The sequence below is a fragment of the Cyrtonyx montezumae genome, unplaced genomic scaffold, assembly GCF_038088225.1.
Source record: "Cyrtonyx montezumae isolate F1298 unplaced genomic scaffold, pur_monq_1.0 scaffold_8, whole genome shotgun sequence".
Lineage (NCBI taxonomy): Eukaryota > Metazoa > Chordata > Aves > Galliformes > Odontophoridae > Cyrtonyx > Cyrtonyx montezumae.
This window is the reverse complement of record NW_027072089.1, coordinates 79,207,953-79,339,120: the sequence shown is the minus strand read 5'-3', so window position 1 is coordinate 79,339,120 and position 131,168 is coordinate 79,207,953. Positions and strand designations below refer to the sequence as shown.

Genomic DNA, 131,168 nt, shown 5'->3' with positions numbered 1-131,168 from the left:
GTTACACCTGCAGAAGTTCTGCGTGTCTCTGTGGAACAGGTACATCTTGGAAAAATTGAAGCTGTTCCAATGAATGTTCTTGTCTTTCTAGCAGATTCTGTTGAAACTAACTCAACGCACACCTCTCTCACAGAAGACAACCTCCTTGAGCTGAGAGTCTTGTATTTGTATGTTAGTTTCCCTTATTAACCAAGATAAAGACATCAAACCTTATTCGTGTGTGTTGTAATATAGTCAGCAGGAGAGCAGCAGCTTTTGGTCTTGAGGCTGTAATGACATCAGTAGGATCAGGTGAAGTGATTTTCTTTCGAGGCACCTGGTTACAGAGCATGTGGGATTGCTGGTGAGACAGCTGCTGCAGAAGTGTTGGTTGGTAAACTGTTCCAGTTTCACTGAGATGGTTCTGGAAGGTAAGCTCAGAAGTCAGGCGTTTCAACTCTCGCCAGTTTTCCTCAGCATGTGAGTGTTAAAGTTAATTTTTTAGAGGTGGGCCAATGGTTCTCTTTGCAGTCAACAAATTGTAAATGCTTCTCAGTGCCCAGTGGTGTGGACAGAGTCATTTGGTTCTGCTGCTTCATGCCATCCCTAGTCACCTCCTGGTGGTTGTTTCAAATGGCAGCTGGGGAAAGGATGAAAACATTGTCTCTGAGTCCTGCAATTGGTTGAAGGTGCTGAGTTGGCTTTGAGCTTTTTCTGTTTCCTTTAGGCTCTTACAAAGCATGATTGAAAATATTTGGCTGTAAATAGTCACAACGGTTGTCTGCTCTGAGACTCTGTGATCTGAAGCTGTAATAACCAGATCTATGCTTTCCTAGGAGTGCTCAGTGGTGTTTCTGCCCCTTAGACAGCAAGCTATCCTGTGCTGACTGATTCCTAGTTGCACAAAAGACTCCACTAGGTGGAATTGGCTTCTTTCTATCTGCAAACCTCTGTGATCCTAGGGAAGAGAGAAAGGACAGCAGCCTGTCCCCTATAGTCTGTACCACAGACAGGGAGGTCAGTGTGTCTCTGAAGAAAGCATCGTTGCTTGTGTCCCTGGGGCACTGCATAGAAGGGAAGAGCTGGGGCTCAGCCAGTAATTCAAGGAAGAGATGTGCAGAGTAGGTGAGGTGGCAGATGAAATTTTGCAGGAGAATGAAAGATAACTGTGGGTGATGTTCTTGCCCTTTGTGCCTGACTGTGAGGGAGGACAGGAAAGTCCACGGGGTTCCTGAGAGCTGCAGAAGTAACAAGGAGCAGCTGTGCACCAGCTGCTTCTGAGATCAAAGGGGGTTACTGCTCACTATGAAGTTTGTCCTCTGGGGAGTGCTTTATCTAGCATGGAGAAGGAGAGCCAAGTATTTGGATTCAGAGGCAAGCCTGGGGCAAGTTAGTTGCATAAGGAGTAGAGGTTTTTGTTCTGGAATGTGGACAGTGATAAGACTTTCCTTGAGAGCTAAGCAAACAATGCTCTGCTTTAATCTCAGCCCTTCTACTGAGCTGTGACAGTATTCCTCTGGGCTGATGGGAGGAAAGGGAATTTTACTGAGAGGGTGATGGGTGATCTTGTAGCAAGCTGGGAAGTATTTGATTGAAAATGGCAGGAATAGGAGTTAACTTTGGTAGCACTATTTGATTGAGGTAATAATATTAAGTAACGGTAACGTGGAGGAAATCTAAGAAAATTAGAGATAAGGATGAGGAAAAAGGAACTTCTACTACCCAAAGAGATTCTAAAGATGCTGTGGTTGTAGTGAGAAAGCAACAAGACAGCACAGCTTAATTCTGGATAATACAGGATAGGTGAGTGCTGATCTAAGGCTGCTTGATCGAGAGAGGTAACAGGGATTAATGGAAGGAGGACCTCTGCTGAAAAAAAAAAAAAAAACCTGCAAAATAAATAGGTAAGACAAAGGAAGAAGGAAAAGGAAGGCTTAGGGAAGTATTTCTTTCCCCTGTCATAAAGTTACATAGCACACCAGTGTCTGATCTGCTGTTAGAATGAAGGTTCATTATAGCTAGCTTAGTGCTCTAGGTACTAGACTGTAGTTCCTTTAGTACTGTTAATTGATAATTACATGCATGGAGTCTGTTTTTAGTGTTTCTTTATGTTCTGGCTATCCTGGAACATGTTTGAAGTATTTCAGTCATTTTTACTCCCAGAATAGAGCTTAAAGAGCAAAAGCAGAGACTAATTCAATGAGTGGGCTATGAAATTCCCACCTTCTGAATATTTAAAAACCTCTGCTGGCAGAGCAAAAAGAGGCATCGGATTCATTCTTGGAAGTATTCTTCCAGCACTGTGTAAGCCATTTTAATGCAGCCTTATACAGGAGTGAAAAAGGAGAGCTGAAGTGATTTGAGCATCTTGGCTTTCCAGAGTAGATTGAGGTAGCTATGCCAAATTTATTTTTGCTGGCTATATTGTAGAAGTTTAGTGGACTTCTGTTACTAGAAAATGGGTATGTTTTGCAATTAAGGAACATTCTAAGCAGTAGTATATGCTGTTTTGTCTGGTAGTGCTGAATGCTTCCTTTCCCCCCGCCCGCTATTGAATATAGTTGGTAATCAATATTAATATTATTGTTATGAATATCTCAGCCAAACTTCTAAGTTCACTAGATAGCAAGGAACTTAAGGTTTCTACATTGTATACTGGTAGGGCTGTCGAGTATGCAGAGAAACTGGGTTTTATCAGTGGTTGTAGCTTGTATATTGATTAATCTTTGCCATTCTTAAATTTTATGGCTTTCTAAATTGAGTATGTGTTTTAAGAGTATAATTTAAGCCACAGTGGGAAGCTAGTGCTGTGTTACACCACAGCTTTCAGAAGTTCTTGTAGTTTGATACCGAAATATTGCATTGGGGTTATAGCCATATCCAGATGGGCACCTCATTGTCATTGTCCATCACAGACTGCATTTTATGGAGTGAGGTATCTTTGTTACTGAAGCAAATTAGGTGTCAGCATTTGCAGGGCAGGCACAAAACCAAGCAGCTAAGCATCAGTTCTTGAACCTGTTATTCTGTTAGGTAATAAATCCAACCTCAGAGCTCATGATGTCAGAACAAGAAGTTGCAGACCCATAAACTTATTTTAATGTGTTCTAAAAAATTTTTTTGCAAGTGTTGGTATCATTTGTTTTCCCATCATTGGTGTAGATGTTCTGTGATGTACTTGTAACTGTTTCGACAGGAATCTGAAGGTGCACTAGCATGTCCAGGTTCTTCTCATTCTGCAGTTTAGCTCAGTCTGCTCTGATGGAAAAAGGGATTACGTTGTTGGTGGGTTTTCTGGCATAGGGAGGGGGGTAGGGAGGAGTGGGGAGAAGAGGGGGTGGTTGAGATGGGAGAGCTGCCTGAAGGACTGGTAGAGAGAGACGAGTTTTTCTGGTAACGAATTGCTGAGTGACCTTGTACAAGTAATTTTGCAGCTCTGTGCTGCTCTGGCAGTGTCAAGTGTACCAGACTCAGTGATGCTACTTGCTTTGTAAAACACACTGAGATAGTTATAGGTGCATGCAATGCTCACAAAACTTCAAAACCTATGATCAACTCTGTCCACATCTGTCTTCCTCGAAGACTACTGATCAGAGAGCAGTAGTTTTGACCAGAGCTCCAGGGCGAAACAAGTCATATCTTTCCTCTACCTGTCTGGGGAATAATGTAAATGAAGGAAGTGGCATAGGTTTTATTCTGCTTAAGGCAAGACTGTAGTTGCTGGAAAGTAAGACTCTGTTGGCAACATTGTTGAGAACAGAGAGATGAAGGGTAACTAAGGGTAGCATGAAGCATTTGGGATATTTATAAAAACGTGAAATGGCTTTTCTTGTTAAAAGAATGGTTGTGCATCGTTAAAGGCTACAAAAGCGAAGAGGGAACATTCTTTTCAGATCAGGAGGAAAGCAATTCTCAGTGGTTGCTAATCTATTTATGTTCCAGTCATACTCAGAGTGTGACTTTGTGAGCTGAATCTCTTGTAATTAATTGCCTTGAATATGTCACTCTGCAGCAAGATTCATTGTTCTATTTTCCCCAAGAGGAAGGCTCCGATTTTTAGCTTTAGGACTTCCCTGTAAAATGAGCAGAGAGACATGGCTAAATTCCCATGTATTGTTTTGTTGAAACATTATTAGTTATGGCTTCCATTACAAGCGTGTCAGTTCAGTGTGATCTAGACAGAAATTGGTGTGTCCGGTGGGAAGCAGCCAGTACTGTATTATGAGGATAATACATGAGTTTTAGGAGTGAAGTTTTGATCCCTGTTGATAGGGTTCCTGGAACTTCGCAGAATCAGTAGGATGCTATTTGATGCTCTGGTTTCTCAGACAGTCACAGACATTATTTTTTCTTCTTTTTTTCCCCCTCAACTTCTTCCTGCCAGGTTCCCTTTACTATTCCCCAAGCAATGCTCGAAACATCTACTAAGGCCAAGTTAGATGAAGGTGAACTAAAAGCTCCTTGCCTTGGGTAAAGATTAAGAGGGACGAGACTAAACACAGTGCCAAGAAGCTATGTAACATGGCTTCAAAAGGACCTCCTGCTCAACCTCACTTACGTATGGGAGCCCTTCTCCTTTATGCCTTCCCTTCCCTTGAACAGAAGTAAATGCATTTTTAAATAGTGAAGCATTCCTGTAGCTTCCTTTCAAGTCCCCAAGGTATTATTGGCCGTGGGAACCTCTCTGTATAGCTCCTATGGAATCGGGATCTTGGAGCACAGCCACAACACTTCCATGTAAGAAAATACACATGCTCCATGCAGAACTTCTCACTGATGATGGAAATCTGGGTGGACTAGCCAATTTTTATTCTGTAGATTTACTTCTTTTGTGAATGGAAACCTACACTGAATTTTCTTCCCTGGGAGCTGAAAGTGGAGTTTCTGTTAAGTTTCAACTAAATTTGAGATGTCCTTAAGTCCAGATGCTGTTCTACCTGCTCCTTCTTTAATCCATGGCCTGACCCAGTTAACTATATGCTGAAAACCTCTATGAAGAGGAGCTGTGAAAAATATTTTTTTCTTGCCTATCAGAAGGTAGGTCTGCCCCATCCAGGACTGTTTTGGTACTTTGCAATCTAGAACGGCTACTTATTATTTTTAATTAATGCAGTGTTAGTAGGTTCATTGAGAAAGTTCAAGTATTCCTCCTATATTTGCTTGCATGATTTCTAAAATTGTTTACTGTGCCGAAACTGAGAAACCAGCCAGGGGGATGGGCATTGCTGAAGGCAGAGGGCCTGCTCAGTGGCCTGCCCCTGGCCAGCGTTTGCCGCAGGCGGTGTAGATAAGCAGACAGGATTTACTTCCAGGAAATAAAAACTGTGGAGCTCTTGGCCTCTCTTCTGGAAGAGCAATCTGGCAACCACCATTCAGACAAAAAGCTCTCAGCACTGTCAGCTCACAGTTTGACTCGCAAATGATGCATCTCCAAGAAGGTAATGGTATTGTGTTTTTGTGGTCTTCTTCTTGTGTTTGTTTTTGTTTTCTCAGAGGATGGTCATTTATTTGTTATTTTCTGGAAGACCCCAGAAAGATGATTCAGGAACAAAGATGGGATAAAAAATTGCAGTGGTAACGTAAGGCAGAAGTTTGACAGAGGCTTTTCAATAGTGTAGAAATTGCTTTATGAAACAGATTTGGTTCAAAGTATCATAAGTTCTTGCCCCTGTAAGTTATCAGGGCAAAGTAAAAGCACCTTGAAGTCTGGTGCAAGCTCACATGACTACTCTTTGGCTGTGATGCCCTTCTTCTCACCCCTGAATTCAATTTCAATAACAACAAAAAAAGTAGAAGTGGATAAGGGGAAAAAAAGAAAAAAAAAATGAGTAATGTAAAAGTTGGTCTTGGACTGAGGTTAAATATGATAAATTTTGCCTTGAAGGGAGATCTTTTAGGTAGCAATTGAGAAAAAGATACTATATCTGAAGACTGAGTTGAGGATCTGTTCTATTTTATCTCTCCTAACTCAATAAGAGCTGCAATGGACAGAATGAGACAGCTTCTGTCCATGTGACAGAAATCTTGACAGTGTTATGAATTCACAAACTATGAATCCCACATTCTTCCGCACTGTCCTGAATTTCTTGTAACTAGTTGTTTTATTAGAAAGGTAAAATTCCAGTAGTCTACCTTGCCAATTGGTTCTATCTATATTTAGATATATTCCATTCCCAGCCCAACCAGAAGAGGAGATACTGCCCTCTGCTAAGAGAATACCTGCAAGTGCCAGCATCTGTGCAAGAGTCAAGAATCTGGTTACTGTTGTGTCAGATTTTTTGAGAACTCTACACTTCTAAGTAGTAATAAGTCGCTGTCTTCCTGTGGACTTACAACTTTCCACGTTGTGGATTTTTTTTTCCAGTTTGTTTTTCTTGATTTAACTCCCCCAGATGCTTTTCTGGAAATGACTGCAGTCAGGTTTAATACAGAGGAGGTAGTCTTGATTTCTGCTGAAATCTTCCTGCATAAACTTCCTGGGTGTTCTCAATGAAGGAGTCGCTATTTGGGGACAGGAAAGAAAGGAAGCAGTACAAATTCTGAGAACTTTACTGAAATTCTAACCACTTCTGCTGCTGAGTGTGTAATGTCTGTATTCTGCTAGCAGTTTGATGTCTAATACCGTAGTAATGTGTGAAAAGGATCTGCCTTCTGCCTTTCACTGCTTCCAAGTGTTTTTAAAAATAAATAAACAAACTTGGACAAAAGTGGCGAAGTTCCAGAAAAGGTTTTGCTGTTGATAGAAAAAGGACAGAGAGAAAGGAAATGTGTTTCAGAATGTTTCCCCCAGGCCTGTGCTTTCAAACTTGTTTGGCTGTTCTTAAGGTTCAGAAAGTTTGCCCTTGCCCGTGGTGAGACATACAGCCTATTGTCCTGTGTCCCTGTAGCTGCTCTCAGGATGACACTGCCAGCGGAATAATGTCACAAAGAACAATTTTTGGAGATACTAGGCGAAGTACAAAATGGATCTATCATGCCTTATTTTTCCTTTTTTCCTCTGGCTTGCCTCAGTGATGGAAAATGTTGGTGCATGGAAATTGTGAGACAGACTGTCAAAAACAAGAATTGTGTGAGATAGTGAAAAACAGTTTCAAGGTATTGTGAAGAGCTAGGGGGAGCTTTCTGGGAAGGGAATTGAAGCTAGCCAAAGAGAAGTCTGGACTATGAAATTAATTGATCTGTCATGAGGTTTTTGAAAGCAAGGATGGAGCTGTATTAGCATGTTGGCTTTGTGGCAAATGAGAGCTGGCTGGAACCTGCTCATCTGCATGTAGTTTTGGGATGAATTAAAGTCTTACAGCCTGTGGGTTTTGTTGAAAAATGACATTTTGAAAGAGGCAAGTTGGCTGTTAGGAGTCAGAATCATGGCAGAGCCAAAATAAGCTTCATATTTCTTAACCCCTATGTCACTGTGGACTCTGGACTTTCCCTGAAGATGTGTAAATGACGAGGACTGAGTGTTGTGAGCTGCCAGGTTTTAATGAGACAAGGAAAAGAAAAATACATTACAGCTTTCAATTATATAAATACAGATCTGGAGAAGATGGAGTTATTCAAACTTGGTAATGTTTACAAGGAAAGGGAAGAGGCAGCTATAGATTAAGGAGAAGAGCAAAGGATGCTAGTAAACTGAAGACTCAAACTATGACTTCAGTGTTTGGCACAAGTCAGCAGAATAAATAAGTACTGAGATGGTAGGGGGCTGGGGAAAAGAGAAGTGTCAAGAGTAGCATAAACAGCGAGTCTAGAGCCAGCATGCTGTGCATTGTGTTAGTAGGCATCAACTGGAACTTGTGGGAAAGATAGCAGCAGAAGAAATTAAGGTTGGAATGAAGGCAACCAAAAGATTTGCTATGCTCCAGTCATTTTTGTACTGCTATGAGTTGGATGCAGCTCCGTGGGAAGTATGCCCAAAGACATAGCACTAAGAGAGAAATAGACCTTGTTTTTTATTAGAAAAGATGCAAATTAGGTGCAATTGTGATTTATGTGATTCTGAGTATGTGGGAAGCTGGCATGAGGGCTTGAGAAACAAGCAAATTAAAAAGGCCCAAAGAGAAGTAAAATGGGATCCCTAGGGACTGTTAATTCTCTTGTTATATATTTAAAAAAAAATCATTAAGAAAGATGAGCCTGTTAAAATTAGGTAAGCATAATTTCCAGCAGCTTGTAGTCATCAATGTTCATGAGCTACCTTCTGTTTGTGTGAATGGGAGTTTAGGAGCCTAGACGTCTTAGGATCTTGGGTGCTGAGGAACTGCAGTACAGTACCAGCTCCAGACAGGTGCAGCAAGACGGGTACCAGACTTCCAGTACACCTGTGTTCCTTCTATAGGTATTTCTGACCCTGTTAGGTGGCAAATGGTTTTTCATCTTGTTGGTAAGAGCTATTCTGAACTCTAAAGTTCTGCTTCAGGGTTACTGTGGGATAATGGCAATGCAGCAAAGAGGGGTGAATGATAAGTATGTTGCTGGATGCAGTGCTGATGGAAAAATACAGGGAAGAATGTAATGCATAACCTTTCAGAGCCTCCTGTTTCATATGATTTCTGCCCCTTCTCTCACTAAAACTAACGGACACCGCTTTTTATAACCCTGTGTTTCCATCTTTGTACAAATTTATCAGGAAATGCATAGTTCCAGCTACAGAAGGAACACCGCTGTTCAGATTAACACTTTCAAGGCATGAAAGGCCCATGCAGGGCAAGTCTCAGTATTGACAGGATTGCACTCTAGCCTCCTCTTTTTAAAAATAAACAAAAATGAATGAGTTCATATATTTACGACACGGGACATCAAGTAAAGGAAGCCTGATATCTATCTACTTTCAGCGTTCCTGGAATTGCTTTTGGAAGTTTCTCTGTCACATTGATTTTTCCAACAGTAAGATTCTAACTTCACCATCCTGGAGTAATTCTAGGTTTAGTACTATAAACAATGATTTAAAAAATTAAAATAAGAAAGGAGCATGAAAATGTAGGTAAGATTTTTGAAAAGCTAGAGGCCATCTTGCATTGTTCCTGAGCCATGCCAGCTCTCATATGCTTGTCAGTGCTGCTGGTTCAGGTCAGTGCTGCTTGCTTACCCATTCTGGGCACCTGGCCAGCCTAACTTACAAAGCTGCAATTGCCATGATTGCTGGGAATAGCTGTACTTCTTGTCTCGGATTTCTTGTGCCTTACTTCTTTCCATTTTCAAGAAAGTCTTGCATTTTCATGTCAGTTCTGAGGAGATCCTTATTTCTCCCTTAGGGGCTCAAGCAGTCAGAGACACTGAGCACTGACAAATACAGTTTCTCCACAGAGCAGCAAGCAAGAGCCTCCCTTTCTTGGGGTTGAATCCCTTCTGCCCCATGCAAGAAAGCTTAGTCTTGCTCCTAGGAGATAGGAAAAACAGATGTGAAAGATCTTTATTCTGACACTTTTGCAGGGGGACTGCCTCTCTCTTTGTGTGTGTGTGTGTTCATGACGTTCTTATTCTCATTGCCTTTGCAGTTTCAGTTTGTGATGAAGAAATGGTCTGAGAGAGAAAATCCAACACTTATCTTGCTTGTGCCTTATGTTTCTGAGCACCATGTCTTCAGTGATTATGTGTTTCTGGGGAATGTGCCATAGCCTCTCACCGTTAGTGCTGAAGCTCTTTCCAGGGTAGTTGCTTTTCATTGATATGAACTGAGAGGAGTGTTTGAGAAAGGGAAGTAACAGTGATGTGTCAGGTTAGGGCAGGCTGCTGACCGGAGATTTTCCATCAGGGCATTTCCTGTGTTTAAAACCAACTTCTTGGGGGTGCAAAACTCTGCTGAGGATTTCTGAAGCCTCCCGGTCTGAAGGCAGAGATTCTGTGTGTGCCTTTCTAGATACTAGCAAAATTACATTTATTCTTAGCTGACTAACTTCTCTTGGGGGACTTCTGTACAATTTTGATATGGCATATTTATTTTATAATATATGTACAGTGTTACGGGCTGCTGTATTAGTTGTCTGTTTTCGAAAATTCAGCAATCAAACTTATTTTGCTTTATGAAAATTGGAATCAAACCTGACTTTTCTTTTTTCCCTTCTTTTGGATGTATAGATGTAATTAACTTGTTTCTTGAATGTAATTTTGTGTCGACATAAATGAACATGTAATTCTTTCATAAACACACAAAAATGAAAGAGTGACTTGAATTTTCTTAGGCAATGTAATGCTGATTTTTACAGCTGTTTCTGTGGATGTCGTAGCTCAGCTTTTGAGATGACAAAGTTCAGCTTACAGACCCCTGTTTTGACACTACTGGTCATGAGGCCTAAAAGGAAGCAAAAAAGCTTTGGTGGGCAATGTTATTTCCTTTTGCTTCTTATTTTGATCCCTTTGATTCAAGAGGTCATCTCGTTTAGAAGCTCCTAGCTTTGCTTTGTTGTTAACCATAAAAAGATTCTTTCAGAACATAACTTCAGGACTTAGCAGATTGCCAGCTTTCATTGCTGATGCTCTTTCTGTGCATAAAGCCCAGAAGGAGAAGTGGTAAGAAGAAAGAGAACTTTTTCTGCCTTTTGACATTTGATCACAGCGTGCTTGTATGACATAGTAGTCCTGTGATGCAGTAGACCGTATGGAAAACAGCACTGAAAAAACTGTTATTTGAATGTTTTTATTCGATGAGGTGCAAGTATGGTTTATGTTTGTACGTATTTTATTTGTTCCTGGCTTAGCAGGCTTGTTAATTTTTGTTTTTAAAATAGTAGTGTTTGGCAAAGATCCCAGTCCAGCCTGACAAGCTCAGTGAGTTTCACATACATACATCTTATGTGTGTGGAGCATTGTCTGCATTTCACAAAATTGGAACTGGCAGGAGGCAGTTGGTGCAGCCTGTGATTGGAGTGAGGTCGGGGGGCTCAGTACAAGTGTTTGCTTCCACTGAGAGGGGTGGTACTATGAACTTAGTGAGAATTGATCAGGGGGATGCCAAGCAACACTTTGAATACTGTTAATATTCTGGGTTTTGTCTGTTAATTGGGATGTTTTGGTGGAGATTGAGATATAGGGTTATAATGAATGAGTTTCAGAAACAGCATCTAAGAAATACTGTCTTATTATAGCATTACAAATTGACTTCTTTCTGTGCAAAACTACCTAGTTTCTAGTGTGCGTTTAGCAGTTACAGAGAATGTAGTAAAATGACTGAAACTACATGCTGCCTTCTTCAGTGGTCCATTTGGTTACACTGCAGAACAATTGGATTGGCTCTGCTGCTTGATTGGCTTGATCTTGGGGGGGGGGGGAAAGGAAAGTTTTAAGCTATTGAATCTAAAGCAGAATTTCAGACACTATATAAAGGCATGTGTATTTGTTTTCTTTAGCAATCCTATTTATCCTTGAATAAGTAAGATTTTTTTTTCTTAATGCTTCTTACAAGAGTCAAGGATGATCCCTGTCTTGCCTGAAACACACGAGTCACTTTGTGCTCATTTCTGTTCTAAGGGATTTGGTACCATCTAATGAAGATTCTGGGTTCTCAAAAGGCTAAAGCACGTAATGTGGCAGAGCCTGATGATTCAGCAGCTCTACCCATAGTGACTATGGATGATGTTTGAATTGTTAGAAAATTAATACAAGTATTTTTACTCCTTCCTCTGAATCACAGAGTGGTTGATTAGGTACCTGGTCTAAGTCTCTGCTCAAGCAGGGCCACTGTGGGCTGGTTGTCCAGGACTGTGTCCAGGAGGCTTCTGAAAATCTCACACCTTTCTAAGAGACCTGTGTCAGTGCTCAGTCACCCTTGCACTGGAAATGTTTCCAGATGTTCCCATGGGGATCCTCCTGTATTTCAGTTTGTGCTCACAGCATCTTGCTCTGGCACTGGACTACTGAGAGTAGCCTGGATTTGTCATCTTTACACCCTTCCTTCAGGTATTTACATATGTTGATGAGTTCACCAGCTCAAGCCTTCTCCTCTCCATGTTATCTCATGGCAGTTGAAGGCTCCCATGAGGTCATGCAAACACAAGCCTTGTAGTTTTTGTGAGCTCAGGCATATGTACTGATAACGTACTCTACACTGACATACTGAACAGGTGTATGTTCACCTGCTCTTTGTCTTGTCTAACACTGTCAGTGATATGAATGCGGATTTAAGGGAGAGTAACTGCTATTCCTTTAGCTATTCATTTGTTTCTTCATGCAGCTGCTTTAAGTACTTATCTGCTGTGTCTACGTAGTTTCCAATTCCTCTTATTTTTTTTCTCCCTCTGCAGGAGCGATGAGTAGGACCAAAAGAACTCCATCTCCGTTGCTGTATTTTGTACTGCACTGCAAAATCTTTGCACATCAAAATGTTCTTCATCAGTGCCTCACAAGGGGTATATTTTATTTTTCTCATGCTTGAAAGGCTGGCACGTGACAATCTGCCAGTCGTGTTCCTCAAGAGCAGGGAAAAAAGAGAAATCAAAGACCTGTAATTGAGCTATTCTCTAGAAAAATGTGGGGCAGTACAGAATAGGAATACAACATGGTGTTCTTGTGTGCCATATCACAGTTCTCATCTTGATGCTTGCATCTTCCTTTGGAAAGGAGAATGTACTTGTGTGCCATCTTCAGCAGAACTGTACTCTCATGCTGCGTGATTTGAGGTTGCCAGCTCAGCCTCTGATGTAGCACTGTAAGACTGCCTGAGTGTTGACAGCTGCTGGCAGTTCCTTAGCATGGAAAACCATAAGGATAACTGTAAATGAGTTGAGATGCATCTCCTCCCTCCTACTCATACTTGTCACAGCCCAGAAGAACATGAAGTACCTCAACTTCCACTAACAAACCTAGGTAGGTCATTGACCTGTTTTTTGAAGTTCTCTCCCATTATCTCAGACAGAAATGGTGTTTATTGCCATATCCTCTAGCTGTTTACAGTCCTCTTTTGTCCACTGTTTGGGTAGAGCATGGTGAATTTGCATCAGTGCAAGGGAAGGGAGTTATAGCTCCAGTATTGTGTGTTTCAATTAATTTCAAGTAAGTATAGCTGTAAGAAATGGATCTCATCGAACAAAGTGATTTAATTCCCCTGAGCCTTGTTTTCAGAACAAGCTTCTGAAGTACAGAGAAGTACCCTGTAGCAATGATAGCAATACAGCTAAGGACTCACTGAAAGAAAACTGCTTGAAATGCTGTCTGGGCAAATTTGGAACTTAGAACAAGAGAAAGACCTGTAGGTGAGTTCAGCTCTTCAGCTTACCCCAAAATACCTTTTGTTTGTTGTAGGTTAACTTGCACTGAGCAAAAATGTGGCTGAGCTTTCTATTTCTGCTCAAAGTAACAAATCAGGAGAAGAGTATGCATGTGGCTTTCAACCAGTTCCAAGTACATTCTTCAACCTCTGGCTTATCTAGTCTTGTTTCCTGACAGGAGAGTAGTTTTATTTAACTCAAAATGAACTCAAATCTAATGCAACGTTTCATGAGAAAGACTTACTCTAGCCCAATTGCCAATACTTAACTATTTGCTGTTTGCTCTAGTGCCTGCGGCCATATCTACTTCAGAAGTTGAACTAGACTATCATAGAGAATTAGATTAGACCTGAGGAAACATTTTTTTCTCTGAAAGAGTGGTCAGGCACTGGAATGGCCTGCCTAGGGAGGTGGTTGAGGCACCATCCCTAGCGCTGTTCAAGAAGCGTTTAGATGAGGTGCTAAGGGATTTGATTTAGTAGTTGGGTAGGGATAGTGATAGGAGGATGGTTGGACTAGATGATCTTGTAGGTCCTTTCCAGCCTTATGAACCTATGAACCTACCACAGCTCCCATTCTTCTTTTAAGTTTCAGCACTGATGTTTCTCTATTGAATTTTGCATTCATAGATGGTGTAGTAGAGTTGCGCTCAAAGTAGCAGACAATCTCAGGAGCCTTAAGAGTCAGCTTTAGCCAGGCTCAGTCCTGTCTCAAATTTATATTTCAGTAACATCGTTCTCAATTCTACTGACCAGTGGCTAGATGCCTGACATCAATCCAGGATTAAGTATTTGTTTGGAGGCTGAAAATGGTGAGGATTTTTTTTTTCCTTATTATAAGACTAAAGCTGCAAAACACTGTAGGAAAGTTCTGTAGGCATTCAGAAAGGTACTGTTTCTGTGTTCCTGCTTTGCACCCGGGTCCAACAACTTCATGATGCTCTAAAGTTCTTGAAAAGGTTGCTTACACATCAGTTCTAGAATCAGTACAGAAAAGCAGTCTTAATGTACAACTGCTTCTGGGAGGCTGTGACTCCAAATGAGGTGCCTTTGAAGAAATGCTGGCTTCAGCAGCCCTTCTCACCCTTCTCCTCTGCCCAGTCACCCCTGGCAGCTGCAGCTGCCTTTAAGGATCAAGAAGCTAAACCTGATGCTTCAGGTTGATTTATCTATGCAGTAATGCAAGTTTATGTGGAACAATACAAGTATCAGCAGTGAAACAGGCTGGACAGAGATCTGAATTCTGTGAAGGCAACTCAAAAACATTCACTCCTTTGGAACATTCACTCCTTTGGAAAGCTCTTCAGTCACTTATGATCTCTCATCTCACATTGCTTGCTATTAGCAGGCTGCGATCTTGCTAGCTCTGTTCTGTTTGTTTTTTCAAAAATGTAACTCTCTTCAGTTTTCTGAGGCATGAGCTTCTATGTGAGGAAAGTTCTGTTACCTATTAGATATTTTGGGGAAAAAAAAATCCTCATGTTTTTGCCACGTTTCCTTGTAATTTAAATCACTATTGTTTTTTCCACAGTGCTGGGAAACCTGTAAACTCTGCAGAAATCATAAGAAAAGACCACAGAAGATTCACGTACCTGAAACTATTGGAGAGTTCTCCTGTGGTCGGGGACTGATGGCAGTAATTCAGATTTGAGGGGAGGCTGAAAAAAGAGCACAGTATGTTTCACTCTTGAAGCCTGCCTTGCTGGATGGGCCTCTCCTATGGGGTAATATTTTCAGTTTACGTTGCTTACATATATTTGTTCTAGAGCCAGAGAAATAATAAACCCTGCCTTGTTTACTCCCTGTGTGACCTCTTCAAGTGTAACTACCATTTACTGTTTGTTTCTGCTGAATGCTTGTGACCTATTGGGCACCAAGGGTGTTTCCTGATCTATACAAAGCTGTACAGTATTTTCCTAAGGGGAAAAATTATCAGTGTAGTCCAGTGTACTGATATGTACTTCATTTGTGAATGAGAGCATAATTTATAAGCGTAAAGTTATTGTGTACAGAAACTGGTCTGAACTAAGGGCTTCTCCCAATTTACTTGCAGGACAATGTGCCAATTGCAGGCGCAGTAACAGCCTGACTGACAGCAACAGCACAAAATGAAGGAAGTGGAATTATATTTCCATTTTAATTGGCTGACCTCCAATTGGTGCAATTCCTGTACATACCTTTAGGTCCAGTCCACTATTTCAATGAAATTCTGTTGTATCTAAGGGCAGCATTAATGATCCTCAAGCTGAGATAGATGTAACCTATGCCCAAATGCCTCTTCAAAGTGCCAGAAAAGGGTTGTTAATATAAACGTGAGTCAAATTAAAAGGCTTAATGTTACAGAACTTCAGGTTGTATGGAATTCCTTCCCCTTCTCTATATAATCAAATAAGGAACTCTTTTTTTTTCCACAGAACTGTTGAGAAAATGATCTATTCCTAAGAGATTGCTCTTTCCTAAGTGTAACAAAAGAATTAGGACTAGAATGATTTCCTGTCTTCTTCTCCCATCCACTTGATCTCATAGAAAATATACTGTACAGTTACAACAACCAATGGTTTTCAGCTTTTCATTGAAGGAAACAAGTAAGACCATAGATGCATTTGACAGAGTAAAATATAAACAGTGAAGTCGCTAGTTTTCAAGACTTCAGCAATACTTCTAGAATCAGAACAGTCTTTGAAAAAGACAACTGTATGAGAGCCACGTTTTAAAATGTGTTAAGAAATATTAGTTTTATTTAACCAGTTTTCACAGCTGAATATTTATTCTATAAAAACTTTACAGATTGTACAGTTTATATATAGTTCAAACTACTAGAACAAAAAAGTAGGTCCCACAGATGCAAAAATACTGTACCAATCCAAGGTAAAGGCAGATTTACACACTGTACAGCTCTCCACTGGGAAGGGGAGGTGGGTCAGTTCCAAGTAAAAACTTCAAAACTGTACAAAAATAAGGTTTGATTTCTATTCCATTCTTCATAATACATTCAATAAGATTGCAAGCACAGATATCCAAATAATAATAGATATCTGCAGTCAGGAATCAATAACCACTCCTGAAAGGAATGCAAAATAGGTCTATTTACACAGGGCACTCTTTTACACCATACGGTATATATAGTGTATATTTAAAATAATAAAAAAGCGTAGACAAAGAACATTAAACATCTAATATAAGGTAGTTTTTTTTAAAGTTTTTTTTTTTACTTAATAGTGTGCCAAAAGAATTTTAACTTATTAAATAATATATTCTAAGTGAACCTAAAATTTATGAACATAAAATGCATTTTTGGTGTAATACATCAATTAAACCAGCAAATAGAAAAAAAAAACTGTATATAAAGTAGTATTCTCACCCAGCAACAGAAGCACTTATGTAGTTACTTAAAAAAAAAAAAAAAGGCTATTTGAAAACCCACTAAAACTAACTTATAACTTAGGATATTCATACATAGATATTCAGTGATTCACTAATACTGCAAAACAAGCTTTTTTTGTCTTTTTTTCCTTTCCCCCTGCTTCCCCTCATTGCCTTTCCCCAAGAGACAGTGGTTTCTTCATGTTATCTGGGTAAGAATTCAACACGTTCCTGCTCTCTTCCTCCCAACCCTTCTATGCCACTCCCCCAAATAAGAAAGAGTGGTTCCTTAACATTAATCCTGAGCACAGTCTCTTTTGGGTGGTATTTGTGTTTTCAACTTTAAGGAGCTCATCTGAAAAATTTTAGGATGTTCTATTACTTGAGGTATGTCAACCTGCTTCTGAGACAGTGCCTTATACCTTAGCTGACTTGTTGGGCAGTGAAAGGTAAGGGCTGGCTAATACCCGTTTCAATTCTGTATTCTAACGATAAAAGAAAAGCATTATTCCAGACTTCCCTGCCACACAGAAAATAATGCAACCCCATTTGCCTTTTAATCCGTTCTCTGTTTGATACAGTACTAGCCAACTATGACCAAAACTAGAGCCTTTGAAGAGATGGTTGGTAGTGCACTCTATCATCGTTTACCTTGTGTGTGCATGTGTCTATGTACACACTCTCACACATTATTTTATATATAAAAAAGTTTTATATATGATGTGCACACACACATACTTTATGCGTGTGCATATATATACACACACGCACAGAACTATCAGGGAGAAAGGACTTTTGTTCAAATTTAAGTGATACAGTACTTTCATACCCCTCAATAATAGGGGGGGGGGGGGGGGTTGGGAGAGGGATTTACTATTGTTCCCAAGCTGAGCCAGGGGTGAGTTTATATAGGTTATAAAATGGGCATATTTTATTTGCCCTGATGTCCAAGAAGTACAATTCCAGTGTCAGTGGCATCTCATCAGAACTCATCAATTTTCCTTTGCAGATATTTTAACATTGAGTCCATCCCCTGTGCTGAGCCCCAAATTTTCTTCAGAACTTCACATTCCTTTTCATTTGCTTGTTCCAAGTCCACCTTCATAATATTACGTACTAGAGCTTTGGATTCTTCAAGTACCTATACCAGAAAAAGAAGGGTTTGTTCAGTTTTGAGCAACTTGTGCATTTAGTTTTTTTACAAACAAATCCTGATGTCTTGTATGTGAATAGTCTGAAAAGATCAATGTGCATGTTTTTATACTGATAACAAGAGAAAACTAATTTCATTTTGGTGGAGGTTGACTGTATACTGATATTCAGAACTGCTCCAATAACCAGGCAGACATCGTAATTTAAACAACATTTTAAATATATTGAAAATAAATCTAAGGTTGGCCTTACTTATTCTGCTTCAAAATCCACATTTTCTAATGCACAGAATGGTTGCTTTGTACTGTGTCTCTTCCCCTAAGGGAAACACCAGGTTGTGATAGTTGTAGGCATCATGTGGAATGGGCAGAAGTGCATACAGACATGAGTGCCACAAGCATCACCAGTGAAATCTGAAAGCTTGACCTATTGTCAAAAAGTGCATTTTTGCTGCACAATTATTTTTAAGTTATTAATTTCCTTGATATTTTATATTATACTTGAAGATATGACAACTGTTTACACTACTAATTACAACAAGTTGGACTTATACTTTGTTTTTAACTTAAGTATAAATGATGTGGTAAATACTTTTAACAAGTGCAGTGTTCTTAACCAGAATATATTACAGCGTATGACTTAAAATCCAGAACAACAAAAAAATAAAATAAGAAACATGCTAATAATCATTACTATATTACAATGTGATTCTTATTTCATGAAAGCTTTTTTTTTTTTTGAGAGAGAGAGGAAGAATATAATGGTATAGTCTAACAAAATATTCATTTTTATTTATTTCCTTACAGTAAGTTGTTCATACTTAAATTAAGGACACTTACAACTGAATTACATGTCACCAGTTCCTTAATTCGAACCATTACTTCTTGTGTGAATGTTCCTGGCCAAAACACTTGAGAGACCAGTCCTTTGGCACAAGCTTCTTGCGCAGTCAACTTCCTTCCACTGAACAACATTTCATTGGCCTGAAGGGATAAAAAGTTACTTCTGGTATGAGATGTAATGAGACAGAACTCATTAAAGGAAAAATGCTCAAAAGAAAAAAGAAAATGCCTACACTATTTGAAAGAGTTTGACTATGGCTCTTCCGCTTTTTAGTTATTAAAGAGTTGCCTAAAGCTGAGCTGGTCAGTGGTGTTGCTATACAGCTTCAGTAATTATAGAAATAGAGGTCTATGATTAAGTGTGAAATGTGTAGATGGTTTTTGTCATTTCCTATTCATGGGTGTTCATAAGCTCCAGCTTTTCTGGAGTATTGCAGGCATGATTAACTGTATATACGGTAATAGGTTACAATGCCTGACAGGTCCGTAAAATGATAATGAACTCATCACCTTGCCTTCCATTATAACAATGCTTCCAGCAATTAATCTTTCTTAAAAATAATTCTTTTAAAAATCTACATTTATCTGTAAATTGTAAAGATAAGCCAGTTTGTGCTGTAGACCTCCTGTGAACTGCTCATCTTGCTAGGGAAGCACAGTTAAAACAATCTGCTGTTAATTATTTTTCTTTTAAATACTGAACGTTCCAAAACCTAAATATATATGGTTTATTTTGAGCCCATCTCAAATGTCTTCAGCACTATAGCATTTCATTTATGATGCAACATTTCAAATAGCTGGCTCATCTTTTGGAGTTCCATCTTCAAAACCCACTGAAGCAAGTGAATGGGATATAATCCAATTTCTGTTCAAATTCACAGAAAATAAAGATTCCCATTTTATGTAGATGTTTAAAATAGTGAACTGATTAATTCTTTCTCAAGTTGATAGAGGAGTCTTTTTGGAAGGAATTTAAAAATATGAAATAAAAAAAAAAAGCAACCCACAACAACAACAATCAGAACCCAAAATCTTAGGAAGACCTTACATATGGAAAAAACATTCATAAGAGTGCAGAAGAATTATACATTTTACACAACAATCTCTGTAAATTTCTTTGATTTTCAATCACACTCGTGACTGTTTAGCAGGGAAGCTATTAAACATGACTCTACAGCCATTGATGCATCTCTCTTAATGAAGTTTCTTATACAGACAGTTAAACTGTGTATTTGCCTTGATGTCTGCACAGAAACAGACAGTGAAGATTAAAAGCTCAGATTGTCAACCTTGGAAAATCAGTTTTAATGCTCTTTAATGCCTAATTTACATTGAAAAAATGACGAAGCCCCACTGGACACTTGGAACAAGGCTGTTTGGTTGCTGACTCCCAACTCAGCAGGCTTGTGAAAAGGAACATTTCCTATGGACCTTTGACATACAAGTTATAGATAACTGTTTTTAATACCTTCTGTGAAGGGTTCCAGCAAGCTTAACTACACAAGATTTATCATAATTGTACCTTCTAATTTTTCACATCATGCACAAACAATACTGACTTGAAATGCTAGCCAAGAATCAGTGATATATGCAACTTTGACTGCAAGATAGGAAACAGAAAAAAAAATACTTAGAAATTTAAATTAAATTCTTAAAGTTACTTAGCACTGACTACAATCAAAACGCAAAAACAATCTACTGGGAGTACGGAAATTTAGCTCTTAAGTATTCTAGTCAGTTACATATTCTCCACATAGATTTTAAGTAAGTGATGAGGTAAAGGAAATGAATGCTAGGAAACCTTATTTCTTTCTAAGACACTATTCGCTTGCACATGAAGACTAGTTGTGCTAGTGGTGCAATTAACTTATTTCTGAAAGCTGTAACACAGCATTAGCAGAAAACCTCACATGAAATGTGTGTTTTTAACAGTGATCTCAGCTGACAGATTTAAGGGGAATCTTTAGATCTATACACGTTATATGCCCTGCCAAACACGTTTTGATCATCTAGCCATGTCTTGTATCTGATCTGAAATTTAACATACTCATTGCTTCCTTCCTAAGAAATAAAACACAGCAATAGGTTCATAAGGTTGGAAAGGACCTATAAGATCACCTAGTCCAACCATCCTCCTATCACTATCCCTACCCAAGTACTAAATAGAAATGAAGAGGATAAAAACATTTCATTAACACCAACTCTCCTATTCACTGTCTCAGATTCATCCTTTGTTCACTGAGTAATTGTGATATTGCACTCAAACGTCTGCTGGTCTGTTTCCCTCTTTCAACAGAAAGTGCATCAAGGCACTTCTGCACAAGCCTAGATGTCATGGAGCACCTCAACTCTCCCACGACTGTCAAGAGGCAACTGGTCTCTATAGTGCTTTAGATCCTAACTGACATAGACTACAGACACTAGGAAATGTGAATCTCCCATTCCTGACAGAAAAGCTTATAACATAGTGCTCAGTGGGAGACTGATAAAAAATAAACAAACAAAAAAAACCCACCAGTGTGTTGAACTTGATCACACCATTCCTGTGCTTTATGGCCATAACCAGAAAAAAAACAGGGCAAGAACTCCCCAATAGACACACAGTAACACAGCTTCCCAGCCAGACTTCACAACCTCTATTTCAGATTGTTTTCAGAATTCAAAAACAGAGCTTAAGCATCCTTATAAATTTCTTGTTGTTCCCTGTGTATGGTATTCCCAATACAGAATCAGTTTAGAATCCTAAGGTCTGGACTTCACATTTCCTGAAGTAATGAGCTTTACAACAACCATATTCTATGAAAAAATTCTACACAACTGACGGTTCAGCTGCCACAACTGATCCACTCAGGGTCCACTCATTTCCAACAATCTCGCCCCAGAAGATTTTTACTAGGTGCTGCTGATAAAAAGAATGCACTGAAACTAACTTACAAGAGCTAAGTATGGGATTTGGTATCTGTTTTAATGCATTTGTAAAAATTAAAAATTAAAAAAAAAAAAATCAATGCAGACAGAGGTCCCTGTTCTTTTGTATGATTTTTTTTCCCCTCTGGCTGTTTGTCGTCTGCTTGCTGCCTCTTCTTTCTATTGACTTCTCTGCAAAGCATGCTGCTTTAATGAAATTTCCAACATGGCTGCTGAATGTATTTCACAAAGTGCACTGATTAAAGATCAACTTTGCCTTGCACAGCATTGACACTGCCATACCACAAAGGGTCAACAGTAGTGCGAAAGCAGCAGCTTGGGCTTTCCCTTGGAAAAGGCATTTAGCTATGGAATAATACAGAATTCTTAGCACTGGAAGCTTTGTATTTAAATCTTTAGATTTAAGAATGAGACCATTCACAAAGGCACATGGAAGAGCACACTAGGGAAGAGCTTGTGTTTGTATGAAAAATCTGAAGAAACAAAAAGTAACAATCACAAGACTCACTCTAAAGGACGAGGATGGATGGAATGGATGGATGAATGGATGAACGAATGGATTGATGGCCAAATAAAAAGGGAAAGGAACAATCAGTAGGTTGTAACATGCTAATATATTAAATATACTCTTACATCTAATAACCTGTTTCAGTTACCTTTCCTGTTCTCTTCTAATCACTAAATCCAGACATCATGCAACTAGTTATGAGATCTGTTCAAACAGATGCCTCAAATATATCAAAAATCTGTATTTTTAAAATCAATAAACACCTATGGGGAAATTTTTGGTTTTATAATAAACAATAACTTAGGAAAAAATCACAGTGCTGCAAGTGCTTGTTTCATACTGTTACTATTCAGTTTCAATTGGAATGGCATGTAGGTCCAAGTTCTCAAGGAATACAGAAAAAAAAGTAAACAACATGAAAATAATGTAGGTAAGAGCATTTTAAGTAGCATTTTGTTACATTCAATTCTTTCATCTGATTGGAAAATAAGAAAAAAAAAGAAAAATAACATGGCTTACAGCTTCAGCAGCAGTGCAAAGCATTATCAGTTATTTCAAGCCAGTAAAACTGTACATACAGAATACAAAGCTAAAATTAAGAAAAAAAAAAGATTTCCAGGAGTGATTTGGACCAAGTATTTCCTGCATACAACACTCATTTAACATCAAGAGATATCTATAAAGTAGGGAAGTTCAACACAACTTCTGGAGAATAATGAGTGCACGAAAGCTGATTTACCCGCTTTGCATATTAGCATAAGACTGCTGGTAGTTGGTGATTCAGGGATCTGCTATGTAAGCACAGACCAGTGCACTCTTTACTACTCTCTATGATGCTGTGCTGAATGCAAGACACCAGTGACTGGTCTTAAAAAAGACCTCAGCTGGGAGCATGTATCCAGGTATATACTGTCCCCCTCTGCCACCATAAGGGTTTAGGGTGCCCATGATGTGGGATTAGGTTCACACTTGCTGTTTGGTGCCTTCAGATGTATGCTAAGTTGTAACAGCAGAGAATCTATAAACACTGGTTTCTCATGAAAGGTTTTCAAGAGAGAAAGAAAAATAAAGACAGCACAGCAAAGCTTAAAAGATCTTCAAATCACTGGATAAAGTTTCACAACTGTATTGTGAAGCTGTCATCCCCTGCCCTGCAAGCTACTTACAGAAGCCAGGCCCATTATCCGGGGGAATGTAAGGGATGAACATCCATCTGGACTTTGTCCAAAAGTAGTGTATGGTGTCTGAAACCAAGCCTTCTCATTAGCCCAAACCACGTCACACAGAGGCAATATAGATGCTCCAAGTCCAATGGCTGGGCCATTTACTGCTACAATGATAGGCTTCTTAAACTGAATAAAAGTATTCACAAAATTCCTGAAGAAAAACAAGAACATGCACTCATGTATTAAAAGCAAAATATACCAGCCCTTGAGATCTCAGTAATAATTAATTTCTATAGCAACGCCACTTTCAAAACCAACCTGATAACCTATAATGAGGTGAATTGCTTTGTCAATGAGGGGAGAGCAGCAGATATTGTCTGCCTAGACTTACTGATGTCTTTCATCACCATTTCCCATAAGACCGTCACAGGGAAGCTGATGAAGCATGGACATGGTGAGGTGGATTGAAAACTGGCTGAATGGTTCAGCCCAGAGAGTGGTGATCAGTAGTACAAAGTCTAGTTAGAAGCCAGTTACCAGCATTGTACCCCAGGGCTAAGTACTCAGTCCAGTCACATTCAAGTTCATTTGTGATCTAATCTATGTGGGTTAGCATGCTGTCAGAAAGCTTATTGACCATTAAAAAGCCTGGCTACAGTTTTGTTCTACCATCCAGAGACCTCTACAGATTGGAGAAATGTCTGACAGGAACCTCATGAAGTTCATCAAAAAGGAGCACAAAGTCCAGCATGGGAGCAACAGCCCCATGCACCAATTCATGCACGAAGCAATGAAAGCAGCCTGGCAGAAAAAAACAAAAAAGACTTGCTCCCAGTGGACACCAAGTTGGACATTCGCCTTGTGGCAAGGAAGACTAATGATACTGTGTGCTGCACTATGAGGAGTGTCATCAACAGGCTGAGTGGGGTGACCCCTTCCCTCAGCACTACTAAAAACACACCTGAAATACTGCATCCAGTTCTGGGTTCCCAATTACAAGCAATGGGCCACAAAGCTGATTAACAGATTGGAGCATGTCTTCTATGAGGAAGTGCTGGGACTGATCAGCCTGGAGAAGAGAAGGCTTGAGGTGGGAAGGACCTTACCAATGTACACATACAGTTTGCAGGGAGGCTGCAAGGAAGACTCTTTCCAGTGGTGCTCAGTAACAAAACAAGAAGCAATGGGCACAAACTTCAAAACCCTGTCTAGATGTGGTCCCAGGCACCCTGCTGAGTGGACCAGATGAACCCTGAGGTCCCTTCCAACCTGAGCCAGTCTGTGATCCTGTGAAAACCTGATATTTCTCCCAGTCCAACAAAGCACAGTTACAGGACAGATATGGATATAATGACCCCGATATGGAAGCATTTGTGTTAAAATCTTATGCCTCACACAGCCACTCCCTCTTAGATGATGTGGTTACAGTTGCGTATTCTCATACTTACACAAAAAGACAATCATTCCAGTTTCAATAAAAGTATGGATTTTCACGTTTATCTTCTCTCAAACCAAAGAAAATTATTAGAAATGCATGCATAGAAAATGGGGGGGGTAGGGAGAGAGAATTCCAACCTCAAAAGTAAGATGCTGATATTTCTTAGTTAATAGCTCTGATACGGAAGGATAAAGTTGTCCATATTTAGTGCAGGTACACGATTATTAAATTCTGAGGCAAAAATATACAAGTCAGCACCAGTGAAACAAACTTTTACTCTGAATGACAGGGGGCTTCTCAATTCAGTTTTAGTTTCAGAATGTGGGACTTCTATTAAAAAAAAAAGGACTTTATCCATAAACGGAAAGTAAGTTTAGACACGGACAGCATGATAGCAACTGAATGTAGGTCTCTGAAGGAGCATAGTTATTCTGGAGGAATTATTGCAAGGTCTTGGGCCTTAAAAGCAGAGTGTTCAAATGATAAGCTGCTTCCCTATGCTTGGGGATGCAAGAGTCATACATTTTTCCATAAACATCTAGTTTATGGATGTATATATATGTATAATTATCATTATAGTTATTTTTTCCCCTTCCTTTTCTAAGTAAATAGTTTTCAGTCACGACCCACAATTCTACCTTTTTTCCCTCCTGCCAATTTTCTTCCCATCCCACTGAGGCACGGGGGAACGAGCAAAAGTCTGTGTGGTGTTCATCTGCTTGCTGGGTTAAACCACAACAGATAACTAGTATTGACTAACTTACCAGTTTGCTACTAAAATATCCATAATTCCACTGCTCTTTATTAACTATACTGTTAATCATTCAATCACAATAATCAACACAATCATCTTGTGTTTCAGTTAGCTTTCCTGAAAGTGTATGGCTGTTTAAGTCTTTTAAAATTGGCTTCAACTGAAAAAATATGATCATAATACCAATTTTCATACTTAAAATTCAATAGTATAAATACTGATGCATGAAATAACAACCCAAATGACAGGGAGCATAAAGAAGTGCTGCATGCTTATCACATAACAGGTGAACGTATGATGTACTGTTGAATTAGAGGCGTTTGAAATAGAAAAGATAAAGCAAGTCAGTCTAGAAAATGAAAAGTACCTACTCATATGACCAAAGATACTTTTACATACCTAATAGCTTCTGCCATCTTAGTGCTTTCTTTTTTTCTATCATCTGTTAAACGTCGTATAAAATAAATAAAATCAAGACCACAGCAGAAAATGCTACCAACTGCACTGAACAGCACGAGTTTACTGTCATCTGCAGCTGCTGTGTTCAGTGCACTTTGGACTTCCTTCATTACCTGAAATAAAAATAAAACAAATCACTAAAGTACTTATTATAGCGTTAAAAAGTAGCATAATCTTCTTCCTCCTCTGTCATGGAAGATCTCAGTCTTTGAGATCCTTCATTTTTCCTTAGGATCCATTCAATCATCATATTAGAAAAGTTTTTAATCAAAAGGGTTTTTTTTATTATTCAAATGTAAGGAAGTTTAAAAAACACACAAACAGCAGAACAACCCACATCCCCACCAGTATTAGCTTTGTGTTTCTAAATGTAATTAGTGAGATAACAAAATGATTAAGAACAGATCTATTAGATGTTATCTTTAACTACAGCATTAATTCAGCATTTCTGTAATTTGGACAGCAGATGGCACATGTAACCAGTACAGAAGAGAAGAACCTTAATTCAGGCTAAAGTTTGTTTTGAGTTGCACTTCACAGACCTCCACATTTATATTCAGATAACATAAGTTAATACCCTTGGCTGAATTATACTACAAATCAGTCATATGTGCAATAACTTGCAAGCAAAAACCCAAATCTCTCTTAGTGTATTTGTACCTTTTATTCAGGCACAAACAAGGCAGAGAGTTATCATTCCTTCCACTTTCTTGCTCTTCCCCCCTCCCATCCCCAAGACAGAATTGTTCTGACCTCTGGATTTAATGAATTATTTTCAGATGATTTTGTTGATAGCAAGATGTGCGTGAATCCATCTTGTTTCCTGACAACAATGTCTCTGTACCGGTATGCACTCTCCGTTTGTCTCACACTGAAACGCAGCCTTTTATCAAAAGGTTGATCTCTTCTGTCATCAATAAACCTCCGCTTGCTGGCTGTCACTCCTGTCACTGAAGTCTGTATGTTGGTTGTACCATTGGCTGCTAATGCTTCCATAAAGGTAGATGTACCTGGAAAATAGTTTAAACAATAAGATACTATTAATTATGTTTTATTAGTTCAACAGTTTCAAAACCCCTACAGCATGAAAGCACACAAGTTATACTACTGCGAACATATAAATATTGAACTTCTTCCCGTGGAAGTACCTGAAATGTTACAGAAATATACACCGTACATGGAGCAATAATGTAAATGAATTTTCTATTTGTGAGAAAAAGAGCTTAGCAAACCAACAATATTTGTTCTTAGAGAGCAGGGAAAGATGTATTTCTCCCTAATGCCAACGCACTTCAGTAGGTTTATGAAGTATATAATAAAAATAAAGAAATAAATCAGGAGAGATACTAATAACTCTGCTTTTCCCTTTCTCAACATCTTTAAGTGGTCTGACAGCATCAAGACTGCAAAGAGAAAGCAGATGCCTTTCATTTCAAACAACACAAGAAGTTAATAAATGGAAGAAAACTGACACTTACAGCAAGTCAAATAAATACCTTGATTGACAAGATCGTATAAAGCATAATAGTCCTTAATGGAAAATAGAAATGAAGAAATACAGGCTATATTGCTCTGGGAGAGAAACAAGACCCAAGCAGTGATGGATATTTTAATGGATTCATAGACAGTGAGATATTCCTCAAGTCTAAACAATTTTGCTATTAATACTGGCAAACAGAGTATTATGCCTTTCTGGTCCTGTTCCCAGTAATTTAAATAGACAGAATTTGAAAGAATGCAAGTAAACAGGCCATTCGTCATAGCACAGAAGGGACAGGTTTTTCTGTATTCCACATTAGGATACATAATACCAAATAATTAGCATTCATAAGAGAAGATAAGAACATATGTGAAATCTCTGTAAAATTCATCAGATTAATGTGATGGAATGCGCACGGTGAAAAGAGACAGCAGGGTTAAGATGCTAGAAAAATACATCACAGGCCATGATACAGGAGATGTGAAAGCCTTTTGCTGAAAACTGTGGTTTAAGTCAGTATTAAAATCTAGTAGACGGCCTCGGTGATTATCTCACAGATATTCCAGGACATCATGTATAGATTGCCTTTAAAAAAAAAAAAGAGTTTAAACACATATAAATAAGCAATTAAATATCACTGGTGGATCTTGTTTCATTCTTCATGAACTTGCTGAAGAAGTCGTATTTTTCAAGTTTGGATAACACTGGTAATTATTTATTTTACAAAATACTTGAAATAACTGTTGGTCCAATGAAGGTGTTAAATGGACTCAGTTCAATAATTTAAATTTCCATGTTTCAACTTCATATCAGTGTTGCTTAGTTTGGCCCTTATGAAGTCATATATAAATATTTAAAAAAATTGAAAGTAAACTTTGGACATGAAACATTTTCTTCAATTTGTACTACAGAAACTGCTTTCAAACTTTTAATGTAAAAGTCTGTAAATAAATACTCTCAGTATACATCTGGTCTAATTATAATTAGAATCACAATACCAACGGTTGGAAAAGACCACAAAGATCATGTAGTCCAACCACCATCCATCCCCACTGACCGTGGACCTCAGTGCCACATCCACACAGTTCTTGAACACCTCCAGGGACGGTGACTGCACCGCCTCCCTGGGCAGCTGTGCCAGTACCTCCCCACTCATTCGAAGAAGAAATTTTTCATAACTAAGCAACTTGCCTGTCAAAGGAGCTACGCAATAATAAGGTTTTATTTTTTACTGTTTCCAAACCTTTCTTGTTGTGTTAGTGATTTAATTCTCTTACCAGATAGCTCTTCCTTGAGAAGACAAAGACAATTCAAGGTTTCAATTGTTTGAAATGACAAGGCTTACAGATGTGAGTTCAGCTCATAAACATCCTTAGAGATAATAGATGTGATTAAAATGAAATAGAAGAGAAATATTTTGTGTTGTCATAGAAGATTCATGCTTTTTCTCAAGTTTTTCACATCTTAGCAAACTCCCTTTTTTCATTTCAGCAGGATAAATAAAAATTCGATGCAGACCAAATGTGAATTTGATGAGTGATGTTTTAGATACTTTTCCCTTTCCAGCTATACTATATGTATTATGTTCCTTTAAAGACAATTCCCTTGAAAGAAAGTTTGCAGAAATAGTACTACTACACCATATTTCTTTAGGAAGATGGGGATGAAATTACATCACTGTACGTAACAGTTTGTTTTTCCATAGGAAATAAGAGTTAAAACAAGCATGATTTCTCAACCTTGATATATTGATTTGATTGCTTTTTGTGATGGCAAGGACAGAAAAAGTGGAAAATCAGGAGAGCATAATGGAGCTAAAAAACCCACAACCCACCAACAAAAACCCTAAGTCAGTAAACTTGCATAAGAGCTTTAAGTAGATCCTTGATCACAACTTATACTGCTAAGGATGTACTCGGGCAGCACAAAATTTGGCAAGATGGACCGAAATATAAACACTGCACACTTCATGCTTTTTAAATGGGCAAGAGATGTTTTAGGTTTTTCTGTAAATTTTGTCCACACTTGTCAATAGTTAGTTCCAAACCACAAACAAAGGACAGCTGCAGTTCAGTGGAAAAAAATAATAATAAAATAAAAGATATTTAGCTTGTGCTGAAGTGCTGTTTCTAAAGTTGATGGGCTTTCCGTTTCAGTGTAATTGTGCTAAGTGTGTTTACAAGACAAGATAAAGGAGACATTTTCTATTGACAGAGTTAGAAGTTCAATTAGTATTTTTCTGGTGTTTTACACCTTGAAGTGTAGGGAACTGTTTCTTTAACATCCAGTCCTTGAAAGCAAAAAAAGCCCAGAGATGTAAAGCAGATCTTTGCAATAGACATAAACAGGTAAGGGTTACATCAGTGAAGGCAGAACTGTTTCTTTATAAGACAAACAGACCATAGTTGCAGTTGGAAGCTATTTTTTTCTGTGACTAAATTAATCAACATTAACATGACTGTCTTAAAGGTGGAGACATACTACAACTGCTCAAAGCCTCACCATACGGGAAAAAAAAATGAAATTAGCAGGAGCACTTGGTTTTTCTACTGCTGATCAAAACCAAATAGCAGTCACCATTTTCATGCAGCTGCTCTTAAAAAAAAAAAAAAAAAAACCCAAAAAACAGAAAAACAAACAAAGAAAAGCAGCAATGGGCAGTAGATAGGAAAGGAACCAGTCTCATTCAAAAAGGAAGGCAGACACAATATGGGAGTTGAGAAAACGGCAGAACAGCAAAGGTAACATCCTTATCCCTCCTGAAGAAGACAAGGATAACACACAAAAAAAAAGATCTCTCCAAAGTCTGAAGGGGATAACAATCAAAATATATGATGCCAGGAATTTCCTAGATGAACACACTCATCTCCTAGATGAGTTCAAAACACACAGTTTCTAGTTAAAACCCTAGGCTCCACTCTATGCTAGACTTGCCTTAATGTTACTGTCTCCCACATTAAGAAGTTTAGTTTACCACACATAGCCCTACACAGTGCTGTGCCAAAACCCTCAGGAATGAGTATAAGATGATGGAAGGCATGATTTGAGAATTTTCCTCAACAAAAGCCGTAAGAAACACATGGATTCACAAAATTTGCATGTCCACACAAAGCCTAGTATTCAAATCTTCATCCACCATGAAACTGTCAGCTTACTTTTGAGACTGTGTTTTTGTCTATATATATATGTTCAGTAAATTCTGCAACATCCATCTGCAGAGAAGGACCTGGGTGTACTGGTGGACAACAGGCTGGCTATGAAATGTGAAATGGTAGTGTGCCCTTGTGGCCAAGAAGGCCAATGGTTGTGAACCTTCCCCTCTACTCTGACCTGGTGAAATCACATCTAGAGTACTGCATCCAGTTCTGGGCTCACCGGTTGAAAAGACAGATCTCCTAAAGAAAGTCCAGTGAGGGGCAACACAGATGATGAGGATTTTGGAGCATCTCCCATGCAAGGAAAGGCTGAGAGGCCTTGGACTGTTCAGCCTGGAGAAGACTGAGAGAGGATCTCATTACTGTTTATAAATATTTGAAGTGTAGGAGTCAAGTTGATGGGGGTGGAACCATTTCCGTGGCATACAGCAACAGAACAAGGGGTAGCAGGCAGAAACAGGAACACAAGAAGTTTCATCTGAACGTGAGAAAGAACTTATTTACTTTGAGGATGACACAGCACTGGAACAGGCTGTATAGAGAGGTTGTGGAGGCTCCTTCACTGGACATATTCAAGACCTGTCTGGTCACCTCCTGTGCAACCTGATGTAGAGAACCTGCCTTACCAGGGAATTGGACTAGATGAACTCCTGAGGTCCTGCATAACAAAATGGTTAATAAGAAGGATTCTACCAAGGAAGCAAATGAACACACCAGCAACAGTTTAAAGTGTTAACTGTAAAAATAACCTGTAATTAATGGATTACAACTCAAGTACAAGAGTGGGAAAAATATGATGTGAAAAGCTGATTAAAAAATTATATTAAAAAAAAAAAGTGGTGGAAGTCACATTTTATGCCAAAAAATAGGCTGAATAACCCGAGTCTGTTCAGCCAGGGGAAAAGAACAGACATCTCACAGGTGCTTATAAATACCTAAATTGAGATGGGAGGCAAATGGATGAGGCTAGGATCTTCTCGGTGGTGTGTAGTGATGAGACAAGGAGCAGTCCTCTAGAACTTGAACGCAGGAAGTTCCATACAAACACGTGGAAGAACTTTTTTATGATAAGGGTGACAGAACACTGTAACAGGCTACCCAGAGAGGTGGTGGAGGTCTCCTCGTATGGAGATACTCAGGATCCACCTGAACACCTACCATCATGACCTACTGTAGGGAATGTACTTTAGCAGGAAGGTTGGACTTGATCTCTTGAGGATCTTTCCCACCTCTGCAATTCTGTTATTTTGTTAAATGAAGCCCTTTCTGTACTTGTGCTGTTCTGCACTCTCTGTACATACAGTCCACAAAGCTTTGTCAAGTGACCTGTGCAAGTTACCTTATGCTCCCTTTTGTTTACAAAGGGTGATTTCTGGCAAAATATTCCTAGGTACTAGCAAGCTGTAAATGTAAAAGCTGCACTATACCAAACATTTCACAGCATGAGACACCAACCCCAAACAGCAATACTGCAATGTAAACAATATATAACAGCTTCCATTATTTTTTCCACCTCTGTTTCCACAATTACACAGCAAATATTTCTTAAAAATTGTAGTGTATTGGAAGAGACTAAAGAAATTAAATGAGCAAAGAGCTACTCTATATCTATACACCTAGACAAACAAATAGTTACGCATATTTTGAGCATTTATGCTTGGACTCATAAGTTCCAGGCTCTTTTAACACCACTTAAAATATTTGTAAAAAGAATATGGAATTTGTTATGCCTTTCAACAGCAGTACTGTTTTACTCTGTGTTTCTGAAATAGTTCTCAGAAGGCTTGTGTCACTTACAAAAGAAATAATCATAAAATGGCTTGGGCTGGAAAAGACCTCAAAGATGATCCAGTTGTAACCTCCCTGCTAGAGGCAGTGGCTGGCAACCTTATATCAGGCTGCCCAGGGCCCCATCCAACTTGGCCTTGAATGACTCAAAGAATGGGTCATTTACAACGGACTACATAAAGCTGGAAGGAGTGGCTGACACACCACAGGGTTGTGTTACTATTCACTGAGATCTGGACAGGGTGGAGAGTTGGGCAGAGGGGAACTTGATAAGGTTAGACAAGGGCAAGTGCAGAGTCTTACACCTGAGAAAGAATAACTATATGCATATAGTTAGGGGCAGACCTGCTGTAAAAGGAGCTCCACAGAAGATCTGGGTGTCCTAGTGGCCAACAAGACAACAAAGCTCTTGAAGTCTAACCAAGTTTTACAGTCTCTCAGAAATTTTTGTGCATAACGTATTAAGCAAACTTTATTTTTACTGTGTTACATTGGAGGGGTGAGAAAATGGGAGAGGGAAGAAAAGCCCTCTTAACAATTGCAAAAGACCATCCAAATGCATCTCCATCCTTATATATATAATTTCAGGTGAAATAAACACTTATCAAATGAGCAAATTCTTTTTCTCCTTCATCAAGACAAATTAGGATTAATCCTTTCTCCCCTTCGACTACTGTCTCAATTTGCATTGATTTTTTTCTTCCATTGAATCTAGTCAGAATACTACTGGCAAATAGAAAAGAGCATATGACCATTCCCATCATTTTATCTATTATTTAAGATGGCTGAAGGAATAAAAAGGAAAATTCTGATATCACTCCACTCAAGAAATGCCAGCCATAATTCATAGCAGTATGCAATGGAGTATTTGATGAGGGAAGGAAAGAGTTACATGTATTTCTTTTTATAAATAAAAACAAATGAGAAAAAGCCTTCTCCAGGTTACCAACTCCTTTTTGAGGCCACTTAGCACTGGGAACATTTTATAAGAAGAGCCTTCTGCTATCTTGTCCTTCAATATTCTCAGAGCTGCAGGTTATGATACCAGAGCATTCATTCAAAATGCTCTCAGATTTGAGAGTTAAGTAAGGACATCTCTCGGGGCTCATCTATAGAGGCAAGCTACCACAAAATAGGCTAAGGTTTAAAACTTGAAGCATACCCAGCTATTTCACAGTAACTCCTGAGGTGAACACGTTCTATATGAAGAGTACTTCATTGCAATTTAATCCAATTCCCAAAGTGATCTAAAAAAAGGCTCTCTTCATGTGGAATAAGAATGCCCTAACGTAAGGGCTAGCTTAGAATAGATTCTGCCAAAAGACATCCCAGGCAGTTTCCTGTATAGACATGAATATATACATGCCCTGTACACATGACATCATTCTCATAAGGACAACAAAACTTTCTAGCACATTTTGCTAACTTAAGGAGATTTAAAATAGGCGAGTATAGCAACACTACATTGGCTGAATATTTTCATTTTCCTTTTGAAAAGAAGGTGTCAACAAGTATTTACGTTTCATTCTTCTAACATAAATACAGCTTTAAATACCAGTTTGCAAGAATTCCATTCACAACTGTCCTTGTAAACGTTTGGCTTTCAGATGGAGAACTGTACCAGGCAAAGAGGGCCAGAGGACTTTCAGAGGTTTAGCACACTGACACATTATGTATTGAGCTTTACAGAAAAATAACAACTTCTGAATCAGAATGCCTACAGTGACCATCCCAGCTGTGAAGAAGCATCTGTTTTTACATCTCTGTCTTAAAGAGGTGTGACAGAACAAGGGGAAATGGCCTCAAGTTTTGCCAGAGGAGGTTTAGGTTAGATACAAGGAAAAATTCCTTTCAGAAAGAGTTGTTAAGCACTGGAATGGGCTCCCCAGGAAGGTGGTTGAGTCACCATCCCTGAATGTGCTTAAAATCCATCTGGATGTGGTGCTCAGGGACATGACTTAGCTCTGGGTTGTTAGGATAGTATGGTTTGGTTGCTGTTGGACTTAATGACCTTGAAGGTCTGTTCCAATCTGAGCAATTAGATGATTCTATGTTTATCCTTCCAGCCACTGCCTGAGCTCTGTCCTTAATAGCAGATATGGTCTGACCTCCTGTGGTCCAGTAACCAACAGGTTCATTAAGGAGTGTCAGTAGTTTATGTGAAGCTGAACTAGCTTGATGCACAGAGGCCATTTGCCTGTACACAACTGCAAGCCAATACTGCCAGCTACACCTTACGCTTGGGAAAGAAAGTATAGGTGAAAAGACCAGAGCTCTTGGCAAAGCACAACGCAGCACAAGTCCCCTGATGGATGTAAGGACATAACTATTAGAGTGCATCAAAGGATGGCTGTGAAGGTGCTGAAGGGTGTGGAGGGCAAGTTGTGTGAGGAGCAGCTCAGGTCCCTGTCTTTGTTCAGTCCAGAGCAGAGCTGAGGGGAGGCCTGATGGCAGCTGCAGCTCTCACAGGGAGCAGAGGGGCAGCACTGAACTCTGCTCTGTGTGACAGCAATAGGGCCCAAGGGAACCTCAGGGAACCAAGGGAACCCCCATGACATAGCATCGGTCTGTGTCAGGGGAGGGGCAGCTGGGGGCTAGGGAAAAGTTCTGCACCAGAGGGTGGTGGGCATGGAACAGGCTGCCCAGGGGCATGGCCCCAAGCGCCAGAGTTGAAGGAGCATTTGGACAACACTCTCAGACATGGAGTTTGGATTTTGGGTGGTGCTGTGTGGAGATGAAAGCTGGGCTTAATAATCCTTTTGGACAACCTCCAAATTCCATGATTCTATGAATGAACACGCATTCAGAAATACATATGCCAAACAGGTTATTATTTTTGATTCAGAAGTACTCAGAGGAAAGTAGTCTCCACTGAAGAATCAAGGATTTGAGCCAAGAAGATCTGTCAAAGATCCTGCCTTTAGGCAAAGCATATAACTGTTATTTACACCACATCTAAAGACACACTCACAAGCTGTTCCAAAGGCAGTATCTCCCCAAGTTTTCCCACTATTTGGGGATAATAAGCCCACATTAAATACCGAATGATTAAAGGGAACCCGTGCAACAGGTGCTGAATATTCCAATGCACTGAACTAAATGATGATTCAGAACAGCATGTTGTCTTTCTATTGTTTGTGAGGAATAAATCCCAAGCAGCTTAAGTAAGTTATGATGGAAAGGAGAACAGTAAATACAACCTGTGTTCTCAAGCTGAATCTGATTTCTCCTGTTTGTCTTCAGCAATACCAGTGGGTGTCTGAGGACATCTCTGAAGTGGAAAACCCATGGAGAATATTCAGAATTCTTTATACTTCCTATACTAAAAGAAAAACAAACATAAACCTAAAACCAAAAACAAATAAAAAGGAAGAGGAAGTCCTAAAGTCAACAGTAGTAGCCTCCTGAGAGTATGAAGCATGGATCATACACTTTGTATGAGGAAAGCTTGGGCAATATCCTCCTACTCAAGGAGGCAGGCAACGACATAGGTTACTCCAAAAGTAATGCCTCAATTATTCCCAAGGAAACTACTACAGGTAGTGTTACTGTGCTCTTTTATCAGATACAGCAAATTCTCAGCTACAGAAACACCGTCCTTCAGCACAGTCATCAGCATTAGCCCTGCATTTTTGCTAGTGATGAACAAGAGCCTGCATGCCAAAATCCTAAAAATATGCACCAGCAGAGATGACCCACTGTTGCTGTTGCCACTGCTGAAACATCACCTACTACCTCACTGTTCTCACATCCACTGTTTGGTCTCCAGAAATATCCAGAAAGCATCAATGAATGTCAATGGATGCCTTTTTTTTTTTTGCATGGAGGAATTCACTGACACCCCTCTAGTTCATACACACTTCCATATCAGACACCATTTTGTCAGACTGCCGTCATCAGTCCCACAGCAGCAAAATGTAACAGAATATTGGTGGGAAGGTTCAACCTCTGTTGTCATGCTACCAACATCAGCCTCTGACACTGTGGGCCAACATAATAAGATTATTACTTTTTGAGCACCTCATGGTAGAAAAGAGGAGGTTTTTGCAATATTGTGCCTGCACCTCAACCCCACTAATAATGGCATGATTCGCCAGGTAGCCAAAATCTTGTTCATGGCCATATGCTTTGGAAAAAGACCCATCATAAGAACATGTTTTCATCACTATTAGAAATCGAGAATATAGTGGTAAATAAGGAAATCAAGAATACACGCCCAGGGTGAACCACAGGACAATAACTAAAGCTGAAAGCAGCAAACAGAAAGGGCAATGCTCTAATCTCAGCCAGAAGCTAGGAAGAACGGAAGACAGTGAGCTGCTCCTATAGAGCAGGAAGCATCAAATATAAATGGGCAGCATTTGGGTGTATTCTCTTCGTGCTTCTGGGGAAAGAAATCAGCTTGTCTTTCATACCAAGGCTTTCATAACTGTGGTGCAGAGCTGCTCAAGTGGCTTCCCTCAAGCTAAAGAGCATGTCTGTATAGAAGCCAGGGTTACTACAGTTACAGATGGTCTCAATCCCCAAAAGCTACAGTAAAAATCTTCTTTAATAAATTACTGCTTTTTTTCCCCCTTTTCCAGAAATTATATACATCCAGAACAGGAGTACCAGTAAGAATATCGATACAACCACTAGTCAGAGCAGATAGCTAAGGAAGCAGCAGAATATAGCATTATGGTATTTAACATATTGTTCCAGCAGCACCAATATAAAATGATAGCCACAAAAAGAAGTTATAAATGTGGCACAGAAGAACTAACAGTGAGGTTTAGGGCCTGTTACAGAACAAAAAAGGCCAAACCAGTTAAGATCTGTCTCAGACAGCAGGATGTGGCAATTATAATCCACTGTGCTAAGAGAAAGGGAAGCTTATGCAGGTACCATAATGCACGTTGCTACACAAAAACAAGATCAAAGTCTACCACTTCTGATCTTTACAGCTGCAGCAGCCTCAGAAAGGTTTTTGTAGCTCATAGAGCAGGCAACATGAAAACAAAGTTAATTTGACTATTTGCAAACAGAGTTAGGAGTGCATCTGCACATAGGAGTCATACTGATGTGATCATGATAAAAAAAAATCTACAAGTTGATGCTTGAATACTATCACTATACTCAGACTTTAATTTACTCAGAGATGGTACAAGGGCAATAAGCACTGAACATCATTATACAAAGCAGAAACCTAAAATGCTGAATCTTGCCTTAGGAAACAACCCATTAAGAATATACGAAGAAGCCAAAAATATCAGAGATGGTCACTACAAAAAGGACAGAATAATCACTATTAGGAAAACCAAAGATTGTGTACAAAGAAAATGCTGGGACTAGTACATAACTAGCTTCAGTGTCAGCACACTTCGTAATCTGGTTATCATTTAGAATATATCATAGACGAGATGAAGTGACAGAGCAATTACACGAGTGGCTGTTTCCTGAAACCTGACAGGGATACACCTGTTCAAATCAGATGCCAACCTCAAAACAGAAGAAAATAAATAAAATAGAAACGTGATGGTATTGTCAAGTAGAATCGAAACTTAATTTCTACCAAGATGAATACTGTGCAATTTTAGATAAATGTGTTACACAAAAAAAAAATTGTTAAATACTTTTTTAGACAAACACTGAGACACCTCACTCAAAAAGGAAAAGGTGTAGAAATCCAACTGAACTTATATAGTAACTGAGTTATTGTCTTCAGAAGTGAGATGAAACTTCAATTAACTTCACATGGTTATACAGGTTAATAGGAACTGAGGGTAAAAATAGAATATGCTATACTTACAAGAAAATAGGAAGTAAAGAACACTGGGAAGAATACAGGGAGATGCTAAAACAGATAAAGAATGGTATTAGAAACACAAAGTAGAACGCTAAAGTATTCATAGTTACAGATGTTGAACACAAATTCTTTTTAAATGATAAAAACTAAAAGAGGAGAATTAGACCAAAAATAAGAAAGTGAGATGTACTGTGAGTTACAAAGTCAGTTAAAATATTAGTGGGGAAACCAATATGCCATAAGAAAACAGAAAGGACTTATAATGACTTTATTGTACCTATAACAGGTTACAAATTAAAAGGCTTGAACATGGCGAGATTGCCAATTTACAGCAAAAAGAAAAAAAGAAAAAAGGAAGAAAAAGATACAAGAAAAAGTATACAAGTGTGACAGCCTTAAGTGGGAAATGTATCATAGCAAGTGAAAATACCTCTGGGACTTGTTTGCTTAAAGACTGGCAAATTTGGAAGGTACTTCAAGTAACAAAACTTGTATTGATATGATTTCAGAGTTACAATTAAAAAAAAAAATCTAAAACAAAAACAAACCAAACCAACAAAACCCAACAGAAACAGCTTCAAATCTCTGTAGTATACTTCTGTTCTTATTAAGTCAAGATTTAAAAGCCCCCTTCTGAATAAAAGCTACTGGGGATCCAAAGCAATACACAGGAGAATCACACTGGATACTGCAGAGAATTTTTACCTTCTTCCAACAGTTCCCTCATTACCAGCCACATATTTTGCCAATATTTTGGCAGTTTCACACAATTACTAAACATGCATCAGAAGCTCCCCTATCACGTATACTTGCATTTAATGTAAATTTCAGGAATTCAGAATGGCATCTTAACTCAGGAGCAACTCTATCTTCCTCAGCACCAAAGCTGTATGCAATTATTCTTAGTCATATCAAGTGGGAAATACTTTTTTTGTTGTTGTTGTTTTTTGTCATTTCAATCTGAAATTATTTTGGTCAGATCCTAGAAGGTGGAAATTAGTATTCATTGTTTTTTCTACGTAGCAACAACTAAGATTTAACAGTCTCTGTCACTGGGGCTTTGATATACAGTTGTACAAAGCTTTATCTTTTGATCTCAAAATACAATGCCAGAAGGTCAGTAGTTAACTCTGACCAAAGATGTTACATGTAGCACTCTATTCTGTTATCTACACATCATCATATTGGTGATTTATGAATATATTGATATTCTTTATCACTGCAGTAGATGAACTCTCAAATATAGCTAAATCATAGAAGACATTGCAGATATTTTCCCCAACAGCTCAGTTAAAATGTTATAGATATCTCAAAGGAGTTTGTCTTGAAGGTGTTCTCTCAAATCATTATAATTAACAAAAATGCTGCTGTGGGACTATTTTACTTTGTCATTAATTCTTAAACAAAATGATACACTTAGAGAAATTTCAAAGAGAATGTATATGGTGGTGGGGATTTCCTTCCCCCTTTTTTTTTTTTTCCCTCCTCTCTCCCCTTGGTTTGTTTTAAACCAGGTAAGAGACTAAGAGCAAGAAGCAGCAAGACCGTACAGAATCACAGGGGTTGGAAGGGACCTCAGGAAATCATCGAGTCCAACCACCCTGCCAAAGCAGGTTCCCTACACCAGGTTGCACAGGTAGGCATCTAGGCAGGTCTTGAACATCTCCAGAGGAGATACACTGGCTCAGATCAGATGACCTGACTGAATGCACTGCCAAAGTTCACTCCTACTAAAGAGGGACAAGATCTGCTGCAGATCTGTCCATGGGATAAGCTTTTTCACCAACAGACTAATGTGCAGTTTAGCTACCAAGTTCAGGATCTTCTGAGTCCCAGTGTAACTCATGGAAATTGCTCTACCCCTAGGATCCTGAAATTACTCACTGTTACCTAAATATCAATCTAGTTTATGCAAAACAAAAAAATAAAGATGTTTCCCTTCACAGCTGTTTCCTTCCTTCATAGAGCCCACCGAACTAGAAATAATCATTCACCGTGGGTATTTGTGTCCAACCCACAAACAAGGCACCAGGGCTCCCAAATACCTCACCCTCAATACTTCTGCTGATCAATTCCACAAAGACTTTTAAAGGTAAAACAAATTCCAGTTTTAAACAGCTTACACTCATTGGTGTTTTTGCCCCATTTAATTCCCCTATCCTTTCCAAGTTTTAAGAAAAATGAAATCCCAACTCAAACCAATTAAGAACATTAAATATAGTTCAATTACAGTAGGGCATTCAGGAGAAAGTGTTAGCGTTTTCATACTGCGGGCTCATCACTTGGGGAGAAATAACAACTTATGGCTAAGTATCATAAAATGAATAATAAACTGACAGAAGCAAAAATGAAGATATGCCACAAAAAGAACCCACAAAGGCCATCAAATTAATTTAACAACAGGAATAAGCCAAACATTTCTGTGGAGTGTGTTGGGTTCGATTTCCACTTGATCAGTTCCTTCAACTGCCTCTGCTAGGCAGAGGAAAGTGTTCTTGAAAAAGAGAATGGGATAACAGAATAATTTGGGGAAGGAGAACTAAAGAGAACAGCAACGCATTCCCCTCCAGTTTAATAAAAATATACCGACAGGCGGATATAGTTGTAGAAGAGAGAGAAAAGAGCAGGTATTTTCTTACACAAGAAATTTAGTTATGGAATTGAGCTCCAATGTTACAAAATAAACTTCAATAAACCACTAATCTATTTGCACAGAAAAATGACAACATTGAAATGAATAGTTTAGAACATTAAAATGAAAAAAAAAAAATACTGATATGAATTTATCTTATAATAATTCAATTATATGGCTACAGTAAACATTAAGAACTACTTCTACAAAAGCATAAGGCAAACAATTGCTTAGAATGGATCCATGGACTAGTTTATCTATACTGTAGAAAACAGTCTCAGGCCCACTTACCCCTGCAGTCAGGATACCACTACAAAACCTAAAGAACTTACATCACATAGGCTCACAAAGCGCTGGTTCCCCTAGACAGCCACGTGACACAAGCAGGCAAATAACTTATGCCTGTATGAAAAAGCATGACCAGTGTAAAGTAACACATGACTACTACTCAGTTTTGTAATTCTGCATCATCACTAACCTAAGAGATATATTTTTCTGTTTAACCTAGTGTCAAAGCAAATCAGATTCTCTTATTTGCAGCCATCATGAGCAAACACGATTCAGCTGAAAATGAATCTTCTTTAGCGATATTATTTTTGCTAAACATCGTTTTCACTGATATTTCCCCTATTAAACTCTGCTTCCCTCTAGCCTTAAACAACCAGCCTCATCACAACTCCTGACATCCCAAGCATATCTACAAAAGCAGGCTGAATTCTGACTTAAAGCACAATCTAAAAATTCCATTTGCTCCCCCAAGGAGCTCAAAGAGAACCTACCTCCATTTTGCTGGTCCTTACTCTTTCCTCTTGCTAATACACTGTGAGATAGAAACTACTGCCCCTTTCCACCCACCTGCCCATTCTTTAACCACATGCCCACATTACAGGTGTTTTCCAGTGACCATGATGGATTCCCCCCATGTGCAAACCATTAGACCGAATTAACACCAAGATCTGCACAGCAGTCTGGAGAAAGGACGGTGAATTTAGATGACAAAAGTTTCTTCCAGACGTATTTGCTGGGATTCCTATATGACAACATTATGTAGAATTTCTGCCTTTTGCCCTAACCTAGAGGAAGTTACTTTTCAACAAGCTGGACAAAGGAAGCCTACCTGACTGACGGTATCAAACACAAATTAGCAAATTATGGAAACAATTGGATTCTCAGCTAACTACCGCTTTCAGTCTGGATGGGAACTATCTACCTGCGTCCTTGAAAGAACCCTGGAGGGAAAAGTCCTCTTCTGTGGATACACCTTGAGTATTTGTTTGCAAAGCCACAACCACAGCTCCAAAATGAATCTGCACCTCTGCCACAAAATCTGGAGTCCTTTTTTTTTTTTTTTTTTTTTTTTTTGTAAGAACATCCCTATGGATCGCAGTCTCCATTCTGTACTCACCATTTCCACAGTGGCCTCAGTGAGGTGAATATTGCACCCATTTCATGTGTTATTTGTAAAATACTTCAGAATTAGGAGGCCAGGCTCTTTGACTGGGTACAATAAATGATAACCTCATAAGAGTTACAATGTAATGATAAGGAAAATAGCTTGTGCTAAGGTGAAACTTCTAAATGATCAGATTAAAACTGACAACTTCCTTTCCTCCAAGGGTAAGGAGCACAACCAGCCATACATCAGGAGAATCTGATAATCTCCTTGGTTTCAACTCAAACCAAAATCCTATCTAAATTAAATAGGGGTGCTATTATTGGATATATTTTGTGCAATACCTTTTGGACTGCCCAAGGGATTTTACAGCCTACTGCTGAAGTTATTCTCCAATATGAACTTCTGCAGTAATTGGTGTTAAGCTAAAATTTGGCAGTTGCAGCACTAGAAAGACAGTCTGATTCTTTTGAAATTGTTGGTATTTTAAGAGGGTGCTATAATAAAATACCCTTCCCTCTAACATGGGGAGTAGGCACACATATCTGAGAAAACAATAGCAAAGATGGGCATAACTTCACAAGTACCAGATGTCCCTACCTCTCTGAATTTACCAAAGAAGGATGAAAATGATTAACTTTGTGGAGTACCCTTCCCCTTTTGTTGGTTGTATACTGTTATAGTAACTACCTGTTTAGTCCAGTATTACCCATTATTACTACGTTACTTTAGAACCCTGAAGTTATCCCACCATCCAAAGCACGTTTCAGGGCAAAGGAGGAGAAGAAATGAGTTTTTTCATAAGTCTCAGCCATAGAAAGGATGTGGCAAGAACACAGTCACTCCTCTGTAGTGAAACAAAGTAATGCATTGCAGAAAGATAGCAAAGGCTGATTAAATTTGCCAGAAGGGGAGGGAGGGAGAAGGAGTTGAAGCAGAAAGAGCCCTCAGCTGTGTGCCAACAGAAGCAGCCACAGCTGGCCATAATCTGGCGAGCATGAGCAGCCCCCTCCCCACCTGGCTTGTGCACAGCTTCAGCTGTCTTGGCTACACAGCCCTCCCAGTACAAAAGGAGCAAGCTGCAAACACTCCTCCTCTCAAAAAAGTGTTATTAAAGAAGTTTAGCTAGGAAGCATAGTATTTCTTTGCAAAAGAAACCAATTTACTTAGGTGAGTGCTTCTTCTTTGTTTAGTAGGAAACCTGGTCTAGTGGGAGGTGTCCCTGCCAATAGCAGGAGGTTGGAACTTGATGATCTTAAAGGTCCCTTCCAACCCAAACTATTCTGTGAAGCATTTGTAACCTCTGTTATGCCAGACTTAAGACTTGAGAATTTCTGACATCCCATACGCTTCTTCCATGTAATTCCCTCTAGTGCAGGGAAATACTTTTTCCCTTTTTTTCTACTGCCTTTTTCCCTCTGTAGATCAAATGCTTTCTGGGTAATGAAAACAGTATGCATAACCTTGTGTTACAGGTAAAGTCTCTGATGTTTTGGCTTCTCCTTTTCCCTGAAAGTTACTTTATTTAAAAAAAAAAGTTTTATTACTGTCCTAAAACTTGAGTACTATAAGTAAAACATCCAAGACTAAATGCAACTCCTACACATATGACATACCCTGTTACTTTTTCAGTGGAATTCTATTCATTAAATATTGCTGTATATGCACCAAAAAATTAATATAAACTGTATATATATATTCCTGGGGAAAAAAAAAATTCCTTTGGCTGTCACAGTAAAAAGAGGTTAATTAGCAATGGAAGTTGTTCTTTCTGATCTGCTTAGCAAAGCTGCCTTTATGACTCAAAAAATTATTCTTTAATTCAGTTTTTGTGATTTTTTTTTAAACTGGTGTAATTGATTCTTTAACTGTGTGGATTTCAGCATTAAACTTCATTAAAATAATATAGGCTTATTTAACTTACACTTGTGCTCTATATTTCAAGAATTGCTTTAGTTATCACTTGGAAAAGGCTTGCTTCTTGATTAATATTTAACAGTATGATCACATTAAGACCTATTTTCTCTTTCAAAATAGTAAATGGAATATAATTTTGTGTAAACAATCAGAAGCACGTACACATACCTCTGCATATATGTATTTATCCCACACCTGACAGATCATGAAAATCAGTCATCAGAGCAAGTACCCACATCCTTGTCACAAGTTGCAAGTGCTGAAGTTTGATTTGGCTTCAATTAATAAATAATTTGTAAGAGAATGTGAAGACATACATGAAATTTAGAGCAAAATACTCCACTGCAATTAGCTACGCACCAAACCTTACTCTTCAAGATGAGAGATCAAGAACATGAGTTACAGCAGCACCAAAATTATGGCAGTTCTAACCCCTACAGCAGTGAAGAAGAGATGTGCTATTAGTTCTGTGAAGCTTATAAGCCCTGGCATAAAATTAATGTAACAGAATCATGGATAATTTAAGAAAACAGGTTCGGTCAATGGAATGTTTGCCTATGATTCCTCTCATTTATAAAAATGTACAATGCTAATGGATATGCACAAAGAAAAGAAAACCCATCTACAGTTTCCTTCCTTCTTCAAGTTCCTTCCTCCCACATGGCCAATGATTTCTCTTTTAGCAGTTAGTCTGTTTCTTAATTTAAAATCATGTAATGCTATTTGCAACAAAAAGGTAAAAATAAATATAACCCCTGAACCAACCATAATTACTGATTTCCCAGAGAAATTTAAAAATTTAAAGATCAATGAATAAACAAGTAACGTAAGGAACACGCTTTTGTAGGACTTTGCACTAAAATTAGCTGTCAAAACAAGGGAGCTGTGGAACAGCATCCAACAGAAAAGCCCCAAGTATCTTCTGCTCGGGAAATTTAAGTACATATGGAGAGTGAGCTTTTAAAATAGAAGTTTTTCTGCACTTTTACCCCTTGAAACCTGTAGCACACTTATTAAATGTATTTTGTCATCTCAGTGATTCTCATTGTTTAAATCCTTTCAAGTACACTAGAAATGAAAAAAAGCATGTTTTCTGCAACTTTCATTTCTATTCTGACGCTGTTACCTGGACCTTTTCACTCCACAGCAACTGAAAAAATTGTTTTACACTGAAAGGAGAACAAACAAACAAACAGAAACCTAAGCAATCTATTAGCACTCCAGAACAAAACTTTACTCCAGAGATTGTATTGAAAAACTAAAACAAAAAGAATGAACATAACACACAAAGAAATAGAATGTACAAATCTGAAGAGCTTTTTGGTACGAGCAGCAATAGTACAGGATGGTAACGTTATCTTGCCTCACTGTAAAGGAATATATTGATTTTAAAGAAAAAAAATGTAGTGCCCAATCATATCTGCGTTTCTTCAAAAGTAAAATACAACTTCTTGTTAAAACATAAAATAGAGCTTTGAAGAGTGTATGAGCTTCCACTTCTGTGGAAAGGTCTGAATATGGTGAACTGTCCAAATGATTATAAATCTCAGGAATGCTACAATCAGTTAGGTATTACCGCAGGTTACCAAAAGAAGCTTATAAAACTGGTAACTTTCTATTCTGTAATGTAAACTGCTCTAGTTCCCAACCAGATCAAACTATATTATTTCTGTATGCAATGCTAAAACTAGGTCCAAAAAGTTATTCTGGTTTGTTGTCAGAAAGCACTGTAGAGATACACAAGCTGAGAATTTCCTCCAACAGTAACTGCTAGAAGCTCTTCCTTCCCACTTAAAGCACCCTGCATTTTGTAGGCTAAGTAAGTGTAATTCTTAGGGTGTCTTGGTTCTAGCCAAAACAATTTTAATAGTGCACTAGTTCTGTGGTTGTTGCTCAGACTCCATGGAAAACTGTTCTTCTAGGTTATTCAATCAGATTGTAATCTGGAATATCCATTCTCCTGAAACCCACAACACCTAAGAAAGCTTGTGTTTCCTTTTTGCTAGTTGATGGAGATATGGAAGCTATTTTACTAATCACATCCCTGGGGATCTGATGACATTCATCTTGCCATTTCATTCCTGTGATCACCTGATCTCCTGTGCTGGCCCCTTTGCTTTACAGCAAAACTAGCTTTCAGAAGGGTTCAAATTATTTTCTTCCCTTTTCCAAAAACTTCTACTGTTGTGTTGCCCCACACAATGATGTCATCAATGTATTGCAGATGTTCAGGACCTTCCTCCTGTACCAGTGCAGTCTGGGTCAGCCCATAACAAATGGGCTGTTTCCACTCCACATATACTGGGGCAGTCAGTATATGTAATGTAAGTAATAAATGCCCCTCCAAGTAAAAGCAAACTGGCCTGCTCTCTTGCTGCCACAGGGATTGAGAAAAGCACACTGGTAATGTCAGTTGTGGCATACTTGGCTGCCTTTGACTCCATTTGATATTGGTGTTCTAGCATATCTGATACAACTGCACTTAGTGGTGGTGTGACTTCATTCAGGCTATAATAGTCCACTGTTAGCCTCCACTCTCCACTGGACTTTTGCACTGGCCTTACGGGACTTCTAAAGGGCGAATGAGTCTTGCTGATTATTCCTTGGCTCTCTAGTTGACAAATCAGTTGATGGATCGGAATCAGGGAGTCTCATTGGTGTACTGCCACAGGCACACCATTGCAATGCTGATTGGCACTGGCAGTTCTACTCCTAACAATTCCACAACTGAAGTATCTTCTGAGAGACTAGGCAAGGTAGGCAGCTGCTTAATGTTCCAGAACACTGAGGGCACTGAGGGCGTCCCTTGTTCTAGGTACCTTTCCATACCATCCCACACTCCATGCCACTCATAACTATCCAGCCTCAGGGGAGATCCTTTGGGGATATTTGTAAATAGTTGTTTAAACAGAACCTGAAAAACATCCAGTAGGCATAGCAATACTGACATGTTGGTTTGAACATTCCTGCTTGTCTCCCACTTCGCCTGGCTCCCCAAGGAAACAAATGAGTGAAATAACGAATGGTTCCCAAAGTATGAAGAGAACTGCAATATCAAATACAAATGCCAGATTAGTTTTCTGTCCAGTGTTACAGAATGCAAGAAAATGATATCCTTAATCCAGCCTGTGGAAATTGTAGAGAGGGCAACAAGGTTCAGATACAGTAAGTAATATGTTTTCATGAAAGAACTCTGACAGAACTCCAAAAATATAACAGAAATAACCTTGTGACTAGGAGCTATTAAACTACTAAAACACAACAATTTAACATGCTCGGGTCAAATCTGTAGTTATCTCAACCCTTCAAGCCCCAGCTTGGGTGCTGTGTGTTTACCCAGCAAAAACACAGCACCACAGTCATTTGCTCACATTCCCCAAATGGGAAGAGGGGGAAAATTGGAAACAAAATAGAAGTCATGGGTTGAGATAAAAGCTATTTACTAAAACAGAAGAGGAAAATGGAAACAAATATGCAATAATAACAATACATACAGTCATAATGCAATCACCACCTGCCAACTGATGCTCAGCTAACAATGCCACTGCCCTCTGAACAACACCATGTTATAAACACATCTCACCACCCACATCCATTCAGTTCTTATTTAGTATTATATAGATTTAACGGAATAGTTTTAGATGAGTATTCCCCTCTAACCTCTGAATCACAGGCTTTAATTTAAATGAGCTGAAGCCCAGTAATGAGCAAGGTAGTAATGAGCAAAGCTACTGATTAATGTGTTTGAGTCTGAATGATTTATAAATCATTTACCTTCACAGATAGAAGAGGCTAAAGTAACTCTAGAACTGTTAAAAAAAAAAAAAAAAAGGATGGGGATCACCACCTGAAACAAATACAATACATGAGAAACCGCTCATTTTTACTTGCAATGTCACAGCCCAAGTAGTGGAGAGAATGTGGGAAAATAAAGCACTGTGACTGAAGTATGAGAACGACTATGCACAGAAAAGCCAACAAATTATTCTAATAAGCAGTACATAACTTTTTGGGAAGTTCAGAGCTAAAAATGAAACAAAGTGCAACTGATTCGTCAGTGTCAACTGCTGAAAATGCAAATCACTGTGCAATGGAAGTGCTGATGCACTACCAACACTGGAGCGGATCCCCCAGAAAAGAGATGCACTCATCCAAAATCAATACTAAAGATAACTATAATTACACAGTTCCTTTGATCAAAACGTGGGGCTAATGCTACCAAAAGGAAATCAAACCAATGTAAGTCACCTACTAAAAACCAACCAAACAAACAAACGAACAAATAACCAAACAACAACAAAACAACAACAACAAAACAGAAATTAAAAGAGATGAAAGTCTATTAAAGTTGATGAAAATACAAAGTAGTCAAAAATTACAGTAGCCCAACATCATGCTTGACTGCATGACGGACAAACCTTACCTGAGGTGTTTCACAGGCTGTTAAAGACATAGCCTGCTTACAGGACATGGAAAGATCTTGGAGATGCAGTCACAACTTGAGCCAAAGAGTGCTAGTCTTTCCTAGGAAAGGTAGGAGTGATTGCAGCTCAGGTCTGCATCGAAACAGTGAAATACTGGGCCTCTGTGGTGCCAGTTTTCAACAAAACAAAACCAACCACCTAGCCCTCACTGGGGAGAGTGTAAGGGAGAAGGAGGAAGTACATTTTCTTCTTCTAGTGGCATATACCACCCAAGTTTATTGGTGTAGCACATGCAAATAAGGAATTAAGCTTCACTGGGAACTGTACCTTTAGCACCTTTTTTGTTTCCTCACCCCTCAGTTTTTAAAGAATATCTCTGTCCAACAAAGGAAAACAAACAAACAACAAAAATCATAATCACACACGCACACAAGAAAAACAAAACCACCCCACATGCATAGCCAACGTTTGCAGGCTTCACAGAATAAGTGAATGACCCAGCACTAAAGGGAAAAATAAAAAGATGGAGTAGATGCTTTTCGCTTTGGTGGCACAAGAAGAAAAACTGTCTAAGGGTAACAACAACTGGGACATGAGAGGAGGAGTGAGGCACACGGTTGAAAAAATAAATACAGAAACATTATTATTTATAAATTATCAAACTAAAAAATAAATCTAACAATAATAATAATAGTGCAGAGGTTTGTCTTGGGACAGACTCTAATCAGTATTTTTTTTTATTCAAGACTTGGAAAATGTGAGAGGAAGTATATTTATGAAATCCACAGGTTACATAAAACTGAAAGGACCACAAGCTTTTAGAGGGACTGGTGATAGCGCTGACTTTGGAAAATACCTTGAGGAGTAAGCTTTTAGTCCTATTGAAGAAAAATAAAATAGGACAAAATGTGGATTCAGAGATTAATAAGCAGAACACAGAAGAGTTTGTTCAGTTGTAATCAATTGCAAAAGTGTACACTAGCTAGCAGCATCATGTAATAAGAATGGTAAAGCCTTATTCTGAGGCTCACCAGTAAGGAAATTTCACATGTGCAAGGAGATAATGCATTCTGCTAAGTACTTGTGAAGTATCTGTCGAAACAATCCAGTTTTGGGCAACATATCTAAAGATAAATACTTTGGATAGTTCACAGTTGAACAACAACAATAAGAAAACTGAAAACAAGATAAAGAGGAAAGATGAAAGGAATGGTGTATATTTGATCTGTAGAAAAAGTAAGTACAGATCTCCAACGGTTTTTCTACAGCAGATGAAAGTCATATGTGAACTGTTCATTGAAAGAAACACTACTGAATAGCACTGGCATATCCTGCAGCAATTAAAATCTATTGCAGAAAGAAAGATCTGAGTTAGATATAGTCTAATCCCCATTATGGAAATATTTTAATAACGGGTTATAAAATCCCTGTTTGGGAAAAGAAACACTTGCTCTATCTCACTTCAAGGAGAGATGAATCTGATCAGTATGTCCTTTAGTCCAACTTGTAGCTCTAACAACATCCATAAGATTTCCACATGAGTTGTCCTGGTTTCAGTGCTATTATAATATGAGCAAAGGCTGATATTTATTGCTTCAGTCACATATTGTTCCACACAGCTCTTAAGCTTAAGATGCTAGTTATTTCTAAATGGAGAGAAAGCGTTCAACTAACAGGCATTCTGTAAACACATACCATCTTGTTAGTTTGAAGCTGTTGGTAAAAATCCATTCCACTAGTGACAGAGCCAATGGAAACCTTAACTTTGCAAAAGAATTAAGCTGACTCCAGAACATACAACATGGAATTCCCATCTGGTAACAGCATCTTTAAATAGAGCCCTGTTGAGCTCTGAAATTCTCCAAGACTACGAGGCAACAAGTTCAAGTAATCAAATGACCCAAACAGTGACCAATACTGGAACAAAAACATGGTGTGAACACAGATTGCAAGCTTAATTTGAAAATCTGATGAAGTAGGTGTGAGATTATCAGAACTGAAAAATTGCCTGTTCTCCAAAAAAATAGATTTCTAAAGATGAAAGTGAACAAGCAAAAGCAAAAACCATTCTGATTTTGGTTCCTGTGGTGCATGTGAGGATGGCATGACACATTAGAAAGAAGCACCTAATATGCTTAATAATCTAATGTGTGAGAAGGAGAACCATACTCTCCCCGGAGGTGCATGTTAGAGGATGAGGGGTAATGGAAACAAGTTGTAACAAGGGAAATTCTGATTAGATATTCAGTTAAAAAAGAATGAAAGACAGAGCACTGTAGCAAGCTGTCCAGAGAGGTTGTGGATTCTTCTCTGAAGATATTCAGAACCTATCTGGATGTTTTCATGTGCAACCTACTGTACAGAACTTGCTTTAGAGGAGAGTGGGACAATTTCCAGAGGTCCCTTCCAACTTATGTGATGATGAGGCAGTCAAGCAAAGGACAAGCATGCCTTGGAAATACTATAAGCAAGCCTCAAGCAACCCTTTAGGGAGTTTCTGAATGTCTGCTGAGAAGCAGATAAAAACAGAATGTTAAACACAAGATTGAGTCACCTAAATTTTGAATAGTCGCATACAACCTAATGTATTCTGTTCACTGAATAGTGAACTATTGTTCACCTACTAGATCTTAGCTTATGCTATTATTGAGCTGAGTAAAGAACTGGGACATATTTGTCTGTTAAATACTACTTTTAAAAATTTGTTTAGCTTCTTTCAGTGACCTGATATTAGTCTAGTACATGAAATGGTATCCTTCCTCTCATCAGGCAGTTCCAAAGCATCTTATTAACATAATGTTCTGCTGCTTCTGAATTACAAAATTCCAGGCTGAAGCAAAGTTCAAAGTCAGTTACTTTCATTCACTTTATCCATAAGGATACAGCTGCCAATAAGATGAATGCGGATGGCTATAGAAAGTTGTAGAATATCCTCAGTTGCAAGGGAACCACAAGGACCATGAAGTACAACTCCTGGCTCCACACAGCACCACCCAACATTCAAACCCGATGTCTGAGAGCACTGTCCAAACTCTCCTTCAACTCCAGCACCTGGGGCCATGCCCATTGACCTCCGGTGCAGAACCTTTTCCTAACTCCCAGCTGAACCTTCCCTGATGCAGCCCCATGCCATTCCCTCAGGCCCTGTTGCTGTCACATGGAGCAGAGCTATCACAGAGAGCAAAGCTCAGCACTGCCTCTCCACTCCGTGAGGAGCTGCAGCTGCCACAAAGCCTCCTCCTGTGCACTGGGACCTCAGTTGCTTCTCATACACTTTGCCCTCCAGACCCTTCCCAACCTTTGTAGCACTCTTTTGGTTGCTCTCTCATAGTTTTATACCCTCGTTATATTGGAGCACTGAATGCTGCACCCAGCACTCAAGGTGCAGCTGCACAGCGCAGAGCACAGCAGATAACACCTCCCTTCACCTAATAGCAGTGCTGGGCCTGATGTAGCCCAGGGCATGGTTGGCCTTTCGGGCTGCCAGGGCACACTGCTGTCTCATGTTCAACTTGTCATCAATCAGAACTCCCAGATCCCTTACCGTAGAGCAGTTCTCCAGCCACTCATCTCCCAGCCTGTTCTCATATCCAGGGCTGCCCCATTCCAAGTGCAGAATCCAACACTTGCTCTTCATACAATTGGTGATTTTCCAGCACTCCAATTTGTCAAGATCTTTCTGCAATTCAACAGCTTCTCCCAATTTAGTTTTCCATAAACTTAGTATAATTTCAGATGTCCTGTATTCAAGTCACCAGTGGAACCATTAAAAAGAACCAACCCTGAAATGGAGCCCTGCCAGTTGACTGGCCACCAGTCTAATGTAACCCTATTTACTATAATCCTTTGAGCTCACCAACTAATTGTCCACCCATCACATAGTTTTTGTCCATCTGTATGCTGGAGATTTTGTTCAGAAGGAGATTGTGTGAAACAGTATTGAAAGCTTTGCTGTAATCCAAGCATATTACCTCAGCTGGCTTCCCTTTGTCAACTAGGTGAGTAACCTGGTCATAAAAGGAGATTAGTTTTCTTAAAGAGGACTTTCCTTCCCCGTGTAAACCCATGTTGGCTGTGGCTAGTGACTACATTGTCTTCTGGGTATTTTTCAATGACTTCCAGAATATTTTTTTCCACAGTTTTGCTGCGAATCAAAGTGAGACTGACAAGCCTGCAATTACCTGAGTCTTTAAATCTGGGAGAGCATTTGGCAGCTTCCAGTAGACTGAGATCTACCCAGATTCCCAGGATTATTGAAAAATAACTGAGGGAGCTCTTGTTCATCTGCCAGCTCTTGGGGTATCCTGAGATGTAATTCCATTAGGCCCTATAGGCTAATATGCATCCAGCTGAAACAGCCAATACCGCTCAAGTTTGGGATTGGCTGGGAATTTATTGTTACTGTAGTCACAGTCATGCAACTTGAGCTCCAGGGTCCTGGAACAGATCATCAGATCAACAGATCAACAGATAGACAAAATTAGGGAAAGTACTTCAGCAAAAGGAAAAGCAACCTAAATGCTTTTAGACTGGAGCTTTCCCATTCTTGTGAGTGTTCAGCACTGGGAAGTTGAAGATATTCCTGAAAGTGATTTCCAACAATTTGAAATCTGAATATTATCTTTACTTTTGCAGAATATCCATAGCCTGGATGATTCAAGAAAAAATGCAGTGTCTGTGAGACCTTCAATCTTAAACTCTATTCACACTGCATCTCCCTTGTCTGGAGCCCCTGTAAAAGTCATTCCAGACTACAGCCCAGTTTGACGTGTAAAATTAAAAATGCCTCTGCTCATATGCTACTCTATAGGAAATTGCAACAAAACCAAAACAAAAACTCCAACAACTTATCATAAAAAAAACCACACCTCTATACTTCTCTTGTATTCATAAGACTGCTCATACCAAGTCAACTTTTACACGCAGAAGGAAGTCCATAGATTGTGCTGCAGGAGGTGTCACAAGGGATTGGGGGAACTCACATCTATTGATAGTTGAAAAGGACACGGAAGTTAGAATTTGCTAACAGTGAAAGACAGCCCTTTAACAGCATGACTCCAGCAGACGTTTTAATAAGCAGCCTAGACATTTTTACATTGTCAGCATACTACAACATTGACATGGATCTTTGTGGGAAGAGTGAAGGTTGCCATAAGTAAGTGTTTGGAAGGTACACTAGCAGTACCAGGCCATGTGTACATGGCTGAAACATAAGCTAGTTTTCTGCAAGGAATCTATTTTAATAGGAATCCAGTTTATTTATTTATTCAGAAGCAGATGGCATCCTCTCTCAAGATGTTATGCAGAACATGACACACAAAACAAGTATTTTCATCTGAGCATATTTTTTCTAATCAACTCCCTGCTATTCAACATCAAATGACAAACAAAAATTTAGTCTCCAGAGTCTGGTAATACTCTAGGCTAACTCAGGATATAGCAGTAAGTGATGAAATGTAATGACTTGTAATACACTGGAGTGCAGACTAGATGACCTCAGTGTCTTTTGATTTAAATGTTACACACACACACACAAAAAAAAAAAGCTTTTCAAATGTAGCAGGGAGGAAAAAAAAACAATCCACAATCGTAGCTTCCAAACCAATGAGCACATCTGATAGACAGACCCCTCGACCAAAACTGTCTAATGCAACTTTTTGTGTTTATACAAAGGAAAATAGTGGCATGAATTCTTATTATAAGATATGTCAGGAATACAGTCAGGCAGACATGGCATTGTATGATTCCATATGATGTTGCACATAGCTTCCACATTGTGTTTTTGTGCAATTCCTCCAGAAACATGACCATAAATCTCCATTCACCATGAAGACTAATCAACTACTGAGATAGAAGGCTATCATCTTAAAGAACATCTTATTACTACAGACACACAAGACATAATTTAAAAAGAAGGCAAATACTACAGAATATTCTCTTCTCTTGATCCTCCTTACACACACAACTAATTTCTGAGACTGCTAAGTGTCACCTTTAAACAATATTTTTTCTTCTTAATAAGGAAGAGTCATACATATCCACATCTATTGATACACCGAGGCTACACGTGAGGATGTCCTTAACCCTCCTTCACTCTCTCCCATAAAAATAACCCTGCCTTCCATTTCTTCCATCAGCAACAGATGCTCCTGCACACACCATCCATCCTTGGGCTGCTAACCTTGCTGAAAGTGCAAGGGGCCTAACAGAGCTTCTGCTGCCAGAAAGAGCATGCAGTTGTTGCAGGAAGCATGTGGCAGCTGTTCCCACTAGCAGTCTCACTCCCAGGAGCAGCAAGCTGGGTCTATCACTTCCTTGTTCCTGCTGGCAACACTATTTCTGATACAAACCAGTAAGTCATTGGCATTCTTGGCCACTTCTAGGCACATTGCAGGCTTGTGTTCTGCCAAGCATCAACCAACACGCCCAGGTCTATTTCTTCCACACATTCTTCCAGCTGCTCTGCCCCAGTCCAGCAGCATTGGCTGGGGTTCTTGTAGCCAAAATGCAGCACCCAGCGCTTGGTCTTGTTCAACTTCATCCCACTGGCCTCAGCCTAGCTATCAAGCCTGTCCAGATCCCTGCGTAGGGCCTTCCTTTCCTCAGGCAGATTATCACTTCCTCCCAACTTGGTGACATCTGCAAACTTACTTAGGGTGCACTCAATCCCCTTGTCCTGGTCATCAATAAAGATATTGAAGAGGACAGTCATCAATACTAACCCTTGGGAAACACCACTCATGACCAGTTGCCAGCTGGATTTAACTCCATTCACCACCACTCCCTGGGCCCAGCCATCCAGCCAGTTCTTTATCCTGAAAAGAGTGTACCTGTCTAAGCCACAGGTTGTCAACTTCTCCAGGAGAATACTGTGGGAAATAGTGTTGTCTACTATGTGCAGTAAGATGTTGAGTTGAAAAAAGGAATTATATCTTTTATCAAACTAAGTGCATTCCCAGAAGACTTGCACCCAAATTGCTCATGATTAAGAATGAGAAAAGTTTACAAAATCTTAGTTATATTACTAGAACATTTTAACATTTTCCTTTTACATTTCAGTGGTAAATAATTTAAGTAAGTACAAATGTTTTAGTGTGAATATTCCATTTCTTACAAATGACATAGTCTAACTTTTATCACTAGTAGTCTTATCAGAACATGATTAAGGGTCAGAAAGCAAAATTTAGGTTTTATTTAAATGTATAACTCATATCTTTAGAAGAATCTGAGATCACTGTTATATGAGCGATTTTATCCAACTCAGAGTGCCTTTGAGAACATCAGCCTGCAACATTATTTTTCTCCTCCCTAATATATCCAGAATGCTAAAAAAGTCTTATCAGGTTTGTAAAAATTACTAGGGGCTGTCAAGCAAACTGTGTAACTTGGAAACACATCATTTCACACAAATAACCAAATGCCTGAGTGTTCAAAACTTTATCAATGCCACTGTATAGCATTTAATTTGTTTACTTGATCAAGGCAATTATTTCACAGTATGACTGATATAAACAGATATAACTAATCTATAACTGAATTGAAGTAAGATGAGCACTGGGCAGAGCAGTTCTAGGATCTCATGGCAATTTCCACAGTTCTCTACAGAATGTATATGTTAAGAAAAGCCAACACCAAACCAAATTACATACATAACCTCAACTACTACAAAAACTTCTCTTTCCATGTAAATGAAGCAACAATACAGTCAGAGCAGGCTTGCAGGAATATCTGTGAATACTGGACACTTAGCAAGGAAGTTACTGAAGTAAAAACAAGCACTGTAAAAACATACGATTGCACAAGTATCACAATGCAAGAAACAAAATTCCTCCTTGACTTATGAAGATTCTTTGGGATGATGGTGTATCTGAGCTTCCATTCAAAGATGCCAACAGCCTTCTGAATGGCCATCACTGGAGGGGTTCAAGACCAGGTCGGATGGTGCCTTGGGCAACCTTATCTGCTGCCTGATTCAGTAGTTGGCAAACCTACCAACAGCAGGAGGTGGGAACTAGATGGCTTTCGAGATACCTTCCAACCCAAGCTATTCTATGATTCCCTATCCTGAAAGAGGACTGCCAAACCAGCTCTTGTGCAAGTCACTCTTACTTAAGTGGGAAGCAAGTAGGGTGCATTAGCAAATGTGCTGGGGTTATAGCATGTCTCAGTGAGTGGTTAGAAAAAAACAATTAGCACATACAACTGAGAAAAAGTGTATAGAGAGCAAAAAGTAGTCAAATTGCAAGAAAAAAATATTCTAAAAATTGACTCACTATAATGAATTTCTTTCTTTGGGGTATTTGAGGCTCACCCAAAAAATTATTTGGAGCACTTAATGAATCATAGAATGGTTTGGGTTGAAAGGGTCCTCAAGAATCATCAAGTCCCAGTCCCGCTGCCACAGTCATGGTTACCAATTGCTAGATCAAGTACTAGATCAGAGTGCCCAGGACCCAATCCAATCTGGCCTTAAGCATCTCCAGGGATGGACCATCCACAACCCCTATGGGCAACCTTATAACAGAAACACAGATTAACACAGAAGTGTACCCACTCCCCCTGAAACAACAAAAAAATCCACATGAAAATTTTATCATGAAGTTGGAAGATCATAGCACAGCTTATTATCAACCTGGCTAAATATTAAAATACGAGAGAAAATTACAGAAGAGGTATAGAGATGCTAATGCCAGGCCAACTACAGACCCACTGAGTGACTTTCATACAGGTTTATCAGGAAATACATCTTGTTTTGAATTTCCCCTCCTTGCCTTTAATCTCAATATATATGGCCTATTATATTACATTACTCTGCTGGATTTGTAATTTATAATACACACTAGTGCAGTAACAGTTTCTTCAGATAGGCACTGAACAAATATTATACTTGAATTGCAAAGTGTCTAGAGAGATTTATTAATTTCACTGGGCCTAAATTTCACCTGGCAATCTAAAACAAATAGGATTTACATCAATTAAATATCAGACTTTACACCAGGAATTCAAAAATAGGAAGCTATATATATGTATATATGCAGAAAAGGGGTACTAAATCCAAATTTTTTTATGAAAATCTTTTTCTTTCTTTTTTTTAATTTAATAAATTTACTAATATATTGTATTCAATTAAAAGATGACATTTCAATCTGGACTATATCAACAAAAGAGTAATAGATAACTTTTTTACACATTATAAGAGGGAATGATGGTTTCTTGAAGATGATCACCACACCAGAGTAAAATTTAATACCAGAATAAAAAGGACTTCAGAGCAAAATACCTTTTGCTATCAGTGAATCAAATTCACTTTCTTCTTAAAGTTTTAAGGCAAGCCAAACAATAAAGATCATCTGTGGATAATGCTTTTTTTGACTTGCATTACTTCAGAAGAAGACTTAAAGCTCAATCTTAAATGCCAGATAAGTCTCTGTATTTGGAAATGCAAACAAAGTCTGATTTCCAGAAGTCCAAAGCGCCAGTGCTTTCCTGATAAGCTAATAGACTTGAAAGGTATCTAAATTGTCAAATAGGGTGGGAAAAAAATCAGGCCAAAAATCATACCACTGATCGGCCACGTGCTTTAAAAGCACCTGTGCTTGAATAATTTTATCCATTGCTTTCAAAGCACATTCAGCATAATATAGTTCTTCCTTTTTTTCTTTTATTTTACAGCATCTAAAATATTGTTGAACTTAACATGCCAGAAAGGAATAGAAATTTTTTGGAATAAGCATTTCTTCTTGATCTTAAGGGTAGAAACATCAAGCAAAAATAAGTCGAGTTCAGAAAACTGTTATTTCAGAGTACTTATTCCAGAATAGGTACTGAATCTTGAGCCATACTGATTGTAGTAAATGGAGTGTCTGCTCAAAACATTATCCTACACCATCTTTTCAAAAAAAACCCAAACAAACAAACAACAACCACATTATTATAAAATACATATTTTTTAAATGGAAAATGTACCACTTCCTACAAGGACATGAGATTAGCAATATGATTAAATATGTTTCTCATTCTTTAGCTGCAATATTGAGATTAAAAAAACAAACAAACAAAAACCAACACAATCTCCTGACTTAACTGACTGTGAGAACCACTAAAGCTGACAGAACTTAAAGCACTGTCAATGTAAAAAACATCTCACTATCTTCCAATGAAGCTAATCAAAGATGTAACTTGTGATTTGTATAAACGCTTAAAACATTTTAAATAGGTTTCCAAGCTAATTGCTCATGTGTTCACGCAAAGTAAAAATAGATGATTTTCCAAACTGAAGAACATAGAATCAGTCATTCTTTGTAGTCAGAAACAAAAATAAACAATAAACAAACACACAGTACTTTATTTCAAATACCAGTTATTACCACATTACACAGTTTTCCTACTTACACTCTCATAAGGAAAAAAAAGTATCTTTGAGGTGTTTTCCTGCACCACCAAATACAGCTTTACAGAATCACCAACTCCAAAGAGAAATCCTAGCAGGACATTCCTTCCATATGCTGAATATTAAATTTAAATTATCTATGCCAGTACAATTTTATGTCTGGTAAAATAAGAATTAGCTTTACGTTTGCAGTTGGTTTCAACTCATTTCTGCATTTCTAAGAATTGCCCACTGACTTAAAAATTTGTCCAGAAAATAAATGAGAAGGGGAAAATTAGGATTAGGGGAGAACTCACTGCAACAAATCTGTTTACACTTGAGGCACTTTTGAGATGGCTGTTTCAAAACTAAGAACGATGAATGAAAATCAGTATTGTTTATTGAAAGCATCTACATTTTGTGGAAGGATTATTTATTTCCAAATGATAACTTCACACAGTGTTCAAAGCTTTTTCTTAAGGATGAGTATAAATATACGGATGGAATTGTTAAGGGTGTTTTTCTGTTGTTGTTTGTTTTTCAAGTTGGAAAGAATATGGATCTGGAGTAGAAAAAGGGCAGTGTCCCAATTCACAGCTTGTCCACTGGAATATGTTAGCAACAGGACACCACTTTCAATTTCCAACAGATTATGTTAGATGATGCTTCCAATTTCCAACCCTCCCAAAAGCAAACAAAACTCTAGAAACTAAACTGCACTGAACTATTTCAACATAGACCATTTATTTGCTACTTGAGTACACAATTGCTAGAAGTTCCCTGTGTATCCACAGAACCTGCATTACAATTTTCATGTATGTCACAGAAAGCTTCCTTATTTCTACTGCAAGAGGACCTATATTCTTTCTAAAACTATAACATTCATTCCTACAGACACAGTTTATTACTGTTATCCTTATGTCTACAATTCTTTCACATAATCATTACATTTAAGCAGTTCTCAGAACTAAATGGAGACTTTATCAGAAGGCATTATCTTTCTACTTTGAATGTGACACCTTTCAATTTATTTTGACATCTGCATGTCGTATTAATTCATTCCAGAACAAAAATTTCCAACATCAGTAATTATTTCATCACATTTCTAATTTAATTCTTCTCTAAAATAATCAGATGCAATATTTTCAGTATTCCCATCAGATGTATAATTTCTTAATACTCCCTTTGTTCCTATTGTACCAGTGTTCATCAATAGCTTATCCTAGATTTGCCAACTATATATACATAGCAAGACTACTCAGAAACCTCTCACATTGAACTGCCTGAGAAGGCAGCTAGCCAGTTTTTCCACTTCCTCTCTCTCATTCAAGCTCATCTTAAAAATGACACAGCAATCTGAGGGACAGCAGTGCTAATGCATGGCAGACACTACGCAAGCAACCCTTGTTATTCACATCTGGTTATTTTGAAGTGTAACGACAAATCTGTGTGGCAAAGAAACCTTGAGAACGTCTTTAGCTCAATATTAAGCCAAGCTTCTCAAGGTTGTCCTCCACAGTCTTTATGCACTGCTATCTGCACTCAGGTTTCAAACCCAGTTTAGGAGCCAGCAAGGAAAATGTTAAGTCCAAGTTATCTCCCTGCTGTTCCATCACATTGCTTATGTTTCAGCCTTAGATAAATCCCTCTGAAGTTCCAGTTTCTTCTATCATAATCACTATGTGCTTCTCTGCAAGTGTTTGTACCTCCACTGACCACTGCATTTTTTTTCAAGATCAATAATACATATAAATAAGCACACATCCTATTACAGAGCCTTGTGACATCCTACTGCTAAGCTTCTGACACAACTGAAATGAGCCATTAAGCCTCCTCTGCTTTCTATCTTCCCAGCCGGTTTCTCAGCAATCTTTTGAAGCATACCTGCTTACTTACTTCAGTTGTTTCTTTCAAGGAATATTTTCAAAGAAATTAAATGACATTCTGTACTTCTTTATCTACTGTTTCAGATATGTTCAAATAACTCAATACAGTAGAAAGATGCTCTCTTTTTCCACTTAAATCTTAGAACTTTCCAGTTTTCAGATATGTTTGAACACAGAATAGTCTAGTTCAAAGCACAAGTTTTTACGACTTGCCTTTGGTTTTTAATATCACCTAAAATGTAATAAACTTAAAGTATTTTAAATGATAAATACTTCCCAAATAAGAACTAAAATCTTATTTTTATGCAACCTAATATTGCAAAATTAAGCAAACAATTACTAGAGCAGAATATACTGTTTGATGACTTGTGGCTTAATGCATTTGCATATGCATTCTTAAACATGTTTATGATACAAAAGGTATGTACAGAAGATAATCTAGCTGTTTTCATGTTTGATTTTAAAAACTGCAGGCAGTTTCACCAGTGTGTATAGCTTGCACATTTATTTTCTGTTACTTAAAAGAATAGGATAAATAATCATGGCAGTGGTACTGGGTCATGAATACACCTGTTTGAATTTGGCAACTTGCACTTAAAGTAGATATCCCAAAGCAAGTCTTTTAACATCTCTTATCCAAGTAACTACTGAAAATAAGTATTTTAAAAGTTGTCCTTTTAAAATCAGTTTTATATCTTCTACAAGGATTAAATGAAAAAGAAATAATCAAAAAAAAGAGGCTATTTACTAATTCTTTGCAATTTCTCCACCTTTAACAGCTTCTTCCTGTGAGGTCTCTTGTTGATGGAAAATTTAACTGCACTCTCAGCATCTTCTCTTTAAAGTAGATAATGAACCATACAAAGATTATTTTTGTCCAGGTTTTATGGATTTTTTGTATCAGTGTACTAAGATTAATCTTCTTGCCAATAGAACACAGGTCCACATTGATAGTTTTCTTAGGAAAATTACATTCAATCTACTTCACAGTCTTGAGGAAGATGGGAGAAATAACTTCCTAAAAAGTGGAAACAGCACGAGACAAAAAAAAGGATTGATGGTTACTATGCCAAAGTAAAATACACTGTAAGAAACATTTTATGAGTACTTCTGATTGCACTTCCTACTTCTGTAGTATCAAAAGCTGTTTTAATGTTGCACAACTTTGGCTGTGTAGAAAGGAAAGAAACCAACTAGTTTGACACTTTTGTCGACACGTTCAGTCTGATATTCACCACGTTTTCTCTGCAGAGATGTAAGTAAAATAGGTTGAAAGTGAGCCTCACAGAGTGTTTGCTTCACACTGCACTTCATCTTTCCCAATGTTATCACAACAGGTATGATAAATGTGTCCTCAGAAATCACTTTGATCTGATCTTAAATCAAGTACCATAGGAATATGTGATGGGTTCATTATTGAACCCTTCTGAGCAGTCATGAGATTTAGCCCCCAGGGATCAGATCCTGTCAGTGTAAACTGATGCAAAGCCTGAAGAAATGCACAGCTAACAGCATGAGGCTTGTCACTGGGCCAGTAGATACAATCCAAATGTTGGTGAAAATAATTTCAGAAGAGAGGTTCAAAATTTTATGTCCAAACTGAGTATTCCTTGAGAAATTTCTTTCATATATGTATACATAGATAAAATCCAGAGTTCTCATTAAAGGGAAACTCATTTTTTCTGGGGCAGGATGTATGTAACCTTGTGTGCATGTCTCCAAGGGCATACCCCTTCCCTCTCTGTCACACTGATAAAAATGTTAGCCCTTAAAGGAATACGTAGTTAGGCCACATTGGAATTAGGATTGCAGATGCAACCAAAAGGAATGGGCTCATTCTTTCCAAAGTAGCATCCCTTTTGCAGTTGTATCAGAAGTCTACACCAACAGACTTCAACCAGACAAGCCTGACATCCAAATCCATAGCATTTCTGTTCACAGCTGTGGAAGACAGCAGCAGGCAGAAAAAGCAAGAAACCAGATACTTACGCCTTATATTCCTTGGAAGACAGCCTTAAAACTCAAACATGCCTTGCACTTCAATCCTGCTTTGTCATTATGATAATCTATTGACATAAACCAGTATATCTTGAAGATGAAAGATTTTCACACAAGTTCTCAGTCCTGGAGCTTCACATAAAGTAACAAAGACCTGTACCATATACAGGAACTGCACAAGTGTGTGTGTGTCTGTGATGTACATAACCCAGAGAAGTATGGGATAACACTGATTTTCCACATAATACACACCATCCAGTCTACCGCATTACTTAAAGCTTCTGCATGTATGATAAGGCAGAAAAAAAATAGATAAATTAACAACAATTTAGAGAATTATTTTAGTTAAGAAGAGAGAAGCTGAAGAATTTGAAAATGACTTGACAGATGGAAAATTGGTGGTAGGTTTAGATTTTGCAAGAGAGCGCGTAATAGAAGCAATAACATGAGCCCTTCAAAAGTAAATTCCAAATGACACGCAACTTCTGAAGAAAAAAACAAAGGTATCCAAGGTTGATTAAATTAAAACGGTTCTACTCTGAACTTGCAATTTGCAAAATGCATACACAATAGAAAAAAATACAGAATTATACACTGCTGAATTCAACAAAGAAGTTTAACCCAACCAGTCATTTCAAAAGTTAGGCAGGTTTCCAAAGGACTTTTAACCATTTCATTGGCTTTTGTTTCCACTAATAAACTACTTGGTTGCTTTCCAGATCACTCTGCAGAGATCAAACCACCACCCAAGTGCAGCATACAAACACACTGGAAAAGGAAGTTCCTGTCTCAAGGCTTTTTTTGGAATGTTTTACTACCAAAACAAAACAAAACCAAAACAAATAAAAGGAGGGCTCAGAGCTGCTTCTGTCTTTCCAGAATGCTAAACAGGAATCTAAAGAACTGCAACACATTATCCCAACTTTCCTTTATTTGTACTATTCACTCCAATTCCCACAGCATGGAGTTCTGCAACTTTCCTCTGGATGGGTTTTATGCCTCACTTGTGGTCTACAAGAATGATTAGTCTGGTTCACACCCTACATACATGCCTTCATCAGCTGCAATAATCTCCCCTAATGATTTGCAACATGGCTCTCTGACTCTTAACCAAATAATAGGCACTACTTTCCATATTGCTGAAAGTATCTTCTTGGTTTTCCAAATCTGTATGTTTATATCACAAACTGTTGTAAATATGGGACAGAAAGGGTCACAGAACAGAGCTTTAGTTCAATCATCATTCTCAGGATGCCTGGCATTTCTTTCAGTGCCAATACCATTGTTTCAAGCTAAGAACAGCACCATCATTCAACCGAAAAATCAGCAGACACCCTTGCTGCCCACAGGTCAATATACTCCAGTCATTTTTCTTTTGCTAGACAGCCTATTACACCTGCAAGTTATTCATCTGAAGTAACATGTGAAAGGAGGGCGGTGCTAATGTCACTATGCACACTGTTCTTCTAGCCAAGTGATGTAATCCACTTTCTTGTATTTGTATTTGTTCTTGTATTTCAGCCACCAGTCTGCCTTGCTCTAATTGTGACAACACATGCAGCTATGAGGGCATTCCTTGCTTGTATTATACTTTTAGAAACTTACATGCCTCTCTACCTAAAATCTATTCGTGGCATTTATTCTCAATTACATCTGCATGTTGGACATCATTAGCTGAATAAGAACCTTAGTGACCACCATGTGGCCTAGAAAAAAGTACAGCAAGAAAGCTAGAATTTGCCAAGCAATGGAATTCACCTAATTTCTACTCTAGTTTTGCAGGAGGTGAAAAATTATCCTGTGTTTTAACTCTTTCTAAGACAGCAAAACAACTCTCTCACAGATTCCCTTTACAGTTTCACTTCTTGTGTACTCTACTGAAGAGAAATTTCCAGAATAGCTACAGGTATACTATGTCTAAAAAAATGTGCCATGAAATGTCAAAGTTATTCAATTTTGATTTAGGAAGCATGATTTCAAAATTCTCAAATGTATCCAAACCTAATGTCAGATACAAGGCCATTTTTTGTCTTGCCTATTTTTTGAATAATACATATTGTGTAGGTACCATTAACATTTCTTACACAGTATCACAGTTTCTGATGATGTCTTTTTCTGTTTCATCCATCCATCTAAAGATCACTTTTATTGACTTTCAGTAACAGAATCTTTAGAAAAACTGGAACCATGAAAGCTTGAATTCAGACCAAGTCCCACTTTGTCCATATGCTGCCCTTCTTAGGTTAGTATATAAAATATTACTCCATCAACTTTAATTTCAAGGCCAAGCCTTTAAAATAAAAATATTCAATACAATGATGTGGTTTCTTAAAATACATGGTTTGGACAGCTGCTGGATTCTGGTATGCTGAAACCACCAACTACCAGAGCAAATAAATCTATTATTTTATTGTCCCAGCACTTCCACATATCTGTCTAAATATTTGCTGGTTGCCTTTTCTGAGACTGTTCTTAGGAACAAGAACTGTCTCATGACAGTTAGTCACCTGAAAGTATGACTAGGTGCTACAGTAATATTAATATTTCATAGTAATTCCAGTCATTAAGCTGGGATCTTTTTTTCTGATGCGTACTGTTACAATTTAAAAATAAAAAACAGACTGGGGAAAAAACATAGAGAACAAATTTTTGAACAGTTTCATCATCGTGAACCAGAACTAAAAAAAAAATAAATAATGATTTATACAATCAAAAAGCATTCATAGCAATAATGTCAAAATTTGGAACACCTTTTTCATATTCATTTTTTAATTCTTTTTTTTTTCAATTTTACTTAAAAAAAAAAATCAACATCTAAATCAGCTGTGATAACCAAAGCTGTCTAAAGTATGTTTGAAATGTTATTTGCTTTCTTCTAGAATGTTTCAAAATTACATTTTCCAATTAATGATTTGTTTTGATTAACAAGGATTTTTCCCACAAAAGTGTTTTGAATTTTTGAATTTGAGCTGAATCAGCTGAAGTACAAAGTTATTTTTCAAAATATGCTTTTGTCTTCCTGACAGCACCCTCCATGTGGAAGTAGGATCTCTCAAAATTAACAGAAGGTATATGCGGAGGAGGTGGGAAGTTTGGAAAGAGTGCTCCAAATGCCAGATCTATCATTTGCATTATTAATATGCCAGATCTGGTGTGTATGAAGATCTAGCAATGAGGGTACAAATTTGAGGAAGTTTCTGCACCATTAACAATTCTGACATATGATTCCTGAGGTGTTGACAGTGCTGAAAATGTGATGAGGTGTTCAGTCAGGACAGGAGGAATGTCCTGAGTAAGGAACAGAACGGAACAGCAGGAGATCGGTGCAGGGGAGGGAGGAAGAGGAGTGTCTATTTATTACATTTCAATGAATAGCAGAGTGACATTAAAAATAAAACCAGCAAAGAACGGGGTGCAGCTTTAATGAAGAGGAGAATGTGTCAGCTTTGTAAGCTCCAAGGCCAGCCTAGCTCTTGGCTTCCCTCTGAACAAAGGTCCAATCTGCTGATGCAAAATAGCTGAGCCGGACCATGGCCTTTTATTGGAAAGAGTACTGTTCACAGAAATTTTAAGAAGCTGCAGAAAGAGAGGGATGTCAGATACCGCCAAATATTCTTATTTCATAACTTTGTTTCCAAGCCTTATGACCAGAGATTTACTGCTTAATTTGGACAATATCCCCTCAAATTTGTAGATGAGTAAAAAGTCATAATGACCAGCTCAGGTGGCAGCGTTGTGAGAAGAAGGAAAGCCCCTGGAGCAGAAGGAAGCAGAAATGTGCTGTGTATCTTTAGACAACCATGTATGACTATACCCTTAGTTCCTCCTGTTTTGGTCCACACCTTGAGAAGTTGTGAAAATGTAAGTGTGAGAAAAATCTTGTATTCTTGCGACTGCAAGCACAGCTTTCAGCATTAGATGAAGGAGGTGGTGATAAGGCATCTCAGTGAAACAAGTTAAGACACCTCTGCAATCTTCTATATGCCATTATCACTACTGTCCAGGACTTTCCAATTCCACGTGATGCGCTGTAACAAGCCCTCACTATACAAGCATTCTAAGAGTGAAAGATTGGTAGGAATGATTTAATTATTTGGAGGCTATTGACCTACCAAAAAAGGCTATCTTATTTCCTGTTATGTTTTGTGGGTTGTTTTGTTGTTGTTCTTTTTTTTTTGTTTGTTTGTTTTTGTGAATGCCTCAAGGAAAAGCCAGGACGCTGAAGGAAGTGCTGATCAACTTCACTAGGAACACTACTGTACTCCAAAGCACATATTATTTATCATGAAACCATCAAATGTGTGAGCACTCATCTACTGCACCTGCTGAGAAAACTAGCACACTGGCATCTCTTGCCTTTTCCCCCTCCAGCTTTGTTTACATCCTCAGAGATACACATTCCTTCTTTAGTCCATGCAGAGGAAGGCAGATTCATGGTATCAATGTGTGCATTACCATGGTTACGCAGTTCATCTGCAGCAAAACGAGATGGTCCATGACCTGACCCCACAGCTCCAGGAGAGCATTCCTCTCTTGTTGGCCACTACAGAAGTGGTTGTGGTTTATTTATTTCTCAGAAAAATCTGATTGCAAGCAACAGTGGGACACACAACTCAACCTTTCACAAAGTTGTCAACATATTTTTGTGCCTCATGATTTGTCTTTAAGTGTGGTTTCTGTCAGTCCTTGATTTCAAGATTTTTTCCAGTAAGTCATCATCAAAAGAATGTCTACAGATTTTACCCTCTGAGTTTTAGCTGAGGAGAATGTTATACTTGAAAACTTAGGTTCAGAAGCAAGCTTACAACAAGAAGTTGGGTCTGTCATGGGAAAACAAAAGTTTGGGGCATCAGAATGATGGCAATCATAAACCAGTCTCTCATCAGGGTGAGGGGAATTAATAGCTTCCTCCCACCCAACCAAAGAAGCAGTTTGGGTTTCTTTGGTGTTAACAATGTAGTTTATTTCACTTGCACTGTAAATCTACTGAGATATCGCCAAGCCAGGCATTAAGTCTAAATAAACTCTGAATACAAATTGAGGTAAAAACAACAAATATTGATAAAATATAACAAAGATTGAATTCAATTCAGGCAGAAGGTCTGTATGTATCTCCACAACTGACTCAAATTTTCACTGAAACAAAACTTATCAACTTCAGTTATTAAGCAACATCGCTCACCCAGTTATTTTATTATAAAACAGATAAATAAACCATTATAAGAAAACCCTAATCTAATTGCATAATATATGTTTCTAACATTCATAACAGTCTTTAACATTATTTCAAGAGGCAGTGGTGCTATCCCTGGAAATAGTACACTGAATATATGAACTGTGCAACGTCAAAGCAAACACAGATGTATCTTGTGGTAGTTCTGAAAACACAAATACAAGCGAATCTCTGTGAGGAAGGCAAAGGCTAGTAAAATTTGAAATGGCTTTGTATTCATACAAAAGCAAAATGTTATGCAAAATAAAGTTGTGAAGTACTCCAGACTTAACGCAACTGAAACAGGAGTGGTTAATTTGCTTGCATCTGATTTGCAAAATAGATCAGTTAAACGAAAAACTACATTAAAATGACCGATTGCACACTTACCTTTTCCATTTATTGTTAATGCTGATGCAATTGTGGCTGTTACTGGCACTGGCAATTGTGGCACTAATGGATGTATCCTTGGTCGGCTCCCCATCCTGGCACGCTCTGCACCAGGTCCTAATAAAGCTCCCACGGGTTTTTCTGCTGCTACTTCAGGTGCTACAGAGTCTTCTTGATCCTGCTCTGTGTGGTCCATTTTATCAGGGCTTTCATTTTGGAAGCCATCGACTGCTGTCCGGCTCTTAATTGGACTTTTGGGCACTAGGATTTTAATACCTGATTTTGCAAGGTCCATATTTTTCCTTCCAGAAAGCGATGGTGAATTGTTTTTCCGGAACTTCTGGGTGGCAGTAAAGAGTTGGTTATTTTTTGACTCATGGTCTTTACTCATAACTAAAGATTTAGTGGAAGTCTTTGAAAAAGAACTATTGGTAGATCTAGAAATTTGTTTTCTGGCGTTATTTGGAGAGGTCCTATTTGTCCTAGTTAATGTGCTTTCTTTTTGCTTTTCATTGTGACGTCTGTTAAATTCATGTATATATTCCTCACAATTAACAAGGTGCTGTTCTGGCTCCCAGGTGTCATCTTCACTGTCGTATCCTTTCCATCGCACCAAATACTCTGTCTTTCCCTTCTTGTTTTTCCTCTTGTCAACAATCCTCTCTACCTGTTAAAAAGGAAAGCTAAACATTAGGAATGGGCAGATACACAGGTTGATCAAGCAACCCACATGCAAATAATTTTCTGAATCATACATCGCTTTAAAATCGCTCTTATAGTTCTGTACTTCTCTATTGCAGCTCTATAGCATACAAACTTCAATTGCTGTCTGGAAATGCATCTCTTTTCACCTAATAAAAGATGCCCCAGAATACCAAAGTAATTCTTCAACATGAATTTTGCATGCACAGGAATCTGAATAAGATGCACATTGCTAACCAGTAGCACTGTTTCCAGTTGAGTTTCAACACCGATATCAATGCAACTGAGATTTCACTCCATGAATACAGAGATTACATTTACATGTGCCGTGAAAATACAGTTTGCTTACCTTACAAAACTTATCAATGTATTATTTCCTGAATAATTTGTTTACTTAGCATAAGGCATATGTGAGAATATCTTAATTGAGGCAAACTATCCTTTAGTTACCAGGGACAACATAGCTCAGAAGTTGGGGCAAACAGGGAAGACTTTTTAGAGGCTGTTCGCTTTGTGAAAACAGAGAACTTGTTTTGGCCAGATACTTTGGTACACATACTTGAACCAATTACCATGCCTCACTTATCTGCAAATAGAGATGGTATTTATGTCACAAGTATTAAGCATGCACATGCTACAACTGTGTGTGGGAGCCACGGTGTAGAGGAATTCAGGCACTGGGGTAAGGCAGACAGCAGCAGCTGCAGGGACAGAGGCTCATGTCTTGCACCAAATCTGCTGTCAGTCATGCCACCACAACAGAGAGGGAACTCGTTCAAAAAGAGATGTAAGTGAAAGGCTGGTCTCAGGATTTTCCTTTTGTTTTTAATTAGTCCCCCTCTATTCAGACTGCTCCTTATGGTAAATCCTACAGCCTACTTTGTTTCAGTTACAGAACCAACACAGCTTTCTTCCCATCTGTGTCTCCCTTTTGGTTATTAGGGGGAAAAAAAAAAAGGATGGGGAAGAGATATATGATGAGACTACAACTTATTAATTTACCACCTAACTTCAATGTTCAGCACCTTATGAGCAAAGACCATGCATACAAGCAACAATCATGCATACCTAGCATAACTTCTGAAGACTACCAACATCTGCTGGAGTGGCTTTAGAGTGAAGCATCTACAGAATAATTTGGAAGGACAGAAGCAAAATACAGATATCTATGTCACTGCTGAATCATGTTACTCTCAACAATAGATTCTTTTAACAGTACACCTCGGCTTTGATTTTTCATGTGGCATGTTACCATAATGCACTGCATGGTTTACAACTACAAGGTTAGACCATTTCTATTACTATGATTTCAGAAGTAAAATAACTATACATCTTAGAACTTCGCATTTATCTTGCAAGTGTTGTACTATACTGTGCTGCCAAGAGGATGTTACATAGTTCTGTTTGTATTGGTATTAAAACGAATCAAAACAAACAAAAAAATCCAAATAAAAAGACAGACTGGTTCCACCTTTACTTTGTTCCTCAGTTGCATGGCAGTGGCAATTTGACACATTTTATGGAACACAATATAAATTGTCCTGATATTAAATATTGAAATATACTTAAACTGTCTTTAGTCTGATTATTTGACTTTTTAATAGTCACGGGATTTAAAAAAATACCTCACTATTGAAACTATTATTTTTCTATGAAAATGTACTTAACTTCTTAACACAAATGCTAACACAAGTAAGAGAGTCATTATACAGAAATAGGCCTTCCTTTCTTTTCTGTAGAAACTGAATAAAAAGATATTTAACTATTAAGTCAGAAATGTTAAGTTAGAAAATAAATTCATGAATTATAAACCAATACAATATTCTCAAAAGAACAGTTACCATGTTAGTCTCGCTTATCATTTCTCATTCTCATGAGCCATTAAAATAGATTTTCAAAGTATGATTCACAGAATGATCTCTGCAACCAGACAAGATATTTTTATTTGTTATCAGGAAATCCTCATAACAATCCAAACAGCATTGATTTCTGGGCAGAAAGTTCTACTAATGTTTTACACACTGGAGGCTACCCATTAAGGACATATCCTTTTAAAGCAGGAAGCCATTCTTCTCATCCCCCCCCAAAAAAAAACAACCAGACACCTTGCAGAGATAACAGATGAACTTCAGAACAGGAGATGCAAAAATCCTTTGCTAGCCCAATAATTTATAGCAAACAGGAATGCATGCAGAAAGCTGTTACACTTAGCTGTATTTCCCAAACCTGCATCAAAACCCATTTTGATATTGCTCTTTCAAAGATTTTTTTACAGCGTTGTTTAATTCTTCCTATATCCATTTCATTTACAACACAAAATATACAACAACTAACCTGATACACAATTTATCACGTGCTTTCAGAGTTTTATTGAGGGACTTTCTGAATTGCCTCCACATAATTAAACTGCCCTCAAGCCACTAGAAAACCTGCACAGGAATATTCTACTTAAATACCTCTGCTGATGATAACAGGTACAGAAGTGCTTCTCATCAAGTTCTGGGAAGAGAAGGTTTCCATGAAGTACACAGGGTCATTAAGTAGGGTTACGCAGGGCCACAACTGAACAGGAATGTTTGAACTCAATTTCATGGCAAAAACAGGACTATAAACTGGTACTTTTCCTCTTTTGCTACAGAAAAATAGTTTGGTCAAGTCATCCGTTTCTACTTAACTGTACAGTGGTAACATGATGTGAAATATAGTGCAAGACACTTTTAGTTCTTAGATTCAAATATACTAATCACTTACACCCAAATATTAAGAACAAGAATATAATTTGGTGGGGAAGTCCATCCTAAGTCCAAATACCCACTTCCCGTCACTTCAGTTATGGTTCAGTTTGATGGTACTGATGAAATAAGCAACAACAAAATAGGCAGTATTTTTTCTTCCCCCGTTGTTACTGTGGAGCTGAGCTGGAGCTTTCCTGATCCTATGATGACTTCTGAGAGCTAAAAACTGGCAGAGTGCCTCAAAGCACCAGGTAAGCACAAGACCACATCCTAGGCCAAGATCACACCAGAAATGCTGATAACAACTATTTCTTGCCATCTACCATTTCTACAGCCTCCAATGCCTTCTGCCACAGGGTAAGATTTATTTTTAGTTCTTAAAATGTTCTTAAGCAGCAGATACTGGCAGCACAATCTAGTTTTGAAGCATTGTGGAAGAATCAAAAGAAAAATGAAAATGGTTACAAAAAGAAAAAAAATGATTGTGAGGGAAGAACAATCTTGGTGGCAAAAGTCAACATATCCCACCTTATCCATTTGGTGTACGCATCAACTACACTTGAAACACAGCCAGTAGAAAAATTAACACACTGCTCAGAGGTATAATCCAACATTGCAACATACATACTATAATCTCTCACACAGCAGTTATACTTGAAACTTCCCATCTGCAAAATGGTAAATTTCCATTCCTTCCATGAATGTGGTAAGAATTAGCTAGTGTTTGCTTTCGCTCTCTTTGAGGAAGGAAATACTTAGGGTTGAACCGCTTTTAATAACAAAATAAACAGCATTTACAGTTTTGAACAGAACAGATAAGATATAGTTGCAATCAAAAGTGCTCACTGGCTACAGCTGTGCCAGGTAAAATGGTCAGATTAGAGCCCATCTGCAACTTCTCCTCCCTGTCCCATGCTCAAGAGACATCAGCTCCTCCCTGTCCGTCCACATAACTCCTTGAACAATTGTTACCTAACCATTGGCTTTGTCAAAGTGACCTGGTTCAGATATTAAGAATACCTGAGCTTAGGTAGGCATCCTGAAATAACTGGTTTGGACAACAGCCACATATGCAGTATTTCTGATGCATCTAAGAGGACTGCAGGGGACAACACCTATGAGCAGAACGGGTGCAGCAAACTCTTCATTCTGCTACACTCAGAAATTGGATGCGCACCAACTGAACATGGTGACCCTTCATGGGTCCCTTCAAACTCTGCATATTCTATGACTCTACACACTCCTAACCCAAGATGAAAGGTTTTTAGTTCAGGTGAAAATAAAGATGAAATTCAAAAGGATGTTTTTCATCCAAAACACTGCAATTTGTGCACATTTTAAAATGCTGTGTAAGGCTTTCTGAAAATGCATGTGCATGTATATATTTAAAAATAATTTAATTTAATGGACAATTTGAAGAGATTAAAGTAAAGGCACACTGTTTCCAGTGGAAGGAAAAAGACAGAGTGAGCAAAATAAACATAAGTAGGCAAGTAAATATTCAAGGAGCATTGCTGTGTTAATCATAAATTAATTTTCTATTCCCACAGTGTTTCTCTCTGTCCTCACATTTGTGTCAGACTAAATTAATTTAAAGGTAAACAGAATAGAATCCATTTGACTTCATCCTCTCTGTTGCCTGTGAAATATAGAAGACCTTGTTCTCTTAGCTTGAGGCTATGTTTGGTTCAGAGCAACAGCGCAACTGAGAAGCAAATCCTTTTCCACTTGCCTCTACTCCCACTTACTGTGCAACAGTTTTCTTCACAGATTAGTTTTCATGTAAGTGACATGGATTCTTTTGGGAGAAATCTAAACTGGAAAAGGTGCTTCTGATGCACAGAACATGCTTCAGCACTGAGGAAATAAGGGGCCAAGAGAAAAACAGCTCTGATCAGTTTCAACACATGTTGTGGCATGGATATTTGATCCTAAGTGCCACTAAATCTAATCCAAGACAAAGTTGCTGACAACATAATGCACTGAGGTAAGGGCCACAGCACCAGCTCTTTCACTCTACTGAGCCATGTTTCCCACATAGACATTCACCAATTCAATGACTGAAGCTAGACACAACAAGTGCCAGTTCTGCAAAACTATACATGTTACATGTGAACAGTCACTCTTCGTTAACTTAGAAACTGTTCCATGTACAAATGAGACTTCAGTGATCATCCATAAGTAATAAACAGTGGTTATGAACAACTGTACCCTCAATTTATTAGCATCTTGTCAGTAATAAATTGAGTAAACTCAGTGAAGTCACTAATAAACTATTTAAATACTTTCTATTTTAAAAGAAATGGATACTACATAAAAATGTATACAGCAGCTGAAAAAGTGACAAACTTTGCTTAAAGCAAAATGAGAAAATTTTGGGAAAACATTTAATCAAAAACTAAACTGATGAGAAATTCCAAGTATACCTAATGGTCTGCAAAGTGAGCACTAAAATCTTTGAAGTACACATTTAATTAAAAAATACATTACTCCCAATGCTATAACCTGTTCTGAGCACTACTCACTGCAGTTAGCACAAGCAGATGAATTTTAGAAACAGCTTAACATATATATGCTTAGAATGCCCAAACCATAGTATTGTAAAATCTGAATTCACATTGATACCATTACGAAGTTATCCTAGAATATCATGGACATCTTCACTGTGGCTCCAAGTTACTCCATGTGCCTTAGTCTGGGAGCAAATGCAGGAGCTGACTGATTCAATTAGCAGCACAGTGACTGAACTAGCAGCCTATGAACTGTGACAAACTGAGCTGCCACATCCTTGTGGCATGAGTAGCTGGAGTATCTACATAGCACAGCGATCTCTGGCTACAGTGCCATCTGTATAACTGTTAAATTGTTCTGGAAGTCAGGGCCACACAAATTAAAAATGGATCAGATGTGGGCTGACTACTGTCTTCTTGTCCAATCAGCTACAGTAGATGATACAGCTCTTGTGTGACTCCTATGAAATCTCTGAGTGGATGCCTGATGTGGCCCAAGGCCAGTTAACAGAGCCAGCCCACCGGGGTGACTTCTGGCACCCAGGACCAGCAGGAGTTCACACAAAACCAACACTTAACAGCCTGCAGCCTCTGTGCTTTCAAACCAGTGCTGAGGGCCCAACAGCCTCAGCCTCTCTCCAAGGAAGCAGTATGTGTGGTGAAGTTTTGTACATATTATCAGCAGTCAAGTAAAGGACTAAAACCCCACCAGTTGTCCCTTCACACTGATAGCCCAACAAAGGCAACAGCATATTCTCAATCCTACTTCTAAAACGTAACAACGTTAAAACAAACTTGGTGATTTTTCCCTTTTCCAAGCTTTATTTTGATGAAAGGCTGTTCATTCTTTTAGGATTCCTGGACACAAGTCATGCAAGAGCTAACTCTGTGGCTATTTGCAGCACTCAAATGACATTATGCCCTCTGGGTCTTAATTAAAGTTCTAGTTCACATAAAGTTCTGGTTCTGCATAAATTTCTAACCAAGTTACTTATAAAAATGCATGTCTTGGTCAAGCTCAAAATTCACCATTAACTTGATTACTGATCATCACCCATAACCTTTACAAAGTCAACAGACAAAATAATTACCACATTCTCATCAAAGCAAATGGTTTGAGAATCATGGCAGTGGCACACACCACACCCAGGCTGCACCGGAAATTCCTCAAATGTCGGATTAGGAAGTTTCATGCCTTGCAATAACACTCAACAAACAGAGTATCACTGTATAATTAACTTCTCTATAGTCCCTTGAAAAATACCATTCATAGACATGAATAGCACAGGTCTCTAACTTAGCACAAGCAGTATTGTCCCCGAAAAAAAAAAGAACAGAGAAAAATGAAATGCATATTGGCAGTACTAACATGAAAAACAGAAAACTCTCTTTCACTTAAAGACAGTCATGTTTAGGGATGTGATAATTTGGGAAAATGGTAATAAATTCAAGCTATCTCACAGTAAGAGCTTCAACAGCTTGAGTACTATTTACTTAAAGGATAATGCCAATAGAAATATTGTCACTTTATCATGCAGCTAGAAGAATAACAGAGTAGCAGATGAAAAATTCATCAGGAAGTATCAAGACAGCAGATATTTGCCTTCAAACTGGGAGAAACAGAACTTCCAACAACGCTCAATTACAAAGACTCTGCAAAGGCAAATGATTGACAAATATTCAAAACATTTAGGTAAAAGTGGTGTCCTAAGGAGAGAGGCCACAGCACAAATAGCCATGACAAAGCATTCACTAAGTAAACTTCTTCAATGGGAGCTACAGCAAGGCAGAGCGAAAAAAAGAAAAGCATAGGACAGCTGAAGAGGGAACTTGATATGCTGTACTTGACTTACCAAAATCTTAATTCTACTTTTATGGGCCAGAATCAAATGAGGCTCTCCAGCAGCCTACTGCCTGCAGAAGGGACAGTAAGGAGCCTGCTACTGTAGATCACTTGACTAAACTTCAGTAAGAAAGCACACCAGGCCTCAGACAAGATCTTAAAAGCTTACTTGGTAGCACTCTTTTATTTGTTTTATTTCCTCTTGGAGGTCCTGCGGTGCTTATGTTAAATAAAGTTGACTAGAAGCAGCTTTCTTTGGAGTCACTGGATACAGAACACTCACACGTCTCACTCACATTGCCAGACTTCTCTCATCTTTGCCATGTAAGATTGCAGATAAACAGGGAGTAAAAGTTTATTTCCACAAGACATAATTCAAGCATCTGGATACAATACCATAACCGCATTTTTGTTTCCAAACAGAAAAAACACACTAAACAATTCCAGGCCATATTTAAGATCAACATTCTTTACTGGCTTTCTCTGTATTCCTTCTCTCTGTTTCAACATCTAGATGAACAAGCTATATGAGCACAGTTCCCAGACTCTTGCCTGTACTATGACATCACCCAATATTTGATCTAACCCCATCTCAAAAAGATGGTGATACCAAAATTTCCCCTAATTTGTCAGTCTCAATGCTGTACAGATGCCTTTTAGCTCTTACACTGTTTCTCTCTGGGATTTATTAGTAGATCTGTTCTTGCTTGCGAAGTTTGAAACAGACATTTCTCTGTTTTAGGTGTCAGGTCTCTCTATATCTACCCAGCTTTTGGTTTCAGCCTAAATTCTTGTTTTTTATTTAATACCACTGTGACTTCTATGATTCCACTCTCATTTGCACTGTCTTCTGGAATAGGGTTATGGGATACAGATAAAGCTATACAGATAGTAGCTATAGCTTATAACTCTGCTTGGAAAAGATTCTCACAGGCTAGTTTTAATGTTTACTTTAATGTTTACTTGTAACAACAAGCAAGTTTTATAATGTTCTTACAATGTGTAATTTTGTTTTGAAGAAAATTAAAAAGTTAATGATCTTTGGCACATTACTTACTTATTTACTAGTGCTTACGTGGCACATCTGTGGGACAAGCTTTGCAAAAAAGCATTTGTTCAAATCACTTTTTAATTTCACCAATATTTATAACTTTAAGGGGTTTCCTAAACCTCATCTTTTCATCCTTTAAACATGCCAATCAGATATAAAACAATTTTAATTTTATTAATATTTTTAAACACACATAACTCTTTCTGGCTTTATTTATATGACAAACATGATTCTGTTATTATGATTTTTCTGAAATATATCTTAATTTTTAATATTATACCACCATTAATTCAATGAAACACATTATGTGTCCTGAAACAAAGGGACTGATGCTTATGATTTTTTTCCTGTTGTCTTTTGACAATACGCACTGTCTTAAGCTCCATAATTTGTTGATTCTATCCACCCTTCACTGTTCACATATGCATGAAAATAAACGACAGCAGAAATTGAACTGATTATGCAGACAAAGGTTAATTAAACAAGCTGTCCCATCTCAAAATTCCCCATGTTTTGGTAATGACAACAGAAACAGAAGGAAAACTGAGGTGCTTCAGGCTTGGATAATGGCATGTAAGATAAAAAGATCTTCAGAAAAATCTTAAAGTAAAAAAAGGAAAAATATACTCAATTTCCAGAACAGGTAATGAAGAGGTTAGCCCAAGTATTTCTTTTTTGCCCACATATTTTCTTTTTTTCAAGAGAACACCATCTTAGAATTTTACAATGGCTTCTTCATGCTAGGACCATCTCTTCTCTCTCACACCATCTCCTTCAGTCTTTCCTTATTCATCAGTTGTTTCTTATTCTTTTCCCTCTTTTTGTCCCTGTCTGATATCGCTATTTGCAATGCCTTTCCTAATACCACATAATAGCTAGCTGTCCAAATAATGCCTTGAGGATTGTTTTCCTCATCATTTTACACTGTAACAACACATTAATGTCTTATTCATTTCTCTAGTTTCCACACTAAAGCACTCTGTAAAATAATGCTGTTTATTAAAAATTAATTAATTAAAAGTACTATATTCAGTTTTTATCTATGCAACTGCCTGTGCTACAGTGACTGCTTGCAAACAGGCTGAAGTATTTGAAGTTAGCCCCAAACCTTTATTTCTGCACTAGTTGTGTGCATAATATCACAAACAGATCTCAAGTTATTAATTTTTACTGTACAAGCTCTAGAGAGAAATGACTGCCTCACCTCTTTGTTTAAGAAAGAGTGGAATTCACCAATGGGATTGTGGTAAATAAAGAATTAAGTATGTAGTACAAACTGGCATCTATTTTCCTCTTCAGTTTAACTTTTCATATTTAAAATGGTTATTAATATGCATTCTAAGTATGAACATTTTTTAATTAAGAGCTGTTTTTAACATATAACATCTTTGCTTCTTTCCCCTTTCTGCCCTGGAAAAAAAAAAGACGTTCAAACTAAAGTCACATAAAAGTAAAAATTCATGTAAAAATTTTACAGTTTAACATCAATATTATTTACAGATTGCCTACACTGAGAAATAGTTATCAGTCATCACAGGGCAGAGACAACAGTGGGGAATTATCATTATCCAATAGCTACCAACTCACAAAACACTTTTTCTGCACAAGTAATTCCTGTCAGTTTCATTGCACAAACAAGTCCTTAAATTCAGGAAATGCTTAGGCAAGATCTAACATGTTGGTCTTCCAAATTTCTAAACTTGGTAATCTCTGTCTGTATAAAATAGAAATAATTTATCTATTAGCAAGCCACCCAGTTCCAGGAATATGGCATTATCCTTTTGTCATAGCATACTTACAGTAACATTGAAATAAAGAACTGTATTTCACATTCTTTCAATTTTAACTGGAAGGACAGGTGAAATTTACTTTCTCCCTACACATTTGTCTCAATTCCTAGCATTATTATTGCATAATTACATTGCTTCCAAATATCTTATGTTGTGAAATCTTTGCAATAAGGTTTCTATAAATAGCAAGATATTTTTAAAATCCTCTGAACTTAGGATCTTTTAAAAAAATATTCTAGATGCCAACAACGAATCCCATCATCTGTTGGCAATACCCAGTACCACTTCACTATGAAAAATAGCTAGTGGCTAAGAGGAATACCTTTTGAAACATATCTTTAAAAAAAGATGTTTGCATATTAAAGACCCTTTGTGATAGTTTTTGGAACCATTTCAAATTCTTTAGCGCAGTTTTAGAGTATAATTAGTCCTCCTCAGAACAAAACTTACATCTTATCTCTATAGCTACTCAAAAATGAAATGAAATGAATTGATATTTTTATCATTACAGTAGTGACACAGAGAGTAGAATCAAATCTCTGAGACAAATGCAAAATTTAGATGTAATCCAAAGCACTAATGAATTTTCAAAGGAATTTCAAGGGAACGATGACCAAACTGTCGCACTCTGTCATGTAATTCATAAGGCTGCATGCTCCAGACCTTGCTACTTCAGCAGCAGATGCACTCACTGACTATTTAATCCATGACTTTAAAGTTGTATTTCTCACTTTGAGAGAAATTAGCAGTACCATCAAGGTGAGAAATATCTTTTTGAGATGAAACAGCACAAATCAATGAAATTAAATACTGTTTAGTAATTCCTTCAATATTTTTACTAATGTGCTTTCTTCAAAATGCATTTATAAAAAAGTACATATTAGCAATGTAAGCCCTCTTCCAACAGATGAGGTTTTAAGAAATAGTTTCCATGTTCTCTTAATTATAATACATGACAACAAACACCTCTTTCATATTCTGTTGAATTTGGAAGAATTTAGCTCAGACACTGTGAAGAATGTACCTGGCCCTTTTCTTTTACAGATTGTAGCAATGTTATGAATTAAACATGCAAATGGATCTCAAATGGATCTGCTGGAAACAAATACATCCAAATGTTTTTCATTTTCTCCTAGTTTATGAATAGCCTTAAATTACAGGATGTTTTTGAAAAGTTCACCTCTTTCAAATGCTTTTCTACACACAGTCCTTAGTCCTTTGCTTTATGACATGAATCTTTTCACAGTAATCAAGTACAATGTGATGTCTAAACAAGTGATAGGTCTTAGCCTCTTCTATGTATTCCTTACCTGACTGCATGCTTGAAGAAGTGCTGCTTTCTAACAACTAAAACAGAGGATAAGTAAAAATGAACCATTCAAATCTATAAAAGAAAATGTAAAACTCCAAACTTATGCAGATATACGTCAGTACTCTCCATTAACACAAAAAGATTATGTAAAAATTGTTGTATTTGTTCTGAATGCATACTGTCATTTTAAGTTGTCTTCTCATGTTTAAAAATAATTATTCAAAGGCCAGATTGGAGTATTTATTCGAGTCCTCAGCAAAAAAAACCACCACCAACAACAAAAAACTACACATGACTGCTTAAAAACTAGAAAAGTATTTAACTTTTAAGTCGAGTGTTAAAAGAAAGTGATATTCAGATGCCAGTTTCTGAATGAACTGATTCTTCTTGACCCTTCCAGAAATCTGTGACATCTCACCAGAGTGAGAAGGGAAGCAAAACAAACTAAAAGATAAATTTACTGATGGCTATGAAATTTAATTTCAGTTCCAAGTATATATAAACAACAAATACTGTTTCCAAAAGGAAATATGAGAACAAATAGTCTATTCCTTCTAAAGCATTTTGTATGCATCTATGTGATGTATCTTACAGATTTGCTGCTTAGCCTACTGCAAGATATATATATATATCTATATGCTTATAAGTACATACATACACACACACTACCTACCACTCACTTATGACAGGATATGAAAAAGATACACTTTTGCAGATCTACTACAGTTAGTGTATACATTTATTTTGCCCCCACCCCTATTTTTATATATATATTTTTTGAACTTAATATGATGGAAGTAAGGAGAAATTTAACCCTTCTTCTACCATTAATCTTAATATAACTGTTTTAATCTACCTCCTTGCATCCTAAAATACTGCTGCGTAAGTTGTGCAGGTTGACTCTTACACTTTCACAGATTTCCAAGTGCCAGTATCCTGTCTAGATCAAGGTATCCAGTTTGCAGTCTATATCACCACTCCTCCCCTGAAAGAAAAATAAAAAAATAAAAAATAAATCAGATTCACCAGGGTTTCCTTTTCACTTATAGGGTTTATCCAAGGCAGACTACGTTTACAATGGAGTTTTTACTACTATTTTTTCAGATGAGATCATCAACTTGGATAATAGGTAGGACTTTGATAATATGATGGAGAGTCCTGCCACATCATCAACTACACATCAGTATTTGGAGCTAACAATTGTGAACAGACTATAATATGGAGAAGATATCTTTATGTTAGAAAGGAGGGAAATCTGGAATCAAAAATACTGTCACAAACTACAATAAGTTGCCACTTAAAAGAAAATAAATACATATCAACAGTTGTAACCAAATTAAGATAAAATCTGAAGAAACAACATGTAAATTACTGATTATGGAAGTCTGTTTTCCAGTATTACTTGTTAATTTTTAAAAATACGTTAATTGAAAATACTTCTAACAGTTTCTGCATTTTGGTGGAGAGGATTTACTTTGCACTATGCAACTATGCAATATAAAGATAATCATGGGAATTTAATTTGAATGAAGGAGATTGGAGCCAACTCCAGAGAGAGAAAATGAGAATAATTGAAATTAATGACAGTTTCTTCAAGACTTTGAACTAATTGCTGGAATGAAAGTTCTGCTGGCAGCATTTGAAGTCTCATAAATTCTGTGCACGTAGGACAGAAATGCTCATGGGTGATCATGGTTTTATATGGACGGAGATGGATAGGTAATACTGACAACCTAGCAGCCCACCTTCCTAGAATGAGATGATGCTGCGAGGGACTTCTTTTTTGAACCCCTCATATCTCACAAGGATTGCTATGTTGAGCAATCTGTGAAACTCAATCTTCTGCTGAAGCAAGCTTCAGATCTCACGGTGTCTAGATAGATACCTATGAGTACAGGTGACCTCTTTGATTTTCTCATCTTTTTTCTTCAACCACATCGTCCCAGACAGCCAGAGCTGCTGGCGCTCCTGCTTTCCCACATAAAAATCTAAAGAACATCTTTTATACTTCCCAGGATCATCAGATCCTTCTTGTTTGACCAACTCATCACAAATATAAAAACTTTGATTCTGAGGGCCAGACTTTTATCCAAAGTGGAAAACCACAAAATGCAGTTAATAAATGTTTTGAAGTTTACTTGAATGCCTCAAGCATTGCACAGTATAAACCCAAGAATCGCAGACATCACGTGTGCAGTTCTCTATATCTCTTTTTTCTTTAAGATCAGATGATCAGAAATGACAAGATGGTCAGAAATTTATGACTGTTTCCAAAGATGGAACAACTAAACAGACTGACTCTTCTGTCTGGGAAAGAGATGAATGAGATTAAGAGGCATATGAAAGGATGAATAAGAACATGAAAAGGAAATATTTCCTGTATTTCCAATAACAAAGCAGGGAAGAAGGCAGGGAACATCTGGTGGAAAAAGAAAAGAAAAAAAGAAAAAAATTATAACATTGCTACATTCCATTGTGGATTGCAAATCTATCAACAATAGATCCATTACTAATTACTGAACAGAAATTCTACTTGAGGAAACACTTAAGTTACTGTTTACCAGTTAGGAGAAGGGTACATGAAAGGAAGACTCACTTTGTGCAGTCTTATTATTCTTTACCCATTCACTACTATCATTTCAAGATGTGACACTACCTAGGTGGACCTCTGGCTTAGAGCTCCTCTTGCTTCAAATGCCACTCGGTACTTTTCAGAAGCAGAAAGATGAGGACTACTAATGTGTTGACAAGAGGGTAAAGAAGCTTAATGGAAAAGCCAAGGCAACCAGAAAATCAAGTGCTTGAACTGTACTAGTACCCTTTATGTTCTGTATAATTCAAACCAGCAACAATTTAGAGTCAGAATAACAGAGACAGCTCTGAAAGTATAACCAACAAATGTAACTAATTATTAAATTGAAATGTGGTCAGGAATTTCTCAAATAAAACATTTTCTTAACAGTAGTGCTGTTTTCACAAGATCCACTTAATTTACATTGGAAATCTCAGTTCACACTGAAAGCTTTATTTTCCCCAACAAACAAAATCAAAACCAAATAAAATTAGATACTTTTTCACTCTTTTGTCTAATCTCAATTGGAATATCCCAACACATTTCTTAAAGCAACTCAATGCACTTCACTCAAAACCTATTTAACAAGAGTTGACAGAATTGCTCCTCTCCGAATCCCTGAAGTCCCCACTCATTTTAAAAGATACCAAGTCAGAAGATTATGGGATTCCCATACATGGGATACTATGCAGGCATTCTGCCTATCAAGAGTCCCAAGAGACGTTAATTCTCAATGCATTCCAGGAGAAATAATGTCATCAATAAGACCTTGGTTCATTTGGGTAAATAATATATTGAAGTTCTCAAAATACAGCACTGACGATGATATGCCACAGTGGCATAACGTAAGCAGATGTATCAAAAGTCAGATAAACACTCCCAACAAGGAAAACAAAAGCTAAAACCACAACAAAAAACACCTTTGTCAAAAAAAGTTCACTCCATTTGACTTCCAGAAGGACAAAGTCCCACCATCTTTTGTTATCCTCTTCCCTGTCTCAGGCCCAAACAAATTCCATCTATGTAAATTTCCACGCCTTACAGCAAGCCGATATTCAGGCAATCACATCGCTAGGATGCCAGTGCCAGAAACATACGATAATGGTAGAGCCTTGTCTTCAAAATTAAAACAACAGAAGATATTTCTACAATCTTTTAAATCACAGAATAACTGATAGAGTTGTGTCTAAAAAAATACAAAACACTCTTCTTTCAGCATGGGCACCAGCGCCACTTAAAGCACTCCCTGCTCTTTGGACATGTATAAAATCTTTTCTACTCCAGAATCTGGCACAGTTTTTTTGTGCTATACAATGAACCAGCTTGGGAAACAGATCAGCTTAACAGCATAACAGTAAAGAAATAAAAAACACTTTCAAATTAAACGTTTCAGGTACCATTTCGTGGCATCAGCACAAACGCTTTGCCGTACGTGGGGTCAGGATAGAGCAGCCAGGCGCACAAAGAGGACTTTCCTACTTTTCTGTGGCAGCAGTGCTAACATGACAATGCGACACTAATTTCATCTGTGGTGTGGTGGAATAGAATCTAAGTCTACAGACGAGGTGTGATGTTGCAGGTCAACATAATTCCTCATGAGAGGCTCTTCTCTCCGGCGACAGTCACAGGACCAGAGGCACGGAGCTACATGGTGGGATGGACAGACTGGGTGGGTGGGTAGGAAAAGGTTCCTCACCAGAGGGCACTGTAACAGACTCTCTGCCGTAGTGGGCACAGCCCTGAGCTGCGGGGGTTCAAGCAGCATTTGGGCAATGGTCTCAGACATAGGGGTTTGAATATGGAGTGATTCTTTGTGGAATCGGGAGTTGGACTCGATGGTTTTTGTGGCTCCCTTCCAACTCAGTATATTCTGTGATCTCTGAAACAGGCAGACAGAGTTGCACTATTACCCTTCCCCAGCCCTTTATATTTGTTACAGGGACTTTGCAGCTCTTGAAGAATCAGTTTAATTACTTTATTTGTCAGAAAGCTAGCCATTCTGGGAAATAATACGGTTATTTTTCCTTTTATTCTTTCTTTCGGCTGACAGCAGGCATCAGAAAGGCTTTTTTAATTACTTCGATGGCAAAAATAAAACAGAGAAGTCTTCCTCAAAAAGGATAGCTGAGTCCAACTCAGAAACCTTGCTGTTGGGTTTCACGGCCTTTGCTAGCACCAGATAGTTTCCATTATACACGGCTCTTCCCTGCAATTTCAAGCACTCTCGTCTTGATATGATTTGACAAACTCAACGACTATGAAGAGAAATGGCACCACTCCGTGATAATCAATCACAACCATTCTTGTGCCGTTACCAAAATGTCTAAAGACTTCTTGTAGTGGGTCACAGAACACTCTGTTCCACTGTCACAATGTATTTTTTCTTACAGCCTGTTTTTAATCTTCCCTCTTTTCTTCCCTTCCTCTCCACAATCAATTGCCTTCCAATAGCTGAGCCTATTATAGATAAGCTGAACTCACAAGTATCGCAATACTCCTACACACTCCGCAAAGCCTTTAGAAAGGTCATTTAATAAAGTAACCCACACATTTTCTGGATTTCTTACACGGGAAGTTTCAAAACAACTACTCAGGTACTTCCACCACAATCTCTTGGTAAAGTGCTGGGGTTCATCTGATCTCAGAGAGGATCTGGGGACATTTTACCCCCCATCCCACCGCTCGGTTGAAAACTTACCTTTTTTCGGAGTTGCCTCACCAAGAGATCCAGCAGCACTCACACAAGACAGGAAACTGCAGCTTGAGATGGCTCGAAAGGGAAACCAAAAAAGCCTTCCTACGCTCAGCTCAGCCTGAAAGCTGCAATAGAATTGCACCTTGAACCCCCATCGCCTTTTGTTTGTGGATACACTGGTCCAGCCCAGGGTAATTGAGGACCTTTTCAAACCATGAGTCTCCTGACCCTGAGTCATCCTACACTTCTCTAGGTAGTTAACTCCACCCGGGCGTTCTTGAATAATCTGAATGAGTTTGGTGCTGGCTTTTTTTGTTACTTCGTTTTATTTTGAAAGCGTTAGCTATCAGAAGAGACTATCACGTAAGGAGCGTAAGAGATAAACCAAGTCGCACCGGTTGCCAAAATTAAAGGAGAAAATAAAGCTATGTTTCAGGCATTACAAAAGCGCTAAAGAAAGTTCAGCTACCTCAACTCACTTTCCAGCTGAACTCAACTTTCTTTTTTAAATTTACTTTTCTCCTTCCCTACACCTACCTACTTACCAAATTTACTCAGATTTGCTCCCACCTTCTTTCCTGGCACCACCAAAACGGAAACGAATCAGATCAATCTAGTGAGAGCTACTTCCTCCAGTTTGGTTCGATGGTCTTTCTGCTCATTGTCCTCAGCTTCCAAATATTACAGTTTCTGTTCTGTTTCTGTTCTTCATTATAATCTGGCTATAAAACCTTTATTATTCTGTTCTTCCTTCCCTGTTATATCACATAGGTATGGTAACATGAATGATTAAACGTGAAAGCACGGGTGCAGCAGAATGGACTCACTGGGGGGGGGGACAGACAAAAAACAAAAAACTCCACTAAAACCACAACAGATTTAAATCCTGACTTAAATAAAGGTTTTCTGCATGCTGTGGCTTTTACATTTTAACAGTATGTGCATCTGACATTATATCAAAAGGCTCATTTTCACTGATCGGTAGTGCTAAGCTGGAATGATAAATACTATCTTTAGCTAAACCTGGCAGGTTTTGCCAGACTGGACAATGATACATTATTCAAATTTCTTACTGTAATGATAAAGGTATGAAAGTACTTAATTGAGTTGGTATGCAGTCAGGCGGTGCATCATTCTTAATTCTAAAAGATTTAAGGAAAGTGTGTTAAATCCTAAAATATAGGATATTACTTACTGTTGGCATGATTTTTTCTTTTTTAATCAATGAAAATTCAGCTACAATGTACAAAAATTACCTTTCTATTTTGGTCTATTATTTAAATAAGATCAGGTTATACACTTGAATACTTATTTATTTAACATGACTGTGTTAGAAATTGTTTTGACAATATCATCAGTAGCTAAGGGCTTGTTTTGTTCTGCTTTTTACTATATACATCAAAGTTTTGGAAGTGAAATATCTCAACTCCTATCATACCTACTATTTTATTTAGACAGGAATAGGTGACATCAATTTTACTCTACCACTTCCTGAAGGGAGGCTGTGGAGAGGGTCGGCCTCTTCTCCCTGATAAATAATGACAGGACGAGAGGGAATGGCCACAAGTTGTGCCGGGGAAGATTTAGATTAGACCTGAGGAAACATTTTTTCTCTGAAAGAGTGGTCAGGCACTGGAATGGCCTGCCTAGGGAGGTGGTTGAGGCACCATCCCTAGCGCTGTTCAAGAAGCGTTTAGATGAGGTGCTAAGGGATTTGATTTAGTAGTTGTGTAGGGATGGTGATAGGAGGATGGTTGGACTAGATGATCTTGTAGGTCCTTTCCAACCTTATGAACCTATGAACCTATGAATTTCTGAAGTCCAAAATGTTTTCTTAGCATAAGTTATTTAATCGATACCACTGAATAAGCTGAAATAATGAAAGTGTCTCTCTGCATTCGCTACTATTTTACTTCTAGGAATGGATTGTTTATGAAAAACTCAAGTTTACTCAAGCTCAGGCTGTGACTGACTCAGTGGTGTAATTCTCCAGCAGCAAAATATGCAGTATTTCACACTTTTTTATAATTTTCTGTAGCCTAGTAGATTATAGAAAATTCATTCTTAAACAGATGTATCATATTTTAAGTACATTTTTTCAATAAATCAATACTTATTTAGAAATACACCTAGAAATGTCATCACACATTCAGAATTTTACATATATCTATATCTTATTTTCATACCTAACTTCCTGATTTACCTGCTGTCATATCCATGTTCAATAGTTAAACGAGGTTCTTTTGTATTCCTCAGATTTAGCTTTCTTATATCTACCTACTTAAGTGTGACTGTGTCTGTTATACATTACAGAAGAACAAGAAGTTAGAGTAGTAAACACTGGCTAAATTAAACTCAAACCAAATTCTAAACTAAAACAAAAAACCACCAGTTCAGCCAATTTTTTACAGAAGTAGTGAAGATTTGCTAATATGCAACAGCTGGGGACAGCTATTTAAATCTAGGAAATGAGCTGCTTAATTAACAAAGTATGTTAAGGAACATGAAGCCTCTCAAATGCAGTATGTGGGGATTCATTCTGATAACCATTTTCAGGCCTGGGAATCAGTATGTTCTCTTGCACATATTAAGATAAAGTGTGTCCAATACATGTACATCTCTATAACTGCTTCCGTCCTACAAATCACATGCATAAATATTTCAAGCATGAAAAATAAATTATTTGCCTATAACTTAAAATAAATAAAAAATAAATAATCAGACAGAGGACTGTTTGGTTGAATTTACATTTTCCACAGGAGTAGATGCTATGGGATTGATTCTGAATTCTTTTAGAAAACAAGTGAATATCCTACCACTTAGTAAGGCACGAGTATTTACTTTATTCTGAATGGTTTCCAAAACACTCTCCTTAGTGGTAGATCCAGGTACAATGGAAATAAGGACAGTATGTGTTTTTGTATTTAGTGTGAAATTAGTGTGAGAGTAAAGGGTCAAAGGTAAATTCGTTCATGTTTAACCAGCAAGTACTGCATTTAGTGATGCGATTCAATCACACTAACACAGTTTGCACCACTAATTAATCAAAATCAGTAGAAACAGATCGTGCTGTTATACCAGAGGCATTCTAAAAAAATGCTCAGTTTGGCACCTGCCAAACAACTTGAAAACTTGCTGTTAAGTGCTTAGTTACACAGTTGTTCTACAAAGTCTTAAAATACAATAAGAGAAGGAAGGAGAGGGGTAGGGAGGACAAGAGAACAGAAGGTAACAATAAAGCAGTACATTCTGAGACAGCATCATCTGAAAGACAGTTGCCATCCCTCACTGTGCTTCGTTCTCAAGGTGGCAGAGCTGATGATAATTTTAATAAGAGCTCAAGGACATAACGTTTGGGAGTAGTGATTCAAGCAGAAGGGAAGAAGGAACACTGTGAAAGGAGCCAAGTAAAAAGTGAGGATTAGGTTAGAACAAAAGATACAAAGGTTCTGTGTAGAAAATACAGTACAACAGTAGTTTCATAAAAAAAAAAAACAAAAAAAAAAAAGACAAGAAGGAGTTTGTGGGACTGTATGCAATGAAAAATTTGCAAGAGGCTTGGAGTCGAAAGTGGGAGTGAAACAGCCAGATAGAAAAACGGAAAACATGCTATGAATTAACAGTTATTTTGCAGCACTACAATGCCTCAAGCAGAGATGTTAAGACAATTGCCTGGCCGAAGCACCCTGATTTGAGAAACTAGGTACTAACTCTTGGCTAAACAGAGTCAGTGCTCAAAGAAGGGCGGGGATGTGCTTAAGCCCCAGTGAAGACCACGCTCAAGAAGATGTGCTCAGATTACAGGTAACACACCCAGGCTTCTAGAAGTCAATCCAAAATTCAAGATATGGGTAAATTCAATCTATGTTGAAAAGTAATTTAAGCAATATTAAACAAATTAAATAAGGAAAAAGGCTGATCTGAAAAACAGTACTAAACCAACACCTCAGGCTGAACAAGAATTATTCTTAAAGTGGAACAGACAATGCTGACATTATAAACATATTTAATTATTGTCTTCCAGAAGAACATTTCTTATTTCATGAAAAGAGTTGAGTATTTTGGAGCGTCTTCAAGACAATGCAATACACTCTTCTGAACACCTCCTAGCCTCACGAGCCACTCTTAAGGTCTGAATTTAGTGGAAAACATTCTTACATGTTAACTCACTTGTGTTGCAGTACAACCCTTATAGAAATTCCCAGCCTAAGGATGTAGTGCAACATACTGCAAGTGTAAATAGAGATTCAGAACTATATTTCACTGATTTTTCCCATCATCTGGTGCTGACTGAAATTTGGATAGCTTCCATTAATCTTTACTGCCCTTTTTATTTTCTTATGAAGATAACAGTGAGTAAAAATGGCAGGGCCTCTTGAGTAATACAAAGCACCAAGTGCATTTTGAAAGCATGGCATTTTTAAGGTTTCTCTGATTCCGACACTTTGCAATGGAAGACTACAAGCAAACAAATCGTTAAAGACAAAACAATTACACAAAGAAAGGAAGCTTCCTTGGGAAGGAAATGGAGGAGTAAGATTCAGAAGCCTCATAAAGCATCTGACTGAGCCTTCAGGACAAAACAATTTTTATACCACTGAAAAAATAGGAGAATCTTGCAAGTAATCTTTCACCACCTCTTCACATTATATCTGTTACCACTGGGACCTAGATTGCCTTTCTTTGCAAGGATATCTAAACTCAAGGGCAGAATTTAAGGAGGCACTAAATGCTAGCAGTGAAAAAGTAATCGTCTTCTAAGATGTGCCCTTAGATGAGGTCGCTGACCTGCCTTGGATAGCACCCGAATTACAAAGCACAGTTTATTTCTTTCGAAAGCTGAATAGGAGAGTATGAAAGACCTTCTTCAACACTTTGTTTTCTATGAAAAAAAAAAAATCAGAAAAAAGGCCAGTTACAGACAAATGTTCAAGCTGAGAAATCACTACAGTGTGAATGAACAGAAGCCATTTAATAGCAACTTTTGGGGAAAATATTACCAATTGCATTACTAGCTATCTACTCATCCTTACTTTCTTCCTTTCAAAAATTTTTATTAAAAAAAAAAAAAGACATTTTTCTTCAAGTTACCTTTTATTCCATCCACTATTGTGCAGGCATAGCTGTTCTGCAGCTGCTATTGTACTCAGGTAACTAATTCTACTAAGGAGACAAAGATAATATTTACATTTTAGCTGAATTTCTGGACCTGCTTAACATTCAGCCATAAAAATAGATGAGCCAGCACAATGGAAGAGAGGACTCTGGAAAATAAAAACAACCACCACCAAATGTCTCCACCCCAGACATCATTCCTGCTGCAGCACTGCCTAACTACAGCCTAACATTCAGTCAGGGAAACATTAGTTTGATCTCAACGGGGTCGAGAAATAGAGTAAGAACAAAAGCCAACATTACTCCCAGCCCCATATAAAACCCCAAAAGAATCTGATGATCTCTTTCCTCTGCAGTCTTCCAAAGACTAGCAAAGCATAAAGGGAATTAGAAGACTAACTGGTTTCTTTTGGTGGCTAGCAGCTCATCCCACCCCTCCCTCCCCCCCATAGACAGGCATTCTGAACCTCAGAGGAGCAGCAGGGTTTTGTGAAGGGCTTAGCCTGCAGCGATGCTCTGAAACGGCCTTCAAAAGCATGTTTAGGGTGCTGCTCTATACAAGTGCACCAAGCAGGCAAAACGCTGTGTGGCTGCTGCCAGTTTATCATCCCTACATATCAACTTGACCTTGGCTCATACTAGTGCAGTCCAAATCAGCTCTTTTTGTTGCTTTGTTTCTCACACCAGGGAAGTTTTTGGACATATGCTCGTTCACAACAGAAGATGACAATAGCATACATCCAAAACACTAACAATCCTCTAAGCGTGTATTTCTAGACAACTGTTTGGGGCATTTATAAAACAGATTATTTCTGGAAGTTACCCACATGCTGGACTGAGTCACACACATCATTTGTGGCTGTTTGAGAACTGCTTGCTTGTGTGAGAAGCTGTCAAGGTATTCAAAATCAACAAGGTACAACCAGAATGCACCAAAGTCCAAAACGCATGCAGTTCATTTGAAATTTGGCATAACCAGGGTATGTCTGAGAAACACTTGCAATCTGTGTTCTTGGGAATATGGAAGGAAAAATGTACACATAGATAGCTGTGAACTGTAGGGCTGTTTATGTAAATCAGGATTCTCTGAAAGTGTCAGAGGCCCTGGGGAGAGAAATTATTCAAATGAAAAATTCCTCTCTCAGGGACGGCAACAGTTAATAGCATTTTGTTGGGAATATGTGTTGGTGTGCTTCTATCAATGTCTGATGTTTAAGCCTTTCCATCAGTAGGGAAAGGGCTTTCAATTAGATCTTGATCATTACATCTTGAAATCCACTAAAGCAGAAAACATCCAGTTGTATAAGACTGACCAATGGTCTAGCAATTTCCAAAATAAAATTAAAGAAATCAGTAAAGAAGTAGAAAAGATTTGGAATTGATAAAAATCCTCCCATTATATTTCCTTGTATCTGCTAAGAAATATACTTCCCAAATAGGAGATTTTACAGTTAAAAGATGTGCAGAGGACAAGGACTGCAGCAGCTGACAGCAATTACACAGTTCTGAATTTATGTGTAGATTAGCACTATGAAACACAAGAAAAAAAGTAGTCTACTGTCTAAAGTTGCTGGCAGTACTCTCCAAACTGTTACTACCAGGACTACAAATATATCTTTCTCTTTCCATACAGTTGGTTTTCAATTGCCCAGCCCAATTACAAAATCTTGTGCTTTTAACAAAGTAGGCACCAGAGGGAGACCTGCACTTTAGTTCAAAATGCTGGCAGGAGCAGTTCAAAAGTGGACAATCAAAGCCTCTTCCAATGTATGCTAAGTGGCTCTGGGTGAATTTGTGGCTAATTGGAGCACTCAGAGAGCAAATGATGTTGGGCAGTTTTCTCTTTCTAAATGGTCCAATAGACTTAAGAGTGTTCCATGAAGAAAAGCAGGTTCCCAAATCTCAGGCAAGCACACCTCCACCAGTTTGGCCATACCTGGAAAAGATCTGCTCTTTGCACTCATGTCCTCAGCCTATCACTACATTCCGCTGAAGGTAACCACTACTCAAATCTTCTGGCTGAGCTGCATATATAAGAACAACCTAAACATGTCAGTCAAAATAAGCCAGATCAGCTTAAGCAATTTAAATAACAAATCTTTCCTAACATGGCTCAATTTGACCGAATTGGATTACGGAGAGCTCTCACGAGTGGCTCAGCTAGCAGACCAGAGAGACAAGTGACACCAGGCAGAGGGCAGTGATGAAGAGTGGGTTATTCTTCCGGTGCCATGGCTACAGCTGAAGTAGGATTGTAAATATATATTTATTTATGTAGTGAATAGTGAGTGGGTTACTTATGTTTTCCTTAAGCCAGGCAAGAGACTGCAAGAAATACTCTGTGGGCATGAAATACATTGTTCTTTTAAAAACAACTACTCATCAGTTCAGGTGGGGAGAATCAACAGCTTCTAGAAAATAGGCAAGATCCCAGTAGGTCTTACTACCCAGAAAAAATGATGTTCTGCATATGGAGTCAAGCAGACTAACTGGAATTCATGTAGCCAGTTAAAGAAAAACAAAATTATTTCTATGAGAGGTAAGTCTGTTGGTGTGGTAACAACTATCAACTCAATACTTATACAACTGGATACAAGGTTTGTAATGATGCTAATCAGAACAGTTAACTGATGGGAACAGAGAAAAGCTTAAAGTAGCATTTGTCCTTATTAGAGGTGTTTACCCTACTCCAATTTTTTCTCATTTTCAAAAAAAAAAAAAAAAAAAAGGAAAAAATCATCAACTCCTCACATACAATCCAAGTTAAGAAAAATACTGAACAACAAAGAATAAGGAGCAAATTCTGGAAGAAAACCAAAATTTGACCCTATTCTCTTTTGTGAGAAAACAATGGACAGTCTCAGCAAATTAATTGCTAGAATATTTGTTTTTCTAACTACCAGATTTAGCACTTGGACTTGCCATTTTTGTTTTAAGTAGATATAACTCAAGTTTTTAACTAACAAATTCATTCTAGATGGCTCCAGCCACAAACAAAACAATGCTGGCATTTCAACTACAAAAGTTATCATAATTTTATTATAATTTAGCATGCTACTTTAAAAGGTATTCCATTATGAGCAAGTTATTAAAATAATAGCACATTCAAAGCTGCCTAATAATTTCAGTCTTTTTGAGAAGTTGTATCACCTATAAAATTAGCATCAGACTGAAACTCAGCAGACCGAACCATCCCAAAGATTGAACTGTCACAAGGATTGTCCTCCATTACTGCTTAAATCAGTCCTCGTGGAGTTGCCAACATTTACACTGCTCATGGAACAAATTCAGCCTCAAACTAACTATAAAAAATAAACAGGGGAGGAGGTGAAGGGGAGAATTTTCAGATTTTTGAACTCCCTAAGCTGATTCTGCATGAAATGCTATGAGCACCCGAGTTGCCAAAGGGAACACCCAGCTGAGGAGGTGGTGGGAAGGCAAGATATTAACACACTTTGCATTTGCAGTATGTGGGAATCCCTAGTGGCTGAGAATAAGGATAAACAGAAGAAGCTAAACAGGCTGGTAACATGCTTTTTTGCTCATGGCTTTTGCTTCCTTCCTTCCTGGGAGCACCAAAGGGGGAAACACTGCTTTCCACTGAATTCACCAGAAACAGTAGATTAGCTTGTACACCTTCTAGTTCTCTTTTAATTACTACTGCAAACAGTTTTCTTCCACAAACACAGAACTCATGATTGACTCTTTGCACAAATTAGATATAGAGAAAGAGAATTACAAACTCACAGGCAACCATAAATCTGGCATTTCCTCAATCTAGAGTGTTTGAATTTGTGATGTAAATAACAGTCTTTTTACAATGTGGTATAAATCTCTAAAGAAAAGAACAGATGCTCAGACTCAGCCTTTGCCCCAGAGAGCTCCTCCTTCCAAGGGTGCAAGAGTTTTATCAGATTTTTCAATCACACAAGAACAAGGGGCTAATCTAAATATGGTTTGTTTATATGCACATTATTTATCATGCCAAAAAAATAACCATCTTATAATTTGGTGGGAACCGAATGTGAAATGGGTTGGTTTTTTTTATTTTTATTTTTATTTTTATTTTTATTTTTATTTGTTTTTGTTTCTATTTTTTGTTTTGGAGGCAACACAAACACTGTAAGTTAACTGTGTCACACAGCAGACTTGTATTATTTCTATTACATTGTATCACTTTATTATTTTTTTATATAAATAAAATCATCTTTCCAAACGTGTCAACTAGATATTTAAAAAAATATGATGAGCTACCAAAACTTGCACTAACATAAGGAACATTAAAATACTTAGTATGCTTCTACTACACTTCACTGCCATGAATAATATTAAAAGGTAGCTTGATTTATTCTTAATCTGCTACTAATAAGCAAGGTGCCACAATATTTAGTACATTATGCTTGCTTTCCATTTTTCCAGACACATTAATATGGGTGCAGGGAAGTGGCAGAGACAAGAAGGAAAAGATTTGGCCTAACCAAATTTCATCATTTAGAAATATACAGCAACTATACTCACAAGTTGCAACAGTGACAAGAAACCAAATTCACAGAGCTTTGCACTATGTGCAATTCATAGTGCCTCCTATTTGGGTCATGCCTTCCTAAAATGGATGAAAAGGTAAAACCACATTACAAGGAAGAGCGTGGTAATTACAGAGGTAAGAGGCTTGTTTTCTTCCCAAAGGATGCATTACACACCTACGTAGGCACACACAGTAAGCATAAACTTTATAGCATGTTCCAAATAGATCATGAAGATCTTACATGAACAACTCATAGGTTCATAGATTCATCGATACATTAGGTTGGAAAGGGTCTACAAGATCATCTAGTCCAACCATCCTCCTATCACCATCCCTACCCACTGAACTACTAAATCAAATCCCTTAGCACCTCATCTAAACGCTTCTTGAACAGCACTAGGGATGGTGCCTCAACCACCTCCCTAGGCAGGCCATTCCAGTGCCTGACCACTCTTTCAGAGAAAAAATGTTTCCTCAGGTCTAATCTAAATCTTCCCCGGGATTGAGAACTCAACATCTCAAAAAATGTATCACAAAATAACATTCAGAGACTGCAACAAAGAACTGTCTGATGTACACTTCTAAACATATGTATATTTCTAAATAATGCACAATTTTTAGGCTAAAACAGATTTTCCTTGTATAATTTTCCATCATGTTCTCTTTGAAAACTGAAATATACTAAAACCGTAATCACTGTAGATCCTGAAAACAGTATGTCATCCATTCAAATGTTTTTCAGTACAGTCATAGAGATATAGAATGTCTTAGGTTGGAAGGGACCTTAAAGATCACTGAACTCCTTCTCCCTGCCATGGGCTGGGTTGCAATCCACTAGATATTGATTGATGTTACCAATGAATCTCGAGAATTGAAGAACTTTAATTTGCAAAATGCAATTCAGATACAATTTTAGTATTAGAAAGCACTAAAGGAATCTAGAACTTTATCATAGTTCACAAAACCAATATCCAGAACTGAAGAAAAAACAACCCACCTTACAATTCTAAGTTAGAGATGCTTAAAAATATTACATCCAGAGTTCAGGAAATCAAATAAATGATTTCCTGATGAAGATCTTGGAAGCTCAAATCAAGTATCTAAGGAATCTAGATAAGCTGAAAAACTACACTTTGGCCTCAAACAGTACTTTAAAATTGTACCTTAAGCCATAGAATTGCTCAAGAACAAGCTTCTGGAAAGCCAGAACAAGCTTTGTTACCCAAGGAAAGCAGGATTTTCTACAGTCTTAATATTTTATTCCTTGACCATAACAGCCTTCATTTCATATACAAGTCCAGATGTTGCCCTCAGTTACTCCAGTGCAGTAATACTTCTGGAATTTAACAAAACAGAATGTGGCAGATACTGAGAACAAAAGACAAAAATCTATTCGTGAACTGTTACAGAAAACACAGAAATTACACAAAGTAAACACAACTGCAATCTAAAGAGCTTGTGACATATTCTCCTCTACAATCATCAAGGAAGGTCTATTTAGCTTATTTTATATTGTCTATGAAGTAAATTGGAAACTGAGCTAAAAAGCTGTGACGTGGTTAAAAAATAGTTGTGTAGTTTAAGTTCTTCTTCTCACACTGTTGTACATGAAGAATTATTCTCCTGGTCAAAATATTTGCCTTTTCAATGAGCTGAACTTTCAGGTCATCTGTTAACATTGTAGATTCTTTCCTGTCTAGAAGAACTTTATTGTCCTCTCCTTTAACAAATAGCATGATATTGTTCCCAGATGGTTGTCAATTCACACAATTATCATGTTGAAATCTTTCCAAATGGTAGGTAGATGTACGCATTGCTTGGTTTGCGATATATTTTTACTTAAAAAATCTCGTGATTTATTTCCTTGCATATTTAAAATATAATTTAAACTGATCTTCATTGTGCCCTCTTCTCACCTCTCCAGCTTCCTTTCTGTTTCCAACCTTCCCTTCGTAAACACATGGACACATGTTAAAGCTGAGTTCAGGGCACCCTTGATGCTGAAACATCTTTGCCATGTTTTGTAGATGACTTGCGTGTTACCGAACTCACAGATTTAGCTGAGTGATGAGAGTTCAGTTTGCCTTCCTGTGCAATATCACTCCATCATTCCTGCATCAGACCATCCTATTCAGCCTGAGCTAGAGGCATCACTTTGCAACGATTCACAGCTTTTGTCACTTGCATATTCAGAACATCCTTAAATAAATTCTTCTGACAGATAACTGCTTTCAGTTTTAAATTTATTCTGTTTCTAAAAGAAATACACCTGAGTTCAGCCTTCAGCTGCCGTATTTTGCAATATCATTGTCTACTGTAGTAAAGGTAATGGCTCCTCCTGAAATGTTTGACCCATATATGTACTTGCAGGCTATCAGTCACCTCCTAAACTTCCACTTGATAAACTTAGTAGACTGAGCTCTAGCCTCTTACTAAATACATCAGGGTTTGTTCACATATATTTTTAAGGCTTTTTAATTGCCCTTTGGGTATTTTTCTGAATCTTTTCTAAGTTTAACAAGGGCGCTTCTGTATCTTAGCCTTAAACAGGACATAATTTTCTATTACCTCTCTAGAAACATACAGGAAAATAAAATTACACCTCATATCATTTGAGTTTCCTCATGCCAAGGAACTACAGAGTGTATTTTAGCTACTGCATCTCATCTGTGAAGGATTAGCACTTTCTGAAACTCTACTCTCTAGCCTACATGTATGATCTTACTGTCTAGACTAATAAATTTAGCTATATTAACATATGTTGAAATGATCTCCATTACCTAAGTAGAGACCATCCTTCACAGTTATCAATCCACCAATTTTTGCAGGTATGCATTTTTCCGGAAATTATATTCTGCTTTCCCCTTGATCATTATCCAAGTCCTCAAAGCAATGGGCTGTAAAAAATCTCTATAAAATCCAACATGAGTGTCCTTCATTTACAACTGCTTTATGAGCTGATCATTAACCAGCTGTGTGGCGCTGCGTACTGTGTTCAGTTTTGGGTCCCTCACTACAAGAAGGGCATCAAGGCCATGGAGCATGTCCAGAGAAGTGCAATGAAACTGGTGATGGGTCTGCAGCACGAGTCTTCTGGGGAGCAGCTGAGGGAACTGGGATTGTTCAGTCTGGAGGAAAAGGGGCTCAGGGGAGACATCACCTCTCTCTACAACTACCTGAAGGGAGATTGTGGTGAGGCAGGTGTCCTTTTCTCCTGGGTAACTAGTCATAGGACTAGAAGGAATGGCTTCAAGTTGTGCCAGGGGAAGTTCAGGTTGGATCTTAGGAAAAACTTATTCTCCAAGAGAGTGCTCAGGTACTGGAATGGGTTGCCCAGGGAGGCGATGGAGTCACCATCCCTGGAGGTATTCAAGAAACTTTTAGATGCTTTACTAAGAGACATGGTTTAGTGGGGAAATAGCGGTGATTAATAGACAGCTGGACTGAATGATCTTGGAGGTCTTTTCCAACCTTGATGATTCTGTGGTTCTATGAATCTATATTTAATATGGGCCACACTGACTTAGCAAAGAGCTACATTTTGAAAATCAGAATACCGTTCAGTTCTACATTAAGTGCCTTATAAAAGCTTACTATACGTGAATATCTTTGTTAACCATTCAGCTTCAGAATGATGAAATAAATACAGGCAAGTTGGATTTGTCACGAACAGTTAGGCAAGCACCGACTGCAGTCTCTCTTCTACTTTCTGCTAACCAGCTCCCATCTTGGTCTTTCCACAGTTCTCCATCTGATCAGTATCGGCCTATCCATTCTAGTGTTTATGTTGCATCTTGGCCCATCCCATCTCATTTACACCTCTTCAATAATATAAATTAAAGAAAAACTAAATATAAATCCAAATACCTTACATGTATTCTTAGATGCGTATTTTTGCAAAAATGCTGATCGCAGTAGACTAAAGAAAAATATTAAATTTGGTTGGTTCTCCAAGAATAAAGCAATTTCTTTTGGGGGTAAATTGTTGTAAGCTTTGAACGCAACATCCAGAACATGCCCAAAGAACAAGTGTCTAGATCCACAGTAGGATTTCTAAAAGAAATATAGGATAACATTTCTACATTGCTTTTGTTTTTTTACTATTATTGTCCTTATCTTGTGGTCTAATGCCATTACTAGCACTGTTTTGCTCTCAGTAAGTAATATAAATTTATTATTGTTCTTAACCCCACTGACAGAAGGTTCAGCTCTGTCTCACTATACCACGACAGCTGCATATCTGTCTGTATTGAATTTACATTCTAAGAATTACAAACCCCCAGGGTAATTTTTATTTTTAAATGATGTAACTTTCAGACAAAAATGTTTTCTTTATATTTTCAGTAAAATATCTGCTAAGTTATTTCTAGGAAATCATCCTTTTGAAAAAAAAAAAAAAAAAGAGTATATGAGTATATATTACTGGTAAGGACTGTCCTGGCTAGAACTGACTCAAATATATGAGAGTTATCAGTGCTGATTATCCTGGTGAAAATAAAGTGAGCTTATATCTCATTTAATTTTTTTTTCCAGAAAAGTAAAATTTTACAGTAGATAATTTATCATTCTTAGAAAACCATGACAAATAGACCTGAAGACATTGTGAAGTCTAGGAAGGTTTTGTTAATGATCACCTACTATAGTCACTCTGAAGTAACAATGTATATTTTCTCTGCATTCAGACAGTTAAAGAAAGATTTCTCTTCATATAAGTGTTTCAAATGAAAATCTTAGAATAGGTTACTCATCTAGACATAGTACATATCCAATAAAGAGTTTTTCTTTGATTTTTGTATCATCAGTTATTTCTAAGCAAGCAACACTCCTATATTATTTTCTGTCCTTAGGATCATAGAATCATAGAATGGCCTGGGTTGAAAAGGATCATCTAGTTTCAACCTCCCCTGCCGTGGGCAGAGTCGTCAAGCACTAGACCAAGCTGTCCAGAGCCACACCCAGCCTTGCCTTGAATTCCTTCAGGGATGGGGCATCCAGTTCCAGTGCATCACCACCCTCTGAGTGAAAAACTTCCTCCTAACATCCAACCTAAATTTCCCGTCTCTGTTTAAAACCATTCTCCCTTGTCCTATCTCTATCCACTCGTTCAAACAGTTGTTTCCCCTCCTGTTTATACGCTCCCTTCAAGTATTGGAAGGCCACAATGAGTTCTCCCTTGGAGCCTTCTCTTCTCCAAGATAAACAAGCCCAGTTTCCACAACCTTTCCTCACAGGATAGGTACTTCAGCCCCCTGATCATTTTAGTGTCCCTCCTCTGAACCCATTCCAAGAGCTCCACATCTTTCTTGTGTTGGGGTCCCCAGGCCTGCATGCAGTACTCCAGATGGGGCCTCACAAGAGCTGAGTAGAGGGGGACAATCACCTCCCTCTCCCTGCTGGCCACCCCTTATTTAATGCAGCCCTGGATATAGTTGGCCTTCCGAGCTGCAAGTGTGCACTGCTGGCTCATGTCTGGCTTCTCGTCCAGCAGGACTCCCAAGTCCTTCTCCACAGGGGTGCTCTCCAGGAGTTCTTCCCCCAGTCTGTCTAAATACCTCAGATTGCCTGGTCCAAGTGCAAAACCTTGCACTTGGCCTTGTTGAACCTTGTTAGGTTGACACAAGCCCACTTCTCCAGCCTGTCCAGGTCCCCCTGGATCATTTCCCTTCCCACTAATGTATCGACTGCACTGCTCAGCTTGGTGTTGTCTGCAAACTTGCTGAGGGTGCACTCATTCCATCGTCCACATCATTGATGAAGATGTTGAAGAGCACCGGTCCCAAGACTGACCTTGGGGGACACCACTTGTGATCAGCCTCCACCCAGACATAGAACTATTGATTGCGATTGTTTGGCTGCAACCAGCCAACCAGTTCTTAATCCATCAAACAGTCCATCCTTCAAATCCATATTTAGAGACGATGATATGGTGAGGGACCATGTCAAAGGCTTTGCAAAAGTTCAGCTAGATGATGTCTGTTGCCCTTCCCCTGTCCACTGACGCCGTCACTCCATCATAGAAGGGCACCAGATTGGTCAGGCAATATCTGCCCTTGCTGAAGCCATGCTGGCTGTCTCAGATCACCTCTTTGTCTCATATGTGCCTTAACATTACTGTACCTCCCATAAACAGTACATACATTATATGTATGCGCATACATTGCTGCTATTACTGCAGGATATAATAGCAGAAATCATCATAACATATTCCACAAATATTAAAATATGAAAGACTTATTATACAGTAAGAAAATATCTAGGATTCTTCTTTGTGTCCTGGTCCCTTCTAGTTAGGATACCTTTGATTCAGATTATGTTTTGGATAAATTAAAGAAAAATATCAAAAGAATCAGTGATGTCTTCCAAACCTTGCCTAAAACAATATATTAAAAAAACACCAAACAACAACAACAACAACAAAAACAGAACAAAATAAAAAACAAACTAGCACTGGATGTTATGAATCTTAGGAACACTGGCCTTTATGTCTATGAAAAAATGTTCAGAACCTTCAGAGGCAAATTCCTATTCTTCAGAATTCAATTTGTTTAGTTGTCATTATCTTGCAAATAATGAGAAGTAGAATTCAATGAAAAGATATATACATAACAAACTACCACTGCCTAGGCAAGACTCTCTTACAATAATGCCAGAACGGAACCACAGAAGAAAAGGTGTGAAGGGCAGTAAGAAAGGCGTTTTATAATTTTATCCTACTCTTAATAAAGTGTGGCACTCAATAAATATTGGCATAATGGAAGTCTGTATGACTTGGTCATTTTCACGTAAGTAGTCAGAACTGTTTGGGTGGTTTTTTGTTATACTTTGTTGGCAAGTAAATCAGTGTGAATATATTGGATTGAGTTTCCAGATGGTGATCAACAGAATATTCTTTTTTTTCTGAGTGTAATCTTATTCTGCGCTTTCAAATTATTTATTTAATGATATATATGTATATTATTTAAACGAAGAATCAATGCCAGCAGTTGGCAATGCCATTAAATTAACCTGGTTTAAAACTCAAGTATAGTTCTAAACTCATGGCAGCATGCACCTGTTAAAATAGTGAGTCATCTGAATACACCTTCATACAATTCTAATTCCTGTGTGCTACGTCTCTGAAATAATAATATTTTTGTCAATTTATTTTATGATGCTTTGAAATCGAATACAAATGTGGAATAGATTTATAATAAGTACATAAAATACATAAAATATTTTAAATAAAGAAAAATTGTCTTTAGCACGTTGTTTACATAATTTTTATGTATCAAAAGATATTATGTATTAAGGCTTTTATCATCATATTCAGCATTAAGAATATTACATTTCTTAATTAATTATGAGCTACACTTAAGTAAATGACAGATTTTTGCTTAATATATGCCAAATATGGTCCTAACCACACACAGAACTGAGAACACAGGACTGGGGGCCCTTAAAATACTTGGCTGCTTTATAAATTCTCACTCAGTTAAGAACACCTTCAATAATAGAGCACTGGCATTGTAGTCTTTAATATTAACTGATATTGCTCTTTCCTACCAGTTCTTATTTATATATTGGAATGAGCTAAAGAGCAACATGGCTTACTTTCCTTATCAGTTTTCCCACCTTCACATTCAAAGTGAAAATAATTTGTTCCTGCCTGTGAAACTGAAACCAAAAGTCATTAAAGCAAAAGTTTTCTTAATCAGAAGCTACTGACAGCACTTACACTTTGAACTTTAATTCCATTGTAGAGACTAACAATAATATTTATTAACTGCAGCACTTTCAATGAAATAAAGCTTAAAGTGAGCTCAACTACTAAGAGTTACACTGTCCTAACGCAGTTCTTGCCCACTGCCCATTCAGTATATAACTAAAATAAAACTTAACTTAAAATATATATATATACTTTTAATTTCATTTTTATTTCACCCACAGCTTCAGGTTGGGTTTGCACAACAAAGATTTTGCATCTCAGCGAAATTATAATATGATCCAGGTGGACAGGTAAAAAAACAATAACCTTACATGGCTGCAAGAGTTTTATCACTCGTGTCGGGCACTAAAAAAATTCATCACACTTTTTAACTGCTGTGTTTAGTGTAAAATTTAGGAGAAAGTTCATAAGTAGCCGTGCAAGACTGATAGCGGTCTTCCAATATTTAATGGGAGCTTATTAGCAGGAGGGAAATCAACTTCTTACGTGGTCTGATAGTGAGAGGACAAGAGGGAATGGCTTTAAACTAAAAGAGGGGAGATTTAGGTGAGATGTTAGGAGGAAATTCTTTGTGTAAAGGGCAGTGAGGCAGTGGCATAAGCTGCTCAAAGAAGCTGCGGTGCTTCATCCCTGGAGGTGTTCAAGACAGGGTTGGGTGGGGTCCTGGGCAGCCTGAGCTGCTGGTGGGGCAGCCCCGCCCATGGCATGGGGCTGGGACTGGGTGGGCTTTGAGGTCTCTTTGAACACAAGACATTCCGTGATTCTATGATACGACTGAGAATTAACTGTAATCCCAAACTGTTGCAAGCATGAATTTACCATGTTTGTATCAAAACAGAAGTGCAAGTGGCCCAAACAGATTTGTTCTCAGCTCTGAAGATGATGATCTAGCTCAGCTTCTTTGTCCCAGTGCCTGCTCTGTCCCTGTCTGAAGCCTGGGGGTCATAACACAAGGCAGCCCACTAAATTAGCCCAGATTAAAATGTAGTATGTTATTTGACAGATGTTTTTTAACTGATCAAAGTCACTGCTGCAACCATCCCCAGTCTATATCCAGTTTTTTCTTCTATCTCCCTTTGATTGCGACATATGCAATAATCATCACAAAAGCTGTCAGGATGGGTAAATTTCCTCCCCCGTTCTCTGGGTGCTTTCACTGAAGCTGTTCTGTGTACACTACCTTGGCTGTACAGCTCTAACAACCTTGGACACATGCTTTGTCCAGAAGATATCTCTGCAGCTACTCACTGAAACACACAGAGGAATGGTTCCAACCAAATTAACACTTCTGGAGATAAGTTTTTTGTTGTTCAATTACGCTAAGTTAATTTTCCAACTCTTTTAACAAATATCCAGGCTTCTGTGGTGGTTCAGTGGAAGAAATGGCTGAGATGTCTGAGGAAGGAGTTGCTGCTGAAGACAATTATAATGTGCTGTCACCCAAAATTCTTTAGAGATTTAAGGTAAAAAAGAAAAAGTACAATTATGGTTTAAAAAAACAACGTGATCCACCACTCAGATAACTGTAACTATTGTAAAAAAAACCCTGATTTATGCCACAATAGCTCAGTGCTGTGCCTAAACCCAGCTTCAACAGCACAGTCCCTTAAAACATTCACCTACTAACACAGATTGCAGTCCCATGGGAAGGCCTGTAATGAAGACATTGAGTACAGTCCTGCAGTAGGTTCAGAAGACTGTAGGGGAGAAAAGGTCAGTGCTTCGTGGGTTGCAATTTAAGCATATTTAGCAGAACCGACTAAGTGAACCAGACTAGCCCTTCTATACCTCTGTAGTGAAAGGAGATAAAGTTTCTATTCTGATGACCTTCTAGAGAAATTTATTTGTAAGGTCTGAAAGGCCGGATGACTCTTATCACTGACAACAGAGAATATAGAAGATGACATTGCATGCTAGCTAAATACCTCTGTACAGTTAGCCCCAGAATAAATAAATAAATAAAGCATAAAAGGGAGAGAGCTTTGTCTGTGACTTGTACTTTTAGTGTAGTTCTTTCTGTATGACTCAATTAGATTATTTTATTCTAAGATGTTCTGACAATATTTACTTTAAGAAAAAAAAAATGCTTTATACTGCTGATATTTTAGCTCAAGGATTCAAACTTTGTCAGGGAGGCGAGCAATTAGCAATCATCTCTGAAACACTCAGGGTGAGTGATCTGCTCAGTGCTACATTAACTGTGATAGAGGGGAAGAATTACATTTTTCAAGACAGTATTCAGGCGTCCTAATGATGAGATCCAACATTTCCTCCCTACAGCCCCTGCCTGCCCTTTTGCCAACTTCTACAAAAGATAAGGCAGTTCTAGCAGTATATGTCTTTCTTCCACTCCATAAGAAAGTTCCCGTTTCTTGTTCAGAAAAATAAAAATCATCTGTACTTCACAATCAGTAGAGAACTGATTCCAGTCTGAAATTGTACTTTTTCAAATAAGTCAGATGGAAAAAGCTTTATCTTGTGGTTTGACTGAAAATGAGAGAAACAGCTATTGGGAAGAGGCTGGGAAGGCAGAGCTCAACCATTTGACAAAAGGGACGAGTTATGGCTAGAGAGCATTTGCTTAGTGAAAAGCAGAATAGAAAAAATTATCACATGGTTCCACAGTCCAGCCATGACTTTCTTCTTCCTCTTATTGTAAATGATATATCTCTGTATACTTTAAGACTTCGTTTAGCACATAAAGCCCTAAAATCTCTTTCCCAAATTTAATCACTGCTATTCACATCTCAATTCAAGCTTCTTAAATATAAGCAAGAATGCAGAAGAAAAATAAAATTAGAGCCATATAAAGCATTATTTTACAAATGGAAACACAAAGACACACAGACAAACATATGTATAGGTTAAAATAATTATTTTGCTTGCCAACAATAATGTCATAATGAAGGAAATTATTTTGTATGTATGCAAGTACTTAGTTTTGTTACATCTAATAGCTTTGATTAGAGATATATATGCTCAAGTACAAGCGATTACATTCTTCAGAATAAACTTGGTTGTAATTACTTGAGAAATTACTTTAATGTGGAATAATTTAATTAATATTGAATATGTTCAAAGAAGATTCAGAAATAAAGACAGAACTTCACATTTTACAGACCAGTGCCAGTAAAGTATAAATAACAACAATCTTCACCTTTGTTGAAGATAAATTGTATCTCACACTGTTTTAACTGTAACTTAACCTACAACTGTCCATCATTCATCGCTTTTCAATATCTGAAGGTATGAAAACTGGAACATAACAAATAATTTCACATGGGTTATCAGAGGCAAATAAACTCAGGAATAGGTGTAAATGAACAACAGTAAAAATGTTCCATCTGCCACATGGATCAAGCTGGAATATTCAAGGGAACAGAAACAATATAATAACTTAGTGTAATCCCATCCTCTTACAATGTTTTGTCATTAATGCCGCCAGAGAGAACTTCCAAAACATCATCTCATTCAACGCTCCTTGAAACAGGTGAGATGCCAAATAAGCAAAATTTAACTACTGACACTGATACTTATAAATAGACAGTTCTAAAAGCAAGATGTACCTCAATAAGCACTAAAAAAAAAATCCAATAAAATACAACTGATCCTGCTACTTAGCCTTCACTGATAAGAATGAAGAGAAGCACGGCTCTGTTTGCATACAATTAAGATGGGTATGCTTTCTTCCACGATTTAACATTCTAACAATGTCACATCTCAAAGAGATATCCTTAAACAAAACAATTTATTTCTAATTCAGAAGGTAATATTTTAGTGCTGAGCAGTTTAAATAAATAAGCACAAATCTCAGGGGATTTGATGAGTATAATGTGGTAGAGAGAAAAAAATACAAATCAATTAAGCAGCTACCCTTATATGAGATGCCTGCAACAAGAATTAAATAGAATCTGAAATGTTTATGGAACTTTTGAAACATGAAGGTCTTTCATTTGCCATCAGCACCAGGAAAAATTATTTGTTGTTACTGATCATTATTACCACGTGGGTGCCCTTGTAATAGGGGGCACAGAGAAGGCAGAGATGCTAAATGCCTTCTTTACTTCAGACTTTATTGCCAAGACTGCCGCTAGGAAATCCCATATTTCTGAGGAAAATTAGAGACTGGAGGAAGGATGACTTCCCCTCATGCATAATGAATGCACATAAATCCATGCATCCTGATGAGTTTCACCCTAGCATGCTGAGGGAGATGGTGGAGGTGGTTGCTGAACCACTCTCTACCATCTTCAAAAGGTCATGAAGAACAGAGAGGTGCCCAAAGACTGGAGGATAGCCAGTGTCACCCCAGACTTCAAAAAGGCCAAGGAAGAACTGAGCAACTATAGGTCAGTCAGCCTCATTGCTGTCCATGGGAAGGTGATGGAAAATTGTTTTGGATGTCATCTCCAAGCAAGCGGAAGAAAAGAAAGTTATCAGGAGTAGTCAACATGGGTTCACCAAGGGGAAATGATGCTGGGCCAATTTGGCAGCCTGTTATGATGTTATCACCGTCTGGATAGATGATGGGAGAGCAGTGTATGATGTCTACGTTAACTTCAGCAAGGCATTTCACACTGAATTTCCCAGAATATCCTCATACTGAACCCTAGGAAGTGTGGGATAGATGAATGGACAGTGAAGTAGATTGAGAACTGGCTGTCTGGTGGAGCTCAGGGTATTGTGATCAGCAGGATTGGTGATGATATGAAACTGGGAGGAGTGGCTGACACACCAGAAGGCTGTGTCTCCATTTAGTGAGACCTAGACCTAGAGACCAAGTCCAGCAGAGGGACACAAAGATGATGAGGGGTCTGGAACATCTGTATGAAGAAAGGCTGAGAGATCTGGGGCTGTTCAGCCTGGAGAAAACTTTTTATAAATATCTAAAATGCAGGAGTCAAATTCATGGTGGTGGCCTCTTCAGTGGCGTTCAGTGATAGAACAAGGGGCAATTGGCAGAAACAAGAATGCAGGAAGTTTCATACTAACTCAAGGAAGAACTTATTTACTGTGTGAGCGACAGCACTGAAACAGACTGCACAGAGAGGCTTTGGAGTCTCCTCTCAAGATATTCAAGACCTTCCTGGACATTTTCCTATGTAACCTACTTTAAGGAACCTACTGTAGCAGCAGGTTGAACTCGAAAATCTCTAGAGGTTCTTTCAAATCCCTACAATTCTGTGACTCCTGGATGATCAGAAATGATTTGGTAAAAACACAGCTAACATTAATTATCTGGAAATTATGGCTCCCAAAGATTATGCTATATTGAACTAGTACTAGACTTCTTTATTACTTTATATCATGCACTTTTCTTCAGATTTAAAACAAAATAGGTATCAAACAAGTATCCTTTATTCCACTTCTCAATACATCACTTTTTGTATAACGAAACAAAACCAAGACATACTAGGCATATTAACCACACAATAAGAAAATTTTAAAAGAATTTTGTAAGTTGGGCTTTAACTCTTCTGGATACGTACATAAACTATGAACAGAATGGTGTGCACTAAGTTTAAATTTTAACTTAGAATCTTCTGACCTTACTGTATCATAAGTGAAAATTGACTGACTCCTCTAAAACTTCACTAATTTAAAACTTCCATTGCCCTTGCAAGTGTTAGGACATCTATTTATTTCTTCAGCTGTAAAAGATGGTAGGTAGTTGTTTCTATGGAGGTCCAGTCTTTCAGAGGAAGAGGATCTACAGCATCACCTTCAGAAAACATTAGAAATCATCCATCTAGAAATGCTCACTCAAGTGACTGTAGCATGCTTTATATACATTTGTTTTAACTAAATATCTTTATGGTCTAATTCCACAGAAAAGTGCACTAAGAACAAAAGCTCAAGATTCTGTCTGATGAAAACATCATTGCTTTTACTGTCTTTGTGTTTCTTAATTCTTTGAAAGCCCTTTTAATTGAAGATCACATCTGTTCCTTATCTGTGACCCAAACAAGCACATCTCAGCCCTGTAACGGTGAAGAGCCATCTAAGAGCTGCCAAATAATTACTTTAATAGGCAAAAAGCCTACATGGCTAAAATAAATAAAATTTGATTTTCCTTCTTTTGGAAGGGTTTTCCACAAATCTTCTGAATTTTAGAATGATTACACTCCAATACAACCTTTTATGTTTACACTTACAAAATACTATTGATTTCAAATAATGGAATTAAATCCTGATATTTGTTACAACAATTAGTTTCTTTCTATGACCATATTCCTCTAACTTCTCTAAATAGGAATATGCTCATATAAAGCAGTTATCTAGACCTTAATTTGGGATACAGACCTTATGCATATCAAGTCTCTACCAAAGACTGCAGGTATCTAGAATATACACAGCTGTTGATTTTAGATTTTATCCAGAGTTTGTACTTCTGTTTTGCTTGACCACATGTGATAATAACCTCTTCTTGAAACCTTAGGTTCAAATTACTACTTTGCTTACTAACAGAAACTTTTTTAGTGGTTATGACTCAGATAAGGCTTGTACTTAAACTCCACCAGTTGAACAAGATCCCAAAGAGTGTTTAGAAGTGAAGTCTGAAGGGAAGGGTACGTAAGTTTAGCTTGACACAGAAGATGAAAGATCTGGCAATGCTTCTGCTTATCACACATCCTACTGACACCGTCAGAAATGACTGATGTGCAAGGCAGTGATCTTCCCTCAGGGGTGCCTGCCCACCCTGGAATCTTGCAGCAGCCCTTGGCCGATGTGTGCAGGGCATCAACATGGTTCCAGACACCTGGAGACCTTGGTTTACATTGCCCAAGTTCTAGGATCCATGGCTGAAATCTCTCTTGGCCCTAAGAAAACCAACCAAAAAGGCTCCCAATGATTACCACTGTGCCAAGTTCCCCATTTTTCCCTTCTACTGCAAGAAATTACTGGCTAGTAGTGATAAGCATCAGCATGCTGAATTGGGCAATTCTGTTGTGACGATGAATATAGTCTTACATTCTCGTAATTTCTTAAAGACACAGTTCCAGGTCTGTTAGTTTTAACCTTGTACATGACCTAGCCAGTAAAATATGACTGAAGAGTCACACCATGCTGGAACAAGCTATATTCTATATGTACAACTGAGAAAAGTCAGGTGCTAAAATTAAATAGAACTAACAAGTCTGAGGTAGCAACCAGCCAAACTATAATGCAGCTAATTTTCCTAAAGTTACTTGGAATCATTTTGAACTCTTAGTAAATCTACATTCAAGTGTAATCAACATACAGGTGATGTTTCACTTAGTAATTGTGTTTTATGGAAAGAACTTCAAAAACCATAGGCTTTTAAATATCTACTAAATAAAACATCCATTGCACCACAGCGTCAGGGAAGTATTTTATAGCTGAGTCATATTCATTTCAACAAGTAAAAATGTACCTTAGTGTTTCTCTGCATACATATTTGTGAAACATACATCCAAACTTTTTCTGAGATTACAAACCAAACATAAGACTTAAATTTATTGAGAAGCTGTGAAACTTTCAGAAACCATGGTGGCGGAACAGTTTGGAGAGGCACAACTATAAATGTGGTTAGGCCACTTAAAACACACATTTATCTTTCCCCACTAAAAAAAATAGAGAGAGAAAAGAATAAGTCATCAGACAAAATGTGGTCAAGAAGCAAGATCTGATCAGAGCTGCACTAATTTATTTTATGCAGTGTGATTGTAAACTGTGCAGCCTCACTGAAGAATCATATAAAGCCTAGTGTAATTACTTTGTTTCATTACTTAAAAAAAACAAATATATAGTAAATAAGCACTTAGTAAACAGTCACTTAATCGAACATTCTAATGCAAGCAAAGTAGCTAACGCCATTTAAAATCTTTTTTTTTAAATGAAAAGTTATAGTTTGTTGTTGCTTTTTTTGTTGCTGTTATTGTTCTTTCTTTTTTTCCATTTTTTTTTTTCTTCCTGTATGTGTTCGTATACTCATCTGTAGATGCCTTGCAAACAATCTCCAGCACATTACCATTAAGGGACACGCGTAAACCTTTTGAGGATGTTCATTAAAAAGGTAAACGTTCTCACATTTTGAGTATACTGAACTGGTAACATACCCCTTTTCCTTTCCTCTAAGTAATACAGAGGCAATTTCAAATAAACTATCTCAGCACAAAATTCGTGTATGTAAATACTGAAAGCCCATCAAAAATGAGAAAAAAAAAAACATATTCTCCAAGCAGAGCTTTTATGGTTCTATACTTGATACTGAAGAATATAAGGCTCTCATTTTTAAGATAGTCTCTAGATTAAGAATATATGGTCAGAGAAAGCTCACTAGTCAGTATGAAAATTATCAACATTTTACTCAAAGATGAACAAAAAAATCCCCAACTATTCTGCACTTATTGATGTGTAATGTTATCACATGTCATCCAGCCATCCCAAACCTCAAAGGCACAGAATTTAATGGGATTTACATGCTTCTTTTGACTTTACAAATACAATATGTATGTACTTCCATCAGATAACCAAAAATAACACATCATCCAGCGACACCAGATTGGGAGTTCATTATGAGCGGTATTATAGATCTGTATATCAGTTATATCTAGCAGATCTACACATCCAGCTATCACATATTTAAGAAGTTGTTCTGGCTGCCAAAGCTTTGTATCAAATACAATCTTTGCAAGCAAGGAATATTTCATAGATAGAAATGAAACCATAACTGTTAGTAACTTGTTTTTCCCATGGCTTGGCACAGGTCAGAGCACACTGCAATGGTCAGGAATAATCAGGAATAAATTAAGCTGTACCTACTGAGAAGTCAAAAGAGAAATACTGCATCACTGCTGCTGTTCCAGCTACACCAAGCTTCCTGAAGAACAAGAGACTGTAATGTGTCTCGTTAAGTTCTTTGTGCCCAATAATTTATCCTTATTTGAGAAGTACTGAGTGCAGGCATACTGGTAGCAAGCTACTGTGACATTATAGACTTGAAGTTGGAAATAATTGTTCCATAACTCTTAAGTGTAACTGGTACCACATTTGCCAACATCTTTGATTGGCCCAAAACATTAAGAAATAAAATATGTTTTCATAATGTACATGCATATTAGATATACATGCATGTACAGAACAGTTCTGTACATTAAAACAACCACTTATTTTCAGTGAATCGTTTGCAATTCTACACAGGATTGCAGACACAGACAGAATTTAACTCCTTTGAGTATTTGGAGCAGCTACCACAGACTTGCAAGGCCAGCAACACAACAGAGGGCATGATGTACTGAAGGAGTTGGAGCTTGGGCACTTCCCAGGCAGCAGCGGAAGGAGGGGCACTGAGGACTCCTGAGGTCTGTCTAGAGCTCTGGGACGAATTATAAGAGATGTCTCAAACTGGTGAAAGACAGTGTAGCAAGGGACATGGAAAAGAGTTAAGTGGTGATTCTGTTCTCTTGCATTAGCTCTCTATTTTAAAAGAGTGACATTCCCCGAAGGGGATCAACAGCTAAACCTCAACTCTAAATTAGAAGTACAGTTTCTACTCCTGCTGAGGGTCACAGAACAGTTTGGATTGGAAGGGACCTTCAAGCTCACCTAGTTCCAGCTTCCCAGCATTGGCAAGGACACCTCCCACTTCCAGAACTCCCACCCAACCTGGCCTTAAATACTTCAAGAGATGGGGCAACCACAACTTCCCTGTAACTTTTCTGCAGTGTCTCATTACCCTTAATGTAAAAAACTTCTTTCTTACATCTGATTTAAATCTACCATCTTCCAGTTTAAAACTTCTTCTGAAGAAGTCTTTCAATCTATCTTATCAGCTTCCCATATACACTGTAAAGCCACAATGAGGTCTCCTAGGATCCTTTTCTTCTCCAGATTGAACAAGTGCAGCTCCTTCAGCCTGTGCTCATAGGAGAGGTGTTGCAGCCCTTTGATCATCTTCAGGGCTGTCCTCTGGACCCACTCCAACAGCTCCACATGCTTCCTGAGCTGGGATGCAGTACTCCAGATGAGCCTGCACAAGGGCAGAGCAGAAGGGGACAATCCCCTCCCTCTCCCTGCTGGTCATCTCTTTTCTGATGCAGCCCAAAATCTTTTGGCCTTCCAGGCTGCATGCACACTGCTGGCTCATGTCCAGCTTTTCATCCACCAGGACCCCCAAGTCCTTCTTGTCAGGGCTACTCAGGGAGTTCTTCTTGAGGTCTGTACTCATATGTAGGTTTGTCCCAAAAGCAGCACTTTGCACTTGCATAGTCAAGCAAATCTCTCTTACTCTTTCACCCATTCTGAAACAAGTGATACCTTTCACACAGTGCTTTGTCAAAACAAAACCCGAACAGTTCAGTCACCACAGCACACCAACTGTAAGATCCCCTTTATGAAGAAATGTCACTGATGTTTAGCCAACATCTTAGGAATTGGCACAGAAGAAACAAGAAGCAGAAGATCGGTCCCAAGATAATTTGAACTTCCTGCAAAACAGGTTGAATAAAAACAACCCATTTTAATGGGAAAACAATTGCTATAGCCCAAAAGTGCAGTCTCGATTTTGTGTTAATACCTGTTCTTCATCAAATATCCACATAAAATTACAAGTTGCAGACTGTAGACAATAGAAGATCCAACCTTTCAGCTAACTTTTGCAGAACAACTGCTGAAAACTTTACAGTAAAAGCCCACAAAGCATGACTATAGTGTAACTAGGGCTGTGATACAAACTTCACTTTTAAATCAATAATTTCTATTCAGGAACCAATTTTCAACTAAGTGACAGCATTTCTCCTTCAGTTTTTTACATTCTGCCATTACAGAAAGTAGTACAGTAGCTGAAAAACAGCCCATGGTGTCAGAAGGTATTTTATTTTATTTTATTTTTCACTTGTTGCATAAAAGAAGTTTTAATTTTTGTAGAATACATTATTATTAGGTGGTCAGACTTGACCTACAGACTAAAGCAGGGCCACGGGACTTTGGTCAGGTGCACCAGAGATGGGTTTCAGTTTGTAATTTCACTGTCTCTGTAGAATTTAATGTCAAAGGGTTTACTTCTAAAAATAAAAACAAAAACACCAAATCATCATCTGAAGGGAAACGTCGCCTTGAGAACACAAGACAATGGGATACAAAAAAGCATATGCATTTAGCATGACACTTGAAGAATTAAAAAAAAAAAAAGACCATATCCATTCTATAAAATAATAATAATAAATAGTAATAATAATAATAATAGGACCGCAGCACTTAAATATGTTCATCTTTAATGTTTTAATAGATGTTGATGAAATCACCTGAAAATGCTAGGTTTATGGGCAATGTCAAGGTAAAACACATAGTGAAGAAAACATTAAAGGACACACACAGTTGCCAAGTTTACACAAACTGCTTCACTTGCTTCCTGGTAAACCCTGAAAGGAATGTTTTCATCTGAACAGCAATAGCAGCTCAGGTCTAACTACAGCCACTCAAATGGATCGATCCAGTGGACCATATATATATATACACCATCAACTGCAGGAGCTATACCTAGAGGAAAGATGGAAACACTTGGTTGTTTGCTAAGATAAAATCTCCAACAGGCAGAGAATTTTAGTACATTTCCTCTGTCGTTAGTAAAGAAATTATTGAGTTTTAGAAGATACTCTGCCAAACTCAGCACAGCTTTAACACTGTGTGCTTAAGTACTACCACCAGTGCTTCTGACCTGCTGGCTGATGCACAGCTGTCATGGTAAGTACCTTCATGGGATCACTTCCACATTTCATCAAACAAATCCATCATGCCAACCACAATTCAGGCTGACTTTAATCCCAGATGTGATAGCAAGGGTCTGCCAGAGAAGGTCAAGTGATATGACTGCTGAGGCAGCACAACTGCAGCTGCTTTCCAGATGAACCACCTACGTGGTGTGGGTATTGTACTTCTAAGTACTCCAGGGAAGACTATGAGAACAAGAAACAACCTTGCAACAGGTGAGGAACCAGACAATAAAGTGAACTTGTCACAATGTACAAGAAAGTAGACCTAGCATTTGCCCATGTATATAGGACTTCTCAATAAGTACAGAAACATAGAAAGCACGGATGAAGAAAGATGTCCTAACATGTGCCTACTGACACAGAAATTGAGAAAAAGGGGGGAAAAAAGAGAAAAGAAAAAAAGAAAAAAAAAAGAAAAAAAAACAGCACTTTTGTTTATATTTTCCTTTAGCTGTCTAGATCACCAGTTCTTCTGAATCTGTCCACCTCACCAACATGTCGTCACTTGAAAACTCAAACTTAGAAACAGAAGAACTATGTTCTCAGCCTCACCCATAGAGGTTGGCAAGATTACTAAGAGTTTCATTTTCCACCCAGAAAAGACAGCCTCTTCAATGCTTTTCGATACATGCTTCACATTGTCTCCACCTTCCCCTCAAAATAAGTATCTGGTCATCACTACCAAAATCCTGAGAAAGCTGAGAAACAAACATGCAGGATGTACAGTCAGCCCAACAAAGCCACTCTTTCAGTCTGCGAGAACACCTCCATGTTTCTATCTTTCAATTCCCAATCACTGGCCTACAGTTAAGCTCCCTCTCTCCAGAGATTATACCCACAGTAGAAGTAAAAATCATCCCACAAACAACTAATCCACAATTTTTTTACACTGATACTATTTTTTTAAAAGGTACTTGCCTTCATTTTTATTGGTTATAAGATGATTTCTCACAGTTTTGAAGAACCATAACACATATCAACTGTAGTTGTCATTCATACTTAGCCTAATTATCTCAAATAGATGATAACTGTTTTTATTTATTTATTTTTTATGTTCAAGACACACAATCAAGATTCAGAAGTAAAAATAGAAATAAAACAAATTGCACTAAGCTTCAATAACCAGACTAAAAGAACATCATATTGCATTAATTACAAAGAAAATATCCATGAAACAGTCACTCATACATATTAGTTCATATAAGGTTTAAGTTACATAATGTTCAACATTTCAGGTCAATTTGCAGTTATATACTTCCCAAGTTAGTATTCAGTATATCGAAATTATATATGATTTCTGATGGCTCTGTATATTATATTACAACATAAAACTTATAAAAAAAGATCAACAATTTAGAAAAAAAAAATGCAGGAGACAACTTGACCACATGCAAGTCCAAAAGCAGCAACAATTTGAGCACCTCAAATAAACTTTGCACTTACACAGTGAAACGATGTGGCAGATTTTAAAATTAAAAAGAGTAGTTCATCACCTCAGGTGTTTTGAAAAACAGGCTTTTGCCAAAGGAACAGAGCACCTAGCCTGCCTAGCAAGTATGACCATGGTCAACGGCCTACTGAAGTCTTCCACACAAGCCAACACTTCCAACATGACATGAGTCAACAAAGCAGAATAAGCAGCGGTCACAGTTAACTTCATCCCAATGTCTAACAAAGTTTTCCTGGTCATTCTTCTGCCTATCAAAGCCAACAACCCATTGTCAGTCATTGAACAATCCAAAAAGACACAACATTCAGGTAATGGCCACAACAGGGTCTACAGGCCCAGTTCTTCCACCCTGACAGAACTTTTCCTGAAGTCAAAGCAAACCTGGGCTAATTTTTCTCTAAGGAGAGCGACTTCTCAATTTCTCACCTACTTCCAGGGATCATCCCTTCAAGAGTGGCTTAAGCCATGCAATGAGGGTGGGGAAACTTGCCAAAGCAATTAGCCACGATCTATCAGCCTTGTGAACATAGGCCTCCAGTCTTCCCGTCCATCAGTTCAGCACCTCCACTTGGCACTCAACTCGCTTAGAACACGATCCCACAAGGGGAGCCTTCCACCTCAACACCAGGGTGCAATCCCACCGGCGAGAGATGCGCGCACCACCAGCACAGCAAGCGATCGCCTTCTGTCAAATGTCCTGAAGGCCAGCCGGCTGCTCTGACCTTAGCATTCCAGCCCATGGACATAAATATTTTTCACCGAGCGCTGCCGAGATGCCTATTACCCACCAGATAAAAGCATTTTTGTTCGGTGGAAGACTACTTATTCAACCGAAAGACAAGAAAACGACAACCTCATCTCACTCCCAGGGATGACTTCTTGCAAAAATGAAAACAAGGAAGTTAAATCCAAGAGGACCATCATGCTTTTCAATTAAGGGCAAGGATGTGAAATTGACATACTCGGGACAGGAAATTCGAAGTCGCACCCTCCCGTGTCTCCCAACGCCGGCGGGAGGGGGATGGTGTGCGGAGCCCCCGCTCCCCGCACCGCCCCGACTTCTCATCGCGGCGTTTCGCACGGCGGCGGCGCACGATGGTGGCACGGGACTCCGGGACGGAGACGGATCGGGGCCGATCACCCCGCACCCCCCCCACCCCCCGCCCGGCTCACGGCGAGAACTCGGCACGGCGCGGCGCGCTGCCCGGGGGGCTGTCAGGGCGCTCCCTCCCCGCTGCCGCCGGGCCGAAGTGCCGTGCGGGCGGCTGCGTGCCGCGGGGGGGGGGGGGGGGTGGAAAGCGCAGGCCACGGGCAGCACTTCGTCGTCTCCTCCGTTCGCTCACATTTCCGTCCTCCCCCGGCGGAACCGGGGAGGGGAGCAGGGCGGGGGGCCGGCGGCGGACGGGGCCCCGGCGGACGGGGGAGATCGGAGCGCCGCGTCCCCCCGGAGCAGCGGGCGGGGCGGGGTGGCCGGCGGGGCCGGGGGCAGGGCGGACGCCCGGGGGCTGTTACCTCGTAGAGTTCCTCGGAAGCCATGCTGGGAGCCTCACAAGGTGGAGTTGGGTGCTGGTTTGGAAATACTTTGTTCCAGTTGGTGTCCGTGTGGCCTCCTCTTCTCCCTCCTCCTCCCCCGTCTTCTCCGTCGCTCTCCTCCTCCTCCTCCTGCTGCTCCTCTCCTCCCGCTGCTCCTCTTCTTCTTCTTCTTCTTCTTCTTCTTCTTCTTTTCCTTCTTCCTCCTCCTCCTCCTCCTCCTCCTCCTCCTCCTCCTCCCTGCGCGTCTCTCTCCAGCGCAGCTAGCAGCTCCGCTCGCTCCGTGCCGCTGAGGTGCTGCTGCTGCTGCTGCTGCTGCTGCTGGCGGCGGGGCTGTGCGCACCGCAGCTGCGCAACTCGCTCGCTCCCCGCTCGCCCTCGCGCTCTCCCCCTCGCGCACCCCGCCGGGCGGGCACGCACGCACACACGCGCGCTCACACACACCCGGGCGCGCACACGCGGGGCGGGCGGGCGCGCACACGGCGGCGCGCCCCGCACCCCCACCCCGCTGTCCCCGGCCGGCTCGCTCGCTCCCTCCCCAGGAACACTAATCGAGCGCAGAGAGAGCGCCACACGTAACCACTCCGCCCCGGCTCCCGCCGCCCCCAGCACCACCATCCTCCTCCTCCTCCCCGCGCTTTGATCTCCCATTGTCCGCCCGGCCGGGGCCGCGGGCGGGATGGGGACGCGGAGCGGCCGTCCGCGGGGCCGCTGCCCGCCGCTGCGGGACGGCCGCGGAGTTGCGAGCCGCCCGCCCCGCTCCGACCCCCCGCCGCCCGCTGGGCCCAGCCCGGGGCGAGTGTCCCCGTGCGTTTTCCAGCCCGAAGCGAGTTGGCAGAAGGTCTGAGCCAAGGACGTGGCGAACGCGCAAGGGAAGTGGGCGAGGGGAATGGCTGGTCCCCACCGATCGTTGCCGATTCAGAGCGCCAGGCTTGCATCTGGCAACTGGCTGTTTGTGGAGTAGGGAAGGCCCCAGTGGGGCCTCGCTGGCACGAGGGTCGAAGGAAGACTGCCGAGCCCTTGACTTTCTTGGGGTCAGCAATAATTATGCCATGCAACTTGCCACCAGCTATCTCATTTGGGGTGTTCCATGGGGAACTGCGCAAAGAAGGTACCCTATAGTCAACTGCTGACTTGATGAACTGTATACCTTGTTGTGCCAAGTCAGACGTGAAGAGTCACTCCTTCAAGAGCAGATTCTGCAAGGTGGCATTTCTGGTCTTAAAAGGTAGAAGGGTGGGACAAAACCAGTCAGACGAAGCTCAGGACAAGAGCTGTACCATATGTAGGCATTCAGGTGTTTCTTACCCCCCAGGAAGCCTTACTCCACTGCAGAACAGCACAAGTTAAAGCAGAGTTCATCACATTTGTGTGGTCAACCCACACACTGACTCAACCAAGTCTTGATCAAGTTACCTCTTGTTTTTGTTGTCTTTTTTTTTTTTCACCAAAGGCTTTCCAAAGCATTTCTGGAAAATGAAGATGCTCCTCAATATTCTATTTTGATAAACAAGTTTTGGACTGTTGTTCAGCAGGTGTCCATTCAGAAAATGTTGATCTGTTTGTGAGATTAGGATAATTTATACAGAAGGAAACTCTTTTAGCAGACGTGGTTTACCTGTCCATTCTTATGGCACATTGTTTGCTTCCACCAGGTCAGTGTTCTTCTAGATGTCTGAAAGTTGTATCTGATGCTGGACTGCCAAATAGACACTATTTACATAAATAAAATACCTGTCACCTTTCATACTTCTGTAATTTCCTAACTAGTCTGTGGGAACTTTAGAGCTGAACTGACTTTAAATAACTTCTTGAGGTCTTCAATAGTTGGGCTTAGACTAGGTGTCACCTTGAGCTAAGTACTTACTCACAGTTCCTGGGATGTGTTCTGAATCCTTTCTGAGCTGTACTCAGCATACCATCATTGTTGTACTCATCTTTTGAAGGACAACTTTTTAAGGTAATTTGTGCTCATGTTTTGGCAAAGAGATGGCAGCAGTGGTTGCTGAAGACATTATTTTGCTTGCAAGGCATAAGAATAGAAGACAGAAAGTTCATCTTACTTCTTTTTTTTTTTTTTTTTCCTAAGGGTTTTACCATTGAAGTCACCAGATCTTAGGCATTTTGTTCTTCTTGATTACAAAAAAAAAGAAATACAGTTAATCACTACTGCTCTATTTTTAGTACTTAAAGGAAACAATGAAAGCTCAGAGTTATTACTAATTTTTAATGTTTCAACCATCCTCCTCATTTTGTCTTCAGTGAAGGAAGTCCTTCTTTCACACACATTCATTGCGTGCAATGTCATTAATTCTTCTGTGCCTCCTATTCTAAGCTTTTGTCCTTGTAGATTTATATTACTGCTTGAAAATAAGAGATGATGCTGCCATGGTTCAAGCATCTGAAAGGTAACAAGTTCTGTGGCTGGTGTCAAAGTTAAGCAGTTGGATTTTGTTACAGTAAGTTTCACAATAGCTTGTTCTCATCTTGCTTTATCTAAAAAAAAATAAAAATAAAAATCAAGCTGTCTGAAGGTTGTACGGTGAATTGTCTAGATCAGCATTCTCATCTTATTTCTTAATTTACTTCACTCTTCTCTCATCCAGGAAGCACTTGACAATTTTATTATTGTTACTGTTTTTAAAACAATGTTTCAGTTGTTAAAACCAAACTCTGTAGCAACTTCGTAAATGGCTACATAACATGGCATGGAAATGGGTCTAGTAGAGAGGTTGTATGGGGTACACTAACTGTTCAGCCAAGGAAAGCGAAAATCTAGGCCAGCTGGAAATCTTAAAGTAGCAGCTAGTGTTCTTAGAGGCACTTGGAACTACCTTGGTTAATCCAGTCTCTATAAGAACCAGAAAATGGGAAAAATGCAGGTAGCGTTAACATACAGAGCTTCCAGTCTGAAGTAGACAGCTGGCTTGACAGTCTGAGTGAAAGTCAGGACAGCTGTTCTACTTTGCAGAGTGTTCTGTTATATGGGCATGGTACAGATCATGGAATTACATTCGTTTGAAAGGTCAACTTCATTTTGATGTCACCACTTACCACTGGCATGTCTATAAGAATATGAATTGATGGTGGAGTAGCTGAATTTGAGATTGTTACAATGGAAGACCGTATCTGGCTAAAAATTCATATTACTGCAAATATCATGGAAGTCTGTGTTAGAAGGGAATGGGTCTACACCATCAGAATCTGCTATAATCAAGGCATCTCAATCATATTAGATATGCAGACATTTGTTCACAAGATCATAACTCTCGACGTTCAGGTGACTATCAGTGATTAGTGATATCAAGGTGACTTTTTATATTTGGAAGTAGGGCTTAGAAATGAAAGTAGTTGAGATGCAGTCAGTGATTAGCTGAAGGGTTTCAAAAGACAGGACAGATAAGGTTAAATGTGATGGTCTACCCTGTAGGAACTAATATCTGATCAAAGCTTATTATAAAATCATAGAACAGTTGGTTGGGAAGAACCTCTGGAGGCCATCTGGTCCAACCCCTGCTCTAGCTGGAACATGTAGAGCAGGTTGTTGCCCATCTTCATTGCATCCTCCCTTCAGTTATCTATACATGTTGTTGAGACTCCTCTTCTCCAGGCTGAACTGTTCCAACTCTCTAAGCCTCTCCTCATAGGAGATATACTCCAGTTCCTTTGTGGTCTTAGGCTGGGCTGTTCCCAGTGAGTGTGTGTCTCATCCTAGTCAATGAAAAGCTAGCTAGCATACTCAATAGAACTAATGGCATGCTTTGTCTCATCCTAAGTAGATGCTTATGTCTGGCCAGAAGAATTGCACTCTAAATCTCAATGAATATATTGGCTGAAGTTTTATTGACTGGAAGTTTTTTTTTTTTTCTGAGATGATTGGGTAATATAAAATTCTGTACTGATGAAATGATGTTGATAGAGTACATATAAAATATACCATATCCTTTTGTCTCTAACAGATTTACTTTCATATTTTGTTCCTGTCTGTATTTGTCCTATAGCTTTTTTTTTTTTCTTTTTCTTTTGTCTTATGACTCCTAAGATGTGGCTCATCTTTGTTCTTAGATCATCTCTGAAATTCCTATTGCTCTTTTGTGCACTTATTCCTCATCTCTGCCTCTTTCTCTTGTCTTTTAAGTGCTCTGGGGTGTTTAAGTGAAAATAAACAATTGGGAATGCTAAGGAAAAAAGGAAAAACAAACAAAAAAAAAAGGAAAAAGAAAAAAAAAGGAAGGAAAAAAAGGAAGGAAAAAGAAAAAGAAAAACAAAACAAAAGGCTACTCAACATGTTTATTACAAACTGTATCTTTATTCTGTGACACAATGTAAAGAACACAATCACCTGAAGGAATGGCTGCTATGATTTCTAAAATGAAAGTCTGGAAGAGAACCTCCTTACTGTCTAAACTATGAAGAAGTAATTTTTGTTGATCTGTTAGCATTGACTTCTCAATTAGATTAAGACAGTAACATAATCATATTTCAATAACTGAAGAAATGAATGTTAATCACACAGTAATAGATCATTGGTAAATTTTGTGGACTTTCATCACCATATCTTTACAGATAAGGGTGTAGTTTCTTTCCACCAATCCTTGCTTTCTGGAATATTAGCAAATGTTCCACTGTTTCCTTGTGAACTTAAATGATATAATAATTTTTGTGAATATTTTTTTTCTTCACAATCTACCCATGAAATGAGTTTGTATTGTTATTGTATCATATGGAGCTGACACATGAAATTAAAGTCAAAATTGTCAGAGGTGTGCACTGATTTCTTCCGGTCCATTAAAGAAGCCTGGATGTATATAAGTGTCTAAGACAACATTGTGCTTTATATGTTAAAAATGTAATACTTATTGAAATAAGTTCCCAATGTAAATACTAAATACTTCTGCGACTCCAGACTGGTACTCAACATCTTGAGTTGAGTCTCCAATTATACATATCAAAGGCATTTGTGATTACTATGTTTTAAATGTCTTGCTTAGTATCAAATGGAAGGTTTGTGACAGAAGTAACACCAAATCTCCTATGTTAAAATGCATCTTTTCTTTTTCTTTTTTTCTCTCTAGGTGCTTTTCTCTTTCTGCTCCTCCCTGCCTCTTTCACTACCTGCCTTTCTAGTTCTGCAATGCACAACTTTGGAATTACAAATACAGCACCTTCTATCATTACAGAGGGACAGACATAGCCCTAGCTATGGGAGCCATACAGTCAATAGTAGAGGAGATGAGATTAAAGTCTGTTCACATTCCCAGTAAATCTGTTTGCTACAGACCCCTGATTACAGGTTTTAGAGATATATATACAGGCGTTATCCAAGTTTCAAAATAATCATCTTTAAAAACTCCAAAATGCAAAGCTAAAATAAGGATTATCTTGTGCAGTTGCATTGTTCTCCTTTTCAGTTTACCCCATTGGTCACCAGCAGACACTAGACATGGTTATTCACTTCAGAGAGAAAAAAAAATAAAAATAGCTACTTCCTTGAATGCCTTGGTTCTATTCAAACTGGTGCTGACTTACCATTGGAACATTACTTTCTTCCCCTGGTGTGGATGCGAAATGATTTGTAAAACAACTATGAAAACAAAATCCTAGATTAATAACTGAGCTGGTAAGAGAGCATGGGATGAAACTGAAGACTAATTTTGTCCTTGCAGAACTCTTCAAATGGATGATCAGTCGTAAAGATTTGCTCATTCTCATAGTCAAAATAATGATAATTATGAAGACAACATCAACCAAAAATTAAATCAGAGAATGTGCTCTTAGTTAGAGAATGTCCTCTTAAATATTTGAAAATGGATGCCGTAAGCTAAGTAGTATGTTGAGAACTGATGTAAATGTAGGTTCCATGCTTAAAAGATACTAATTCTTTCATTTTCTCTGGAATCTGTAATTTATTTTCTCATGACAAAATACAGCTTTAAAGTCATTAATGTGTGAATAATAGAGGCAGCTGAAATCATGTGCTTTCATATCAAATACAGAGAACCGTGCAGATCTATAAGTAGATATTCCAATAGAGCTCATGCAGGACACACTGATAATTGTTCATAGAGATTATTTTTTTACCCAGGTAATGAGTTTTCTCTATGATAAGAATATTTGCAGAAATCAAGAAAGAACAGTTTGATAGTTTTAGAAGGCTAACAAACATTGGATTTTCCTTTTAGATAGGAATAATTAGAAGCCTGGCCATCTTTTTTTTTTTTTTTTTCCTGTAGAAATGAAAACTGGAAAATGAAGAGGAAAGCTATTTCCTACAGCAATAGAAATGCATCATTAAGAATAAAGAATATGAACTTTTTGATTTAACAGATTAATTTTTTTTTTTTTTTTGCAGATTGAAAAGGGTCAGAGTTTCAACCTTCAATCCTGTGTTTTCCCATGACCAGAAGAGTAATTTAACATGAATTAGTACTCAGAATATCAAGTATAGTTGTGATGTCTCAGCAGCAGCTGCTGAGAGAATGGCACAGATCATTCTTTTCTCCAGCTCATAGAGAAGCAACACACTGTCTGAAGATGCTAATGTAGAAACAACCAGCCATGGGATGATCTTAGGTCTAATCACCTGGTTCTTTGCTTCCCCTCAATACTGGCAGTATAGATCTATGATGGCTGCTCTGAAAGAAATTTTATTATGTCCATCCATGGCATCAGAGGTAGATATTGGTGGTACAGCAGTAGAGGTGATGCCTTCCTGCCAATATCCTATTACATTTTGTTCCTGTTAAACAGATGTCAGTAGAGGGGCAGACTGACAAAATGGTACCTGATATGAAAGCATGGATGAAGCAAAGATGTGTGATTAAATACCTCCATGCAAAAAAAATTGCTTCCACTGACATCCCTCAACACTTGATGAATGTTTCTGGAGATCAATGGATGAGAGCACAGTGAGGTGGTGGCTGGCATCTTTCAACACTGGCAACAATGACTGTGGATCATCTCCACTAGTGCAGATTTTTACAAGCACAGTATTCAGGCTCCTTTTCATTGCTGGCAAAAATGCATAGCTAATGGTGGTGACTACACTGAAAAAATAATGCTTTGTAGCTGAGAATTTGCTCTATTGAATTTCTTTGTACCTGTTCTAGTTTCCATGGAAGTAAATACAAGACATTAATTTTGGAGCAGCCTACATAAAAGTGTGGTATCCATTACTTGATTTCCCTTGACTGTCTAGAGGAAGGTTTTCTAGACAGTGTATTAAATTTAGACTTTCTGTAATCACAATAAAGTAGACTTCTCTGGTCTACTGTAGTGTAGCCTTGTTCTATCATTACAACTCACAAAGATTATTGCCATATATAAGAATACTATACTAATCAGTTAGGATTAGTGCTTGAAACGTGGTTTATATAAAATAAAATAAAATAAAATAAAATAAAATAAAATAAAATAAAATAAAATAAAATAAAATAAAATAAAATAAAATAAAATAAAATAAAATAAAATAAAATAAAATAAAATAAATAAATAGTGCCAACTGCCAGAATAACGAAGGAGAAATGCCCTACTTAGTCAGCATTAGACTTCAAATTTGACTGTGAATTCAGTGTAGTCTGAACTAAAACAATGTTATGTTCTGTAAAGGAAGAGGTAAGAATGCTACGAAATCTTTACTGGGAGAAGTTATGTAGTTTCTTGGTGGTGGTTCCAGAACAGTTCCTTTCTGAGGAATTGTGTTCCTGTCAACATATAGCTTAGCAAAAATGTGATAAAGTAGAAGAGGAAGTTATTTGAATGCCTTTCATTTTTTTTTTCCTTATCTGAAATAGTCTATAGGGCTTACTGATATGATTGGTGATCCGCAGATAAATTAATGACCTTTAGCAATAACCATGGTGATCCTAGAGATCAAAACTGTGCTATGGTTTCTTGAGACCTATTTAGCATTGCTACTGGAAACAAAATTTATTACATTTCCTAGGGATAGATTATAAAGATATGATCCTTTAGAATGGAATCTTAATTCACCTTGACTATTCCTCTCAGTTCAATTCACAGATGGAGGTTTTTTTTGGCTGAGAATTAATGAATCTGAAATTGCATATTCACGCAATTTTTATCTTTTCAGGTAGTCCCCTCTAACAAAGGATGGCACATGCATGCAGTCAATGACCTTGTTGCTTAGATTGGCACCACTGGAACAAAAGGCCTAGTTCCAGAAGTTTGTTTCTATTAGTATAGATTGTATTCTACTGGATTTGTTCTGTTAATCAGTAGCAGCTGATAGCTGGGGGTCTTTTGGTATCATTATTCAAGTTTTGCTGTCAATAGACAAGGGTAATTCACTAGTAAGCACTTTGTTTTGCCATCAAGCCTCTATGTCATCTTGGACTGTGTTAACTGTCCTGACACAAGGAGATATTGCTTTAGAAGGGGGGCACAGATGCATTTCTATCAGTCTTTCTGCAGCAATACAATGAGGAATGATTTTTCTCTAGAAGGTCAAGAATTAGCACAAGTACAGTATATATTTTTATTCTGGCATTAACATTTATGTTGCAGCATTGTATTATTTTTTGTTTTTAAAAAGGTCCAAAGGAATATTTAATGAAAACAATAAACTAATTAAATGCCAACTATGTTTGCATATTTATGTCACTTTGACTCAATGAAATTCAACAACTGATCACTTATGTAGTTTGAAGTAACTCTGTTCCTTAGGCCTACCTTTCATTGCTTACCATTAGATCACTATGCAGCAGTAAGGAAAACAAGTAAGCAAATGAGATATAAGGACACACCAGTGAGTACTTCCTCAAAGAGTTAAGCTGTTATCAAGCTGTACTGTTGGTGCAATCCTATTACGAGAAGCTACAAAAACTATTAAGGAAGAGCATTCTTTTCATGAATATTGTTCTGGGGAAAAGCCCCAGGCAGAATTTTTTAGGTAAAACATTCCTTTAAAGAATTCACCAAGAGGCATGTATCCAAACTGAAAAACTGTAGTCCAAATGGCTTAAACTCAGTGAAGATAACAACACAAAAATATCATATTCTAGAATGTGTCAAGCAACATTAACTGTAGGCATTACTATCTGCATTGCTTATAATAAAAGCACTATAACATAGCACGTAATGCACTCCCCAAAGACAATCTCAGAGCAGCACAGGCATGCACAAACACTACATAGTATAAAGATTTTTATAAAATAAATATGGGATAATTCCTTTGCTTACAAACAGCATGGTTATGAGTTAGTTACACAGGTCATCACAGACGAGTGTAGAAGACACCATCTTTATATATGATATCACAGTGTTATGTGCTTTCAATATAATTCATCCACCAGAGAAGAAGAATATTTTTGAGAATTTGAAAAATAATACTGCAATTGTTGTCTGTATCATTTGTACCTCTAAAGGCTGCTTTAGTTAACCCGAGTGAGCTAGTTCAAAGCTCACACAAGACAAAGACTTAAGAGTAGTACCTGTAAAAGACCTTCGAACTACTGAAAATTATTTTTGTATATGGATTTTCTACACTGGCAGTTCCCAAGGGAATAGAGTTCTTACTAACAGCTTTGCAGAATCAGAAGAAAAAAACATGTCAACCATCAAAAATATATCACAAAAAGTATCACAATTCTGTTGTAATTCCATTGAAAGTACCTAAGTCCAGAACAGAGAACAGTGACTGTTCATCTTCCAGTCTGTATTCAGATAATTTGTCGTGTGGAACACGTCAAGAAATCTGGAGATGGTGTCACAAAATAAACTTCTCTGCTTCTATGTGAATCAAGAGAAGCTGAGGGTCCAGGGTCTACTTCAAATACTGTTTATTTGGTATTTCTTGAGTATACTTGGAATGTCCAGAAGGAAATTGTTGGTAAGCTTCGTATAGTAAGAGGAAGCATTTTTTTTATATTTTATACTCCATAAGTCAGGTGATAAAAATCTCATTGACTTCAAAGGGTCAAAATTTTATAAAGAAACTTCTAAATGTCAGCAAATATAATTTTACTACAGGAAAGGTTTCATTCTTGGGCAAAGAAAGTACTGTGTTCAAGAGGAAATAAACTCAAAAGCTTTTTTTTTTTCTTTTTTTGCAGAGTTGTGAGTTTCAGAGCAGACAGTGGAAATGCCATTATCTTTTACCAGAATCCTGACATTTTGTTTTCAGTGTTATAGGACTGACATCACCTCTGGCTCCTGACTTGTCTGATCCTAGGCTTGTGTTTGTGTGCAATCTTGCTCTTCTTTTATTTTTCATTAGGAGGCATGTGTTATCTTGTATGTACTAATATCTATCATCCTGTAAATCTGACTGGTTTTGGGCACCTGTTTTTCTTTTAATATTGACAAGCAGCTCCCATAAAAGAGGGAATGCTTATTTAGTGGTTGGAATAAAGCATGAGAGAAAAGGGGATGTTAGAAACACCAAAGAGCCTAAGCACATATTCTGTTTAAATTTGGTTAAGGTCCAGCTGGAACCAATCCAATATGTAGGGATAGGCAGGAATAATGCAGTCATGTTGATAGTCACCAAATGGCTTCTCACAACTTCCCCCAACCCCAGCTCCAAGGACTGGCAACCTCTAATAACCCACACAATCAACTTTTAAGGAGTACGTCTAGTCAAATTACCCCACTTACATGGGTGAGTTTAAAACCCAGTGGAAATATCAGTGAAAGGAAATATCTCATCCACAGAAGGTCAACTTGGGTGTTCAGATGTGTGCATCTGCCACCTAGAAGAAACGGAAAGCAAAGATATACTTTAAGACCTGAAGGTCAAATGTGTTCAGTACTTTTCATATAGTACAGAGACATTATATTAAGGACGGATTCAAATACAGCTTGAAAAAATATTCAAAGGCACACCCACGTTTGTTACAGCCACATTCCTATTACATTGTGTAAGAAGAAAACAATATCTGGCAAAAATAAAATAAACAGAGGCACATGAATGAAACAGAATTGACTACAATAATTTCAGATTTATCTGATGTTATAGAATCTGTTAAAATATGTGCTTGGTGATACCATGAAAAGGTGGTATTGGGATATATAACACTAGTTTTCTGTAGAAAGCTGAAGAGGAGAACAGCTGTAACTACGTCCATAAAAGAGATGAAATAATGCAATAGTTAGTGAAGATAAATACACATTTTTTTCAAAGTTCCCTTTCCCCCTTATTATTTACTCTGTTCCAGAGAAGTCTTTTCTAGCTTCCATTGTGGGTATTTTTTTCAGTAACATAAAATACAATTATATTCCTTATGATGAAAACATAGCAGTGAATAAGGTAAATCAGTGTTAAGTAGGTTTATTCTCTGTGCAACTAGTAAGGAGAATTTTCCAACATGTCAGCTAATTTGGAATCTCAGGGGATGAAGTAAATTTATGAAGGTGAAGATTAATGTCCATTCTCTATGCTATTCTTGATACACTGAAAAATATTCCAAAGAGCGTTTGCAGTTAGAAGAGTGTTAGGGTCCTTGAGTTTTGAAGAGCTGCCTAATGTAAGAATTTTGTTTGACATTTTAGTATTTTAAAGAAAATATTTTTTCTTTTCAGTGGAACATAAACTTTAAAGCAAGACATCTATGCACATGTGCAGACTTTCCCCTCCACTATAAATAGTCTTCAACATGTAAACTAATGCTCTGCTGATTCAGGCTTCCTGAAGAAATCCTATTTCTATTTAAGTCTTGTTAGACAATTAGAAATGCTTTTGGGAAATAAAAACAAAAATAAAAATTCTCCACATGCATACTATTTCAGAAAAATAAACCCCATTCCTGAAGAAAAGGATGACAATCCTAATCATTGATGGAATTCCTAGTTCTCATTTTTAAGTGTCCAGCAAGGTAAAGGTTGGTAAGAGATTAAAATATCTTGTTGATTGTTAATGGTAATCAAGTAGATGATGCAGAATTTGACAGATCAGCAAGCCAGCTTCATGATAACTCTTGTCATTTCTTGGGGTGCTTATTTAAAATTTTCCTTCTGACTATGTCTTCCTTGATACTAGTCCTGAGTCCCTGACATTTGTGAAACAAATCCTGTAATCTAGATTCAGAGTTTGTTTAAATTTGCTGTTATCTCTTTTTTCCTGCATACTATTGGATCAAATGAATGGATGCTTAGTTTTTTGGGTATTGCTTCTTTGCCTGTTGACAGTAGTAATTACAGATTTTAAAAAGACCATTTAGACAAACTCAAGTCTCAGTCAAACTTCATTGTGAATAGTCTTCCTAAATTTTGAGGGCCTTATAGGTTTCTTAAGGCACTATTTCTTGTTTTCTGGCTTTCACAGCTGGCTGCTAGTCTAATTTGAATGGCATGAAATTAATCTTTTTCCTTCAAAATGAAATTCCTTTTTTTTTTTAATATTCTACACAGAACAAAACCTATTTTTTTTCCAGCTCAGATACTTTCTTCCTATTCACTTCAGACTGATGCATCTTAAACAGGAAGTGACTATGTTTTGATCTCAGGAAAGTAGTCCATAAAACTCCAGAGAAATCATTACTCTTTAGGATCCACCAGCAATGCCATATAAACCCATTCTACCACTACAGTAGATGTTTCCACTCAAAAAGCATGCTTTAATTTAGTTTTATAAGTTCAAGTGGGTTAGAGGACAAATCTGTTCTTCTTTTGACAAACCTAACTGAAGAATTCAGTGTTGAAAAATTCTTTTCAAGTCCATTCAGGTATAGATAATTTGTAACTAAGACTCCTCACGCTGGCTTTTTTATATTTTTGCTATCTCTAGAGTTGAGTGTCCACACTACCAAGATGCTAAACATGTAAGCCAGAGAGCCTTGGAATTTCTCGTTTTTCAGAGTGCGAATATAGTCAAATTTGCTCTTTAGAGATATACTGTTGATCTTTTCTTTCTCTTTAGACATAATCTAGAAGCACAGGTGTGCACAACATGTTTGGGGATGCATTCAAGCTATTTCACAAGATAATGCAGTGCATTCACAGAAAATGATGATGCTTGGCAAAAAAAAGCCTGTACATTTTTTCTCTGACACTTTCCCTGGAACGTCTGCTAACTCATGCAGTGAAGCAGCAGTACCCACAGAATTTAATCTTGGATTGGAACTGAATAAGCCTTTTCAAAATAAAGGTATTTTTTTCTTCCAATGAAGTGGAAGCTTGCATTCTTGGAGCAACCACTCTAGTGAAAGAAACCATCTTCTAAAACTTACTGATATTCACAGATAATTCTGCTATATTTTCAGTGTGTCTCAAGTAATGCTAACATCCTGTGCAGACTGGTGTTAACTACATGCAGAAGGCCATGAAGATGATCTGAGGGCTTGAACACTTATCCTACAAAGAAAGGTTGAGTGAGCTGGGCTTGTTCGGACTAGAGAGGAGAAAGCTCTGAGGACACTCTATTGCAGCCTTTTTAAAAGGCTTACTTGAGTATTTAAAAGGAGCTTAAAAACAAGAGGAAGATAGACTTTTTGCATGATCTGTTAGTGATAGGACAAAAGGAAATGGTTTTAAACTACAATTGGGAAGATTTAGGTTAGATATTAGGAGAAAATTTCTTACTCAGAGGGTGGTGAGGCACTGGAACAGGATTCCTGGAGGTGTTTCACCATAGGTTGGGTGGGACCCTGAGCAACCCGATCTGGTGAGTGGCAACACTGCCCACAATAAGGGGTTGGAACTGGTTGCCCTTTACACCCCTTCCA

At 38.2% G+C, this 131,168-nt stretch overlaps 1 protein-coding gene across 1 annotated transcript; it reads right to left on the bottom strand.

Moving 5' to 3' along the window:
• Positions 1–15,902: 15,902 nt before the first annotated feature.
• Positions 15,903–117,991, bottom strand: CDYL (chromodomain Y like). Its single transcript, XM_065753415.1, has 7 exons — positions 117,469–117,991; positions 68,217–68,883; positions 26,541–26,797; positions 25,728–25,900; positions 23,137–23,347; positions 18,532–18,675; positions 15,903–17,681 (listed from the first exon to the last, which is right to left on the bottom strand). Exons 1-7 carry the CDS (start codon positions 117,490–117,492, stop codon positions 17,523–17,525), a joined length of 1,635 nt encoding a protein of 544 aa, XP_065609487.1. The 5' UTR covers positions 117,493–117,991; the 3' UTR covers positions 15,903–17,522.
• Positions 117,992–131,168: the final 13,177 nt, after the last annotated feature.

Bases quoted from the DNA above. Each gene is read 5' to 3' on its own strand.
- CDYL (XM_065753415.1), bottom strand. From the start codon at position 117,492: ATGGCTTCCGAGGAACTCTACGAG. The intron at 23,348-25,727 runs GTATGTAAAAGT...GTTTTTCTTCAG, and splicing joins AAGATGGCAGAAGCTATTAG to GAATTTTGTGAATACTTTTA. The intron at 18,676-23,136 runs GTAAGTAGCTTG...TTATCCCTTCAG, and splicing joins GGATAATGGGCCTGGCTTCT to GCCAATGAAATGTTGTTCAG.